This window comes from Schistocerca piceifrons, chromosome 3, assembly GCF_021461385.2.
Source record: "Schistocerca piceifrons isolate TAMUIC-IGC-003096 chromosome 3, iqSchPice1.1, whole genome shotgun sequence".
Taxonomy (NCBI): domain Eukaryota; kingdom Metazoa; phylum Arthropoda; class Insecta; order Orthoptera; family Acrididae; genus Schistocerca; species Schistocerca piceifrons.
In genome coordinates, this window is record NC_060140.1 from 894112295 (window position 1) to 894256473 (window position 144179).

A 144179-nucleotide genomic window follows, 5' to 3' on the forward strand; every position below is an offset into this window, starting at 1 on the left:
GTTACTATTGTGAACACTTGTTTCCAGTTTGTCGCACAATGGGCTACCCCGTCTGGTGCACAACGCGCCAATTTGCTTAGAACGCTACGAAGTTGAACAACTGATCACGATTGCCTTCCTAGCCTAACCTCATATCCTTATCGCATCCTCTCATATATTTCAATATATTGTACGCAGTTAAGAAATCCTCTCAACGTTAATTTCGTCACAAATACAGTAATTGAGACTGGTTTGGCTACGGATACACATAGCTTATGTGGCTGATGTTCTGAAAAAACGCATTCATGCTCTCATTCGTTTTTCCTGTGAAGGTTGGAATAAGGGCAACAGCCGGTAGGCCATTTACAATAACCAGCTGCTGCGTGGTTTCTTGCTGCCTGGACCCTCAATTCAGTCTAGCAGCAAGCTTACCTCTACTTTAGCTACTGGTTTCTTTTTTCATTAAATGGCCGTCCTTGACCTGCCACATGCCTGGTCACTAGTCCTTACCCTTTCTAAAAGCCTGCACAAGTCTCGCTACTTTTACCATTAGCTGTGTATTTATGATTCTCAATATTCAACCCCACTCATTATAAATCTTCACTACCTTCTCGTAAGAATAATGAACTTGTGAACTTGTGCAAAGATTCTGAACTGCTAGCGTCTGCCAGTATGTTACAAATCCTGCTGATCGGTGGTTTCGATTGCGAGGGAATCGATCCTCAGTATTCTATTATACTTACCTCCGCGTGAGTGCTGACACTTGCGATTTGCAAGCATAAATGACCAGACAATGCCTCCTGCGTCCTCTGTCTGTTCATACTGACTTAGTTCTCCTTCACTGCGTTATTGACATCGTTCGACCTGTGAACATCCTGTCAGTTATTCGAGTGTGAAGTCACGCAAGTCCAACGTTATGTATCACTGTTTTACTAGTTCATCGGAACATGCCAGAACATTGAATCTACTGCCTTGTGCAAAACGTACTATTTGCCACATTGTAACATTTTGTGCTGGTGCTTTTACAGATAATTGAGTTTGTGAGCGATATGGCCGATGCACCCCAAATTGGTGTTGTTGTGCCTTCGTTTATTGTCGCCAGTTAATTAAGATGAACTGCTGCACGAGTATGTTGTCTGCTTTGTTTGCTGATGTTGCAGACACTTTGCCATTCTGAAACCACCCTTCATCTTCCAGCATAATGTTTCAATGGTTGGACAATCTATTGTATACTCCGCACCAGGTCGTGATAATGGCTGATATGGATTTAATGTTGTTAAATGAAGAAAAAATAGCGTGAGGCAAATTACAAATCGCCTTTTAGCGAGTGAATCCCTGTTATGGCAATCTGGACAGAGAGGGATCCTCTATATGTTGTGAAATGTAATCAACCCACTGTTACGTTGTCTTCTCGTTTCACTTACTTCACAATACTAGTGTTAAACCTTTGCTGTTGTCCTTCGACTGGTTATGTGTATCGTGAGTAACCTATAACTACTGCTCCGCTCGTTATACTGACATGCAGTTTACCTACTGACGAAAAGGTTTATTTTTGTCACAAGGCAGCCACATATAACACTACAGCGGTACTAAATTTGCCAAATATGGCCTAAACTTGCAGTAAATGTTACCCTCTGAGAGGAATTTAGAAATTTGACCGAGTTTACCTAACGGAATATTGGAATCGAACCTTAATTTTGTAAGAATAGCTGTAGATAGATGACAGAAAGAAATAACTTTGCAAGGAGTAACAGTAACTGATTACTATTAAATGAAATAGTTATACGGTCGCCAGCCTAATTAGGCATAATAATGTAAAAGCATTATTCATCAAGAACCTGTTTTTATTACTTCAAAGCGAACTTTCATTAAATGCAGTTCTATGAAGAGCAAAGAACACACCCAAACGGACAAATTGCACGGTGGGTATCAGTAGTTGTCACTTTAGTAGTTAAGTAGTCATTAGATTTGCAAATGAGCCCTTTTCTTGTTTACTTCAATCATTACTTTTGTCTTTAACTAATATTGCTGAAACCTGCCCTTCACTAACCACACAAGACCAGATAGCACGTAATAATTGTCAAGTACAATTAATACACACATTCACTATAAAGAAGCGAATAGGACACACAGTACACAAACCTTTTATCTATGTTTCTCAGTGATTACTTCAAGAATCATTAGTTAGAAACTTACTACACTGATTTATTCTTTTTGTTGTGATGAGAAAGAAATGTGAGCCAACAAACTAGCGCTTTCATTGTAATAACAAAATTGTATACACTTTAAAATTTATGTATCATTAAGGTAGAATTGGAGTACTCTCTCAATTTGAGATAATTAAGTTTGAACTATTTTAACATTCTTTACCCAGACAATAACCTCTACAAAACAGAGACAATTTCCAGTAAAATTTTACTTCAAACAACCTCTAAACAAAATGTTCATGGTACCACTTGTGAAACAAGTAAGTTTTGAAAACAATTTTAAATCAGCAAACATTAGTATCTCTTTTCCAAGTAATACTCTTTTCTAAACTGACTTTTAAGTTCATTTTCTAGTTAAGTTTCAAAACATTCAAACATGGACAGTCACTGTTATATGTATGAGAAACAAGTAATTCTTGCCTTTCATATTAATTGTACTGACATGAAACTTAGCCACACATCAAAAAAATACACCACAGAATTGTTAATGCTTTTTATGCAAAAGGATATTCTCGGGTTTCATTACTTAACAGAGAGGATCCCACTTGGAAAAGTACATAGGATGGACACTTTGTTCAAACACGTTCTTGAACATTAGGATTATATTTCGATAAACCAAACACAACATTACTGGTTCACACATTAAAACATGTCTGACCTCTTGTGAGTGTGACAAAGTGGTTGCGTAATCAAGGTGGCGAGTATGTGTCAGCTAGGTAGTCTTTCTATTGGCAATAATAGGTTCTATTTACCTCTTCTTGGCGTTGTTAATAATAATTTTAGAGCTTTTCCCAAATCGAGAGCACCATTTTAGAGCTGCATATTAAATCCGAGGCCATTCCATTCCACTTGTAATACTATAAGCCTCACTCAGTACCTGCGCTGTCTGCTCATCAGTTACTTGCTGTCGACTGCTTACTGTGCTCTCTCGTTTGGCGCACAGACGAGCGCCACATCCACTTTTTCCTAGCACGCCAACTTGCTGGGTCTAGTGCAGCAGGGGATACAACCCGTCGGCTTTGAACAATGACGTCATTCCTTAGTCATAGATCGTAATGTCTTCACTTCGAGGCATAGATAATAAAGCAGTTCTGTGTTCTAATAAGCTTTTGCTGTTAAGTTTCAATTTCGTTTTTTTACTGATTGCTTAATAAAGTAGGATCAGTTTATTCTATCTCGTGAGATTTTTTTTTTAAAGCCAAAAAAACACTATTGCTTAATAAAGTAGGATCAGTTTATTCTATCTCGTGAGATTTTTTTTTTTAAGTCAAAAAACACTTATTACGTACTGAAGGGAGCTAGAACATTAAGAACAATCGCTTCTCGGCTTTTGACAAGATATTGCTTAATAAAGTAGGATCAGTTTATTCTATCTCGTGAGATTTATTTTTTTAAAAAGTCAAAAAACACTTATGCTTTTGACAAGATCAATGTTTATCTCTCTCGCATTCCTTTGTTTCTCAACATTCTCCTCAGCTCTTTCATCACTGTAATACATGCTCTCTGGCGACTTGTGACGTCATTGTTCAAAGCCGACGGGTTGTATCCCCTGCTGCACTAGTCCCAACTTGCTTCCATTGCAGAGGGGAACTGCATTGTGTTTTTCTTTATATTATGCAAAGTCCCTGTGTATGAACCAGTTACAATCTAGTTACCAACAAACATATTTTTAAAAATCTCATCATTTAAGCATATGAAGAAGTCAACGTAATTAAATGCTACTCTCCTCCAAATAATACTGAGAACTTGACTTGCAAAGAGTAAACATATCACAAAACCTTTACATTTCTTTAAAGTAGATCAAAGATATTACATATTAAAGAATATATGCTTTACATTACTCATAATAAATCAATACAAATTATTTACAGTATTAATCTGTGGTGTTACAAACAGAGAATATTGTGAATGACGCAAATCGCCAAAACCAGCTCTTCCCAAGCAGTCGTCGTAGGATGATTATCATAACTGGAAGCATCTTAAAATTGGTTTTATCCAGGCATGGCTCTCATTTATAACTGAGCATTAGGGGATGTTTATATGTATTAGTTTGCTTCCATTAGATAATTTGGTCCTTTTTGACTGTTTTGTAATATGATTGTACCTTGATCTGGGACAAAATAAGTAATTTGTCATAGGAAATGAGGATTTAACAATTAATATTAGTCCCTATTGAGAGGTATATGAATTAAGTTTAAAAACTTGTCTTAAGAATTGTGTTAATAGAACCTGTTCATGAGTAATCAGCTTATAAAATATCTTTTCAATAACTTTAGACATCATAATGTCTGTATAAGAAACTATAGAGTTTGCAGGAAAGGCAGTGAACTGTAGCAATTTTCTTAGGGTAAACCCTCCTACTTGTATTGAAACACCCCACGAGCTTCCGCTACTGTGCCTCCTTGATGGAGTGCTAGAATCTCCCATGATCTTTGAGACTAGACTCCACACTTCACAACCATTTTCAGCAGCCCAACCACAATACTCTATCACTGTGTTCAAGCATGGCCACTGTGCCACCCATTGCCCAGCTGATACACCTCAGCAATCCTGACATTGTCCTTCCTGGCTCAGTACAGTGTTGCCACACCTGGCATCATCTCTGCACCACCACACCACCACATCAGTGCACCACTCAGTTGGCCACATACTTTTCTGTTCTATTAACTAAAATCAGCCAATTAAAACTCTAAGTTATTCTATTACTATTTATAAAATGAAAAATTATTTCAGGCTTCCTACCTCTGTCCCCTTTCTACTACATTCAGAAATTTTGTTTTATGTATATATATATATATATATATATATATATATATATATATATATATATATATATTAGCCCCATTAAGTATAGCACCCCTTAGCAACCACCACCTGTTCAAGGGAGCATTTTTAAAATCCAACTACCATGTTTGTAATTTTGGGATCAATAACCTGCTCCTATGGAAGGGGAGAGGGAATGTGCATGGTGGACTGACAGCCTGGGTGGGGAAAGCTTTATTTTTAATTCAAATCTTTAATTTTACAAGTTTTGTTCTATATGCCACTGAGCTACGTTTTACTGCAGAGCCATATCTAGGTGTGAGCTGGTTCAGGGCCATTTAACATTGGATATCCACATTTTGTTCAAATGCATACCATTCTCACAGCGAGAAAATTTATGAGGTTGTGGTTAGATGAAGCCTCACTGATGAGGGAAAACTTCTAGAAAACGCTCCAGCAACCAATCAGAGGGCTGCAAATGGTCATGTGGGGGCCACAGAGTTGGCTAGCAAGAATGGACCGGAAATGACCAGACTCTCTTGGCAATCAATTTCAACACAACCTGACGTGACTTCCATCCCTCTCTTAGGCAGTATGCCCCTGAGTCTGTTAGTGGCCGGCTGGGCATCACTAGTACCCCTTAGAGGAAGATTTTGGAAATAAATACCAGTCAGTTGCTTTTAACCATATTCTGTTGTTCGCAATTGAACAATTCCCTTGTTTTCATGCCCTCCCAGATGCCCATGTCCTGAAATTGCCTTACCTTCGCCAATTCCTGTACACAGGGAGGTGCAATCCTCAATGCAAATTAATAGTGAAATAATAACACAACAAGTATAGAAATGGTTCACAGCAATTAGTGTGTCATTAAAACTCCCGAAAAATAAATTTAATGCAGCTTCAGACAGCAGGTAACAAGCTACAAGTCCTTGTAATAGATATCAATTATCAGAAAATGAAGGAAAATTAATGTATAAGATTTCTAGGCATGTGAATGGATAATAAATTAAGATGAAATGAACATATTGAACACCTACCCAAGAAACTAGACTTGGCATGCTTTACAGTAAGAGCTATTTTGGATAATAATGTTGTCCTATTCTGCATGTTTCCACTTTCTGATCTTGGGTGCTATAATACTCTTGTGAAACGCTGCAAAAATGAAAAAAAATTAAATTACAAAACGAGCTGTGGGAGTGATCGGTGTTACAAATCGGCCAACCTGTAGGCATATGTTCAAAACTCTTGAGGTACTGACAGTCACAAGTCAGTAATCTACTCGATGATGGCGTTTGTAATCAGCAACCAGAAAGCTTTCCAAATTACCCATCATATTCACAATTATGACACAAGGCAGAAACAAAGCTTTCACAAAGATCAATAACTCTCAGTATAGTACAAAAGGAGTTATGCAGTCTGCAATAAGAATTTACAATAAGCTACTACTCAGTATAAAAAAAGGACATTGACAATTCTCTTGTATTCAAGAGGAACTGAAATAATTCGTCAGAAACAATACTGCATGTAATTAAAATTAATTTCCAGAGCTATACGTTTTGTATGAAATATGTTATATTATGAATAATGTAATTTGTATGCAAATAAAGTAATATTGTACATATTTTATGTATATTGTCTATAGTACTGTATTTTTCTTGAATCCTTGATGGTAATGCTGTAGTTATACCTTTTATTTATATGTTTACATTATTATTTTTTCTCCTCTTTTTGAACATGTAATATTGTATTCTTTGACTTCTCCTACATTACAGTGCAACCTTCATACAGAGTGTAATTTAACAGGACCAAATAAAAATCAGACAGTCAGTCCAACCTCAATGAGTGGAAACTGTCATGTAAAGATAGTGTGGGAGGATGAATTTGAAAGTAATTAATGCTTGATTGATTCTTATTTGATCCCATTTGATTAAATTATGTATAGAGTTATAGTTGTAATTTAGGACAAATCAACTTAAACCTAATATTTAGACTACCTATTACCATATAAGATATCAAATTGGTAACAGTGAAAATAAGGAAATAAAACTATATGGCCGCAGAGACCTTTTCAAGTCTCAAGTCGCTTCAGTTTGCATATATCAGTGATAATAATGTTGCATAATTTTTTTCTCTTGATTAATATTTAGGTCTTAAAATTATTACTTAATACATGTCACAATATATTCAAGTGATGTCTCTACATACATACAAATATAATGGCATTTCTAGTTCATTATACATACATCCTCTATATCATAAAATTATTTTTCCATTAAATATTTCAGTAGAAGTTTCAGGAATGTATTTTCACTTATACTGTCCTGTACACTCTTAGGAAGATGCTTCACTAACTGTATATTGAACACCTTTCTCAGGAGTTCTCAGTTTGTGTTTTATACTTACCATCTGGTCTTTATTTCTTGTGTCACATGAATGACCATCATTTTTTATAGTAATGCGTTGCCTTTGATTAATAATATTATTGTTCTGTACATGTACATACATGGAAATATCAGTACTTTTAGATTATGGAAGGCAGTTCTGCATAGGTCTGTTTCTTTTTTATGTAATGTCGTTCTAATGGCCTTGTTTGCAATACAAAAATTCTGTTTGTACTATTGCTGTTCAAATTTCCCCAAAGAGTAACTGCATACAATATGTATGGCTCAAATAGAGCATGGTACACTATACATAAAAGTTCTTTGTTAGCAAGATGTGCAATGCCTATGGAAACTTGGCCTTAGGTGAATGCAGGGGAGTCGGATTCAGACAAGAAAGTCATACATGTTTTAACTTTCGTAGCTTATGCGTCAGTTGACATGATGGAATACAAGTAGGGTGTTTTCACATGAAATTTGACTTACATGAACATTTGTGGGAGCTTGTTTCTATTATGATAAACACATGGCATGATCTTATGTAAGTTACATAATCAAATAGCTGCAGATAAAATTAACTAGGTCAATTTAAGTGAATAAATTTTCTGATTTAGAAATTTGCCAACAAAGAAGGAAAGGAAAACTAAGAAATTAATACTTCATACCATCTGTCAGCAGTAGTGTAGGCTCTTGACTAACAGGGGGAAAATGACATAATCATTCTAGTAGGTTAAATGGCTTTCAACTTTTCCATCACACCTGGTGGCTGTGCATAGTACTGGGGGTTCTAATGAAAATAAGTTACATCACACAAATGAAACAACGAAGAATGCACATATAATATGACTTTTTAATGACAGTTGCTGTTACAGCGTGAAGTCAGGCACTGGAAAGCCAGTTGGGAACGATAGAAAAGCGATGGTTGTGAGACGACGTCAGCCAATTGCAAGCTGACCAACCCCTCTTTGGGACACCAACATGACAGCAACGGCCCCTGTATGAAGAGGACATAAGTGAGACACCCAACTGGTCGCGCCTCAGTTATGCAGCTGGTTCAAGACAAGCAACCTGGATAGAAGCATCAACGCTAATCACTAGCCTATACTATGTCGGACAGACTTGGGAATCGTTATACTGAAGAGATTTCTTATTTTGTCTGTCGCCCTTTACTTGCGACACATCTGTGTAACACAAAGTTAAGTAGATGCCCCATATTTGACGACTAGGCTGGATTTAACAGTTGCAATGGAAACGATAAACAGTGGAAGTTGTAAACTATGCATAACTGAATTTTTCGCTAACGATCTGAAAACTGTCTGACTTTTAAATTTCGACTGCAAATTCTAATCTACAGGAGGGGGAGAAGTCGCTCCCTAGTTATAAATGTCTATAAGTTATGTGAATGCTGATGTTTGTTAATGAACATTGTTGTGTTTTGTTACAGGTTCCCTGAGAATACTGTCCATAGCATCTTGTCATGGTTAATGATGAGATGGCACGGATGTTGATATTACAAGAGTGTGCCCAGGTCGCTTCATGGTTTCAAGTGTGGCGATCTGTATCCCATATTGAGCTATGGTGATGGGGTGTTCATGACACTCGTGCCTCACTTGATGCTAAAACCATTAGGAATTCTCACACCAAGCTAATGACAACTCATCAGTTGTGGACAAAACAAGAGGAGAACAACCATCATTGCCGTGATCTCACGAAAATGTAGTGACGTGGAGGGACATCATCACACACATTCCTGGTAAATCGACGCACCAGGCAGGTCGTGAGAGTGGAATCAGCAGGCACACAGTGCATATTGGATAAAGAAGAGCCTGATCTGGAAACACTGGAAACTCCATTATGGTCATGTGTTATTTTTGGACGATTGTGACGGGTGAACGGAATGTGGGGAAATTATGCTGTCATGGCGTAACAGTAGGCCAGATTTGTTGAAGAACATTATTTGGAGAGGTGAGGCGGTGTTTCATGTTGGAGTATTCGTCAACTGCTATTACTGGGCAGAAACAAAGCCAGGAATGACAACTGAAAAATCACAAAGTCGGCCAAAATTGACAGTCTGGTGTGGTAAGACCGCAGATCGTCTCACTGGTCCATTCAAACTGCGAGACACAATGAACAGCGACCGGCATGGCTAGACGCTGAATGAATATGCGTGACCACTGATATCACATTCAGACAATGTTGCGGATATCCTTTCTCAGCAAGACAGAACTCTACCTCATTTTGCCTGCATCATTTGTGACTGGCTGGATGAACACTTTTCGAGATGTTGGTTTGGGCAGCGAGGACTCCATGAATGGTCTCCCTTGTAACTTTTTGTTGTTGGGGTGAACCAAAGAAAGGGTTTACTGAACAAACCAACGCATTCTAAATGTATTAGATGAGAGGATCACAGTTGTCTTCAGAAATGTAACAGGACTTTTCTGTACAAATTAATTGATGGTATTCCTATATGTCTACATCATTTGGTCAACAACGCAGGAGTATATAAGGAATTGTAATGTAGTACTCATATTTTCATTGTCCTGAGAACAGACTCCTGCTTGTTCCACGTGCAAATATTCGTTAATAAAAATTTATGGAGATTTAAAACTGAGGTGCGACCTCTCACTCACTCTATAGACTCGGCATGACTACCCTACTTTTGCACACGAACTTATTTATGCAAATTACTTTTTAGGAAGGTGATTTTAATGAATAAAATGAATGATACACAAGAATATGCAGAATGACTAACTGTTAAATAATTTAAATGTGGCCTATGACAAAAATGCATCTGTTGCATATACAAGAAATTTCACTAATTGAGAACTGTTCCTAATATTCTGTCCAAATGTTCATTTAAGCCCTACAACACATCCTTACTTTGCGATGGATAACTTGACTCTGTTCTGTTTCTATTGTAAAAAAAATTAAAAAATGATGTACTGAAATAAATCACTGTGCCACGATTTTCCTTCATTTCTTATTTCTCTTAAAGTGCTGTTTTAACTAATTAATTTTTTGATTCTCTTTTCAACATTACTAATTACTATTCACAAAAATGGGCAAGGTATGAGAGTGCAAATTTTACCATACACAGCCCAGACCATTACGGAGCCACCATTAGCTGGCACAGTGCCTTGTTGACAACTTGGGCCCATGGAGTCATGACGTCTGCTCCAAACTTCAACCCTACTATCAACTCCTACCAACTGAAATCGGGCCAGGTCATGGTTTTACAGTCATCTAGGCCCAACCAATATGATCACGAGCCAGGAGAGGTGCTGCAGGTGATGGCATAATTTTAACAAAGCGGCTCACATTGGTCATTTGCTTCCATAGCCCATTATCGTCAAATTTCGCCGCACTGTCCTAATGTATACTTTCTTTGCGCATCCCACATTGACCTCTGTGGTATTTTCACACAGTGTTGCTTGTCTGTTACCACTGAAAACTCTATGTAAACGCTGCTGCTCTCGATCGCTAAGGCAAGGCCATCATCCACTCCAGTGTTCTTGGTGAGAGGTAATGCCTGAAATTTAGTTTTCTCAGCACGCTGTTGACACTGTGGATCTCGGAGTATTGAATTCCCTAACAATTTCCAAAATGAAATGTCCCATGTGTCTAACTTCAAAGTCTCTTAATTCCCACTGTACAACCACAATCACATTAGAAACCTTAACACATGAATCGCCTGAGTACAAATGACAGCTCCACCAATGCAAGGCCCTTTTGTACTCTTATCTTGTATATGCGATACTACCGCCATCTGCATATGTGTATATCACTATCTCGTGACTTAGGTCACCTCAGTGTGAAACGTGTCTCTCACTGCTAAAAGATAGATGAAGCACTGAGGGCAAGGTGATGGTCCGACTGGATCAACATGTGTATGCGAGAAGCAACTGCCGACTTTACTGAAAGCTCCACAGGTACTGGCTGTATGTTTTGAAATTCTTGCTCATTTACAGCGAACATATGTTTTTGCCCACAGCTTTATATCGTGTTTCAATGAAGTCCAAATGAAGCGCTGTCGATCCAGTCTACTGTGCCTTTGATGCCAGGGTGACCTAAGTCATGTAGTTTATGGAAGACTTGTTGTCAGTAAGGATGAGGAGCAGACGGCCTGAGTTTACATGTACAGGGCGTCTCAAAAACGTCTTTACAACTTTGAAAATTCATATAAATTAATTCATAGTACCTACAGAGATGATTGTAGTGTCAATTAGCAGGAAAATACATCAAGTTTTGTCTCACGAATACGCTACTACCAAATCGCACTGTAAGGAGCGCTAGCGGCAGTTGTGTTAAAGATGGTTGCTTTCACTGGATCCGAGCATGTGTGTTTTGGTTTGAAGAATTGAAGTCTGCGACAACAGTTCAGCGTAATTTCCGTACCAAATACGCTAAAGATCCTCCCAGTAAGCACACATTTTGTGAGTCGCATAAATGTTTTGTAGAAACAGGGTGCTCGTTAATACATGGGAAATCATCAGGTCGTCCAAGCACATCTGACGCGTCGTTGAGCGAGTGAGACAATGTTTTGTCAACAGCCCTACAAAATCGACCGGGCGCGCATCTCACGAGCTGCAAAACCCCGCATACGACTGTTGGCGTGAGTTGAGAAACCGTTTTCATTTGAAACCGTACAGATTGACGATCGTACAAGCAATAAAAGACACTGATAAAATTGCTCGCAACGACTTCTGTGCGGATATGTTAAATCGGTTGTATGAGGATGAACATTTCTTGGACAAAATCATCTTTTCTGATGAGTCGACTTTTCACTTGCGTGGCGAGGTTAACACACATAAGTGTAGGATTTGGCGCAGTGGAAATCCACATCAACCATTGCAACATGTTCGTGATAGCCCTAAACTGAACGTTTTTCGTGCACTGAGCAAGAACAAACTGTATGGCCCCATTTTTCCAAGGAGAACCATCAACAGGATGGTGTACCTGGATATGTTACAACAGTTTTTGATACCACAGATCGATGAAGATGACCAAGAACGAAATGTTTACTTCATGCAAAATGGTGCACCACCCCACTACCTGGCTAACGTTCCCTAATTTGTCAGTGACCACTTTCCAGGTCAGCGGATTAGTCGTGATACGCCAATTGCATGGTCCCCACGTTCCCCAGAACTGACACCACACGATTTTTTTTTTAAGGGCATTCATCAAGGATATCATGTTTGTACCTCCTCTGCCAGTATCTCTACCTGAACTTAGGGCAAGAATTTAGGGCGTCATTGAACAAGTTACACCCGCAATACTACAGAGTTTGGGAAGAAATTGACTTCTGATGAGATGTCTGCAGGATAACCAATGGAAGCCACAAACAACATCTTTAGTTTAAGATAAAAAACTTGTTGTGTTTCCCTACAAAGTAACACTAAACCAGCTCTGTATCTTCTCTCAATAAATTAATATGAATTTTTAAATTTGTCACACCCTGTAGAATTATAACAAATTAGCTGCAATGCTTCAGCAATAACAACAGTAACAACACTGCTACAAACACTAAGGAACAGGAGGCTGAACTGTTCACTTTGGCCAGTTTTGGGTCACTGCTTTGTGCGTTTGTAATATCTTCCTAAGAAATGCTCGCTGTTAACATGATACAAAAAGTGTATTAAAATTTGCGAATATGATCAGACTCCAGATGCATGACAATGAAAATCTATGCTCGACTGGTCCTCGAACCTGGATGTCCCGCTTTACATAAGTGGTTGACTTAACGACCATGGCCATCTGAGCATGCTTCCAGAACCGACCTGAACTTTCATATGTCACTGAGTGTCTACATCCTGTACTTCCACACTTGCTGTGATTCCTGGACAGGGAGACCTATAATTATTAAAGCAACCTTGTCTTGACATGAAATACTATTTGCAATGCATGTGTTTTTACGTGCAAGCATGTGCAAAGGACACTGCAGAGCACATCGTAGAACACAGGCACTGCAATACAGTATGTCAGGCCAAGACAGGGCTGCAACAATAATCATAAGTTTCTCCATGTGCGAGAATCACAGCAATTGCGAAAGTGCAGGACATAGACACACAATGACATATGGAAGTTTGGGTTGGTCCTAGATGCGTGCTCGAATGGCTGAATCGGGTAAGACGACTCCGCGCGTTAAGCGGGAAATCCAGATTCGAATCCCCATCTCGTGGCTGTGCAGCTGGAAACTGGTCATATTCGCAAATGCGAATACATTTCTTGTATTTCATACAGCTGTCGATCGCAGCAGTGACTGTTCCTTCAGATATGCATGCTGTCACACCGGCCGGCGAATATGGTGGTAACCTGATGTCTGCAGTGTAATAAAACGCTGCAAAAATGTTTTTGTGATGAAGTTTTTGATGTTTATCGTTGTTTAACACAAGAAAATCAATGTTCAATATTCCACGTCTTACTATGGATATCCTCCACCAAAAAAATAATACATATCTTGTGTAATGTGAGGTGATGCTTCTTAATGCTGCCGTAGGTTTATCTTGATCATCTGCATCGCCACATGGGACTGACGTAATGGTTTCAATAAGTTTCTGTACTTCTTGTTCACAGAGAATTTTATTTCTCATGCTAAATGTTCGGCAGCAAACATACAAAGTCTGACTACATGCTGTTTGATTCAGTCCAAGACTGACTTAAGACTGACCTCTGGTGGCCTACAAATCGTCTCTATTTATATGATTTTTAAACAATTACTGTCATTGTTACATATTGAATTTTGCATATTAACAATTAAAGGTCTTACATACATCTTCTCAAATTATATAGGAAATTACATGGAATAACAGTGAATAATTTCATACAAAGACAGGAAAGGATCTGTTTCTATTAAGACTATAAATTATGTGCCATTTTGTCTAAAACGGACATGGTGAGGCAGTGGCTGTGTACAATTAACGTAGTTTGATTCTTACAAGGAAGAGGACAGCAACCAGCCACTATTAATACTGCTATTTATTTAAGTAAATAGCGCAGTAACCGGTTTCGAACTGACAAGTTTATCATCAGACGGCTGTTCACAAGATTTACAAGATGCACTTTACAGATCGTCGGTTTTAGATTTTACTTCTTCCACTGTAGCGAAATATTCTTGGTGTGTTGGTGCCCTACGGTAGAAAACAGTGTTAGAAAGGCGCCATGTAAACATAACTAACATCCCAACATCTTATAAATCTTGTGAATAGCCATCTGACGATGAACTTGTCAGTTCGAAACCGGTTATGGCGCTATTTACTTAAATATATAGCAGTATCAATAATGGCTGGTTGCTGTCTTCTTCTTTGTAAGAATCAACCTACTTTATATAAATTACATGTTTTATTATTGCAACAACACATTTAATTAATTTCCATGTATTATTTTACTGACTCAAAGGAAAATTATCCTATCGTTTTCAGGTGAACAGAGTGATCAGTTTTATTGAATGAAAGGCCTAGATTCAATTAATTAAATTTTGTATAAGTAAAATTTTACATATCTATATGGTTGTAATTACAGCTCAATTAACTAATACCAATTAGAACGCGAGCATGTTTGATTCTGACTGAAAAATCATGGTGTCATATTTCTCTCTGGAGGACAAACAATTTCTGACTTAAAAAACATAAAAATAGCTGCCTTCCGATGACTTGAAATATTGGAACTTTAATCGTTAATTACTTCATAATTACAGTAGCTAATTTATTCGTACCATGTGCCTGTTGTTTGTATTTTGTGTAAATAATTATGGTGCATTAGTTTTTAATCCAGTATGTTTCCTTCATTCTGGAACATGTCTTAGCAAGAATGTTGTCTCCTCCAGGAAGGTATCGATTATCTGTGGTGAATTGACCAAGAAACTCCAAATTGAGCAATTGATTGGGTGTCTTTAAAGGCAAAGGTTAATGACTTATGCTTTGTGAATACTGTGAATTCTCTGCCTTTCGACTGATAACAAAAAAAAAAAAATGTTTGACTATCAAATATGCTGCTAAGAATTCATAGTTGCAGGTAATAAAATTACGTTGTGTATCAGTGAGAGACTGGAGAAAAACACAAGTGGTTCAGATGTTCCTTCCTGCAATTAGTGTAACGAAGAATCTATAGCATAGTCTGAAGCATCAGCCATTAAAATTAGGAAAATTAAGGAAAGATCGGTTGAGGGATGAGCAAGCTGAGTTTTATTCTTCTTTTCACTTTTTGAACGATTTACCTGCTTCAATGGTCCATGTAACAGAGCGATTAAGTTTCCTGTTGGTGTTTTTGCACAAGTTAGCAAAGACTGTTAGAGTTCTGCAGTGTGCTGTAGGAATCATCGGTAGAAATACCCCAGTCCTAAAAACGATGAAGATCTAAAAGTATTTTAGGACTAGGAAAGTCCTTCAGTATTTTCACTTTTTCTTCCGATCATGGAATTCCTTGGTGTGACGCACGATAACCCAAGAATGATATCTCTTTCTCTCCAAAAATGCATTTTCCCACTTTTATATTAATATGATATTTAGCCAGCCATTGAAGAAGCTGTTGCAGATGCGTTGTGTGTTCTTTAATTGACGCTGAAGCAACAAGAATATCATCTAAATAGGAATACATCAAAGGGAAATCATTCAAAATCGTATGAACAAATTGCTGACATGTTTGCGCTGCATTATTTTGACCTAATGATATCTTTAAAAATTCGAAAAGTCCAAATGGAGCTGTTTTAGGTACATCTGCTTTTGCGACAGGAATATGGTGATAAGCCCACATACGGTTAGTTTTAGAGAATATATTTCTGTTGTGCAGTTTACAGTTGAAATCTTGTAAATACTGTATTGGATAGCGGTCTGGGACTGTGATAGCATTTAAAACTCTATAGCTCCACGGGACATCAAGTTCAATCTTCCTTTGGAATGAGATGAAGGGAAACTGACAAGGACCTTTTGGAAGACGACATATGGCATGACGATCATCTTCTGAAATTCAAATTTTGGTTTCGCCAATTTTTTAGGTGATTTGTGGCTTGTGCATGCAGTGGAGGTACTGTCATTGTGATTGTATGTTGCACATTAATTTCAGAAAAATTGTTATCAGATTTCTCCATGAGAATGACAGGATATCTCTTTACAAAATCTCGATATTCATTCTGTGGGTCGATCAAAAACACTAAACTGTCAGCAGGCACGTCTACAGATAGAGCAACTTTTATGACTTAATATCAAGTAACGACACTGTGTAACAGCATAGATTAAGGGTCGACCTGCGACAGCAATCGCACAACTTGCGTACGAGCCGCTAGACGCCGCCGCGAGCGCTAAGAGTGCATTGCGATAGCAGGCGCGCGTGTTGCGTACGGGCCGCGAGGTGCCGTCACGAGCGCAACCGTATATAAGTGCCGACGGAGTTCGGCCATCTCTCAGTTTGTTGCATTCTCATTTTTGCCTATTCTCTTATTTGCTTAGTTGCTTAGCTCTTATTCGTTTATGGCTCATGTTACTGCGCTCTCTTTCAGCCATTCTGATTTCACTTTTGCATATTTCTCATTTTGCTAATAATATGTTCCTTAGCTTTTTACAGTTGAATTGATTGACATAGTCTCATGTACTGTTTATATTTTGATGTTCTTTAAATACTGTAATAATTATCGGAAGCATTTTTTCCCTTAAACTCGTGTAAAGTATTCTCGATGTAGGATTTGTTCTGTGACACAGGTGTAAGGTTTTGAATATAAATTATATACGAAACTGTGCTTTAAAAGGAATTTATTTTTTCAGTTTGTACTACATCAGACGACAATTTTTGTGATATGAGCGAGAAATTTGAGGGGCGAACCCATGGAAATAGTCTTAAGTGATCCCCTTTAAAAATAAAAATTTGTGTGACACTGAAAGGCGTGACACTGTAGGCACCGAAAATTTATATATATATATATATATATATATATCAAAATTGTACGTCACAACTGGCGCAAAAAACTGTTCGGCGAACATCTACAAGAAGAAATGGCCATGGAAAATTTTCGTCGAAGGTCTGTTTCGGTGTTCAGTAGTCTTTCACCATAGACATGTATTATGGAACTGGTGGCAACAGAGAGTTGCCGTTTCTGAAGGTTTTTGTGATCTAATACTGTTGCTGGCAATAAGGAAAGGTCTGCTCTGGAAACGACCAAAAATCTATGAGTGTTGCGATCCGTTTTGGACTGACGGTGAGATGATTCACCTTCCTCGCCCTGTGCTGCGACAAGCGAGTAGCGTACTAGTTTTCCATCTGAGCGTTCGCAGACTGTTGAGAAATAAATGAACGTGGTGGTGTGCATTTCTTCACGTTCTGTTTATAATGATATCAAATACGGAATGTTCCTGTGCGCGCTGCGATGATATCGATCTGCTTCTCTATCGTGTCCCAGTTCGCACTTTCTGAATCTGGGTCGTTAGTTTAGAAATCTGTCTTTCCATACGGGAAAATCTGTCATCCTTAGATAGAGACGAAATAGTTTCCATAGTATACACCACCTGAATAATAGCCGTAATCTCTACAATTTTGTCGGCCGTAGAAGCCACTACTTCGAGATTTATATTTTGAGTAGCTGCTAGTATAGAGTGCTCATTGGTTGGTAGCTGTTGGAGAAATATAGTTCTTAAGAAATCACCGGTTCCTCTCGTTCCAGTAAGACCACGCGTCTCTCGGAGCAAAGTAGATGGGTTCTTTGTTGTCTATTTCGGTTTGCAGTTTTTAACTTCACTACCAGACAATCCCAAAACGTAATGATATAATGCCATCTCAGTGCTAACATTTGCTGTAGTAAATTGGGATTCCACTTCCAAGCGATATTTCCATACCGGTGTCGTTCGATGATGAGTATTCATTAAAAAACGTATTTAAATTGCCACAGCGAAATTGAAATAGTGATTACAATGATTCCTGTGTACTCATTATCAAATCGGCGTCGGCATTCTTGGGTTCTGGTAAAAAGAATTATTTATTTCTCACCATATAAATGAAACTACCAACATACCATAACTTTATAACAGGTGCATGGAAACGATAAAAAGATAAACATAAGATTTTTTTTCTATATGCAAGCTGGCTGGTGCGAATGGAGAAAACTGGTGCGACATACCAGTGCAAGTTTTCAAAGCATTTGAAGCACATCTAACTTTTTAACAACGCCAAAGTCAAAGTTGATGTGCAACTGTAATCATAACAAGTAACAGTAAAATCTGTGACATATTTGGAAGTGGTATGTGTCACTGAAGTTGACAGGAGTAGGAAGGGAAGGGTATGTTTAAGCCGTAATATTTCTTATTTATTAAGTGTCACTGCTACTCTAGTTGCCGGAAACTAGTTAGACTGCGTACGACGTCGCGTCAACAGAGAGACCGCGCGGGAATGTACATGTCACAGTAGAGAAGTCAGTTCGACAGTAGTGCAGCACATTCTTATAGAAAAGTTAGTCGTAATGCATCGGAATCCCGGCTGTATGAATAAGTTATTTAGGACGCCCAGTGAATTATATATAATTTGATGGTTTACAACTACGAACATAAAGCAGCCGAAATCTATAAAGAAACAAGCAGAAAGATTTAAACGTTCAGGAAACCAGACAGAGAAAGGATAGTGCCATACCTCTGTGAGGAATTTGAAACTTTTAATTAAGGACAGGAACATGTAGAGAAACCACGGCTAAAGTTTGAATGAATAGTTGACTATGTGCTTTTAGGTGTGTGCCCAGTAGGACAGTTCATAATGGGAGAAATTCTCCTTGGTGTACAGTGACAGTGATAAACTTCTAAAGAAACACACTACTGAATAATGTGTATATAAAATAAAACATAGGCTATAGGTAGATTTTGAATGAAACCTGTTTTGCACTCGATAGACTCAACACTTGAAGCCTTCAGTGACTACTGTATCTGAATGTTATTAAATGATTTTTCACAATACTCGAGGAAATTCTAGGTGTATGTAAAGGCGACATTGTTTCTCGTACCACTGAAGAGATGAGTAAGAGATATTTGTGTTAGTGGCATTGAGAATGACTGAAGTCATTAAAACTGAAGGAAGCTCCTTGACCTATCAGATTCTACAATAAATTTTCAGCTGAGTTAGATTAGATTAATACTGGTTCCATGGATCATGAATACGATATTTCGTAATGATGTGGAACGAGTTAACCTCTGCTAACTATATTCTATCATAGGTCCCTTGACACACTGCTAAATATTGCTCGCATACAGATCGTGAGGATAAGATTAGAATAATTGCAGCATGCACAGAGGCATTTAAACGCTGATTTTTCCCACATTTCATACTTGGATGGTACAGTGAGACCTACGCTCTGCTGTACACTTCACAGTGGTTTCTAGAGTATAGATCTAGATGCAAAGGTGTATGCAAATAAATCGGTATTATAGTTAACGAACTGGCAGGGTGAAAGTTTCAATTTGTTTATTCAAAAAATATTCTTCTAAGACGTGAAAAGAGGAGGCACTGTGCAACATCAAAAACCAAATAACTGTACTCATATTTGAGTGCTGTTTATATTGACAGTGTCCAGTGGAAAATTCTGAGAGCTTTAACAACATTTTGATTTGAACCCTTATACTGTGCTTTCTCCTAGTACTCCGAAAAATTACATACATGTAGGTAAAACGTTTCATTACATTGTGTTCTCTGTGTCTTGTGGAGAGGATGTATACTTTGAGTGTATGGTAGTTCGCGTGTACACTACTACAAATTTTATGAGGGCAAAGGCCTATGTATTGCTTCAGAATGGTATTTCTAAAAGAGTTTGTAGTTATCACGTATGGTTGGTCAGTAATAACACACACTAAGTATTGAATATGCATTTGTTAATCACTGAGCCAAAATGAACAAACATAACAGAAGAACAAGTTACATGACGAGAAGATGCTAGAACAAAAGCAGTCCAAAGAAATGTCAAAGGTAGGGCACTCTGCGCCAGAGATGCCACAAGTTAAATTGAAATCTCCACATTATTTTATTATGTAGGTAATAAAATTTTTTAAAAAGTACATCACACATTTTAATGAATAATTTTAAATTACCAACAAACACTCTGCATTACTGTGATCTTTCCATGAATTTCTACCACTGTAGTTTCAAAATGCTTATTACAGGATCTCTAACTTTCAGTGTTCCTATATTTATATCCTTTCTTTGATAAGTTACTTGTTTCAAATCCTTTGTATCCACTTAGTGAGCGATTCGCTTGATGTAGGCCCTAGGTAGAGTCTGAACACATTTTTCAACACCCCCCCCCCGTAGCGGCGAGTAAGGCAGAGGAAAGCTTCGTCACAAGAATTCATAATCTTCATGCCAGTGCAGCGGTTGGAGGCGGCGTCTAGTGCGAGAAGTAGGCGCGTCGGGATCTGCGGTGCAAGGGTCCCGTGGTTCCAACAGCTGCGCAGGCGGAGAAATATTGGCCGAAGGCAGGTCAGTGAGTGACGACACTGGTTTCAGTTGATTAACAGACACAGTCTGTGGGCGTCCATGTAGATGGATGATGAACGTGTTCGTACCATGATGTAGTACATGGTGAGGGCCCGAATAAGACGGCTGCAAGGCTGCTCACACAATGTCATCCTGCAGCATCACAGTCGCACAAAGCGAGGTCCTTGTGGATGAACATAGGTGGGGTGGAGTGAGGGAATGGAAGGTGGGTGCGGAGGCATGCGATGTACGTATGAGCTCGGTCAACCAGAGTGGGAAGATCCACGGTAGTCGCTGATAGTGAATCGTTCACGAACTCGGTGGGAAAGAGGAGGGGTTCACCGTATAGAATCTCAATGTGCGGTGACACCGTTCGACCAGGCCGTTCTCCTGCGGGTGGTAAGCCGTGGTGTGAAATTTGGCAACGCCGCAGAGTCGTGCTAAGAGGATGGACTGAAACTGGCATCCCTGGTCGGTCGTGAGAGACGGGGGACAGCCGAAACGAGCAACCTACACCCAGATGAAAGAGCATGCTATGGCCTCGGCCATGATGTCGATAAGAGGAACCACCTCAACCCAGTGGGTCACAGTCGATGATTGATAAGATGTATCTGTAACCCTTGGAAGGAGGGTGGGGACCTATGATGTCAATATGGAAGTGCCAAAAACTCCCTGTTGGAATGTCAGACTTGCCCAATGGAGGTTGAGTGTACCTGCCAACCTTGCTGCGCTGGCACGGGACACATGCATGGGCCTAAGTGCAGCAGTTGTGCTTCATACCTGGCCAGACAAAACGCTCCTTAAACAGCCGTGTCGTAGCTTGCATTCCACGATTGGCCAAGCTGTGCAAGCCAGTAGGGACCAGGGGGCAGGGTGTGCCTGTAGAGGTGTCACAAAGGACAGGGATCGTCAACCCTTGTAGTATGTGGGGCTGAACAGAGAGCAATGACTCTTCTGATGTTATTCGCTGTATATCATCATCTTTGGCCTGAAGTCGGGCGAGCTCTTCCAGATTCAGTGGTGCGGTTTGCGTGCAGGTGCCGGAAAGGTAGTCCGCCACAATGTTCTCCACACCGTGAATATAGCACCTGTCTGAAGAATGTTGACAGATGTAGTCCATTGGCGGAAACACCTCGGCGGAAGGATAACAAGTAGCATCTACGAGTGGCTTGTGATCTGTATACAGGGTGAAAAGTATTTAAACTGACAAACTCTGGGATGTTGTAGGATACATCAAAACAAATATTTTTCCCTAATGTAATTTTTTCCTATGAGGAGTATTTAAACCAGTAGAGGGAGATTTCACGGGAAGCAAATTAATTAAACCAACAGACACTTTTCTATTTTTTTTATGACCAAGAGACAACACATTAACACAACCCAATTTCAGTTACAGTAGATTTTCAAAAATGCCTCCATTGACATGTAAAAAAAGATTACACTGTAGGATCATGTTCTGACACGGGCAACCAGATCCTCTTCTGATGCAACAGGAGTTTGTGTAAACAAGGTTGTGATTCTCTCCCCACACAAAAAAAAGTTCAAGAGAGGACATATCTGGGGATCGAGCAGGCCTTGGTACAGGAGCACCTCTGCCAATCCACATTTATGGGAACCGTCGGTCCAGGAATTGATGTACACGATGACTGAAATGTGCCGGTGCTCTGTCATGTTTGAACCACATGCGTTGTCTTGTAGGGAGTGGGACGTCTTCCACAAATTTCGGCAATGCTCTGGCGAGAAAATTGTAATAGTGCCTGCCATTTAATGGCCTAGGTAGCAGATACGGCCCAATTAAACAGTCCCCAACAACACCGACCCACACATTAATGAAGAACCGCACTTGATGAGCACTATAGTTCAATTCTTTTATCTTGGCGGTTCGCGCATGCCCTCCCAGACGAGGGAGATTGCTGCATTGCCAGTTGCACGCACCAAGAGAAGCAGCGCCATAGTATAGTTCGCAAACTTATGTTTAGGGAGGAGCGCACAGTTTATGAAATAAAAGCCACCACGGCCGCATTAACCCTTTCACTGCTACAGAGATGTGCTCCCCGCATTCCATGCTGTGCCCGATTTTCTCGTGACTGCACTGCTCGCCTGTGCAGACAATATGGTGTTTCGACTGCTTTGACACACATTATCATTTGATTTCACAAAAACTATTTTGCTCAAAAATTTGATTTTTACACATCTTCTTGACTGATACCTTCCCCCCCCCCCCCCCCCCCCCCCCCCCCCTCCCTCCTATAAATGACTTAATTTTGTTTCGATGTTCAACACAGTTCTTGTATAGCATTAGATGTAGTAAACCATTGCTTGAAATTTTGAAGAATTTTCAGAGGTAAAAGTCCATAGCGTATACTTTCCGTATGGTTGATTTTAGTTGCCACTAGAAATTTCAAAAAATTACATTCAAATGAATAAAATTCATGAAGTAAGACACTTCGATATTGTTTTTAAATAAAGATAATATTAGGCACCAAACAAGGTTTCAACTCAGAACCTTTCGGTTATCAGCGAAACACTTTAACCATTACGCTAACCCAGCTCGTCATTCAATTGATCTACCGGAGGACTTTAAAATATCATGCAAAATACCGACAAACACTGTCGGTATGACTATGAATTACTCACGTGTCGTTGAAGTACAATAGGAAATAAGCAATTACCGCTATTTTTTATTGCAAAAAAGCCGTTAGTGAGAATGATACAAACACCTTCCCTTGCTATTGCCTGAATTAGGAGGCTTATTGCTTGTTTGGTTTAATTAATTAATAGAATGTGAAGTAATTTGTATAAAGAATGCTTTTTCCAAACTTTCTATAAAAGAAAGTCTGCTATCAAGACATTGCTTTTGTTCAATTACTTTATTTATGACTGAACGTTTCTAAAACTGAAGACACTCGTCCGTGCTCTGCACTGCAGTCGAGCTCTGTCAACGTCGTTCTCTGTTCATTGGCTGACTGTGTTTTGTGACGTCAGATGCGCAGAACTAACCTAAACTCGGCCGTTGTCATAAATGACGCGCACTTTAGTAACTGTGGCATATGGATTATCCTCACTCCAAACATGCGAATTGTGCATGTTGAAGACTCCATCACGCCCGAACGTTGCTTCATCGGTAAACAACACAGAGAATGGAAATATAGGATGCATTTCACAATGTTCCAGGTACCACTGCGAGAACTGTGCTCTGGGTGGATAATCAGCTGGTTCCAGGTTGTGGACACGCTGTAAGTGAAATGGACATAACAATTGCTCTTGAAGGACTGTTCTTACATTTGTCTGATTCGTCCCCATGTTACGTGCCATTGCACGAGTGCTGATGGAAGGATCCCGCTCCACATGCTGCAAGATAGCTTCCTCATATTGCAGCGTTCTTACCATGTGACGGCGTCCCTGTCCAGGTAATCTTCTAAATGATCCAGTCTCACACAGCTGTTGGTACACAGCAGCAAAGGTTGTATGATGCGGGATACGGGGATTAGGGTATTGTTGTTGATAAACCCGTTGTGCAGCTTATCCCTTGTAGTGCGCTACGTAGTATGCACCAACCATATCAGTGTACGAACTCCAGGTGAATCACTCCATTAATAAACAGACAATGCACTACTACACTGGTGGACAGCAGTTGCCTACAACTGAAGATCGTAATACAGCCTCCATTGGTTTAAATAATCCTCATATGAGAAAATGACATTAGGGAAAAATATTTGTTTTGATGTCCCCTACAACCTCCCAGAGTTTGTCGGTTTAAATACTTTCCACCCTGTAGATCAAGATAGGTCGCCCCTTCAGGTCACTGTGGAAAATTGCCTCGTACACTGCGAGGAACTCATGGTCGAAAGCTGACCATTTACACTGGCTCTTAGTTAGTTTCTTGGAAAAGAAGTGGAGGGATTGGGTGGAATCACCGGTGTGCTGGTGTAAAACAGCGCCCACAGCTGAGTCACTGGCATCTGTAGCGATTGAGACATGGGCCTCAGGATTATGGTGGGCGAGTGTGACAGCATTGGCGATGGCAGTTTTAAGGTTACAAAATGCATCGAGCATGGGTTTGGTCCACTCCAACTTCCATTTCCCAGTGGTGTTCTTGCCAAAGAGGGCATTGGTGAGGGCCAGTTGGTTGGAGGCACCCTGAGGAATATGGTGGCAATAAAAATTAGCGATACTCAGAAAACGACGGAGCTGGGCTTAATCCTTGGGGAGAGGGATATCAAGTATGGTTTTGGCATGAGAACTTATCGGTCAGAGGCCGTCGGCGGAGACGGTATGGCCTAGGAAGGTCACTGATGTGGAACACAGTTGAGATTTACCATGGTTGATCACGACACGGTTGGCAGTGAGGACCGAATGAATGGCATCAAGGTGAACTTGATACTCCTCAGCGGAGGAAGAAAAGATCACTGTATCATCTAAGTAAGCGTAAGCAAATGGCAAAGGGAGCAGAATGGAGTCAATGAACTGCTGCCATGTTTGCGCAGCATTTTTCAATCCGTAAGGTGTGTAACAGTATTCAAATAGGCCGAAGGGTGTGATGATGGCCGTCTTAGGAATGCCCGGTGCATGCACAGGGATCTGATGGTATGCCTTGGAACAATCTGCAACAGAGAAAAAAATTAAAACCATATAGTAATTGCGTGAAATCCTGTATATGAGGAATTGGGTAGATATCAATAGTGATGCAAGTGTTAAGTGACCTGTAGTCCCTGCACATGCGTAAGGTGCCGTCGTTTTTAGGAACAAGGTGAATGGCTGAAGACCAGTTGCTATCGGAGGGGTGGAGGACGCCCAAAACCAACAGATCCTGAATTATTGCCTTGGCGCGCAGAAGTTTGGAAGTGTTAAGGCGTCTGGGCTTATAACAGGTGGACCGTTGGTGGTGCAAAATCCTACAAAAAGTGCCATTACTGATGGCCAATACTCGCGAAGGGTGGTCAGCAAGAGGGGTCAAGAAGAGATCCGCAGGCAAAGTTGCTTCACTGACCTTGGTAAACCGAGGCGGCATAGGTGGGACGTTGGCTCTAGTAGATGATGGAAGGCATGGTGAAGGAGTGACCCGGTGCAAAGAATCAGGAGGGGCGCATGCAGGTGCATCTTGGAGATTCGTCCGCAGCGATGCGAAAATGACAGCAAGCGGTTGAATGCTCGACACAGGAGCAGGTTGGTGAGAAGGCGTGGTAGAGGCGTATGTTGGGTTGCCTCGTTGCAGTTCTGCAGATAGACGATGTATTGACAACTCAGCAGAGGTAGAGGCAATGCGGGTGCATAAAGCAGCATTCTGGATGCAGAGTTTGTTGATTTGTGAGTGCACGTCTGACAGGTCAGTGAACTGTGCAGTAATGCGCTTAAGCAGGGATGCACATGTGGAAAGCGTAGCCAAGGAGGCATAGAGCAAAGTCGTCCTGAACTGATGCGAGCACGGAACAGTAGAGTCAGATGGCGGCTTGCAGGTCTGGTGAAAGGTCATAACAATGTAGAAAATCCAAGCCTGATCACAGGTTCATCCACATCAGCAACATGGAAAGTCCAAGGGAAGGTGTGGACAGGTGATAGGGGAAGCGACATCATGATGGAGCCATGGACTGCAATAGGAGAATGATTATCAGCAATCAAGGAGAAGGTAGTAGGTTAAAGTGTCACCAGCATGCTTGGCCGGCATAACGCTAACTGTTGACGAGAAAGCGAATGCCTGATGACGTGTCTGTGGCATAGAGACATCGCGTCACTGAAGCGAGTGGTGCAGTGTCGGACAGTAGGCGCCGTGAAGGAACATGGCGGGATGTGGCACCTAAACATGCCCGCCAGAATTGTTTGGGTATCGCGCAAGGTGCACAACAGTTGCGGGTGGCATCCCCGCTAGTAGCATGGAACCAGCACAGCAGATAGGCCAGTAAGCAGGGCAGTGCGGAGTGAGAGGGGGCCACAGCTGATTGCGTTGGGGCTGGTAACCAATCGGGTTGCTGCTCAAGCGAGGTCAGCGGCCGTCAGGAAACTGTAGGCAGTACCTTCTCTAGACTGCTAGGTGGCAGCTCTTGACTGGCAGCTGAGGCCCTAATGCGAGTGCGCTGGTCTCTGCCGGCAGGGCGCAGAACCGAAGGTGCAGGTGTGCCACCTGAGGGTGATGGAGATGTCATCCATGACAGGCGGTGTTGGTGACAAATGATAGTCTAAGCCCGATCTGCCATGCATAAACAAACCTCAAGTAGATCGGTGACGTGAGGCAGTAGATGTATTTGCAGATCTGAAGGCTTTTTGACCATCCACAGGGTCCAAAATGCGACATCAGGTAAGGCTTGATCGTCAATTAATACACATAGCTGCCGCCAAAGCTGGGAAGGAGTGCGGTTGTTGAGAAGCTCGTTGTGAATAATGTGGTGGATGGTCTCCGCTGGAGGGCGGCAAAAGCACTTGATGAGCAGTGCTTTTGCTGTCTAATACTTGTGCAAGTTTCTGTTGAGGTTCGGATGAGCAGGTAGCTTGGGAAACCTGCCGGGTAATACATGTTGAGGCAGCACCAGCAGTCGGAGATATGTGCAATCAGAGCAGGATGCCTCCGACACTGGAAGTGCAGTAGCGGTGAATGGTACATTGCCCGAGGTCTGCGTGGGGCGGCGGCCGCATGCAGCACACGGTGTAGAGGTGGTGGGCATAAAGGTCGCCATGGTGTGTCCCAACAGCAGGCCTGACAAAGAACACGGCGTGGGTATAACAGCCAGTGCCGTTGCAACAGTGGGCGGAAGGCAGTCGAAGTGCAGCCAAGGGGAGGCTGACCTGGGAACCGCAAGAATGTGCAATCCTGTGCATAGAAATGTTTGATTCGCGGTTCTGGATCTTCTTTGGCATGTCAAACCATTCTGAAGATAAAGGCGTTGATGAAGGATAAACCGCAATGTCTTTAACTGGAAGGTCATCCACAATGTCATTAGGCGGCGTGCACTGTTAATGTTGTGGCTGTTGTGCTGCCACACTAGACGGCCATGTTGAGCTGGTTAAGGTTAGGTGGCCGTCGGCATGGCCGGGCATAAGTAATTGTTCACTTTTAACCAAAGTCACATTAGATACATTTGACCACTCGTGGTCCCAAGCTCCCAAGCATGGTTAATAGGGTATGTGGCACTTGCACCGAAAGACACTGGTAGATCCATTGGGGCGGAAGCAATGTGGGCTGGCACATGAAGTTCATAAATGACGAAAACAAGCACAAAAAACTCGCAATGAGACGATGATGATGATGGTGTTGGGGTCACCACTGTGGTTATCACATATGGTTGGTCAGTAATAACACACACTAAGTAGATTTATTAATCACTGAGACAAAACAATCAAACGTGGAAGAACAAGAAGTTACACTCCGAGAAGCAGCTAGAACAAAAGCAGTCCAAAGAAATAAGAGTCAAAGTTAGGGCACTCTGCGCCAGAGATGCCACAAGTTAAGTTGAAATCTCCACATGGTTTATTTTATTATGTAGGATATAAAATTTTTAAAAAAGTTCATCACACATTTTAATGAATAATGTTAAATTACCAGCAAACTCTATGCATTACTGTGATCTCTCCACGAATTTCTAGCACTGTGGTTTCAAAATGCCCATTACAGGAGCTCAGAATTTCAGTGTTTCTATATTTGTATTCCTTCTTTGCTATTTGTTTCAAATCCTTTGTATCCACTTAGTAAGCGATTCACTTGATGTAGGTAGAGTCGGAACACATTTTTCAAAGCTTATTTCAGGTATAACTGCAAGATAGCCCTACATGGAATATAAGAATTAAAAAATAAAGAATTGTTCGATAAACATCAGCACAGTGCAGGAGTTTTTCAAATTTCCCCATTAATGTAAATGAGTGCCCACTAGCAGCTACATTTCATAATTCCTTTGTATCTTGACTGATAGTGGCTGTATGATCAAAATGGTGTGTGTTCTTTCTGACATGTACAAAAGAGCAGACTCTACATATACAATTAAGGGGAGATTGGCCAGTGATCTCGTCAGTGCAGATTCACACCACATTCGAATTCTTATGGGATTTGGCAAAACGCTACGAATAATGAGGATAATGGGCAGGAGCACTACATCAGTAGTTTGCAGGTAAGTTGAGAATTTGGGTCTGACGAGAGGCATGCTAGGGAAGTCTGTGCAGTTGCAATGACCACTGTGTCCAGATGGCTCAGTGGTCATGTGAACTCCATTTTCGATGATGCGATTCAGAACATGAAGAAATGAGAGACAATTTGATCTTTGAAAAACAAATACGATCAAGTGACGAACATCACTATCTGGTTTAGACTTGGATTTTTTCTAAAATTCCAAGGAACCTGTAATTAATTTTAGTTTGTTTTATTACTTTTAAATGTCAGTTGAAAATTATGTACTTAAAAAAAAAGTGGTCAGAGCATCTGCCTAGTAAGCAGGAGGCCTGGGTTCAAATCCCGGTGTGGCATAAATTTTAAACTTTCTCCATTGGCATAAATCAGTGTCCACTAGCAGCTACATGTCGTAATTCCTTTGTGTCTTAATCTCTACCTCCTCCATATCTGTGCTGCATTGAAGTAGAAGTTATAGCCACACACATTCAGCATTCCTATTTCACTGCTGAAATGATGTCCTGAAATTTGTATATGTGAAGTGCTTTGGAACATGATTAAGAATGGAACAAACTCTGTTAAACTCTTCTTTCTAACATTAGCATTGTGAGAGATGATATTAAATTCAAATGATTGGCTACCATATTCAGTGAATTGTTCCTATAGTAGCTGATAACATGGGGGGGGGGGGGGGGGGGGGGAGGGGAGGGGTGTGAACATAGAAAGCAGATTTATTGGACTTGGTTAGGCATTGAATGCACCATCAAACAGCAGTTTTGACAAATCATATATTATAGAAGTCACAAGAATCATTAGGTCACTGAAAAGCAATAGGCTAATTCTTAAATTTCTATTTCAGTGAAAGTACTAATGTCTTGTGCCAAGATAAAAATCTTCTCGGTTTTGAAGCCACATCAATTCCAATAAAATTCTCGAGTTTTTGTGGCTAGTTCTACCATTGTCATCAGGAGTAAAATTACTGACTGCCAGAGATGGCACTGTCTTGTGCCAACTTGGTAATGCCTTGTCTGAGTTACCTTTGCGACCAGATGGTGGGTCAAGGTATAGGTCTTGAAATATTGAAGTATGTGGTAGTACACTCATTTATAAAAGTGGAGATAAACAAGTGACCTCTTGTTATGGACCCATCTCTCTCCTTTCCATGCGATCTAACAGCTTTGAGAAGGTATCACAACAGAGCATTGAACCACTTCTCTGACAATCTGTCAACAGCAGCTCAGTTCAGCTTCTATAAGAGCTTCTGTACAGAGGAACTAGTAGATATCCACAAAAACTCAGTTCTAGTTTAATAAAACAAGAAAAGCTGTGCTGTTGCCATTTTATGTGATCTTACCAAATTCTGTGATTATGTAGATCATAAATTCCATTAGGGAAACTAAAACGATACGGCATTAAATGGTGGAGTCATGTATTAACAATACAAAACAGAGGGTCACATTGACAAGTGCTACAATAGAAATAAGACTGAATTCAAAGTGGACATCTTTAAATATTGTTTTTCCACAATATTTGGCAATTGGCTCCTCCTGTTCTTGGCCTTTGTAAATAACTTACCTGAGACATTGAAGAACACTTCTGAAATGTCAATATTTGTCTTAAAGTTTAACATCTGATCTTACAAAGATTGGTATAATGCAATTTCAAGCAAATAAAACTGATTTGCAGACAACAGAAGTAGAGGTCAATTGGCACACTCTGAGTGAGGCTCTGTGTACGAAATTCTTAGGCATCTAGATGGATAATAAACTGAGATGGCACCTGCATGCGAACATGGAGAAAGTATCAAGAACAGTCAGCTGTAATTTCATCTACAATTTATTTTCCACACTACTTTTTCAGTGATACAATACGCCACCATGAGGCCCTAAACAACAAAATTAGCAGCAGTATTACTAACAAGACTTGCATGACGTAAAGGTACAAACTGGATACATTAGAGCATATTTGTCATTGATAATATCTGAGTAAGTCTCAAAAATGCCAATATGTACGGATAATCCACAAGCTATGTTTCTCATGTAATATGGAGGATAATAAGAACTGTAAAAACAAGTCTCCAAATATGGGTAAGCCAATAACGAAGTATATGTTCTTAGTATATAAGTGACAGTGTGACAGTCAAATATCAGTTAGATAAGCGGACAGTTATAATAGCAGTCTAATCTTGCTACTAATAAACCTACACACAAATTTATTCATTATTTTATTTATTTGTCTGTGGACCATTTGGTACAATAGTATTGGATATGTCAGCATCATACAGAAATATTTACATATAAATTTTTACAAAATAAGGTAGGATAAGATGAGGATATGGCAGGAAATCTACTATGACCTCATCAAAGGAACCATCATAGCATTCACCTCTGCTACAAGGGGACACTATGGAAAACCCAAGTCAGAATGGCTGGACTGAGGATAAACTCCAGTCCTTCTGAATGTGAGTCCACTACATTAAGACTGGAGTAGCAAACTCCCTCAGTCATGCTTGAATGGAGAATAAAAAATCTAGATTGTGAGTGCAACATGTGCAGTCAATAAGTAAATAAATGAAAAAGAAATTTTGAAAATAAAACTGCTTCTGAAAAAGTGAAAACATATGAACAAATCACATGACACTGCATAAAAGTACAAAATACACAATAAGTCAATCAGTAATGTCGGTAAAATGTGAAACTTTGATTTAAAACACAATAGCATATTGTGTAGCACCGCTAAAAGGTATAAAGCACAAGGATATGAAACCTGCTAAGAATATAATATAACCATCACAATTAGGTTAGCACCAGAAATTTTCTCAGCAAAGGTGTGTCGCGCTGCATCTAAAACAGAGGATACAGAAGACCAACAGCAAAATCATTCTTTGCAAAGACCAACACAGTGCTATAGCTCCACCAGCAGTTAACAGAATCACAGGAACTCAACATAGAATCCTACAGGGTAACGTATTCATTTACATTGTAGAAACTCTTCTGAACAAAAAGTGATTTTAACTATGATCTAAAAGCTGTTTCCATCTCCAGCGTCTTTGTATATGTTGGCAGTGCATTATTTTAAAGAACGGCACCAACATGACTCGTGTGTCTTTGAGTGTGCAGGTTGTTGTTCTGTATGGAGGGACCAACAGTTGCGAGTATTATAACTGTGATAGATGGGGTTGGTTAGCAGATTACCAACTCTAGCTCGTCATCAAGCCACATTTGTATATGTACAAGGAGGGGAAAAAAGTCCAAACTGAGCTACGTGACAAGATTCAAATAGCCCTTCACTGTAGTGTAAAAATTTCATTTAATCAGCTACTAATTTACCCCAGAAAACTATTCCATAAGCTACAAGGACTAGAAGTAACCAAAATAAGCCATTCTAGCAACATGTATTAAGCAGACTTTAGAAATAATTCTCAAAGCAAAACATGCAGAACTGAGTTTCTGGGAGGTTAGGTACATGGTATTTTCAGTTTGTCTTGGTCAACACACATACCTAAGTTTTGTGCACCATGTCCTTTGGCTCATTTCCACCCAGTACCAGATGGAGATCTTGGTTTTGACTAGCCTTCCCAAATTTTACTATAGCATGTTTTCTTCACATTTAGGGCCAGCCTGTTGGCACAAAACCATGAATGAAAGGACTTAAGTCCTTGGTCATTTGTAGTGAACAGAGATTTCTTAATGTCACAGACTAATCTGATTTTATGATTAGCATGAACTGATGATTTCCACAACCTGTAATCTAGTTTGCAGATATGATTGAACCATTCATTTTCTGTTCCTCTTATCCACATTACATCCAACTTTATCCAAAAGGATTTCATAACTACCCGTATCGAAACCTTTTGAGAGCACTAAAGTAACTCAGACAACAGTAATGTTGTTATCAAAATTACTAACTATTTTAGTTGTGTAATAATTTCTTACTGTTTCTATACTTCTACTAGTTAAAGAGCCATGCTGGTTATTATTCAGTGGGCTGTGTTCATCTAAGTACTTCGCGAGTCCTGGTTTCGTTAACCTGTCAATTACTTTAGAGAATGTCGAGAGGAGTGAAATGGGTTGGTGATTTTCAGCATCATGCCTATTCCCACACTTGAATACAGACAATTTTTGATCTTTCATGGACCAAATCCTACGAAACTTAAAATCATCATGTGGATAACTGTATGCCATTTTAGCTGTATGCTCGAGGCCTACGTTAAACTAGAGACAATCTCAAAAATTAGAAGAATGGAAAACCTTCTTGTGAGAATCGAATGTGTTAATAGCAGTATCAGTATGAAAGTAGACAGCCATAACAAATATCACACAATCAGTATAGGGAAAGTTGTAAACAGAAATCAATAGAAGACATTTTTTTTTTTGAAATATAATAAGTGGGTTATGTCAATATCATTTGTAAATACATTGTATTTGCACAACTTAACTATTTATGTAGGTAGACTGACATAAAAGAAAATGTACTAATCAAATCTAATAATTAGAATGGGGCACTGTGCGCTGTAGGATTGCCACCAGTGACACCGGTCATGCAGAAGCTGGTCTGTTACAACATACAGAACATTGCAATGCTGGGACAATTTACACTATCTGCCTCTTACAAGTCACTTGTCCGTTCCATTACATTTTTGGTGGTTGCTGATGCCGGTGTTGAGAACTTGATTAGAGTGGGTGCATTTTGGACATCCGGATTTTCTGTCACTAACCTTGTGTGCGTTCAGGTGCTGTATATTCAATTAGAAACACTGTGAGAAGTTTATGGACCTTTTTTTTCGGAAGGTATAGGGTGTGCCATGAATTTTTCTTCTCGAATTTCTTTGGAAACCATGGTTCGGCCTTGTTTTTGTCATGCACATCCTATTCCTGTCACCCTGAAAGATCAAATGAAAGCAGAACTGAACAGACTTCAATCTGTAGGAGCAGTGCAAACCTATTATGGCTGCTGAATGGTCATCTCTGCTGGTTGTAGTTCAGAAGCCGTTGGGTAAACTTCACCACTGTGGTGACTTCAGTATTACTGTCAACGTGCAGTCGATCAAGGATACATATCCTCTACCGCACCAGGAGAAACTGTGAAAATTGATTTGTCTGAAGCATATCTGCTGGTCCCTGTGGACAAAGATTCTCAGCAAGTTCTGGTTTTGAATACTCCTTTTTGTCTCTCTCAATATATGGTGTGGGTAGCACCCCTGCTATTTTCTAATGATTTTTAGAGTAGTTGACAATGTCTACCAGGTTGCATTAATTATCTGGATGATATTGTTGTCACAGGCTCCTCCATGGCTGATCACTTGAAAAATTTGTGGACTTTGTTTTCTGTCTTACAGTCCACAGGCTTACATCATAACCTCATGAAATCTCAGTTTTTTTTTCAACTGGTCTGTGTTTATTTAGGGTTCGAGGTCTTGCGGAATGGGGCACACCACATTGTTGCTGTTACATCTATGCCTCCCCTCTCATTGTCCACAGTAGAGCTTCAGGGCTTGGTAGGAAAGATACCATAAATGGTGCACAGCTAGTTGCAATATATGACATAGCTCCATTCAGCAGTACTAAGCAGTCCTCGAAAGTAGTACATTCAGTCAAGATTTAACAATTGCAAATTTCAGGGAAAGCCTACAGCAGTTAGACTGGGATGAGGTGTACCGTGAACCTGATGCCAATTTAAAATACAATTTACTTCATGACACTTTTGTAAATGCATTTGAAAACTGCTTCCCCAAGAAAATAGTTAAATATACTCGTAAGAAACCATGTAACAAACCATGGCGTACTAAGGGTGTAAAAATATCTTGTAACCGGAAAAGGGAAATGTATCTGACAGCAAGAAAGAGTAGTGACGCAGAAACTATCAAACATTATAAAAACTACTGTGCTGTATTAAGAAAAGTTATTAAAAAATCCAGAAGTATGTGTATCATGTCTGAAATCAGCAACTGTGATAATAAAATTAAAACAGTTTGGAATATTATTAAAAGAGAAACAGGTCAACCAAGAGCACAGGAAGACAGTATTACCATCATATTGAATGAAAACTTTACGAACAAAAAGTCAAAAGTTGAAAATATTTTTAATAATCATTTTCTAAATGTTGTGGATATAGTAGGATCCAGGTGTTCATTAGAATGGCTCTGCGCACAGCGGGACTTAACATCTGAGGTCATCAGTCCCCTTGTTCATTAGAAGATGCTAGGCTGTTAATGGAAGAGGCCATACCTACGCAGTTTGATACAATTGAAATCTCACCCACTTCCCGCTCTGAAATTAGGAAAATAATAAACTTGCTTAAAAGCAAAAACTCACATGGAATTGATGGCATTTCCAGCAAAATACTAAAAGCTTGTTCTCAACAAATAAGTAAGATTCTCAGCCACCTGTGTAATAGCTCTTTGGAACAGGGCATTTTCCCTGATAGACTGAAATATGCTATTGTTATAGCTTTGCATAAAAAAGGGGATAGATCTGATGTCAACAATTACCGTCCAATCTCCCTTCTAACAGCTTTATCCAAAATTTTTGAGAAAGTAATGTATTCAAGAGTAGCTTCACATATCTGTAAAAATGAAGTACTAACAAAATGTCAGTTTGGTTTCCAGAAAGGTTTTTCAGCAGAAAATGCCGTATATGCTTTCATCAATCAAATTTTGAATGATCTGAAAACCGAACACCATCCATTGGGATTTTTTGTGATCTCTCAAAGGCTTTTGATTGTGTAAATCATGAAATTCTGCTAGACAAGCTCAAGTATTGTGGCATGAGTGGGACAGTACACAAATGGTTTAATTCGTACCTAACTGGAAGAGTGCAGAAAGTTGAAATAAGCAGTTCTCATAATATGCAAAGATCAGCACATTCCTCAAACTGGGGAACTATCAAGAATGGGATTCCACAAGGGTCGGTCTTGGGTCCTTTGTTGTTCTTAATATATATTAATAACTTGCCATTCTATATTCATGAAGAGGCAAAGTTAGTTCTCTTTGCTGATGATACAAGTATAGTAATCACACCTGACAAACAAGAATTAACTGATGAAATTGTCAATAATGTCTTTCAGAAAATTACTAAGTGGTTCCTTGTAAACGGACTCTCACTGAATTTTGATAAAATACAGTACATACAGTTCCTTACAGTAAATGGTATGACACCATTAATAAATATAGACCTTAATCAAAAGCATATAGCTAAGGTAGAATATTCAAAATTTTTAGGTGTGTGCATTGATGAGACATTAAATTGGAAGAAACAAATTGATGATCTGCTGAAACGTTTGAGTCCAGCTACTTATGCAATAAGGGTCATTGCAAATTTTGGTGATAAACATCTTAGTAAATTAGCTTACTACGCCTATTTTCACTCATTGCTTGCATATGGCATCATATTTTGGGGTAATTCATCACTGAGGAATAAAGTATTTATTGCACAAAAGCGTGTAATCAGCATAATAGCTGGAGTCCACCCAAGATCATCCTGCAGACATTTATTTAAGGATCTAGGGATATTCACAGTAGCTTCTCAGTATATATACTCTCTTATGAAATTTGTTACTAACAACTAAACCCAATTCAAAAGTAATAGCAGTGTGCATAACTATAATACTAGGAGAAAGGATGATCTTCACTATTCAAGATTAAATCTAACTTTGGCACAGAAAGTGGTGAATTATACTGCCACTAAAGTCTCTGGTCACTTACCAAATAGTATCAAAAGTCTGACAGATAACCAACAAGTATTTAAGAAGAAATTAAAAGAATTTCTGAATGACAACTCCTTCTACTCCATAGAGGAATTTTTAGATATAAATTAAGAAAAAAGAAAAAAAACAAGCAAACAAAAAAAATTAAAAAAATAAAAAGTTGTTATATTAACTTAATTATGTTGTTAAATTAACTTAATTATGTCATGTATTGGAAAATTTGACTCGTTCCACATCATTACGAAATATCGTATTCATGATCCATGGAACTAGTATTAATCTAATCTAATCTAATCTAACCTACCAGCAACGGCCACTTTGGCCTATCCATTGCATGCAAGAATGTACCTTTTTGCTGGAGCACATATTGTAAACTTGCTTTTCAAACATTGAAATCCAAGCTACTCTTGGTCCTTTGTTTAGCTACGTTATAATTGGTGGAGACTTCAGTCTACCCTCGATTTGTTGGCGAAAATACATGTTCAAAGCTGGCAGTAGACAGAAAACATCTTCCGAAATTGTACTAAATGCTTTCGCTGAGAATTTCTTTGAACAGTTAGTTCATGAGGAACCCACATGAATTGTAAATGGTTGCGAAAACACTCTTAACCTCATAGCCACAAATAATCCTGATCTAATAGAGAGCGTCATGGCGGATACAGGGATTAGTGAACACAAGGTCATAGTAGCGAAGCTCAAAACCATATCAACCGAAACCACTATAAATAAACACAAAATATATCTCTACTTAAAACAGCAGATAAAAATTCGCTTGATGCCTTCCAAGGAGAGAGTCTTCATTCTTTCCAAGCTAATTATGTAAGTGTAGACCAGATATGGCTCAAATTCAGAGATACAGTATTAACAGCAATAGATAGATTCATACCGCATAAGTTAATAAAAGATGGGACTGATCCACCATGGTACACAAAACACGTCAGAACACTGTTGCAGAAGCAACGAAAAAAGCATGCCAAATTCAGAAGAACACAAAATCCTCAAGACTGGTTAAGTTTCACAGAAGCTCGAAATTTAGTGCGGACATCAATGAGAGATGCTTTTAATAGTTTCTGCAATGAAACATTGTCTCAAAATATGGTGTTGTTGTTGTGGTCTTCAGTCCTGAGACTGGTATGATGCAGCTCTCCATGCTACTCTATCCTGTGCAAGCTTCTTCATCTCCCAGTACTTACTGCAACCTACAGCCTTCTGAATCTGCTTAGCGTATTCATCTCTTGGTCTCCCTCTATGATTTTTACCCTCCACGCTGCCCTCCAATACTAAATTGGTGGTCCCTTGATGCCTCAACACATGTCCTACCAACCGACCCCTTCTTCTAGTCAAGTTCTGCCACAAACTTCTCTTCTCCCCAATCCTATTCAATACTTCCTCATTAGTTATGTGATCTACCCATCTAATCTTCAGCATTCTTTTGTAGCACCACATTTCAAAAGCTTCTATTCTCTTCTTGTCTAAGCTATTTATCGTCCACGTTTCACTTCCATACATGGCTACACTCCATACAAATACTTTCAGAAACGACTTCCTGACACTTAAATCAATACTCGATGTTAACAAATTTCTCTTCTTAAGAAACGCTTTCCTTGCCATTGCCAGTCTACATTTTATATCCTCTCTACTTCGACCATCATCAGTTAGTTTGCTCCCCAAATAGCAGAACTCCTTTACTACTTTAAGTGTCTCATTTCCTAATCTAATTCCCTCAGCATCACCCGACTTAATTCGACTACATTCCATTATCCTCGTTTTGCTTTTGTTGATGTTCATCTTATACCCTCCTTTCAAGACACTGTCCATTCCATTCAACTGCTCTTCCAAGTTCTTTGCTGTCTCTGACAGAATTACAATGTCATCGGCGAACCTCAAAGTTTTTATTTCTTCTCCATGGATTTTAATACCTACTCTGAACTTTTCTTTTGTTTCCTTTATTGCTTGCTCAATATACAGATTGAATAACATCGGTGAGAGGCTACAACCCTGTCTCACTCCTTTCCCAACCACTGCTTCCCTTTCATGCCCCTCGACTCTTATAACTGCCATCTGGTTTCTGTACAAATTGTAAATAGCCTTTCGCTCCCTGTATTTTACCCCTGCCACCTTCAGAATTTGAAAGAGAGTATTCCAGTTAACGTTGTCAAAAGCTTTCTCTAAGTCTACAAATGCTAGAAACGTAGGTTTGCCTTTCCTTAATCTTTCTTCTAAGATAAGTCGTAGGGTCAGTATTGCCTCACGTGTTCCAACATTTCTACGGAATCCAAACTGATCTTCCCCGAGGTCGGCTTCTATCAGTTTTTCCATTCGTCTGTAAAGAATTCGCGTTAGTATTTTGCAGCTGTGACTTATTAAACTGATAGTTCGGTAATTTTCACATCTGTCAACACCTGCTTTCTTTGGGATTGGGATTATTATATTCTTCTTGAAGTCTGAGGATATTTCACCTATCTCATACATCTTGCTCACCAGATGGTAGAGTTTTGTCAGGACTGGCTCTCCCAAGGTTGTCAGTAGTTCTAATGGAATGTTGTCTACTCCGGGGTCCTTGTTTGCTTATAACTGGGTTTCCATCTGAGCTCTTGATATTCATGCAAGTGGTTCTCCTTTCTCCAAAGGTCTCTTTAATTTTCCTGTAGGCAGTATCAATCTTACCCCTAGTGAGATAAGCCGCTACATCCTTACATTTGTCCTCTAGCCATCCCTGCTTAGCCATTTTGCACTTCCTGTCGATATCATTTTTGAGACGTTTGTATTCCTTTTTGCCTGCTTCATTTACTGCATTTTTATATTTTCTCCTTTCATCAATTAAATTCAATATTTCTTCTGTTACCCAAGGGTTTCTACTAGCCCTCGTCCTTTTACCTATTTCATCCTCTGCTGCCTTCACTATTTCATCCCTCAAAGCTACCCATTCTTCTTCTACTGTATTACTTTCTGTCCCAAAAATATGGTAGATAACTTAAAGTGATTCTGGTTGTATGTAAAGTACACCAGTGGCAAAAAACCAATCAATACTGTCACTGCGCGATAGCGATCGAAATGTTACCTATGATGGTGCCACTAAAGCGGAGTTACTAAATACAGTTTTCCATCGTTCCTTCAAGAAGGAAGACGAAGTAAATATTCCAGAATTTGAAACCAGAACAGCTGTTAGCATGAGTGACATAAAAGTAGTTAGGTGTTGCGAAACAACTCAAATCACGTAAGAAAGGCAAGTCTTCTGGTCCAGATGGTATACCAATCAGGTTCCTTTCAGAGTATGCACACACAATAGCACCTTTCTTAGCAATCATATACAACCGCTCACTTGACGAAAGGTCTGTTCCTAAAGACTGGAAAGTAGCACTGGTCATACCAATATTCAAGAAAGGGAAAAAGAAATAGGAGTAACCCATTGAATTACAGACCCATAGCACTGACATCAATTTGCAGTAGGAGTTTGGAGCATATACTGTACTCGAACATTATGAATCCTCTTGAAGAAAATGACTTGTTGATACATAACCAACACGGATTCAGAAAATATTGTTTTTGTGCAACACAATTAGCTCTTTATTCCCATGAAGCAATGAGTGCTGTTAACAAGGGATCTTAGATCCTAGATTTCCAGAAGGCTTTTGATACCATTCCTCACAAGTGACTATTAATCAAATTGTGTGCATGTGGAGTATTGTCTGAGTTGTGTGACTGGATTTGTGATTTCCTCTCAGAGAGGTCACAGTTCGTAGTGATAGACAGTAAATCATTGAGTAGAAGAGAAGTGATATCTGGCATTTCACAAGGTAGTGTCATAGGCCCTCTGCTGTTCCTGATTTACATAAATGATCTAGGTGGTAATCTGAGCAGCCACCTTAGATTGTTTGCGGATGACACTGTAATTTACCATCTAGTAAAATCATCAGACGATCAATTCCAATTACAAAATGATCTAGAGAGAATTTCTGTATGGTGAGAAAAGTGGCAATTGGCACTAAACAAAGAAAAGTGTGAGGTCATCCACATGGGTACTACTGCATCAAAACAGTCTTTGGACTGAAGACAACAACAACAAGTAGTTCAGCAGGCTCAACTCTGGCGTAAAGGATTATTTTTCTGTCAGAACTGATGGAATAAAAGTTCAACAATAAAAACAACTATTACTATGCAATTTGAAACAAATTTCGTGTTTTTTTTTTTTTTTTGTGTGTGTGTGTGCGTGTGCGTGTGCGTGTGTGCGTGCGCGCGTGCGCGCGCTTGCTAGCTCCATCGTTGACCAGGACTATAAATTTTTGATGTATTTAGCAGTTTTCGGTATGGAATCAAAGACTTGCATGCTGTGTCAGTGTGAGTTGCCCTGGAAGAAAGCAGCTGAATCACACCTCACTAATCTGTACAAGGACATTGATCAGCTGAGCGAGGTGGCACAGTGGTTAGCATACTGGACTCGGATTCGGGAGGACGATGGTTCAATCCCACATCCGGCCATCCTGATTTAGGTTTTCCGTGATTTCCCTAAATCACTCCAGGCAAATGCTGGGATGGTTCCTTTGAAAGGGCATGGCCGATTTCCTTCCTCATCCTTCCCCAATCCTATGATACCAATGACCTCGCTGTTTGGTCTCCTCCCCCAAACAATCCAACCCAACCCAACCCAACCCAACCCAACACTGATCCCGAAGAAACTGTGGAGTAAAACCAATGGCTCCAGACAGATTATGCATCACTTGAAACAAAGCAACTGTCAGTAGACAATTTTTTCACTGAGATAGCATAAAAAATCTCTGACCTCACCATTCACCACTTTGTTTAAAAAAAATAAAATGCAATACCTGAAAACTGTGAAATAAAATCTTGTCTGGTGAAGTAGATGAAGTGCTAGATTTTGCAGAGAATTGCTCCTTTGTTGTCCGGAATGCTCTCCATGGTTTTCACTGGGAAAAATAGTCCAGCTGCTGTGCATTCAATTTTTATGTATTTTGTTAAAAATGAACAAATACAATGTAACAGGTTTTGAATAATTAGTGACGGTCCAAGACATGATACAGTTACAGTTGCCTTTCGATGAAAAGTGAATTTACGGAAACAAAATGGGACAAATCTGCAGAAAATAACATACTTCAGCAATGAGTATGTAGCTATTAGAAAAATTTCTGTGCTACCAACTCAAAGATTTTGGTGTAAATGCTGAGTGGAACTTTTTTTTTGTTTTTTTTTTTCTTCCAGGAAGTCATGAAAAATTTGCATGTGCTGCGATTGGAGACACTGGAGCACAAGGTAGCCTGTAGCACATAAAGAAAAAACTAAATTCTCACACATTTTGATTTACATAAATTCTGTGAGTAAAATTTGAATAAAATTGAAATAATTTTTGTTGAGAAGCCCCAAATTGAATCTGCCAGATCTTCTCAGTGTTTTCTTTGGTACAAGAGAAAATGAGCAGTTTATTGCAGTTGATCTGAAAACAATTCAAGTGAAAAAGGTTGTCAGGAAACTTCATGTCGTTAGTTCCCAAAATATCAGAACCAACTGATCATATCTCAGAATTTATGGTTTCAACATTGGAACCAGTGTAGTATGTTGCATGCATGTGTGACCACAGCTGGTGGGTTGGGAGTGTTTGTCATTTCATTTGAGGTGAATGGTGCTCTTGGATCAGCAATATAGTTTATCAGAATCAGTAAATAGAGTTGATGAGAAATTTTAATCACTGCAACAATGATGCTGTGAAAATCTTTATGTCAGCTTGGGAATTGTAAACAGGGCCAAACAAGAGGTTTGAGAAACTCTGCTCAGTCTGTTTAAGGAACCCATGCAAGGATTGGTAACTTTTATTAAGCAAGCTCCTGTAGTGACCCGTGTAAGATTCCACACCTGCAATCTGAGCATACAGCTGTATAGTGCACCACAAGTCACAAGACGCTAGCATCGGCAGAGAGGCCTCCACTCTCGGGGTGCACGTAGCCTCTCTGTAGTGCACTGTACTGACTGGGTGATGACTTATAGACTTGGGCCAGTTCAGCCTTGCTCTCAGTCATATGTTGACATTCAACCTGTGTATCTCGCGCTAGTAGTGTAGCCACTCCATGTTTCTGTATCCTTGAAGTAATAAAGTGTTAGGTTTGTTATTATCTGTGTGTTCTTGTAGTCAGAACACATTGGCTATTTTTCACGTGTTTCATTGTACAGTTGCTTTTCACATTTAGTTGTGACCCCTTTTTTTTAATATATATAATAGAAGGAAACATTCCACGTGGGAAAAATTATATATAAAAACAAAGATGAGGTGACTTACCGAACGAAAGCGCTGGCAGGTCGATAGACACTTGTTTGTGTGTCTATCGACCTGCCAGCACTTTCGTTCGGTAAGTCACCTCATCTTTGTTTTTTTTATATATATATATATTTTTTTTTTTTACATGGAAGCTCTGCTTCACATGGAACTTCTTATGGTCATGTGACAGGCTGTGTCGGAGTTGTTCTGTCCCCTTTTGTCCCCCTCTGTTTCCTCCTCCATTCCTGCCATTTGATGAGGCAGCAGAAGATTGGGAAACATACAAACACCACTCACAGCAACATTTTTACACCATCCATGGTACAGATGCGGAGGTATGTCATACACTGTTTTTGTCTTGTATTTCTCCTGCTTTGTATCAGATGTTGCGGAATTCCTATTATCCCCACCACACACGTGCTGTGGCCACTAGGGTTGAATTCTATGTATGGAAGAAACAGCCCCATCAGCCTTACCATGCCGGGGCTGCGACTCAAAAGCCTTAGTAGCCAATGCCATTTTGTCACATCCAATTCTAAAGAGTTGTATGTGAATGTTGTGATTCAAGAAGTTATAACCTGCTCTGCCCTGGATAAGGAAGTCCGGCAGTGGGCTATCCAATTAGAAAATCCATCCATCGATTAGGTATTGTCCATCGCTGAGTCACATGAGGTCTCTCACACCGCTGGTCAGCAGCTGGAAGCATAGTGCAGTGTCATGGTCATGCAAGGTGGCCCGGCTGCATCCACTGCAACTGGGGATGATGACATAGTGGCAGTTCAAGCTGATGATTCCAGTGACTTCTGCACAGTGTGTAAACAGTGTCCCAGCAGCTGCTCTCTGTTGCCTCGTGTGCATCTTGTTACTCACAACATGTGTCCTCAGCATTGGGATATCTGTCGTAAGTGTCGGAGAGAAGGCACATTGTAGCAGTCTGCCAACCAATGGCCGGAAAACAGTTTCAGAGAATATGGATATGGATATGCAGGAAGTGTCATTCTCGCGGCTGGTTCGTGATCAGAAGCCTTAACAACATTTTTATTGAGGGTTTGGTTCACTCACGGCAGATGTGTTTGCAGATGGATATCAGCATGGCAGTTTCCCTGCTTAATGCCCAAACATATTCAGACGTTGGCTCTTCTCCACTGTCACCTGTAAACAGGAGCCTACGGGGCTATGGTAAACAGCAAATCCACTTGCTTGGTCAATTCACTGTTGACCTTATCTATAGATCAGTAACTTGGGCTATTACAATTATTGTTGTTCATTATGTTAGTTCAGCAAACCTTTACGGGTTTGATGCCTTTTAGACCTTTGACTTTTTGGTCACCGACTCCGTAGAATTGGTATCTGCTGACATCCATTATCAGTCATTGGAATCTCTGTGCTCTGAATTTCAGGATATTTTTGAAGAAGGCCTAGTGTTTGCATTAGACCTTAAAGCAGTCAGCTTGTTCTAGATTTTTTCGGGCTCGGCATATTCTGATAACCCTCCACTTCCAAGTCAAGGCGGAGATGGACCAGCACGCGTCTCTCAGGGTTGTGGTTCATATTTCCTCTAGTAAATAGGCCACACCCCTTATCATGATGAAGCCCTACCCATTGTCATGCCTGGGAGAGCTGTTCACATGCTTAGCAGGAGTGAGTTCTTCTCAAAACTTGATCTTTTCAAAGCATATCACCAGTTATCTTGGGATGAGGGTTCAACTGTATCATGGTTCTTAATATGCCTTTCGGCTTGTAACAGTACCAACGGTTAATGTTTGGCATCGCAAGTGCCCCTGCAATTTTTCAATGCTATACGGAACATGTCACATCCACTTTTCTGTTTCAGCTACCTGGATGAGATTGTGATTATTGTACATACCATGAATGACCACCTGCATAATCTCTGGACTCTTTTTCAAAAATTTTTGGCCGTGGGTCTGTATTGCAATCTACAGCAGTCTTAAATTTTTCCATTGCACCCTTGAGTATCTGGGGCACACCATATCACAAAATGGTGTCCAAGCCTTTACAAGTCTGGTCTAGGCCATTATGGATCTGCTGTGTCCCTTATTGTTGCATGAACTGTAGGCTTTCTTGGGTAAAACTGATATATTATCACTGGTTCATTCCTGGAGCGTCCACCAATACATACCCTCACTACCTTCTTCTCCACAAGGTTGCTTTCTTTGTCTGGTCTCCAGCAAGCGACCAAGCCTTTTCCATGCCAAAGGATTGCCCACCTTGGTACCTAAACTTTTGCTCCTAACAAACCATTGGTTTTGGCTACAGACGCCTTGTGGTACAGTTTGGGGGCAGTCTTCACCAGTCAGAATGCAGACGGCTTGGAGCAGCAACTGGAGTTTGCATCCAAAACTCTGTCCAGCACGGGTCCACTACTCTCATGTCAAGGAAGAGGCTTTTGCCATTGTGTATGTGGTCACCAAATTTCACGTTCTTGTGTGGCGCCAAATTCCAACTGATTACAGACCACAACCTGTTAGTTTCATAATGCAGTCTGTCTGGCCAGATCCTCTATAAGGCAGCCCACAGGTTGCAGCAGCTAGCCTTGTTCGTCTCCAGATACGACTGTGACATGAATTTTCACCTCACTGGATGCCATGCCAACACGGACACCTTATCCAGGCTGCCTGTCTGTCCAGATCCCAAGTTTGGTCGAGAGGAACTCGTGTGTTTTTATTTGGATGTCTTCTCTTGCCAAGTGGTAGACGGCTCTCTGATCACTAGTGCCCAGGTCGCCAAGGACACAGTGTCTAACCCCGTCCTCAAACAGTCTTTACTGCTGGATGCAGTGCACACTCCACCTTTTATGTCTTACCATCTTTGTACTCCTCCATCAAAAGTTCTACATCGGAAACCCAACACAGTAGTCATCCTATTTTGGGGGTGGTTGTCAAGAACCTGCACAGTGGTAGCACACTGGTCATGCATCACACTATTGCTACCTGAGCAGGAACACCCTGTGCATGCCAATGAGTATGTGCCCATCATAACTGGGACACAGGTACTCTGGGCAATGGTTAACCAGCCAGGCTGCAACTGCTATGGCTGAGTGGTGCCCATGAGAAGAGCCCCTGTTCAGTGGCACCAAATCTGATGGCTCACAAATTAAGCAGTTAAGCCTTCCTTCCAATAGTCACCACATGGTCTCATCTGTCTCTTCAGAAGGAAAGGATTACTACAGTGCAGAAAGATATGACCCCACAGTGCTTCCTCCTCCGACTAAACTGTAGGAGGAATTGTAGAGCTAAAAGACAAGGGGAGACATACTCCCCAGAATACTTAGTTTGCTCTAAGACTGATGGGGACTCGTTTTAGGCCACAAAGCCATTACTTTTTGTTGAGCATTTTGGGGAAGTACCAGTGAATTCAAAAATGAAAAGTTGTTCACTTCTGAATAAAGCAGCATCTCCTGCACTCCCCACTGGTACTGCTCACTTGTAACAAGCTGGATTACATTCCTGCAGCTGTTAACACCCCTCCCCCCCCCCCCCCCCCCCCCCCAATAACGGCCTCAATATAATACAAAGTATCATCCTCCATCCTGACCTCCTTTTACAGACCGATGTCAAGTGATGTGCCAATTTGGAGTGACAGTATTTTGTCCTTTGTGTACAGGGAGTATGACAGACAATGTGGTTAATAATAGACTTTTCACCATGGCCTTAGAAGGTGACTTGTTGCCATTTATGGCAAGGTCAAGGTGATGGAGTATCAAAGTGATGTGAAACCGTTTTTTCCTCCTCCCATGCAGTGTTTCAAATGTGTGGATTTTGGGCACATGTCTTGAAATTGTAATGCCAGCCCCATCTGTACAGATTGTGGATGACAGTTGCACATGAATACTCCTTGTGCCCCTTCCCCTGTCTATCCCAACTGCAGGGAGCAGCATTCCCCCTCGTCACCGGACTGCACCGTCTTTCAAGGAGAAAATAGAATAAAAGACTCTTTGAATGACTTAGGTATCAGGAGGACAAAAGCAAATACGATCGTTTGCATCCTGTACATATGAAGTTGACCTTTGCTATCTCTACAATGATGTAATCCTCTCTAGTGACTGTATCGTTGTCCTTTGTGCCTTCCTTCTGCATCGGGCCCTTGGGGCTGCTCAACTACACCTGCTTCCCTCATGGTTAGGGTTCCTACTATTTCTGCCACACCCACTTTGGGAGTGTCAACACCACATACACCTTGGATGTCTATCACCTTCCCCCAGCCAGAGAAGCAATACCCTCCTGTGGCATCTTTCACTGTGAAGGGGGCTCTTGAGTCACTCCCGTCCCAGCTATCTGCTGATCTGCATCTGTATGCCAGCTAAGTATACCTGATTTCTCCCTGAATGGTGTAGTCTACGGTGACCCAGATGATGTCGCCGCATTATTCAGGAGCCTCTGTGTGTGAGAATTCATGTCCTCAGACAGAACGTGGAGCAAATTTCACTACACGTAATCTAGAGCCATAGAATGCTCTGTTTAGTGAGTGGGAATCCCTCAGTACTCTAGCCCTACAAGCTGACATGTCTACAGGGTCAAACTACATCACAGCCAGACGCCCACACCTATCGGTGGATAACCAATGTCCCATCCTTGCCGTTTTCAACCGTATGTAGAGTGAGGGTGAGTTCCCATTTCAGTGGTGAGAAAACGTGATCATCCTGGTACCAAGACTGGGTGAACACCCTCTCCAGATGGACGGCTATTTCTCAGCTAGCCTCACTAATTTTCTTTGCAAGTTGTGCAAATATATGGTGAACTGGTGGCTGTGTTGGTATCTTGAATCTCATGGTTTTTTGGCTTTGTCCCAGGGCGTTTTCACCAAGGTGCCTCTACAACTCACAATTTGATCTGCCTAGAACCTACCATCTGGTCAGCTCTTGCCCAGTGCCAAAATCTTATCACTGTCTTCTTCAACTTGCAAAAGGTTTATGACACCACATTGGATCATCACATCCTCATTATCCCACATGAGTGGGATCTCTGGGCATGCTGTTAATTCTGGTCTGGAACTTCTTGCCAAAACTTACTTTCTGGGTTAAAGTTGGTACTTCCTGCTGGGCCCTGCATTGAGGTCCTCCTTTTTCTAATGGCTATCAATGGTCTAGCTGCAGTTTTGGGGTCTACAGTGTCCCCTCCCTGTAGGCTGATGATTTTTGCATTGCTATTGCCCCTGTACTGTGAGTGTTGGTGAATACTGATTGCTGGGTGCCATACGAAAGGTGCAGCCCTGGGCTTTCACCCTTGGCTTCTGGTTTCCAGTCACCAAGAAATGCATCAAGCACTTATCTCACTGTCACACTGGCACTCCGCGACCTGAATGGTGCTTCAGTAACTAATTGCTCAGTTTGCTAAAGTCGTATTGCTTTCAGGGAATGGTCTTCAAAGCCCAGTTGATGTGGCTTTCCCATCTTTGCCAACTTAAACAAATGTGTTGAAGGCTCGGTAACACCAGCTGGGGTGCAGCCCACTGTACACATATGAGGCTTTACAAAGCTCTGATTCTGTCCCACCTCACTTATGGAAGTCTGACATATGGCTTGATATCACATGCAGCATTGTGGATGCTGGAACCTGTACACCATTAGAGGGTCCAACTTGCAACAGGTGCCTTTTGGACCAGCCCTGCTACTCATGGAGAATGGGTTCCTCAACTGCAGATCAGACACCAACAACTGCTGCTCAGCCATGTGATACACATTCACTGCCCCTCCCCCTACCCCCCACCCCACCCCCATCCACCCACGAGCATCCAAACTACTGAACCCTTTTCCAGGTTGGGAAATCCACTTCCCGTAGCTGAGATGTGAGACTGGAGTCTTGATCATAGTTTTCATACGATGTCTCTGCTCTGATCTCGAGCTCTCCTCCCACCCCTAAGTCGCCTCTTGTCAGTGAGCAGTTACATATGCCCCCGTGGTGTGTACCTCATTCTTGGATCTGTCTCGACCTATCACCTCTTGGTTTACCACCGTGTGTCCCTGGCCATGCTTGATGTGTTTCTCGGTTGAGAAGTGGTATATACTGATGGATGAATTGCTTTTGCTGTGCATGTGCAAGGTACTGTGAGCCACACTCCTTGCCAGACAGATGCAGTGTATTTACTGCACAACTGGTGATCACTGCTTGAGTCCTCAGTCACATTCGTTCTCAGTTCAGCAAGACTTTCTTGATCAGCAGTGACTCCTGACTCATGACCAGTGCTACGCTCATCGCTCACTGGTCATGACTATCCAACATCTCCTTTCTGGCTTCCATCAAGCTGGACAGTTGGTCATACTTGTCTGGGCACCAGGTTATGCTAGGATTCCAGGGAAGGAACATGCTGAACAGTTAGCCAAGTTGATTAGCAGGATGCCAACTTTGGAGGTGAGGGTACTGGAACCAGACCTTCAGTCTACTACACACCATCGGTTGCTGGAGGCTTGGAACATAGATTGGTGTGCCCTGTCTTCTCCAAACAAGCTGCAAGTAATAAATGGAACCACGACCATGTGGCTCTCTTCCTTTATGCTACCCGCAGGAAATGTACTGTTCTGTGAGCTTCACATTGGCCGCACTTGGCTGACCCATGACCACATCCTGCAATATGAACGTCCACCCTTCTGTCAGTATGGTGCCTGTCTGCAGTGGCCCACATCCTACTGGACTGCCGCATTTAGGCCACATTATGTTGGAACCTTACTTAAGCGTGCTATCAAGCTGCCTCTGGTGTTAGTGGACGATGCAAAGCAGCTGATCTGGTTTTACATTTTATTTGTGATTGTGGTCACTACTCCTGTCTGTAAGGTAGGGCACACAGGCCTCATTGGCCACTTGAGGGATTGGAGAGGTGTCTTATTGCCTGCTTGACCAGTGGGCCTATGGCTGTCCTTGCTCACTATTCCAGCCTGGTTCCTGCCCTTGCCGCCTTTTTAACTCTTCTTACTCTTTCACATCTGTCTCTGATTTACTGTCTTGTTGCTATTGTTCTGTTTCCTGAGATTTTATCAACTTATCTATGTTGCCAGTTTCTTGTGGTAATGGAGGTTGAAGAAACATTGCTTGGATGCAGAGGGTGTCTCCCCCATTGCATAACATGTTTCAAGTGGCTCCAGCTGCCTTCAACTCTCCCACCTTCACCCTCTTACAGCTCTCGTACTTCTACTTGCTTCTATGTCTTGGTTTTATTGATTTTCAGTAACAATCGGGTTCATCGAGATTTGACTTCTGTGTTCTTTTTCACTGAGATCTCCTCCTGGCTTGAAGTAGTTTGCTCCCTTTTAAGTCCATCAATCCAATCCAGTCTTTATGCATTAAATGTCTGCTACCACCTCTGTCTTAGCCCATTCTTCCTAGCCCATTGCATTCACCCTTTTTTCTCTTCCATTATTTTTTCTCTCTCTCCTCCCATCACATTGTTCACCTACCCTATTCATTGCCTACTCCTTCCATTGCATCCATCTCTGACAATATGCCCACCTTTCCCTGTGTGTGTGTGTGTGTGTGTGTGTGTGAGAGAGAGAGAGAGAGAGAGAGAGAGAGAGAGAGAGAGATGGTGTTGTCAGCATTGGCACAATTACTGCACCCTTAGCCATCACTACTGACAGCTATTCATGTCCCCTCTCCTACTTCTGAACAATTCCCTATCCTTTTCCTTACCCTGCATGTCTTACTTCCTCACAGCAGCCTCAATCCCCCCCTCCCCCCTTCTCCTTCCATGTTGGTCATATCACACAATGTAAGTTCGAATCAACATAATATTTTGGGTTTTTTTAGGAGAAAGTTGATGATAGGAATTTCTTAAAAATATATTGCCACATTGAGGGAAGCCTTTGCTTTAATGATTACCAACCAAACGTGCTTATCATATCTGTGACACTCCCTACCCTGTTTTCCAATAATGCAAAATGAGCTTCCCTTCTTTGAAACTTTTCAAAGTCTTCCATCAATCCTATTTGTTAAGGATCTGAATGTATATTTGCAACATTTGGGGCACAGTCCCATCATTTTCATGCTGTCCTGTAGGGTCCTAATCCCTGTGTGTGTGTGTGTGTGTGTGTGTGTGTAGGGCCTCTTTTCATTCTTTGATGTCAAATATAGCGTGTTTCATGGTTAGGTTCACAGTGCATGGCATATCCTGAAGAGCTTAGGCAATTCTCTTGAATATTTTCTGCTATATTTGCTACATTAAACAAGCCCCAAATATGATTAGTTCTGAGGGCCATTTCCCAGGCCAGTGTCTCTGTAACCTGGAGCTTCCGTTCGCCTTATTTGTGTGTTGCCTAGCGTGCTGAACTGTACATTAGAGCTGGTCTTATCACTCACTTTTATGTATTTCTTCTCACTTTCATAGGCATTTTCGCCCTCAGGGGCTCAGCATTGATTTGCTGGGTACAGGCTTGGCGACACCAGGGTTCCTGAGCTGGGGACTGGTAAGCACCACCAATGCCCCGTCACCGCAAGCTCTGAGCATGCTTCAGTGACCACTGCACATTGGTGGAACATCGTGTGTCTCAGGGAGCGGGGATCTTGGCTTGACCGTCCGGATCACGAGGACGGGATAAACCTCTATAAATAAAACCTAAATCTCAAGGTGTGCTGCATGCTGACGGGGTGCATGGCTGTTGAGGTGGAACAGTCATTAGTGGGCAACCTTTGGGGAACTTGCACCTCAGTTGTATAAGGCTTACTCAGTCACATGGGGCTCTGTCTGAGTAGACCCTTATTTCCATAGCTGCTCATGGGACTGAGATGGAACCTGTGCCGAAGCAAGCTAGGATATTTTTTATGTCCCCTCTTGTTTTGCAAACTGCCTCCTTAAAATTCATTTTTTTTCTCGACTAATTACCATTAACATACGTGAGTATAATCTGCATTTTCATAAATGAGAGAGGTTGGCCCTCAGTTCTAAAGAATATAGCACCAGATCTAATTTCATGCTTAATTTTATGTATGTAATTGATTTTCTGATTTATGTAGACTATTCCTAGTTAGTACCTTTCATTATAGGATGAAATCAGAATTGTTTCATAACGTAAATTCTATTGTTGACTTATAAACAAATATAAATTCTGTACTAATTATAAATATTTGGAGGAACAACTAATAGTATTCATAAAGGATCTATTTGGCTCTGTTCGAGAACATGTTAGCAAAGCCAGCCCTTAATTAATTCCAAAGTAATTAACAGTTTTGTCTGAAGCATTGTTTGCATAATGATATCTGTTATTTCATCATTTAAACAAATAATTGGGCCTAACTCTTGTACTAGAAGAAACTGTTAAAAAGAACCAATTTTTTCAATGTGTTCAGTTAATCGAATGACTTAAGTTTCAGTTGTAATTTCTGTAAATTAAATGTCGAAAATGTGTAGTTTCAGTGTCTATTATTGTGAGGATATATAAGGGCCCGATTTTTGGTCCCAAGATAGTAAGTCCATGGCAGAGATTCAGATGAGAAATCTGTGTTGGTTAGAACAACAATATCCATCAACTTAACTGTGAAATAAGTGTAACACAATTAAGCCATGTGGTAAAACAATCACAGTGTCTGTTCCGTACGTACCTGATTATTCAGAAAGAACTGTGAATTATGTGGTTATGTTTCTTACTGCTCGTAGATATTCAACAGTGAACTATTGTAGCAGTATGTGGATGTTTTCCTGCAACTTGTTAATGAGGCTTATCGAAAGTTAAACAATAGTGCACTGGACATATAACTGTGTAATTTTGGGGGGAGGTGGTTGTGAACAGTGAAAGTAAAGAACTGTGAAACGCAACTGTGCACGTGTCGGCTACATCATTTACAGTAGTCAGTAGTGCACTTCCACCCCCTAGCCCTTTAAAGATACAGATGTCCTTGTGCTACAGGGCTATATGCTATACTGCAAGGATGACCTATCGGGGGGAAAGGGCCAAGGGAGGTGTTGTAGTGTTTGTCACTAATGGGGACCACTCCTCTGCTCTCCCCTTGGCTGCTGACCTGCAAGCAGTTTCAGTTCAAATTCATGTGTGTTGAAGGATCATTGTTTGCTCACTGTATTCACCTCTGCAAGATGCACTAGACTCTGAGGCTCTCACGGATCTTATTGCACAACTCCTGCGACCATTCCTCCTCCTGGGAGACTTCAGTGCTCATCGTGTCCTGTGGGGCTCGACAATACTTGCTCTCGGGGTCAGGTTTTGGAGGGCCTCATGTCTCAACATGGGTACTCGGACACATTTCTCCACCAGTACTGGGTCATTCTCAGCCATCAACCTCTCTTTTTGTTCTCCCACCCACACTGACTCTGTTCGGTGGGAGGTCATTGACGACCTTCATTCCAGTGACCACTTCCCAGTCTGCCGTCACCTATTAAATGCCTCACCACCTGAAGTTAAGCCCCCAAAATGGGTGGTCAGCAGGGCTAACTGGACACTTTTCAGCCAGCTGGCTGTGTTTGAACACTGCGACAGCGTCCCAGGATGGGTGGACCACATCACACGAGTGATCCATTGTGCCATTGACCTCTCCAACCCACAGTCCTCAGGCCATCTTAGGAAACAACCAGTACCTTGGTGGAGTGCAGTTCCATGATCTGGGAAAGGCGTGCAGCTCTTCGACATTTTAAATGCCGACTGACAGCAGACAACCTTAGGGCCTTTCAGGTCATGAGGGCCAAGGCTCGACGTGTCACTTGGGAGAGTAAGAAAAGGCCAAGCGTTCCTGGACTCCATCAATCATTTCACTTCTTCTATAAAAGTTTGGGAAGCTGTCCAGAGGATTTCTGGTAAACGCAACCATTTACCAGTAGCAGCAGTGCTGAAACAGGGGTGCCTCCAAACAACATCCAGAGACATTGCTCAGAAGCTGGCTGAACATTTTGCACAAACTACTGCCAACGCAGGCCAGGATCCAGCTTTCTGTCACTATCATGCGACTGTAGAGAGGAAAAAGTTGAACTTCAGTTCCAACAGTTCTGAGGCCTACATGTCCCCTTTCTGCATGTGGGAGCTTGAATCAGCACTGAGATCTGTGACATTGCACCTGGTCCCGACCAAATCCAGTATGCATGCTTCACCATTTGCCAGTGGCATCAAAGGAAATCCTTCTCGAATGTTTTAATCTAATATGGCAGACAGGCAACTTCCCCAACTCGTGGAGGTAGGCAATTCTGATCCCTCTCCTCAAACCAGGAAGGGGCTGCACATGTCCCAGTAGTCATTGAAGTATCACCTTAATGAGCTGTGTAAGACAGACCCTGGTACGAACGGTTAACCATCATCTGGTCTGGTTGTTTGAGACCAGGCAACTCCTTAGCTGCTCTCAGTGTGGATTCTGAAGATTTTGGTCCACTATTGACAATCTGACCCTGCTAGAGGCAGCTATTTGCAGGTTTTCCCCCGCAAGCATCACCGTATTGGCATATTCTTCAATATAAGTAAGGAATACGATACTAGAATGATATTTTCACTCTGCCGTGGAGTGTGCACTGATATGAAACTTCCTGGCAGATTAAAACTGTGTGCCAGACTGAGACTCGAACTCAGGACCTTTGCCTTTTGTGGGCAAGTGCTCTACCATCTGAGCTACCCAAGCATGACTCATGCCCCGTCCTCACACCTTTACTTCTGCCAGTAGCTCATCTCCTACCTTCCAAACTTCACAGGAGAGCTCCTGTGAAGTTTGGAAGGTAGGAGAATTTACCGTCTTCGATGCAGAATTGTATGCAATCTTGTGAGCACTGGTGCAGATGAGACGTTCTTGCAGTGTTGTATTTCTCATCTACTCAGATTCTCTGAGCTCCCTTTACTCTCTCCAGTGTTTGTACCCAGCAGATACAGTAACCCAGAAATCCAGGATGCCCTTGTACAACTACATTGACTGGAGAAGGAGGTGTCTTTCTGCTGGGTGCCTGGGCATATTGGAACTGCGGGCAATAAAAAGGCAGATCGAGCAGCCGAGGAGGCATGTCATGATCCTCTGGTATTTCGGTGTACTATCCGTCTGCATGCTATCACTTTGCTGTTGAGGTACAAAGTCATGCGTCAACGGAGAGATGAGTGGCTGGCTCCGTATCATCAAGCCCACAACTCAGCCGTGGAGCACTTTGTTTCACCTATGTTGGTGGGACGAGGTCCTTCTTATTCGTTTTCGCGTAGGCCACTGCCTCGTAAAATATGGATTCGTACTCCGGTGAGAGGATCCTCTAATGTGTGGTACTTGTGGCTTGCAGATCATGGTGTGCTACATTTTATTGGACTGCATTTTATTTTGCCAACCAGCAGACTGTGACAGATTTGCCAGCGGATCTGCTGTCTATTTTATATAATGATCAAATGAATGTGGTTAGGGTTTTAAAGTTTTGTGAATTGTCCAATGTTTTTAACAAGATTTTAGGGAGATGTTCTTAATGTGTCAAAGGGTGGCTGGCTCACCCTAGTTTTTTGTAAGTGATCGTCCAGTTACATTTCCCTGTGCTTTTCTTTTAGTTCTTCTGTGTTTTGTTTTCTCCATGTGTTACATGTCTTAATTAGCTCTCTTATCTCCTAATTAGTTTTAGTGCATGTGATACCAGGTGACTATGTGGTCATTTCAAGTGCATGTGTGTACAACACTTTTAGTTCATCTTCACATTCGTTTGTTTTCATAAGTGAAAGGGTGCTGATGACCTTGCGCGCGCACCCCCCCACACACACACACACACACACACACACACACACACACACACACACAAAACCACAACCACTCAGCTTTCATGTAGTTTCAGTTTCCAATGTGTTATCCATGGAAACTGTGAATTGTGTTACCAGTCGGAGGTACTTGTACTGCCAAGTTGGTGCTATACGGACATTGTGTAGATTAGTGATTTCCAACCTGTGGGCTGCCAGCTGCCCAAAGCAAGAACCATTGCAGGTATGTGTGTGTCACGTGAGTGGGAAAAAAAACATACATGGTAAATTGAATATTATCAATCTGAAACTCCCACCACACAGTGCTGTTCTCTCAATGGGCCAGCTTCCTTTTTTCTGCCAAATGATGCTATTCTCCTAATGGTCCATCCCCCTTCCCTTTTTTAATGAGCAAACCCAAAAAACTTCATGTTCTTCCAATGTGGTCCAGCTAATCTAGATAATTGGTTGCTCATCCCTGATGTAGATGTTGTTGTGGTTTAGAACTGGTGGCTGTTCTTGAGAAGTTGCAACACATATGCTTCATTTTGGTACTATTCACTAAGTCCTATGCATTCTAGTAATGTGCACCAAGCATTAAGTTCATTTAGAATTTCTGGTGGAGATTCTCTATTACAACTATGTTGTCAATGTATAAAAGTGTCTCTGATATTGCTTTCTGTAGATTTTCTTTGACATAGTTCATGACCAGATTGAATAGCCATGGACTCAACCATATCCTTGGTGGACCCCAACTTTTACCTAGATTTCTTCACTGACACTTGCAAGGCTTGTAACTTTTGTCTTGATGTACTTATGCATGCCCTTGAGAAAATATCTGTAGTACTCTGGAACTTCCTTGACACTTGGTCAATAAACACAAGGTGGAGGACTTTCTTGAGGTCTTCGTATTTTGCCTTCAGTATGAGTATCTATATAGTGCCCATTATGCTGGTAAAACCACTTTGGTTGGGCATAGTTTTTGTTACCTTATTTAATCTGTTTGCAAGCACTCTTTCCCATGCCTTCCATGTGTGAGAAGTTAGCTTTATAGCACAATAGTCGTCACAATCAACTTCATAGCCTTTGTTTTTATAGAACAAAAGTAGGTTATTTCATCTCTATTCATCTGGCATTCTCCTTCTATTAAGGTAAGGTTAAATAGTTTGAGGTGCCATAATATGTTGGAATTCCTGTCAGTCCTGGAAGTCCAGTCAGTATTTCATCAGGTCAAGTTGCTTTACCATTTTTACATCTTTTTAAGGGTGATTTTCAATTCTTCTGTCAACTATTGTGCTTCTGTACAATCTATGAGCACATTAAGGTCTAGTTCTTTCCTAAAGCAGTAATGAGACTTTATGAATATATTACCTGACAAAAACAGTGAAGCATCCAGAAGGGGAGTAGGAAATGAGCTGGAACTTCGCAGGTTGAAAGGATCTGTGAATCAGGAATCGATCTGGTAATCTTCCTGGCTGCAGTACCTCAACATCACATAGACAGTTCATGGAGACACGTGCCCTGTGTGGAGGTGCAGTGTCCTGTTGAAAAGTGGCACCACAGTTCTGTTGCCTGAGAGGTAACACATGAGGATCCAGGATGCCTGAGACATACCATTGTGTCATCTTAGTTCACTCAGTTACTACAAGCTGTGACCAGAAGTCATACTCGATGGCTTGCCACACCATGACACCAGAAGAAAGACCTCTGTTTCTCTCCAAAACACTGGAAGAGTGGCACCTCTCCCAAGGTCACCATCATTCTTACCAAGAATAGTCATCCTTGGTTGTGAAGAACCATGATTCATCTCTGAACACTATGGATACTGTTCATTCGCAGTCCATGCTTTCTAGTCACAGTATCGTGATAAATGCTGCCATTTTTGTTGTGTTGTTAATAGTAGCCTATGCAAGGGACAGTAATTTCCTAGTTTGGCTGCTGCTAGTCTCCGAACAATAGTGCGGGATATTGTAGAATATTGCATGGATTCCATTACATATTCTCAGACATTAGGTGCAGATGTGAGAGGTTTACTATGTGCTTCATGCACTATACAATGATCCTTCTGTATGGTGGTCAGACATGGTTATCGGAACCTTGATGATGAGTATGCTTGTCCTCAAGTTCCCTGTCCTCAAGTTCCCATGCTGTTCAACAGTGGGCCACTGTCACATCCGTGGTCCCACAGATCTTAATATTGCACAACTTGACCAGCCAGCCAAATGGAGAACCACAGTGAAACTCATTTCAAACTCTTGTTAGTTGCTAATAACACTGTCTCACATCTGTATATGGCATCTCCATGCCATTCAGAGTGATCACCCAACAGCTGATACTATTCACACCCTTTATATTCCCTACAGGCATGGTACAACACATACGTGAACAATAAAAACACTTCATGGTGCCTTTCTACCTGTCACAGAGAACTGCAACTCTAATCATTTACACACACACACACACACACACACACACACACACACACACACACACCAATGGTGTGTATGTGTTCGAAATTACGTTGCCATCCAGCTGTGTCTTCTGGGTGCTTCACTTTTTTTGTCAGGCAGTGTCTAGTACCAATGTTTCTTAGGTGTACCATTGTTCTGTGTTTGACTTGCTCCCTTTCAGACTGTACCCCTATTTGTGTTTCTCTGATAGCCTCTAACCAAAAAAGCTGACCAATTCATTCCATACAGCTCCCACAATGTGTGTAGCAGCCTCCTCATTCCATTATTTTCAGTGTTTTGAAATGTTTCTGAGGACTGAGCTTGCAGTAAGTCTGACAGACATGTTTGTGCTTGGTTTCTGGAAAGATTTCTTTACATATAAAGATATTACTAATCAGTTTGGAAAGTCCTCAGCAGAGTATAAATAATGAAAGGAGTAAAGATGATCACTTGCCGTATAGTAGAGGCACTGAAGTGGTAATAGGTGTAGAAACAATGTTGAAAATGTAATTGGGCCATATTTTTTCCTTAAAAAATGTTTTGAATGTATTTAAACAAGAACAGTAATAGAAATTCCTGGGTGGAACAATCCATAAAATAAGGGAAAGACAACCACTCACATATAGTGGACTGATATATGTGGTGCATAGGTATAGGTAACAGAAAATGGTATTTACGTTATCTTTTGTGCTCTTGTCCTTTTTCTAGTAAAACTACACATGTTTGCACACACAGACACCCAGTCAATCATACACACAAGGCAAGGATGGGTATCAGAGTAGTGTGAGGCATGTCTTTCAACAGATGATTCAACATCTGCACAAGAAGATGAAATGAGTTCAGAGGCTAGAACAATTAAGAGATTTAGAGACAAGCATAGGGTAGAGGTGAAGGTATGGGATAGAGCAAGGTGAAGATGAGGAGGGAATCAGGGAAGGATGGAGGGTGGAAAAGGAAGGACAGGTGAAAGAGGAGGGAGGGGGAGAGAGGGAGAGAGAGAGAGAGAGAGAGTACCCACAATTGGGGGGGGGGGGGGGGGACTGGTGAGAGAAGGCAGTACACAATGTGAATGGGGAAGGACTGGTGGGGATAGGAGAGCATAAGAGAGAAGGGAGAAAGTAAGCTGCAGCAGTGGGAACAGTTTAGCAGAGGATTGGGCCAGGGGTATGGACTGGTGGGGATAGGAGAGCATAAGAGAGAAGGGAGAAAGTAAGCTGCAGCAGTGGGAACAGTTTAGCAGAGGATTGGGCCAGGGGTATTTCAAGAGTGCACCATCTTCTTTAAGACAGTTCGCACAGTGCAGCTCAGAGAAACTTGTGCTGGCAGAGTGTATCCATATGGCCCACAAATAAAGCATGTTTGGCAATTGGATGGTCAAGTTTGTGGGTAGCCATAGTTTGGCGGCAGCCATTCATACAAGCAGACAGTTAGTTAAAAGTCACACCGTCATAGAATGCTGTACAGTAATTGTGGCATAACTGATACATAACATGGCTACTTTCACACTCAATCCTGTTTTTTATTGGGTAGGAAATGCCTGTGACTGGACAGTGGTAGGAGGTGGTGGGTGGGTGTATGGGGCAGGTCTTGCACTTAGGCTGACCACAAGGGAATGATCCATGGGGTGCAGTATTGGACTAGGGATGAACAAGGATGTTCTTTAGGTTGAAAGGGTGACAGAACTCTATTTTGTGTGATGTGGGTAAGATTTTGTTGTTGGTATCCCTCATCTCAGGGCAAGACAAGAGGTTGTTGAAACCCTAATGAAGGATGTAGTTGAGCTATACACAGCCAGTGTGATACCAGGTGATCAGAGGAGTGCTGGTCAGTGGCCAGTTAACACGTTTACGAGTGTCTAAGGAGGAGGTGGCATGGGAGATCTGTTAATGAATGACCTGTATAGGATATTGTCTATCAGTAAAAGCTCTGGAATGTTATTGGTATATTTCAAAAACTCGTGATTTCCTCTCCAGATGCAGGTAGCAAGGCAGTAATGAAGAGACGTTTTGGCATGGGATGGGTGACAGCTGTCAAAATGAAGATACTGTTGGTGGTTGGTATGCTTAGTATGACTGTAGGTATTTGTGGAGCCATCTGAGAGGTGGAGTTCAACTTCTAGGAAGGTGGCTCGTTGAGCTGAGAAGGACCTGTTGTAGCGGATTTAGGAGTAGATGTAGAGACTTTGGAGGACAGTGCAAAGGTTGTCCTTGCCATGAGTCCAGATCATGAAAATGTCATCAGTGATAACTGGATAGGAGGGATTTCTCCAGCTATGCCATAAATAAGTTGGTGTAGGACAGTGTTATGAAAGTGTCTATGACAGTACGACAGATTTGTTTACAGATTTGCCCTTTGAAAGTAAAGTAATTGTGGGTCAGGATATGATTCACTGTGAGAATTAAGAAGGGGGGTATTTCACCTGCCTCGTATACCTTGGTTCCCCCAATAATTCTGAGAGAATGTAATCTACTCCATGTGCCTTGTTTGGACTTACGTCTTTCAGGACTCTGTCAAATTCTTCTTGGTGTATCATTTCTTTGACACATCTTCCGTGTTACAGTACTTTTTAGTTTGTCTCCTTTGTAAAGTATTTCTGCATTTTCTCTCTATCTTTTAGCTTTCCCTTCTGTGCTTAGTAAGGCTTGTGACCTGAGCCCCTTCGTATTCATGAAGCTGCTTTACCATTTTGCACTTTCTGTTAATCTCATTTTTGGTGCTCCATTTGCTGAATTTTCATGTTTACTCTTTTTGTCAATTGAATTCAATACCTCATGTGTTACTGAAGAATTTTTACTGGGTTGTATCTTTTTGCATGTTTGATTCTCTGCTGCCTTTATTGTTCCATCTCGCTAAGCTTCCAAGTTGTCTTCTGCTGTGTTCCTTTCTCACATATCAGTCAATAGTTGCATAATGCTCCCTTTGAAAATTTTGACGACAGCTGGTTCTTCCAATTTATGCTGGTTCTACCTCCTTAACTGCTTACTATTCTACTATTTAATTGGCTGTAATCAGAATTTATAACCACTTAATTATGGTCAGAGTCCACATCTATCCCTTTAAACGTCATTTCCTTTAGTCCTTGTTCTTCTACTATTTTTCCTTCTTTTCTTTTTTCAGCTGTTGAATTCTAGTCCGTCACAATCCAGTTTTAATCCTCTTTGTGTGTGTGTGTGTGTGTGTGTGTGTGTGTGTGTGTGTGTGTGTGTGTTTTGCCTATGACAATGTGTTAACAATGTTATTCATAGTGGTTTGAGTTCCTATGTTCTTATTCATTATGATTACTTTTTTGTTACCTGTATTTGTTTTCTTTATCGAACCTCACACTATCCATTCCCCCAAATACTCCTCAAACCTACCCAGTGAAGGGATATGACATTCCATGCTCCAACTTTGTGATGCCAGCATCCTCCTCAGTAGTAACACTTGATAACACACAATTATCAGTGAAATTTGAAGCGTTGTAGTTTTTGTGGCATGGAATCTCATTAACTGGAGTAGAATTGTCTTCAGTGATGAGTCCTGCTTTGAACTGAGCCCTGATAGCCAGCGAAGACATGTTTTGAGGGGCTCCAGACAGTGGTGGGAAAACAACCTGACTGGTGCCCACCATCCGGCTCAACAACTGGGAGTGGTAGTCTGGGGTGCCATTTCTTTCCATAGCAGTACTCCTTTGGTTCCATCTGCAGCACCTTTATAACAGAGAGGTATCTCGGTAATATTATACACTCCATTTTGTTGCCCTTCATGGCAAACCATACTGGGCTTACATTTCAGCAGGATAAGGTCTGTCCACACACAGCAGGAGTTTCTGCTGACAACTCTATCAATCAATGCCAAGCAGAATTGCTACTTGCGTAAAGGCCAGACGTGGACCAACACAGTATTAACTTCTTTAGTTTATGAAGCTCCTTCTCTTGCACAAATCATCCATTTTTATTTAATTTCTATTTTATTTTATTTATTTTGAATTTGTAATCATTTGTTTGTGTTAACATGCACATCGTATTTACTGATTTCCCTTCTATTCAGATAATTTCTTTGTGGTACATCCTTTTTCTTTCTTCTTAAGAGTGTATATGCCATTTTATTTGAAAACTTTGTTGTTGATTCAACTTAATGTGAAGATTAACTTTTTATTATAGAGCAGTTTGTTGACAGTAGTTTTATTTTCCAGCATGAGCTACAATTCGAGTGCCTTTGTTAAAGTTTTGCTTCTACACCAACACAGTCCGTTAATTTCTGTTTTCAAAGAGGATGTTCTCAACACAATTTGTAGGAACACTCACACCATAGTTATCAGAATGAAGTGGCTCCACTCCAGTAGTCCTTCAGAAAGTTTTGTTTCATTTGATAACCTTTTTGCAATTTTAAAGAGAAATCATATGGGCTTAGATGGGCTTTACTTGCTGATGATTCACAGGTGCACTGAGATTCAATTGATGGCCTGGGAAATGATTACCAAGGCATTTGTAGACAGGAAGTGTGAAAGAAAAGACAACTAAATTTTGTTTACTCAAGTTGTTCTATACACAGTATTAAATTATATCAAATTATTATGCTCTTTTCATACTACCCTGAATAAAGGTCTGAGCAACATTTTTTGTATGTTTCACGCTGTGAAACTCTTTGAGATTAGAGTGATTACATGTTTTTTAAGCAGCCACCCTTAGAACTTGTGTCCACTAATAACAGTTGTGCAGTTTCATTATCCCAATCACGACACTTTTTGTCTAAATGACATCAAAAAGCTTTGGCAGCTTACTGATGTGTCATAGTGTGAAATCGGTTCCCCTAATACAACAGATAAAATACAATTAGTAGTCAGTCTATTGATAAGATAAAGCTTCATAATTAATTTGTAGTTTGTTTGCAGGTACAGTTCTGCTGCACACTGAAATCCTGTGTTGCTGTACCATAGCATGTTGCACAGAGGAGCCAAAGTAAAATCGTGCTTTTAATTTTTAGCAGTGGTGGAAATGTTGCAGCTGTATCACACCAATCCAGATGACTTCTGTAGCTATCTAGAGTGGCCTAACACACAGCTGCAACATTTCCACTGCTGCTGAAAATTAATTGCTGAATAAACTCCAGTTTACCAACAAGCTTTGATATTTTGTTTTACCTTCTCTAGCAGTGTGATATGGGGTAATGACAGTGATTTCAGTGTGCGCCAGTACTGCAGACAAACAAACAAAAAATATTTAACTTTATTTTTCTGTGATCGCCCCATGTATTCTCATCGAGTTGAAATATGTCAAAGTGATTTTTTAAAAAAAATATTTAACTACTTTTTATCTATCTTGTATATTGGATACTATATGTCCACAGTAGAAATTAATTCAGATGTTTTCCCTTACATATGATTGTTTCTCTTTCAGATGCTGTTGTTTATGTTGTTCCTGTCAACTACAGATATCTTCTGAAGAGTGATGCAAAAATGTTTATTTGGAAAGAAAAAGAATATGTTGAAGGTGGAATAAAGTTACTTGATGAGGAATGGGATTCTGTCTAGTCTCGTTGTTAATCTTACTAAATCAGATGTAGTGTGGACATTGAAAGGCCATGTAGTGACTTATATCACATAACTTAATTTCCTGAACTAGTCATGTGGACTGATGAAGCCAGAGCTATAGAATTGGTTTTACTGATGTAGTTTATTAACACATTATATTTTTTGTTTCACCAAAGAGCTGTTGCTTGCCATATTTACCAAAGAATACAGTTGTAGTGATTGTTAATGCAGCACACCATTTGTTACTTCACTTTGATTTTATATATATAAAGGCTTTTTTGTAGTTACATAATATATTTTAGTTGTCTGGAAAACTTTTCCAGCAACTCTTTTGTTAGGGAAAATACATTGATTTCATTTGAGTGTGAAGGGGAGAGCTTTAAGTAACTGAGCCACACAAGTTAATGCTGGATTCAACTCTTGCTGCTGCTGCTGCCGCCACCGCCGCCTCACTTTACATGAGTGTCCATGTGTAACTCAGAGATTCTGTCATTACAGACTGACTACCAAAGTAACCGAAGTGCCATTTGGCATATTGTCTTGCCAATCTGTCTCTTACTGAGATGCAGAGTGTAAATTTCTAATGTGGATATTGTATAAATCAGATGAGACTAAAATTTTAAACACCATGTGCCTTCTATTTATGATATTTTTCTTGATCTGCAGTTGACTTAGCAACCAAGCTTTAGATAAAATAGAGGGGCAGATTTTTGAGTTTTGACCCTTTTGTGATTTAGAGAAGGAATAGAATTCTCTTGTGCTGTAGCATTGTAATAGACAACTAACACATCATGAAGAAAGAAAAAGAAAAATCAAAAGATAAGAAAGAGGAGGACAAGAAAGTAAACAAATGTCAGTACTGCAATAAGAGCTTTGCTGCAGTGAGTGACCTCACAAAGCATTTGAGAATCCACACTGGTGAGAAGCCATATGAGTGTGCTGACTGTGGTGCTCGTTTTACTCAGGGTGGGATCTTAAAAAACCACATTGTGGCCAGACATACTGCACCTGAGCCGTTCACCTGCCAGTATTGTAAACGGACATTTCCCATTAAAGAACGATTGAGACTACATATGCGTACACATACTGGCGAACGACCATACGCATGTCCAGATTGTCCACGGCGCTTTGCTCGTGGTGGGCAACTTCGACAGCATAGAATAACCCATTCGGGTAAAAAACCATACCAGTGCCAAAAGTGCCCAAAATGCTTCACTTCCACAACAAACCTAAGTATGCATATGAAGAGGCACGAAGGGATCCGTGATCAAGTATGTGATATTTGTGGCCAGGCTTTTTTCCGGCGTGAAAGTCTGAAGAAACACGTTGCGTGCATTCATGGTGATGTCCACGCTTTTCGCTGTGATATATGTGGAAAAGAACTGAAAGGCCACATTGTTCAGCACTTACGCACCCACATGAGTGAGAAGCCATATGCTTGTAAGATCTGTGGAGTGGCATTTGCACAACGCTCACAGTTACAGGTTTGTGCTGTTTGTAGAAATTACTTACTTATTGATCTTAATGAAACTGACATTAAGAATATGTTTGTATTGTTGCAACACATATAGTGAGCATTTTTGTCTAATGAACATGACAGAAAGCCATAGGCTGAAGTTAAGGCTACTGTTTATATGTTGTGTATTAATTATAGTTTCCTTTGGTTTTAATTTAAAAGCAGTGCTTCTATGTTCTGTAAAATATTATTTGTCTTCAGTGAGTGGTCCTTTTACGACGACCTTTCCAAAACTGTCTTGTAACTAGTCATCATTCGAATATCACATAAGCGCTTTGTCAGCCATTAGTTGACAGTATGAAGTTGTCCTGAGCATTCAGCCGTATTAGCTGGTTAAATGTTGATAAGTATCTGGCAGAGTTCTCTTCACATATTGTCATTATGACAGTAGTTTGTCCACCTCTACCTGAGTGATCAGTGCATCTGACTGCCACATAGCAGATGCAATTTGTTATTGGTAGTGCCAGGGATTTTTCTGTAGTTAGAGGGCTGTAACGAGGTGCATTCAATGTCACGAGGCCAGCTAAGGGGCTACTAGAATAAGTAGCGGCACCTAGGTCGGGAAAGCTGAAAACAGCAAGGAGAGCAGTGTGCTGACCCCATTACTCTGCATACCACATCCAAACAATGCCATTAGGCAGAGGATGACTTGGCAGCTGATCAGCATTGCATTGTCCTGTGAGCCTGTCACAGTGTTTCCTTTTCTTTACAACTGCTATGTGGATATTGTGATCTACTATCGAAACTGAAAACGAAAAATATATGCCCCTAGTATTCCCAGTGATGTAGCACGGAATCATTCAATCTCTGGCTAAATTATTTTATATTGTGTAGGTCCTGTGACATACATCACTCAGTTTGCCACAAAACTTGTCTGTGAAGAAGATGACATAAGCATGCACAGTTCTGAAGGAAAAATGCTGGGATATGGAAAAACAACAACAGCCTTTGTTAATGGAGTGCATACACAGGGATGTCATTATAGATAATATTGACTTAGTAACCCACCACCGAGTTCTTTTCGGGCCAGATGTTTTGGACAGCCTTGTTCTGCAAAAGTTGTTCACAGTTGAAGTTTCATTTGTTTGTAAGTTTGTTCTCAGCTTTCTCTCAGCAGATATAACTGGAACTGGAGTTTGCCATTTGCTTCCCAGAACAACATCCTCATAAGATTTCCGTATCATGTTGTCCAATACATTGTACTGTGGATGTGCCACTTGCACTTCAGTTTTGCACACATTACCCTCCATACTGATGGCGTTTCTGCAGTTCTAAATTTGATGTCTTCTTTGGTGATATTATATTTTCTGAGATACATTCTACAACAGTAGAGGACCAGGAGATGACTTAATTTAATATTTTTTAAGAAGTTCATTAATATTGTCCATTTAGCTAGTTCTTGTACTCTTCATATATAGTGCCCTTTTTGGTTGCATGTTTCCAGGATTATGTAACATTCTTTTGTCTGTGCCTTTAAACCTCTGTGATGTTGGATGTCGTGCAAAGTCACGCTCATAGCTGTGTCTTGAAACTAAGTACTCTTGGTGATGCCTGGCATGAGGCAAATTATGTGACACACTGCTCTGCAGATTTAATTGTAAACATTTATTGGTGGAGCCAGAATAATTCTCTGCCCCACTACTCAAGTAAAATCAGTCAAAATTAGAGTCTCCAATGTCACCTTGACCTTAAAGACAGGGTTGTTCTTCTCACAACTCTTTAAGTCCATAATTAAAAGCCTTGTGTGTAACTGCTTTCAGCAAAGATTCAAAGATCTGACCACTGGACCGGAATTTGTTCACCACTAACAGTTCAACACACTGCTTTCAACTGGCTCCTAGCATTGTGTGTCGGTTACTTCCACAAAAACAAAAACAGGATATAGCTCAAAGTCAAAAGGGAAAGAGTGACACAAAAACACCAAACTTAAATTTCCATGGAAATTAATATAATTTACTGCCCTCAACGAAAACCTCCCCAAGTCCGCCTCATTCACCAAACGCCATTGTCCAGCTAGCTACTTGGCTCCACAACCTAATTCAAGGCCTCTGCCTATTGAGTGCCTATATGTTTGCTAAATAGCAACACTTGCCTAGAAAACTAGACTAGTTCAATCTGAAATCCACTCCCATGCATAGAAAGACTTTTAAATCTCTCATTGTAAGAAATAACTTTATCAATCACAAAGTATCATCTCTGCACAGCTTCTGAAGTACATTGCATGGACACAATCACTGCCTCAGAGAGCACACGACATCCACACCACACTAAGTCCGATGGCAGATCCCTTGATTTTGGTTGCTCCCAGAATTAGCCATGAAGTTACTTAGAGTTCAGGCCTTCCAACTAATCCAAATCAGGAGCAGAATATAGGATCATTGCTCATTTCATGCCACCACTAATAGAGCTTCTATAAGGTCCTGTTTCGCGGCAGAACTTCCTGAACTTTCTCTGCTCAGAATGTCAGAAAACACCAGCTTTCTTGGGGAATTTACTCGCCCTTAAAGTCAGCCTAGTCGGTTCCAGCTGCTGCCCATTTAGGAGGATTGGGGAAAGACTGACCCAATGTCTCCAGGTCAAAGAAAAAATCCCTGTCCCCATGCAACCAGAAACCGGCAGAGGTGACAGTAATAATGGACAAGACTAGCACACTTGCTTTTGATCTTTACAAGTAACTGTAGTTATTTCTTCTGAACCCTTGCAGGTGTAGCTAGGTTTATGGATGATTTTTAAGTCTCATGCGGGTCTTCAACTATCATCGAAGCTCCAAAATTATTGTACTTTTGATCTAGGTTGTGATTACTGAGTGCTTGTGAGTACAGATGAATTATTATGACTGGTTCTAAAACATTCTTCAGAAAACTGAAATGAACAATTTAAGGAAAGATAAGTTGCTACTTACCATAAAGAAGACACATTAAGTAGAAAAATGCACACCATTCGCGCGCGCACACACACACACACACACACACACACACACACACACACACACACACACACACACACACACACAAGCAAGCACACCTCATGCAACCTCACCACCAACTCTGGCAGCTCAGGCCAGAAGATAACTTTCATGTGGGATGGATGCATCAATCTGGAGAGTTTGGGAAGGGGAGGGTACAGTATGTACAGGTGGGTGGAGAGAGGAATGCTGTCCTGCATGATATGCACAGCTAGAGTGCCAACAGGCACAGTGTTAGGAGGTTTTGGGGGAGGGAGATGGGGAGAAAAGGAGCAAAAAAGGAGAGAAGCAGCTGTGATGGCTCATCTACACCTCTGTCCACATAAAACCCACCAATCACCAACAGTATCTGCATTTTGACAGCTGTTGTCCCTTTCACACCAAAAACTCCCTCCCATACAGCCTGGCCAACCAGGGATGGTGTATCTACAGTTACAAGAACTCCTTTGGCCAATATGCTGTGGGTCTCACCAAGGTCTTCGCAGGCAATCACTGTCCCCCAGAACTAGTCCACAAACAGGCCTCCTGTGTCTTTTCCCTCATACCCTCAATCCTCATACCACCCCTTCATTACCCAGTACCATCCCAGAATGGAACTACTGAAATGTGTCCTTCACCAGGGCTTTGACAACCTACATTGTGCCTTTGAATGAGGGACATACTACCAATAATCCTTCCCACCCCTCCAAAAGTGGAGCTCTGTTACCCGTCCAACATCCAAGACATCCTAGTCCATCCCTATACCCCTTGCCACAAGGATTGTATCCCTGTGGAAGACCCAGGTGCAAGACCTGCCCAATCCACACACTCAGCACTTCATATTCCAGTTCTGTCACAAGTTTATCCTACCCCATCAGGGGCCGAGCCACCTGTGGAAGCAGCCACGTCATTTACTACCTCTGCTGCAATCATTTCACAGCTTTTTATATTGATGTGACTACCAACCAGCTGTCAACCAGGATGAACGGGCACTGTCAAACTGTGGCAAGAGCAAAGTAGACCATCCGGTGCCACAACATGCAGCTGGACACAACACACTTGATTTCAGTGGCTGCTTCACTACCTGAACCATTCTAGATCCTCCCCGCCACCACCAGTTTTTCGGAAATATGCATATGAGAGTTATAATTACAACACATTCTCCACTCCCGTGATTATCTTGGCCTCAACCATTGGTAACATACTGCCCCCCACCCTCCCTCCATCAGTTTCCACCCCTCTGTCCTGTCATTCCCTCCCATTCTCGTCTTCCACCTCTTTGTTTGCCACCCCATGCCAATGCACCCATGCACCTTTCCCTGGCTTCTCTCCTTTTTGCTCCTTTTCCCCCCACCCCTCTGCTCCACAACCTCCTGACACTGCTCCCTTCCCCTTCCCCACCCCCTCCAGATTGCTACTTCAATTCCACATGATTATTGTATTCTGGCTGTGCTGCCAGAGCCGTCTTTTATTGTGCCTTTCCGCAACTTATCGTGTCTTCTTTATGGTAAGTTGCAATCAATCTTTTCCTAAATTGTTGATATTCCTACAAGAAGTTTCCCTTTTTAAAACTGAATTAAAAGTACTCATTGTGACTTTAATAGTGTTAGATTTAAATTCAATGGAGGAAATCTTTGACAAGACAAAGGTACAACATGAAAACCACAAGGTCACCTTAGGCAGGGTATACTGACTTAGTGTAGTTGATCATCTCCATTGGAGAACGGTAGCCTGCATTGCTGCAAAAGGAGGACATAAAAGTCACTAGCATTGACATCTCAAGCACTCTGTCGATTGTACTCAGATGTGTAGGGCACACTCGGTGTGACTGTTTGTTGTGTATGTCCTCAAGAGAGTGTCAATAAAATTTCGCTCTGCCAGGTTGATGAACTCTTGGTGTTTATTTCTCATTTTCCAGTAGTGTGTGAGTGTAATGACAGGTACAAATATTTTTCAACAATTTGCCAACGAATTATTGAATGCCTGACTGCTGATGCTATACATATTAAAATGTACATAAAAATAATTTTGATGGCAACATTTTACTGTTTCCAAAGTTTCGGCACCTTACTGACCATTTTAATGTGCACACAGAGGAGGAACATCTCGCTCATATTTTCCATGTGTGTGCACAAATAAAGGACTGTATGAAAGAGATCAAAAGGGCAACATAGCAGCTGTCTACAGGAGCTGCAAAATCACATTGCAGTTCTTGGTGGACTTTTTGAACGTCTTTTATGGGGAAATGTATACAATAAAACAAAACATGAGATTTGAATATTTCATTGACTATCACCTGCACTTGTCTTGTTCCCCATTATTTTCATTAGTTTCCTCAGGAACTGTGTTAACAACAGGACATAAGTTCATGTGACTTTTTATTCAGAATCACCCCCTCAAATCACGTTCCTTTCCTCCTGACTCACGGATGTACACAAAAGTAAAATGATTTGTTATTTCTGACTGTAATAAATTAGCAGGTGAAAAATCGATTAGGATCTTTATTTGCATCCTTCCCATAATAAATGCTGTGGAATTTTAGGATGCAGCTTAGTTAGCAGTATTGTCTGCTAGAGAGAGAGATATTTCACATGAAGATATCTGCAATATGTATGGTGAATAGATGTTCGTGAGTTGAATGAGGAAGTGGACAGCCTGGTTCTTGTGCTGTAAAAGATGATTTGCTGTGAAACCGGGTGGATATTTATTTCAGCCACCATTGTTCTGCCAATATAAAATAGGGAACTGCTCCCATCTGATTCAATGCAAAACGCCAGATTGGCCACATAAGAATAAACAGTCAGATACTGGTAAACCAGTTGAAAGTTAGACTTCATCACATGTTATTACAAACTAAAAATTATTGTAGAAGATAAATGTCTTAAAGAAAAGTGTGTGTGTGTGTGTGTGTGTGTGTGTGTGTGTGTGTGTGTGTGTGTGTGTGGGCGTGTGTGTGTGTGTGTGTGTGTGTGTGGGCGCGCGCGTAAGACAGAGAGAGAGAGAGAGAGAGAGAGAGAGAGAGAGAGAGAGAGAGATTGGTTTTTGGAAAGGGGAGGCAGGTGGTGTAGAGGGAGATATCAAAGCTTGATGATGATGATTGTAATAATTATGAACATATTTGTTTAGTTCATAAAAGACTCAAGATTAGGGCTAATTAGTCAAATTAGTTGTGGGGACTTTAATGTTCACATTTATATAATAATTATACATTTATCTCCCCCTCACCAAACAGCCCCAGTCACCAGCAAAGCTTGCAGATCAAATTCCAGAATGAATCTATCACTGACCAGCAGTGTGTGTATCAAACTATGACTTGGACCTAGACTCTTTACTTTTGTGTACAATTTGTACTATCTTCTCATGACTTGCAACCCACACTCACAATTACTGTAGAATTTTCAAAGTAGGAGAGAGGTACATGGTAAAAACTGTGAATGTGGAACATGTGTTATGCCTTGACAGCCACAGATGGAAAAAAAACTTGAATTGAGTACTGTTCTGACATACAATTTTCGTTTGGCAGAAAGATGTGCTTTCAAATCAGTGATGTTTTAAATAATTATGAGTTTGTAATTGTAGATTGATGCTACTTGTGCAATAGAAGGAAACACAAAAAATTACCTTTTTACAGCTTGTTCTTATTGTATGGCTTAATTTTCCTTTATTACATATTGTTTGAACCTTTAATGTAGAAACAGTGTATTCTGGCTGTAATTTATTGGTACATGTAGTTTCTACAAGTGGTCACCAGAAGATTTTTAATTATTGCTTATTCTCTTTCAACATTGCAGTTGCTCTCATTGTCGTCTCAAGTGTCATTAAGTTTGGAGAAACATAAGTACCGATATTCATTCACACTTCATTGTCACCTTCCCTGATATACTACAGAAGGACCTTTTACTCCTTTTTTATTTGCTGAGATATGCAGGTCTTATCTAAGAATTTTATTTTCAGCAGTCATAGAGTTATTCGGAGTTGTGCTGGCTGTGATTCTTTGATTTCTCCACAACTGTCAAGTGAGCAGTAGCGATATCATCACAGTTCATCATTATTAGGAAATGGCATCCCGTCATGTGAGTAACATGATCAGTAAGAGCTCACACCAACTTAGTATTTCCATGGACATGGGTGTGGTTCTCTAATTGTGATGCTCTGGTGGATCATCAAATATAGTGTTGTTATTTCTAAATGGTGGAGGTCAGCTTAGAAAATTCTTTAGTCACACTTTGGTCTTTAGAAGTGGATCATCACAGCATCTTTTAGCATGGTATCTGTTTCAGCTTGGTCTTCATGTAGATAATTTTTCTTACAGTTTGTAAATCGGGTTCGTGCTTCTTCAGCTATTACTGAGACTGAACTCCAATTAATTTTTCATATAATCACCTCAATCGGTTTCTCACTTAGCATATTTGCATGTTAACAGCACAAATTAACATCGGGAATCAGGTCCTGCTTAGTCCTGTTCTCCCAAATACCGATATGCACATTCACTAAAAGAACAATATTTGAATATATCATGGTGAAGGTTTAACGTACAACATTTGTAAAAATATTTTTTGAGTGACATATTTATGTTGGGCATTTGTGTGACAAAATATCTAGTTTACAGGACACATAATCATAAGTGTGATGTATCCGTGGTAAGTAAGAAAGCAAAAGTAGTGTTAATTATTTTTAATAATTACCAAATATGTTTTAGGAGTTATACATTGGTGTGAAGGTGTAATTAAATTTTGTGTCACTAATTATGGATGTCTGTCAGTGACATATCACATATAATTTGTCTGTTGCTTTGATTAACATCAACTTCCTCCATATTTACTAGCAAATACTTATAATTTGTCTTTATTAGCATTCTGAAAACCAAAAGATTACTAGCTTTTTATTATTTCCTTGATTTAACTTACAGGAAATATTAGGCAGTGTTTAGTATGGCAGTGATTATCCTTTGCTTTTTTCCAATCTCTTAACCAAGTTTCCAGATGAGAAACGTACAATTTTATGTAGAGTCTGAGCCACAGTGATTCTACACTTTTTTTACACACTGGAAATTCTGATACAGATAGAGGCTCTACTGTGAAGATCTTTTAAGATTAATGGACTCAAGTGGCTTCCTCACTCCAGGCAGGTGCTTAGTCATGTATGTTATTTTTAGGGCAAATGAATTGAATACATCAGTACACTTGGCAATATTTGATTTAATAATGTATAAGACTGAAGCAGTTTTCTTCAGTGCCAATGCTTTAGCTGCTTTTGAAGAGCAGCAGAGTGCTGATTTGGATGTTTTCGTACACTGACAGAAATCAGCTGTACGGTACTTCGAATTACTTTCACCAGGATGTATTAAAAAACTGATCAGAAAAGTCATTTTAAAAGAGGTTAATCACTGAACATTATTGTGCAGTTCATTTGAGCATAGATTTAAACATTAATTTTAACATAAGTTCTGAACAAAACAAAGTGACAGCCCAGGATGCATCCAGATTGCTTACTTAAGAAAGGACATACATTCAACATATAGAGGCTGCCAGCCTGCCTTCATTGGTAAACTTTATAGATGGAATGAAAAATACCTAAGTGTATAGTATATGCATGGAACGTATGAAGCAGAGGCTGAGTTACTTTGAGTTGGTGCTGGTTTGTGTGAATAGTAAGTAGTAGAACAGAACTATATGTAACAAAGAACTTCCACAGAAATTCCACAATTTCTCAAATACTTCAGAGACACAGGTATGCATGATTAATGTAACTAATCACTGCGACATGTGAAAGACCCAGGTTATGTCTCATATATAATCTTGGGTGCCATGAAAACTCATATTATTCCTCTTTTCTGCTCAGTACCTTAATAACTTCCTATTGTTCTCCCATAATTTGTGATTCAAAGTGAAAAATTCTGAAAGTCAGAGGCTGTTTAACATAAACTCTCAAGAGGTGGTATATTTATCTGACGAGACAAGAAACAAAAATCCACAGAAGTGAAATTGAAGCTGATGACAAGATTGTTTGGGAAAGACTCAATATCAAGGAATCAGCAGTGGACACAACTGGGCTCTTCTGCCCCCCAGACTCACCCGTAGATGTAACTGGAAACTTAAAAGAAACCCTCAACACATTAGTACATATGTTCCTCAATCATACTGTCACTGTTGCAGGAGACTTTAACAGTCCAACAAACAATTGAGATAATTGCAGTTTTGTAAGTTGAGGTTGTGACAAGATACCTACAAAATAATACTAAATGCTTTCTCTGCAAATCACATGGAACAAATATTTCAGAAGTCTAGTTCTGATGGAAATATATTAGATATAATGGCAATAAATAGACCCAACCTCATGGAGGGTGTCATATTGAAACTGGTATCAGTGACCATTAGGCATATGCAGTAACAATGATTAATAAAATACATGTGGCTGCTAAAACAAGTACAAAGCTTTACATGTTCAGTAAGCTAGATAGACAAGACAGTTGTTTTGTATCTTGAAGAGGAACTCAAAACATGTACCTCTGGGCTGGAGCATATAGTAGAGCTTTGGCTCAAGTTTAAAAGAATAGTTAACCATCCACTGGATGGGTGTGTACCTAATAAAACAGTTAATGATGGGATAGAAGGTCCTTGGTATACAGTCACTGTAAAGAAGCTTATGTTAGCTGTAAAACAAAGCATACGGTTATAGATAATGAGGTGATCAATGGTGTGTGTTTGACTGTTAAGATGGCAGTGCATGAAGCCTTCAGTGACTACTGTAGCAAAATCTTGTCAAAATATCTATCACAAAACCCAAAGAAATTCAGCTCTTATGAAAATTCTTTCATTGGCACCAAAGTTTGTGTAAAGATGCTCATTGTTAACATGGGAACTGATATTGAGGGTAGCCAAGAAAAAGAAAACTGCTGAACTCTGTTTTCAGGTATACCTTTACAAAGGAAGGTACAGAAGTGCTGCCTCATTTTAACTGGTACACCACTACAAAGATCGAGTGAGAGTAGTGTCAGTAAAGTAGAGAAACAATTAAAACAGTTAAAATTAAACAAGACTCCATGGCATGACAGAGTCAGATTCTGTACTGAATTTGCTGCTGAATTATCTTCCATTTTTAACTATAATTCACTGTAGATCCTTCAAATGAAAATATGTGCCCAGTGATTAGAAGAAAGTGCAGGTCACACCCACAAACAAAAAGGCTGGCAGAAAACAGTGCAGTCATTGCTGTAATGTGGACACAGAATGATTTATCTGATTTCCAGAAGGGAATGGTCATAGGCTTCCAGGCCAAGGGTGGAAGCATTTCCAAAATGGCTGGGTTTGTAAACTGTTTGCACATCACTGTGGTTAAAGTATACCATGTGTGGCAAAATGGCATTATCCAAAACTGTCACCAAGGCAAGTGTGGTGCACCACAGGTGATAGATGACAGAGGAGAACGATGACTGTGGAAATGTGTACAGGTGAACAGAATTGCAGCTGTTGAGAAACTGACCACCCGGATGAACCAAGGGGCTACCAACATTGTCTCCTCAATGACCATTCAGTGAACATTGCTGCATGTGAGCCTCCTCAGCAGCTGCCCGATTCATGCAACTGTGCTTGACTGCTGTTCATTGGTAACAAAGACTCGAATTCGTGTGCCAGTATTGCAACTGGTCATCCACTGTGTTGTGACAGGTGGTGTTTTCAGATAAATCACATTTTATGCCCCATCAGGCAGATGGCCATAGGCATGTATAGTGTGAAACGTCTGAACAAAAACAAGGAAGGAACATTATGGTTCTGGATAATGTAGCCGTGACATTCCCTAGGTGATCTTTTCATTCTGGAAGGCACAGTGGACCAACTGTTTTTCCTCAGCACAATGGCATTGACCAACAGGACAGTGGAATGTGTCGCACAGCTCGCAGTTTTCGTGCGTGGTCCAAAGAGTGCCACCAGGCTCCCCAGGTTTAAACCCGACCAAGAATCTGAGGGACCACCTCGATCAGTGTGTTCACACCACGGATCCTCAACTGAGACTCAGCTGGCCACAGCACTGGAGTCAGCATGGCTCCATATCCCTGTCAGTACCTTCCAGTCATTGACTCTCTTACTGTTTGTCTCCCAGTTTTCCGAACTACAAAAGGTGGTTATTCAGGCTTTTGGCAGGGGGCTACATTAGTGTGACTGGACAGTGTATTTAAGTTCATAATGACTGAAACTGCTAACATTGTATAATAATTTGAATTTTATCATGATGATTATCATTATTTTGTTACTGCCACAGTCAAGGAGTTGATGGTTGTGAAAGGCACTTTTATTCTGTATGGAACTGCACGATATGTTAGTATTTACTAATCTACTATATCAAATCCATCCTACAGTAATAATGGCGTTTTACTTTCTCTTTTTACAAGGTTCATGAACGTATTCACAGTGGAGAAAAACCTTACAAATGCAAGGTGTGCAAAAAAGGCTTTGCTCACTCTTCTGCTCTCAAGATGCATGTTCGAGGCCATACAGGTGAGAAACCATTCAAGTGCCTGCTCTGCCCTTCTGCCTCATTTGTTCAGTTGCCTCATCTCAAGAAGCACATGTTGTGCATCCATAAAACATCAAAACCTTACATGTGTATTCGCTGCCGAGAATTTTTCAAGAAGAAAGATGAACTAGAAGCTCATGAGCAGAACTGCAAAGGAGAGGTAGTCGATAATACAAAAAATTTTGTTGGGTCTTCTGACACGGGAAAAGAAAACGAAGAAGATAAAGGGAAGTCTCTTGTACCTCCCATGCCTGTTGCTAAGATGAGAATGTTACTGGCAATACTTCTGAAGAAAATTTCAACTCCAGAAAGGCTGGAGCAACTAAGATTTGGCAAGCGTCTTGTAGATGATGTGCTTTGTGAATCTATAGAGATGTCTGGTAGAAAACCATGTTCTGAGAAAGACATTGATGAAGGTGAAAGACTGAAAAAGAATGTTGAGATATTATTGGAATGGACAGTACCAAAAACATATATGGACAGGTTTCGGAAAGAGGGTAGATCTGCAGAGGCACTTTTAGAAGAACTCACATCGTAATGTACTTTGTTGCACAGAGAGTATTCTATTGGAATTTAGGTCTAGTAATGACACTGTTATAATGTTTTAAGAGATTTATTTTTCAAACACTAAAGAAGGAGCTTAAATGATCTTTTTGTAATACCAAAGGATATTTCATTATTTTTTATTTATTATTTTTGTATTCATAAAATTATAGAATACTGAATAAACAGATAATTATTCTTGACTTGCATAGTCTGTACATTAACACACAACTCAGAATTACTGTGGTAAACCACACGTGATGATAATATAAGGCACTCTATGTACACTCAAAAAGACTGCTTCAGTTTTCTTTGTTGCAGCTACAGTTAAGATACATTAATTGCAAGAAGAAAAAAAATGTATGTTTGTGTGGCTCAGAGCCATTGGTGCCTAACTTACATTTATATGTAAATGGAATATTAGCTCCAAAGTTTCAGTCTTGTAGAAAAATCAACACAAGATATAACAAACCTGTCTTTCATTTATTGTGAATATGAAGGGATTACAGATATTTAAATATTTTTTCAAGGTACTAGTAAAAATATTTTAATCAATTTTAATCATAATTCCAAATGTTTGCCATGTATTGTTGTACAAAACTTCTTGAATAATGTTTTTTGAAGTAATTAGTCACAACACTCTGTAGAAAAACAAAACCCATTTATCCAGATCCATCATTGTAATAAACTTGGCATCCAGTATCAGTCATTTTCTCTCTTTAGGTTGTTATAACAATCATGGTGCACTGGAGGCACATACTGCGAAAGATCCACAAGATACTCTTCCTTTTCTTCTGTAATAGCTCTGCTACTACACCTTTTGAGTAGTAGTTCTGTTGGCAGTGCAGTTTTTCTCATTGCCAACAAGTATCTTTTGCTGGGTGATCAAATGTAGATTGAACAGAGTATTAAATATTTGCGAAAGTACTTACAATAATACAGGAATAGTTTTCTCAGCTTTACATTTATAAAGATTGTATATAATGGACAGATTCATTGTAGGTCTGAATATGTCGAGCATGGATCTTTATTATGGTGATAAAATTTGTATGCAGGGAATTTCTTTATGAAATTACCAGTAGTAAGTTCTTTTTCGGTACTTGGCTTGTTATAGGGCACATGTTTACCTCATTTGTCAACAAGAGGAACAACTTTATTAATTTTCCCATTTCAGTAGGAGTTTCCATCAATAGTGCAGAGTGTGAAGAACTTCTTACAACCAATGTGATCGTCCCCCTTTCCATCTTGGAGTAAGTTAGATCTTGTCATATTGTGATGAGATGGATTTCCTTCTGTATAAATTCTTCTGACCCATTACAAAGACAGTTTTCGTTGCTCACTCCATTTTGCTGTGGCTGGCAAATATTTTCTCCCAGTTTTCTTATGGTATTTTGATAAAATTTTTAGGGCAGCCACAGAGTTCTACTGAACATGACTCAGTTTTTATTATTAGCTCATCAGTTGTTAGTCTATACTCATCTTCATACTGACACTCCTTTACTTCAACTACTTTTTCTGGCTGAGGAAATTTGCAGCTAGTTTGTACCTGTTTTTTAAGGATGAATTATGTATTCCTGTAATGAACTGCTCTAAGTGTCAGAGTCATCATTATTGCTACAAAACAGATGCCAGACATGACTAACTAATTTATTAAATTTATTTGGTTGCATGATAAATTGATAATTACTTACATGTGTGATTTTCAGATCTCAAACTTTCTTGTACCATTTGCTGAGTTTAGACATGGTTTCTCTTGGGTTCTGTCACCTCTTTGGTGGAATATCCAACTAGAGTCGTTGTTCTGTTACCGAATATCGTTCATTGTCCATTAAGGTTTAGCTCTTTAGTGTATGAATTAAGCATCTTTGTTGTACTTAGAGAGAGAGTTCTGTTTAGTCTCAGAATTGCTTCATGATAGCATCTCACAATGTCTTCGGAGGTATTGCTGGCACTATCAGAACATGTGTATCATCATTAGGATTTCACAATGATTTTGAAAAGTTTAATGTTATTGGTTTTGTACCTGTTGTGTTGAGCCATGTAAAAATTAAGCTACTTTGGAAAAAAAAACTACAGAGTCAAATTGAGTCCTTTTCCAGTTAACCATGTGTCTACATTTGTCGATGATTTGTTCACAATTTCAATATGCAGATTGTGAACGCAAAATAAAATTTTTAAGACACACATTTTTTTGCCGATATTAGCCCTTTACACAAAGGGTTATTAGTACAGGGTGTGGCAGCATTCATAGCAGGGTATTAAAAACACACCAACAGGCAGTAACTGTAATTTACTTATTACCTCTTATGTCAATTAATTGTTAAAGGTATACCATTTACTAATGTGTAAGTCATTGTCCATTGCATGGATTACTTTTTGAGTATGACTCCTGTCAAATGATGCCCCCTCTGCAGGACACCTTCATCCAAGCGGCATTGGAAGCTTTCTATAACTCTGTGTAATGTATTCCCTGGGACATTACTGACAGCAGTTCTGATGTGATCCTTCAACTCAGGAATGGTGGCACAATGTGTCCAGAACACTTCTTGCTTCATTTAGCCCCAAAGGAAAAAGTCTGCACATGAAAGGTCAGGTGAGCGAGGCAGCCAGGAAATGTCACCAAAATGGGAAATTACTCTACCGGGAAACGTCTGTCACAAGAAGTCCATGCAAATTTTGGCCGTATGTGATGCTGCTCCGTCTTGTTGAAACCTTAATTGTTCCACATCCTCATCGACCATACCTAATTGGGGAAGAACGAAGTCTTGCAGCATCTTTAGGTAGCGTTCACTGGTGACAGTTACAGCCACACCGCTGTCATCCTCAAAGAAGTAAGGGCCCATAATCCCAAAGGAAGCAACTCCACACCACACTGTGACACGAGAAAGGTGCAAGGGCTTGATGTGCAGTTCATGCGGGTTTACATCACTCCAATAATGCATATTCTGTCTGTTCACTGAACCACATAATTTGAAATGAGCTTCATCTGATATCAGGATGGTGTTCAACATTTGTGGATTTTGGCGAAGGAAATGTTGCATGATTAAGCAGAATGTTTCACGTGAAACCCAGTCATGAGGTCTAATTTCCTGAACAAGCTGCAGCTTATATGGGTGAAAAGGAGATCTTCGTGCAATATTCTCCTGAATGAGCGATCGGACATATGCACAGTTTGCGCATGACGATGAGCAGATATTTTTGGGCTATGCAATAGTGCAGCATGAACATTTTCAATGGCTTCTGGAGTCCACACAGTTCATTCACTTCTACTTGGTTTACCATTGCAAACAGAACCTGCTGTTCGAAATGCACGTACCCACCTCACAATGGTCCGTCTATCTGGCACTTTCCCACGACATCCCAAGTTGAAATGTTGCCGAAATAGACACTGGGTAGCAATAACAGAGTCGTTATTCTTGAAATAACTTTGAACACCAAAGGCACGATGCTGTACATTCCACCACTCCATATCACTGTCACACTCGAAATGGCAGTTCGTTAATATGCGAATGCGGCACGAGCTGGTGTGCATTCCTGCAGTACATCATTGTACTACACTAGTCAAATTACGCTATGAACACTACCACACCCTTTATTATTAATAATAATGATGATGATAATGATAATAGTAATAACATTTAAATAATAATTATTAAAATCAGTCAACTCATTTAAATTAATTTGTGGTGAGTCATGTTATTGATCTGCGTAGTGTGAAATTTATAAAAAGTAAAATCCTTGAATCACCCCCTTTAATATTGTCAGAGAGAGAACCATAGAAAAAATAGGTAAAATTGATTGATTTAACTTTGTTTGATAACAGTTATGCAAATTGTGATGGAAGCCAATAGTATGGGCATGGGCAATAATTGAGAACCTTAAAGAAATAGTCATGGGGAACTACTTCAACACCCATTTACTGTTTGCAGAAGACAACTTTTGTGTGTGACATAAACAGCAAATGTTTTTGTAAGAAGAAAGTTTAAAATAGTGTATGGAGAAAACAGTTTCAAGATGGGGAGACTGGTTCTCATTTTAAGGTGGCTTTAAAAACATTGGACAGTTATTCTGAACTACGGTACAATACTGCAAGACGTGAATGATTTGTCACACAGTGTTTTTTTGGCTTCCCTTTAAAATATTTTACACTTGATTTTCAGCAAGTTGTATGCTTTTGTGACTGGTTATAGATTAGGCCATATGTCCATCTCAGTATGATTAGCTTGAGCAATAGAAACAGATGGATGGACTTAGTAAAGCTACATCCATTTTTAACAACTGAAATACAGAACCCAGTTTCTGTCTTCTTCAATACCCTCAATCCTTAACCTTGTTAGCAGCAACATGGAAGTCATGTGGACTATCTTGAACATCTGAAATTAACGGGTTCTTACTGGAGAGGAAAATACACCAACTTGAATTGTCCCAAGCTTTCTTTTAGAACTACTTCTACCTATATGGGTTATGAAATTTAACTTTGGTTGACAGTGTTGGTGTTTCTTTCTTATTGTTAAGTGGAAACTATTATCATGATGTCTTAAAGTCATAGTGTCGAGAACTACATTCAGTGTTCAGACGTACCATTCCAGACTACATAGTTTTGAAAATGTGTTGTAGGCTGGCAGACCATAAAGTGTGTAATTTCATTGTATCGTTGATAGTTGTATGTAAGCTGTTGTTCCATAGACAAATTGTTGTACAGCAGCTGGCCTTTATACCATGTTGTTGTTGTTGTTGTTGGTGGTGGTGGTGGTGGTGGTGGTGGTGGTGGTCTTCAGTCCAAAGACTGGTTTTGTTTTTTGAAAACATATTCAGCTATCTTAAAAGTTGTTAAAATTAAAATTTAAAACAGCCTTGATCGCAGTCTTGTTAAAATAGTTATTGGAGTGAGTGACCGGTTTCAACTCTAAGAAAGAGCAGTTACACGAGTGTTGATGGAACTCATCTAGCAGTGTCCATCCACGGCTCTGAAGTCTGAAGATGACTCTTTCATAGGGTCGAAACCAGTCACTTACTCCAATAAATATTTTAACAAGATTGCGATCAAGACTGTTTTAGATTTTAATTTTAACTGGTTTGATGCAGCTCTCCATGCTACTCTATCCTGTGTAAGTCTCTCCATCTCTGAATAACTAATGCTCCCTACATCCATATGAATCTGCTTACCATACTCATCTTTTGGTCTCTCTCTCTGTCTCTATGATTTTTATCACCCAACACTTCCCTCCAGTACTGAATTGGTGATTCCTTGATGTCTCAGAATGCATCCTACTCATCTTCTAGTCAGGTTGTGCCACAAATTCATTTCTCCCCAATGCTGTTGAGTACTTCCTCGCTTGTTACCTGACCTACCCATCTAATCTTCATTATTCTCCTGTAGCACCGCATTTCAAAAGCTTCTTAATACCATAGAAATTCATTTTTCGGGAAAGCTGAACTTTTTATTTTTGTTAGTTTAGCAGTGAAATCAAGAATCTTGAGCCATTTGCAAGTTTAATTGTTTGAGTCCTTATTGATTGGTTAGAAACTATCATTGTTCCTTCTTTTTTGAATTTTGTCTAAGATAGTATTCTCAGCTACAAGCTGTAGAACGATTATGATCTCTCATGAGTAGGCAAATGATGAATTTTGCAGGCAATGTATAACTTACTTTTCGCAAGAAATCTCTTATATTATGTTCTTGCCCAATAAACTGGTACAGTACACTAAATCAATGGGCCATGATAAAATATTTTGTTGTTGTGGTCTTCAGTCCTGAGACTGGTTTGATGCAGCTCTCCATGCTACTCTATCCTGTGCAAGCTTCTTCATCTCCCAGTACCTACTGCAACCTATGTCCTTCTGAATCTGCTTATTGTATTCATCTCTTGGTCTCCCTCTACGATTTTTACCCTCCACGCTGCCCTCCAATACTAAATTGGTGATCCCTTGATGCCTCAGAACATGTCCTACCAACCGATCCCTTCTTCTGGTCAAGTTGTGCCACAAACTTCTCTTCTCCCCAATCCTATTCAATACTTCCTCATTAGTTATGTGATCTACCCATCTAATCTTCAGCATTCTTCTGTAGCACCACATTTTGAAAGCTTCTATTCTCTTCTTGTCCAAACTATTTATCGTCCATGTTTCACTTCCATACATGGCTACACTCCATACAAATACTTTTAGAAATGACTTCCTGACACTTATATCTATACTCGATGTTAACAAATTTCTCTTCTTCAGAAATGCTTTCCTTGCCATTGCCAGTCTACATTTTATATCCTCTCTACTTCGACCATCATCAGTTATTTTGCTCCCCAAATCTTATATCCTCCCTTCAAGACACTGTCAATTTCGTTCAACTGCTCTTCCAAGTCCTTTGCTTTCTCCGACAGAATTACAATGTCATCGGCGAACCTTAAAGTTTTTATTTCTTCTCCATGGATTTTAATACCTACTCCGAGTTTTTCTTTTGTTTCCTTCACTGCTTGCTCAATATACAGATTGAATAACATCGGGGAGAGGCTACAACCCTGTCTCCCTCCTTTCCCAACCACTGCTTCCCTTTCATGTCCCTCGACTCTTATAACTGCCATCTGGTTTCTGTACAAATTGTAAATAGTCTTTCGCTCCCTGTATTTTACCCCTGCCACCTTCAGAATTTGAAAGAGAGTGTTTTTTTATGTGCAAAAAAAACTACCATGCAAGTCTTAAACGTTTGTGATACATGATAAACTTGCAACAAAGTTTTGAACTTGAAAGATGTTATAATGTGACTTGCTTGTGACTGACCATCTGGAACATTTTTAGAAACAAAATATGGATGTTGATTTCTTGATGTCAAGTTAAAGTTTTTCTGTTATTGTAACTCTTTTTTTTTTATCTGTTGGCATCCTGTGAACTATTTCATCGTGCCTCAGGGTTTGACCCATAAGTTTCTTTTCCAACTTCCTTCTTCTCCACGTCTTTTGGCTTGTTAGACACACTGTTATAAACCATATAGACTTAGCATCTCTGGGAAGAAGCAACACCAGCAGCAATCCTACTACTACTAATAGTAAGTAGTAGTAGTAGTAGTAGTAGTAGTAGTAGCAGTAGTAGCAGCAGCAGGTGCAGTATAATTGCTGTGAAAATCATCAGTTTTAATCTTTAGTCAAAGTATTTCATTCAGCATTCAAGTATGTTTTAAACATGATATGAAATGTCGAATAACAGAGTAAAGATACACAAAAGAGTTAAATTACATTAAAGATCTTTTGTTTTTGTTTTGTTTTCAGTAATGGAGAAAATTTAAACACTTTAGTATGACATAATTAGTGCCAGTTTTCATTGTTGGTAAGCTCTTTGCCAATATCTGTGCCTAAGATATTGTTTGTGGAATTGAAATGAATCAGGAATATTACCTAAGATTTTAATTGCTAAAGCACTTATATTGAGTCACATCTATTAACAAACATGCAGACAACACCATCTATAAGAAAATACATAAACTTAATAGAAAAGAAATAGTCCTCCTCTCATTTTTGGGTGAAACAGATTTTTATTGAAGAATCTGCTATATATCATATAGTGCATAAGAGAAAATTTGTTTCACAGAAGACTCGTAAGGGCAGATGTGTGAAGAGTAAACAAACTTGAAATTAATGAGAGCTAATCAGAGAAAAGGTAGAGTGGGAGGGGGTATCATCAAGCCAGGATTTCACCTTCTCAAACCTGTTTTTGTTTAAACAACTGTTGTTTTATGTTAGACTTCATTTTGCCAAAGGTCTTGAATTTTGTTTATTTTCATAATTTGACATTATATACTTAAAATTGTTACTACATTTGACTTAGTTAATAAGCACAAATAGTTTGACTTGTACTCCTTGTGCATTGTAAAACTAAATGAATTACAAGCAGAGTGTTGCTGAGGATAACTGTTTTGCCTTTAGAGATCACTGCCATATTTCATTATTTTAATTTCACACAGTTTTTTCAAATGTGACTGTAGTCTTGTTCGGATTTAATGTGTTACTAGTTTTGTTGCTGACTGTATGTATAGATCTCATGTATTTGGAATTGACCTTGGAAAATAGTAAGCAGAATTAGCAAATGTTATTTGTTAAATACTTACAGAAAAAATACCCATTCTTCTTTCAGACAGGTCCTGAGATGCACAGTCAGATTGTAACACAGTGTGTGAATATGTTTTAAGTCTGTCTTGGTATTTAGAAACCAAAACTCATCAGCTGTTCAAAGTGTTAAAGGAAATTATGTGTGTTCTGTGAAGCAATACAAAATAAACTCAAAACCCTGTTACGTTGAATATGGATATTTTATGTGTTGTTTCCAATCATGTGTTCTCAATAAAATATATGTTTATTCCTCCTTCTTTGTGAACTTTATGTACTTTATTTTATTAGATGGGAGATAAATGTGATGTTTAGGTGTTACATATATTGCTTCTTTCATTTTGTCGAGTAGTTAGATACACTGAATTTAGTCGGTACTTTCTTACATAAAGTAACGTTAAGTAGTGATTATACATCTACAGTTCAATGACATTTTCTTTGTTTTCTCAAATTCATGTTTCTTCTAATATCATTATTTTCTATGCAACCACTTGTTAATGTTTATCCAGATTAAAAGCAGCACAGCCACTTCTCATCCTTAAAAACTATATTTAACAGATCATACATAATAGCAACACAAGGACAGTGATTATTGGCTGTGTAATTAGAGATACAGTAAACCCCTATTTAACATTTTTCTAGGGACCAGAATTTTTTAACCTTAAATGGGGGTTTACCTTAAATCGAGGTTTCGATAGAAAGCAAACCTTTTCCAGAACTCTCTGGCTGTATTAACATGAATTGCACCAACACACATAATTTACACAATAACAACAATAAAACAAGGAGATACCTACCTTACACACTATACTGTAATTACAAATTTTTTAGTAGCACTAATACAGTAGTCAAAGATCATAGTTTCCCAGCACACTACAAAATTAAAATGTCCACAAAATACTTACACAATTACAGTAATATAATAAAATGAGTTGCTTTTCCTATACACATATTACACAACTTTCACAGTGCCTCATTTTTTGAAATACCTGTAATCAAAAATGGTAGTCTTCTTTTTAGCACTGTTGAATTTTTGGTTCAAAATGTCCATCTCCAATTGATTTACTCTGTTGATAACAGGGTTTCCCTCTTTAAATTCCGTGACAAATCTCCGGACAATGTCTATGCTGGCAATAGCTTCACTGAATGACAGTGTTTGCATTTCTTTATCCTAATATCATCGTCTTCTTAGATACCTTCATCATTCTGCTTTACTTCATCTTCGCAGATTTCCTCAACGTCTTGGATGCATGTAGTGATGGCATCATCATCACAAGCCACAAATTCATCAAAAGTGATGGGTAAATTGTTAGATAACTGCACCGTCATGCATGTCTGCTACTGCTTTGTCACCATCTTTGTCATGAGTGCGCATTTCATTAAATCAAGCCTTATGAAAGCAATTTGAGATGGTTTCCTTAGTTAACATTTTCCAAGCTCCTGTGAGCATATGCTTTGCTTGCAGGATGTTCAATTCAAGCACTTCATTCCTATCAATAAAAGCAAGTCCCTTAAGGACAAGAGCTTCCCGATACTTGCTTTTCATGCTATGAATAATCCCTAGATCCATGGGCTGGAGTCTGCTTGTGCAGTTTGCAGGAAAGAAATGCACTTTCACATTCCGCAGAAATCCTAAGTCTGTTGGATGAGGAGGACACTTGTCCATAAAGAGAACAACCTTCCTGTTTCTAGCACCCATTCGTGCATCAAAAACTTGCAAGAACTTTTTGAACAAGTCCGCAGTCATCCAAGCACTTTTATTGCTGTAATACTTACACGGCAGCGTAGCACTGTTCTTAAAGCAACGTGGTTTGTGGAACTTTCCAATTGCTATGGGATCCAGCTTGTCGCTGTCATCTGCGTTGCTGCATAAGAGAACAGTAATTCTCTGCTTGATCATAATTCCTCCATGGCATGCTTCTCCTTTAACACTTAATGTTTTAGAGGACATGAGTTGGTAAAACAGGCCTGTTTCATCCACATTGTACACATCCCGAGATTCGAAACCTTCCAAGAGGGATGAGCACCTCTCCATCCCAGTGTTCAACACCACATACTGTCCTGCAAGTTATCCCATAGCGTTTTTAGAACCTATCCAGCCATCCATTCGAAGCTTTGAATTCTGTTAGCCCGAGTTTCCCTGATATCGTAGAGGCTTTCATTTTTGTCAATGCCGCATCAGTTGGTAAATTTTCAACACGTGATCCATTGAACCACTCCATTAGCTTCAATTCCATTTCTTCGTACAGCGACTTTTTAAAAAAATTTTCTCTGCTTTGCTTTTGAACCGCACTGTGTTTCGTGATCCAGAATCTTCTCCTTATTCTTTAATATTCCTGACAATTAGGACTGTGCAAGTCCCAGATAGAGTTTTTCTTTTTGCTGCCATAGTCAACTTCACTACAACAACGAATGTGAGTGAGCAAACAGATATACAGCCGGATTCTCCATGCAATACACAATTATACACGAACTGATGCAAACTTGCATAAACTGACGCTTTATTGTAATGCTGCTGCGAACGTACAGACTCGGACATAGCTCGGCCACGTGCAAGCATGCAAAGTGGCGTGAGTGTTAGCACGCTGTACATTGTTAGTCTTCGGCTGTGCTTCGCTAAGTTCGAGCTTGGTCGTGCATGTGGCGAGGAATCAATATGGAATATGATCGATTGTATCCAAACTCTTATTACTAGTTACCGTATTTATCAGATTGCAAGCCGACTTTGAATGCAAGCTGCACACCAGAAATGAGACTCGGAAAAAAAATTTACCCCGATTTCAAGCCACTCTTAAAAGTGAAAGATATGGCTTATCATATGATGGATAGAGTATTAAGTGGCTCTACATCTCAGGGATTTGGGACACTTAAAATTACAATTACATCGCAAACAGACAACAGTGAAAATTCACGATATCTATCGAAATACAGTATTCCGGATCTACACTCACGTGAGCAGTGATGTCGTAGGCGAGCTCGCTGCACTGCATACCGTTACACAGTCGTGATCTTTTATGTTTTATAATTAACGCTAGCGACTCCTTGTCGCTACTTTCGTACAAAGCATCATCCTCTGTGCCATCAAGTGCATTGGGAATACAGTATTTTTTAAATGTGTGATGAACAGTTTCACATGGGAGACATTTCTAAGATTGACTAATGCACACGCACACCTGAGACAAGCTTGCACACTTTACATGTTCTGTTGGCGTTAATTGCCTATCTTTTTTCGTTAGGCACTATGTACACATATTTTTCTGCTTGCCCATAAAAGGTTTGTTTAAATGAACATCTAACGGATGCAGAATGGACGTCATCTATTCTGGAATTACAACTACAGTAAGTCCGTTTTACCCTCTGCTATTTTTTTTATTCTTTCTTTTTCGCAGATGGTTTACAGTGACCTGTGTATGAATCTAACACAAGCATACATGCCAAACCTACCAAGGTACCAAGACGACGTTGCCAGACAGGTTTGATCCACTCTAAAACCATGTCCTCTGTGAACCATCCAATTTCGTTAGCACATACAATAACATCTTTAGGAAATACTTAGGACTTCGGTAAAGTCTTCCATGTGAAATGAATGGTGGCAGTTTATGGCCATCGGCTGTACAACCCAGCATGAATTTCCGGTGCGCAGTTTGATGATGTAGCGCTGAAATGCGACGAGTTTTTCCCCGTATTTTTCAGGCCCAATTGCGGCTCCCTTTAAAATCCTGAATTTTCTGACATGCTTTTACTTTAACTATTTCTGCAGTTACAGGTAAGCATTGTCGGTGCTTCCTCACAAAATCGTTCACTACGACTTCCAACTCATAGTGGCGGCCACGTTTTGGTCCAGAAAATGCTTTTTTGTTGCTGGAACAAGCTGAAAGTTGTTACTTTTGCTGTCTCTATGTTGTCATACTGAAGTTCAAAAGCAGACTAAAACAAACGTTTTTGTAAGCACTGCTCTCATTAGCTGGAGTTTCTTCAAAACGTCCGTTTTGATGGTGTATATGTAAAGAATTTTTTTTTTTTTTAAATTGCTATGAATATTTGAAAAATTGCTAAATTCGCCCATGCTAAAAAAACCGTAACAGTCATTACTCGAAACTAACACAACAGCCTCTGTGGTGGCATCTAGCCGCAAAAAGCAGCAATAAAGGCCGCAATAGAGAGCCTGTATACTACACAGGCTCTATAGGCCGCTAGCCCTTACGGTGACAACTAGCGGCATTTTTCGGAACATCTTAGGCTTTGCACCCGAATGTAAACTGCAGGCGGTTTTTTGGATTCCAAAAACCGGAAAAAAGTGTGGCTTGCTTTCGGGCCGCAAAAGCCACTATTGTATTGTTTTCATATTTGATATTCCTAACGCTAAATGCGGGTTTTGACATAATGGGAAGTACGTTAAATCGAATATAAAATTGCATTGCACTTTATGGAATAATTTTCGGGACTTGAAATTTCTTCCGTTAAATGCTGGTTTACGCTAAGTAGAGGTCACGCAAAATAGGGGTTATACTGTACTTTTACTGGAAGGCAAAAGGAAAATGAGAGACAGATAAATGTGTAGAAAAGTGTCGAAGGTAACACAGAAAAGAGTGAGTACCTGTAAACCCCAGACCAAGCGGTTCTAGGTGCTTCATTCGGAACTGTGCTGCTGCTACTGTCACAGGTTCCAATCCTGCCTCGGGCATGGATGTGTGTGATGCTCTTAGGTAAGTTAGGTTTAAGTAGTTCTAAGTCTAGGGGACTGATGACCTCAGATGTTAAGTCCCATAGTCCTTAGAGCCATTTGAACCATTTGTAAACCCCAAGCCAAGGGAGAGATAGTGAACTGAATAGCAAAGTAAAGCAGCAATAGAGAACTTGCCCTGAAGCTATTAACGACTGTCCTTAGTTTTTTGCTGCCCCTCTAAATTTCCCCGATAGTCTCATATTTACTGGAGTTTTACTCTCCTTAAGGATTGCTTTTAAAATTTTAGAAAACTTTCTGCACTGAACATCCTATGGATATGTGCTCTCCCTCTCCCCCCTCTCCCTTCCTCTCCTGTCCTGCAGTCATCAATTAAATTCAATATTTTTTCTGTTACCCAAGGATTTCTATTAGCCCTTGTCTTTTTACCTACTTGATCCTCTGCTGCCTTCACTACTTCATCCCTCAGAGCTACCCATTCTTCTTCTACTGTATTTCTTTCCCCCATTCCTGTCAATTGTTCCCTTATGCTCTCCCTGAAACTCTCTACAACCTCTGGTTTAGTCAGTTTATCCAGGTCCCATCTCCTTAAATTCCCACCTTTTTGCAGTTTCTTCAGTTTCAATCTGCAGTTCATAACCAATAGATTGTGGTCAGAATCCATATCTGCCCCTGGAAATGTCTTACAATTTAAAACCTGGTTCCTAAATCTCTGTCTTACCATTATATAATCTATCTGATACCTTTTAGTATCTCCAGGATTCTTCCAGGTATACAACCTTCTTTTATGATTCTTAAACCAAGTGTTAGCTATGATTAAGTTATGCTCTGTGCAAAATTCTACAAGGCGGCTTCCTCTTTCATTTCTTCCCCCCAATCCATATTCACCTACTATGTTTCCTTCTCTCCCTTTTCCCACTGACGAATTCCAGTCACCCATGACTATTAAGTTTTCGTCTCCCTTCACTACCTGAATAATTTCTTTTATCTCGTCATACATTTCATCAATTTCTTCATCATCTGCAGAGCTAGTTGGCATATAAACTTGTACTACTGTAGTAGGCATGGGCTTTGTGTCTATCTTGGCCACAATAATGCGTTCACTATGCTGTTTGTAGTAGCTAACCCGCACTCCTATTTTTTTATTCATTATTAAACCTACTCCTGCATTACCCCTATTTGATTTTGTATTTATAACCCTGTAATCACCTGACCAAAAGTCTTGTTCCTCCTGCCACCGAACTTCACTAATTCCCACTATATCTAACTTTATTCTATCCATTTCTCAATTAAGGGATCTGACATTCCACGCTCCGATCCGTAGAATGCTATTTTTTTTTTAATATCCAGGGCTAGTCTCACTGTTTCAGTTCCAGTGCAATTTTATATTTTCTCATAAATGTTATCATTTTCAAAAGATTTGTTTATATTTTAGTACTGTTGTCTATGTTGTGAAAATAAAAAATAACATCACTTAGCGATTGTGTGATGGGCTTTATTTGTATTTCCTTAACACAGAATGCTGAACATTACATTACATTAGCTATACTATATATTTTGTGGATGAGGGTGCCTCAGAGTCGTAATTACATTTGAACTTTTTGCATTCCCTCTAGCCATCTACAAAAATTTAATTTCTCTGGACCTGGGGTGAAGAAACCATATCACCATTCCTTCACAGCCTCAGCATCTTCTCTCTCATTAGCTGAACCTGTTCCTTCTCAGCCCAGCGTCCCATCTTCCTACATGTTGACTGCCACCTCTGTGATGGCTGTATCCATACATCTATTTACATCAAGTCCGCTAACAGTGAACAGTACCAGCATTTTCACTGTTGTTATCCCTTGAACACTGAAAAATCGCTCCCATGTATTTGGGCCACCCATGGATCGTGCAACAGGAGTGACAAGAATTCCTCACTCAGTGTGCTGTATTTCTCACAAAGGCCTTCATAAACAGGCACTATCACCCAAACCTAGTCTGCAAACAGACCTCCTGTGCTATATCCTCATACGCTGCTAATCCTTGAACCAACCCGCAAAGGAGTATTCTTATCACACAATATCATCTCTGACTGGAACAACTGAACCATGTCCTTTACCTGGGCTTCGACTAGCTGTCATTGTGCCTGGAAGTGAGAGACAATTTACACACAATCCTGCCCTCTCCTAAGACGGTATTCTGCCACCCACCCAACTTACACAGTGTACTAGTCCATTCTTATGCCACACGCAGTCCCAATCCCTTGCCTGTCTCATGGTGGGATGTAACGAAGCCGTTTTGTAGCTGTACTGAGACCAGAAGATGTGATTCCTTTCAAACGGTGTGTCGCTCTGATGCTATCAATAATACTTTTTACCTCAATTATTTTCTTGTTTGCTTGCCATCTAGAATTCTTTTGATGCAGTGAACCTACTATGCAGTGCCACCAAATCTTCCCATGTGACTTCTTCTCTGTCTGAAGAGGGTTGAGGACTGGAAGAGAGCTTTGTAGTATTCAAGCCTATGAAGTGATGTAACTGCTTTTTAAAGAACTCTTCTGTATTTGTTGCTCTTAGTTAACAATTACAGCATTGGGTGAGCAGGTCTCTTATTAATCAGATCATCATCTCCATACCAAATCTCAGAACAGAATAGATGAGAATGTCATTCCTCTTCAGCTTCTTTCAACTATTTCTGAGCATTGTCATTATCGATAGCGTCTCCAGTTCCCTACATTCCAAAACACCGCCAGGCTGTGATGACAAAGCATAAGCAACCTCTTTGCAGTCGGTGGAGACTCCCAATCACCATAGTGCCTTGCTGACATCTGTGTGTGCATTTCGGTCCATCTCTGTATAATCAGCAAATCGGGGTCTGCACAGTTGGAAGTTCTCTCCACACTAACTAACTAAATAAAGCTGCCAGTTCTCACAAACATCCTTCATGAGTCTAAGGACTAAAAATGGAGCATGTTATTCCAAAGACTCTCATGTTACACCATGTATCCCCCCCCTCTCATTTAGACAAAAGTCATTATATAATTCAACTTATGTAACCCAATTACAATCATTTTATAACTTTCAATTTTGGTGAATGTAACTCATGATTAAACTTGACGTTTATTAAGATCAAACTCAATTTTATTCTTTCACAGTACAGATCTTGCGAGTATATTTCTTACTTACTTTTCAGTTTGGATCACTAGGTTCTATGGCGAGTGCATTTATATTCTGGTTATGTCTTTAGCACATATTTATGGTCACTTAGTTAAGAGAGAAAGTATGTTTTTAATAATCTCCTTTCTTTATCCTCTCTCTCTTTCTTTAAACTACTTTAAGTTAAATTGTTAGATTTTCATAGATGAAGAAAACCTATAAGAGATTTGAGCTATTTGACCAGAATGGATCATTATTATGCTGACATTTTCCTCTACACAACTTTCTGCTATTTCAAATCCCAGATTTGTGATAAGTCAACATGTTAGGAAACATATATTCAAGGGATCAGTCATTGCCCAGATAAGTATTTGCTTTTAACTGTTTTGGAGAATACTTCATTAGTGTGATTAACAGCAGGTACTGTGTACCTACATTATTGTCTTTGTGATGTAGGTGTCCATCTCCTTGTCCCTGTACATAAAAGAAATGTTACAGATCATTCCTTCCATGGATTCACCTGACCAAGGATTAGACCATCCCTTCTCCAGGTTCATCTATTCTTATTCTTTTCCCTGTCTACATAGAACTGGGTCAACCCAATTTTAACAATTGGAAATTGTATCACAACTTGGAACCCTTGCCTTTATAAATTTCAACAATGAAGTTTCTACATATCTTTTTCATCTTACCTGGCTATTTCAAATGCATGTTCACTTACTCCTTCTTTTATAATCTTTTGCAGTGCTGTAACTCACGTACATTCTTTCGAATTGTGCAGTACAGACAGATCCTTGTCTCATGTTATCCTTGTGAAAGGCAAATCACTCACAACCTATTTATTGTTGCCATTGTTATCTTGTGTTGTGTATATTTATTATCGAAGCAGTCAGATTGTGGTCCTACTAAGAAAAAATTATTTGGAGCTGACATTTTAATAATAATGATTATATATTGGACCAATACTCGCTGTATACATTATCCAGTAATTTCTCATGTGCAGTTGAGAATACTTCTACATTTGTTGCAAACCTCTGCTTCATCTCTCTTAATAATTATGAGATACGAAATCTTTACTTAATATCTTTTTAATTTTCCCAGTTTACATTGAAGGACATAATATATATCATTAACTATCACAATTTTGTAACATTTATGCTAATCTTCTAGGCACTAGCACCCTCACATTGAAGATAATTGGAATCAATAAGCCACTGTTGTTCTCCTATTGGACATAAAGTGAATGTCGTCTACCATGACATCGGGTAAACAGTTTGCTATTCACACTATTTCATTTTCACTGATATTACCCCTTTGCTTATTTGACATTGGTAACATGTATTTTAGACCACAATACCAATGATTCTCCAACTTAAAGTCATCAAAGTGGAATGTAACATTGCCATTCTGTATCTGTACTGAGTCCAGAAGACTTGTTACCTTGCAAACATTGTCATCCTGATGCTGTCAGTGGTACTTTTTACCTTAATCATTGCCTCGTATGCTCACATTTCCAGAATTCTCTTGATGCAGTTGACCTGCTATGCAGAGCCACCAACTCTTCTGTGTCTGAAGAGAGTCAAGGGTTGGAAGAGACCTACATCTACATCGATACTCTGAAAATCACATTTAAGTGCCTGGCAGAGGGTTCATCGAACTACCTTCACAGTTCTCTATTATTCCAATTTCATGTAATGTGCATAAAGAACCAACACTTATATCTTTCCGTACAGGCTCTGATTTCCCTTATTTTATCATGGTGATCATTTCTCCCTATGTAGGTCGGTGTCAACAAAATATTTTTGCATTCCAAGGAGGAAGTTGGTGTTTGGAATTTCGTGAGAAGATTTCATCACAACAAAAAATGCCTTTGTTTTAATTATGTCCAGCCCAAATCCTGGATCATTTCAGTGACACTCTCTCCAATATTTCATGATAATACGAAACGTGCTGCCCTTCTTAGAATTTTTTCGATGTACTTAGTCAATCCTATCTGGTAAGGATCCCACGTCACGCAGCAGTATTCTACAAGGGGACAGGCAAGCGTAGTGTAGGCAGTCTCCTTAGTAGATGTGTTATATTTCCTAAGTGTCCTGCCAACAGAACCCAGTCTTTGGTTAACCTTCCCCACAACATTTCCTACATGTTCCTTCCAATTTAAGTTGTTCGTAATTGTAATTCCTAGGTATTATGTTGAATTTACGGACTTGTAGTACTCAAGGTACAAAATTAGATGACTGCTTTTTAAAGAACTCTTCTGTATTTTGTTACTCTTATGTTATGAACTGTAGATTAAAACTGAAGAAACTGCAAAAGGTGAGAATTTAAGGAGATGGAACCTGGATAAACTGACTAAACCAGAGGTTGTACAGAGTTTCAGGGAGAGCATAAGGGAACAATTGACAGGAATGGGGGAAAGAAATACAGTAGAAGAAGAATGGGTAGCTTTGAGGGATGAAGTAGTGAAGGCAGCAGAAGATCAAGTAGGTAAAAAGACGAGGGCTAGTAGAAATCCTTGGGTAACAGAAAAAATATTGAATTTAATTGATGAAAGGAGAAAATATAAAAATGCAGTAAATGAAGCAGGCAAAAAGGGATACAAACAACTCAAAAATGAGATCGACAGGAAGTGCAAAATGGCTAAGCAGGCATGGCTAGAGGACAAATGTAAGGATGTAGAGGCTTATCTCACTAGGGGTAAGGTAGATACTGCCTACAGGAAAATTAGAGAGACCTTTGGAGAAAAGAGAACCACTTGTATGAATATCAACAGCTCAGATGGAAACCCAGTTCTAAGCAAAGAAGGGAAAGCAGAAAGGTGGAAGGAGTATATAGAGGGTCTATACAAGGGCAATGTACTTGAGGACAATATTATGGAAATGGAAGAGGATGTAGATGAAGATGAAATGGGAGATATAATACTGTGTGAAGAGTTTGACAGAGCACTGAAAGACCTGAGTCGAAACAAGGCCCCGGGAGTAGACAACATTCCATTAGAACTACTGACAGCCTTGGGAGAGCCAGTCCTGACGAAACTCTACCATCTGGTGAGCAAGATGTATGAGACAGGCGAAATACCCTCAGACTTCAAGAAGAATATAATAATTCCAATCCCAAAGAAAACAGGTGTTGACAAAAGTGAAAATTACTGAACTATCAGTTTAATAAGTCACGGCTGCAAAATACTAACGCGGATTCTTTACAGACGAATGGAAAAACTAGTAGAAGCCGACCTCGGGGAAGATCAGTTTGGATTCTGTAGAAATGTTGGAACACATGAGGCAATACTGACCCAATGACTTATCTTAGAAGCTAGATTAAGAAAAGGCAAACCCACGTTTCTAGCATTTGTAGACTTGGAGAAAGCTTTTGACAATGTTGACTGGAATACGCTCCTTCAAATTTTGAAGGTGGCAGGGGTAAAATACAGAGATAGAAAGGCTATTTACAATTTGTACAGAAACCAGATGGCAGTTATGAGAGTCGAGGGACATGAAAGGGAAGCAGTGGTTGCGAAGGGAGTGAGACAGGGTTGTAGCCTCTCCCTGATGTTATTCAATCTGTATATTGAGCAAGCAGTAAAGGAAACAAAAGAAAAATTTGGAGTAGGTATTAAAATCCATGGAGAAGAAATAAACACTTTGAGGTTCGCTGATGACATTGTAATTCTGTCAGAGACAGCAAAGGACTTGGAAGAGCAGTTGAATGGAATGGACGGTGTCTTGAAAGGAGGATATAAGATGAACATCAACAAAAGCAAAACGAGGATAATGGAATGTAGTTGAATTAAGTTGGGTGATGCTGAGGGAATTAGATTAGGAAATGAGACACTTAAAGTAGTAAAGGAGTTTTGCTATTTGGGGAGCAAAATAACTGATGATGGTTGAAGTAGAGAGGATATAAAATGTAGACTGGCAATGGCAAGGAAAGCGTTTCTGAAGAAGAGAAATTTGTTAACATCGAGTATAGATTTAAGTGTCAGGAGGTCATTTCTGAAAGTATTTGTATGGAGTGTAGCCATGTATGGAAGTGAAACATGGATGATAAATAGTTTGGACAAGAAGAGAATAGAAGCTTTCAAAATGTGGTACTACAGAAGAATGCTGAAGATTTGATGGGTAGATCTTGGCCACAATAATGCGTTCACTATGCTGTTTGTAGTAGCTTACCCGCATTCCTATTTTCCTATTCATTATTAAACCTACTCCTGCATTACCCCTATTTGATTTTGTGTTTATAACCCTGTAGTCACCTGACCAGAAGTCTTGTTCCTCCTTCCCCCAAACTTCACTAATCCCCACTATATCTAACTTTAACCTATCCATTTCCCTTTTTAAATTTTCTAACCTACCTGTCCGATGAAGGGATCTGACATTCCACGCTCCGATCCATAGAACGCCAGTTTTCTTTCTGCTGATAACGACACCCTCTTGAGTAGTCCCCGCCCGGAGATCCGAATGGGGGACTATTTTACCTCCATTTCATATATCGTGAGGAAATTCAATATTCTGAGATCCACAGTGTCAAGTGTGTGCCAAAAATACCAAATTTCGGGCGTTACTTCTCAACACGGACAACGCAGTGGCCAACGGCTTTCACTTAATGACCAAGAGCGCCAGTGTTTGTGTAGAGTTGTCAGTGCTAACAGACGAGCAGCACTGTGTGAAATAACTGTAGAAATCAATATGGGATGTACAGTGAATGTATCTGTTGGAAAAGTGTGACAAAATTTGGTGTTACGGCATGCGGCAGCACACATCCAATGTGAATACCTTTGCTGTTATCACAGCATAGCCTGCAACACCTCTCTTGGGCTCATGACAATATCGGTTGGACTCTATATAAATAGAAAATTGTGGTTTTGTCATGTGAGTCCTGCTTTCAGTTGGTAGGAAATGATGGTGTGGTTGTAGTGTGGCACAGACCACATGAAGTCCTGGACCCAAGTTGTCAACAAGGCACTGTGCAAGTTAGTGGTGGCTCCATAATGGTGTGGGTTATGTCTACATGGAAGTGACTCTGTTGTCTGGGTTGTGGTTGTATTTGGCTACTTGGAGGCCATTTGCAGCCATTCATGAACTTCATGTTCCCAAACTATGATGGAATTTATAGACGACAATGCACTGTGTCACTGGACCATAATTGTTCGCACTTGGTTTGGGGAACATTCTGCACAATTCAAGTGAATGAACTTGACACCTGGATTGCTCGACGTGAATCCAGTTGAACATTTCTGGAACATAATTGAGAAGTCAGTTCATATAAAAAATCCTGGACTGGCAACACCTCCGCAATTATGGGTGGCTGTAGAGGCAGTGTGGCTCAGTATTTCTATAGGGGGAATTCCAATGACTTGTTGCCACATCAAGTTGTTCCACTATGCTGAGCAAAAAGGAGGTCCAACACAATAATTAAGAGGTATCACATGACTTTTGGCACCTCAGTGTATGTGGGTGTAACCGTCAACCAGAGTAGACTTGACCACCTATTGACAGAACATGTTGCTGAGCACAACGTGCTCAATTTCATTGGCTGCTTCACAACCCGTGCCATCTGGATCCTTTCCTCCAGCACCAGATTTTCGTAGATGGGAGTTATCCTTGCAATACATCTTTTGTTCCTATATATCTCTTTACCTCGATCTCCACTAACCCCTTGCACCCATACCCGCTTGCCCACAGTCTCCACTTCCTCTGTTCTGTCATCCCTCCCAGAACACTCCCCTCATGTAATTGTCATTGTGCAGTACACAAACTCATCTTTTCTGGTACCTGAGTGTCACATTGCTATCCAGCACACCTGCAACCTCTTCCTCCCACATGCCTATATCGTACTCTGGCTACCTCACCCACGCTTTCCGTATCCTCCCACCAAACCCCCTGCCTCGTTTCTCACCTGACCCACTGCACTCAGTACAACCCTTCACCCCAATCTTCATGCTAAACTGCAGACCTGGCATTGTTTATTCTGCTGGCATAATGTAGCTGTTCCGGTGTGTGTGTGTGTGTGTGTGTGTGTGTGTGTGTGTGTGTGTGTGTGTGTGTGTGTGTGTGTGTGTGCGCGCGTGCGTGCGTGCGTGCGTGCGTGTGCGCGCACGCTCTAGTTATACAAGTAATCTGTCCAAAAGCTAACAAAGTTTTCAATCTCGTTTGTGTACCAGCAACTCAATGCCTCTACTATAAATTGAATTGTAAACTCTTCCCTAAAGTACGTAATTTTTCTATTATAATTAGTTCCTTATAGCATAGAATTTACTTGTGGAACTAACTGTGGGCAGTAATCACTCTTTGTGCCACAATTTTTTGCTTTTTCTTGGTTGGTTAATTTTTTATGCAGTCCTTCATAATAAATTTTGGTGTTAGTACTAAAAATAAGGTTGAATTGAATTGAATTTTATTTGATCCTGTAAGATTACATTGTGTACAGTAAATGTACGTGTAATATAGGACATGTCAAAGTATTAACATTCTTCATAACTTATTTTTCTTCACCTTTAGCTTACATTTTTACATCACTGATAATGAGTAACAATATATAAAAATTTAGTGGCATAAGTATTCTGCAACACTGTAAAACTCTTTTTCAATGAGATAGTCTTTAAGTTTCTTTGGAAAGTCATTGTGAAGTACACTATCTTGCAGGTTTTTGGGCAGACTTCTTAGTAGTCTGATACCAGAGTACTGGGGTCCTTTTTCTAGCATTGCCAGTCGGTGGAGTATGCTCTGTACTTCATTCTTCTTTCTTGTATTGTGGGTGTGAACACTAGCATTTGTAATCCAGTTCTCACTACCTTTTGTGATGTACATTATTGTTTTGTACATATACAACGATGAAAAAGTTAAGATATCTAAATTCTTGAAAAAGTTTCTGCATGTTTCAGAGGTCTTTCATCTTAAAATGGTCCTAATTGCTTTTTTTTGTAATGTGAACACTCGTTTTGTCTCTTGTTTGTTTGAGTTTCCCCACACAGTCACTCCATACTGTAAGCATGGTTCGAAAAGTCCATGATACACTGTACACAGAAGGTTCTTGTCTGAATACTGTGATAGCCGCATCATTAAGAATATGACAGAGCTCAGTTTCTTACAGCATTATTAATATGTTTTTTCCATTTCAGTTCATTATCCACAAGAATACCTAAGAATCTAGCAGATTCTACTTCTTCCAGCCTTGTCCCATCAACCTCTAAATCCATGTCTACAGCCTTTTCCTTGTTTTTAAACACTGCATACATAGTCTTTTTTAGATTTATAACCAGTTCATTTTCCAACAGCCATTGGGCTGTGACATTTGCAGATATGTATGCTCTTCTCTCAAGCTGTTCCATATTTTGGTCACTATTTAGTATTGTCATGTCATCAGCATACAATATTTTCTTTTCTTCCTCCTCAACACCTATATCATTAACAAATACATTAAATAACAATGGCCCCATTACCGAACCCTGGGGCACTCCATATTTGATGGATTTGGTTTCTGATTGGTACGAGTTTCCTAATGATACATACTGCACAAGTATGATTTTATCCATTCACCTGGTTGCCCCCAAATGCCATAGTTGCTTAATTTTTGTATCAGCATTTCATGGTCAATGGTGTCAAATGCCTTTGAAAGATCCAGAAACATTGCAGAGACAACCTTTTTCTCATCTAAGGACTGTAAAATGTATTCTGATAGACTGACAATTGCTGATTCTGTAGATTTACCCTTTCTGAAACCATCTTGTGAGGGCATGAGAATGTTACGTTTGTCCAAATAGTTAACTAATCTGGTATACATAAGCATTTCTAGGATTTTTGAGAAACCTGATATCAGTGAAACTGGTCTGTAGTTGTTGGGATCATCCTTACACCCTTTCTTGTACACTGGCACTACCTTCGTTATCTTCAATTTTTCTGGAAAAATTGCATCTCTGAAAGAACAGTTTGCTATGTTCAGCAGTGGTGTTATTATCTCCTCACATACCAGCTTTATTAAATGATTTGATATTTCATCATCACCAGCTGATTTCTTGGACTTCAGTTTCTGTATAGTTTTCCGCAATTCATCTTCCATGACTGGTCTTAAGAACATAGTACTGCATGATCCTTTTGGTACCTTAATACTCTTCTGTTTCTGAGTATTTCTTTCCAATTTTAGGTTTTCTACTACACTGATATAGTTATTATTCAGTATGTTTGCTATTTCCATACCATCTGTGACCACTGTGTTGTCTATTTTAATTGACTTAATACCTTCTTCTTTGTTTGACTCATCTTTTTCCTTTCTTTAAGCATTGATTGCATTCCAAGCTGCCTTTGCCTTGTTTTTTGAGTTCGCTATAGTGGTGTCAATTGCTCTTGCTTTCGCTTCTCTTATTGTTTTTCAATACTTCTTTTTTAACATTTTATATTTTTCAGCTTCGCCCATCCGTCTCACGTCCTGAAACTTCCTTCGCTGTTCTAGTATTTCACTGGTAATCCACTGTGTTTGATCTTGCTGCCTTTCTTGTCTCTTTACTTTGGGAAATGCTACATTAAAATGGTATTTAATTGTTGAAATAAATGCATCATATTTTTCATTTACACTCTGGGCCTCTAGGGTTTCATTCCAGGTTTCCTTACTTAACATTGTTCTAAAGATGTTGATATTTTGTTCACTGATGATCCTAATTTCTTTGGTTGTTTGTTTTGGTTCTGATACTGTGTCATTACTTCTGTTAAAACTGATTAGTTGTCCATGATGATCAGATATTTCTGTCTGAACTACATGTGACTCATAGTTACACATATTAGTAATTATGTTGTCAATAATTGTCTCACTTTGTGAAGTCACTCTTGTTGGTGCAGTTATTGTCACTTTCATGTTATGCTGTATTAACAATTCTTCAAAATCCTGTCTTATTTTTGTGTCTTTTCCCATGTCAATGTTGAAGTCTCCACATATAATAAGATTTCTCTTCATATTCATTCTCATTAAGCTAGCAATTTTTTTAGAAAGATGCTAATATTGCCACATGGTGACCTGTACACACAAAACACTCTAAAATCCTCTGCCACTATACCAATAACTTCAAAGTCTTTTTCTCTAGCTATGGGAAATGTAGCAGCTTCACTGTTTACATTCTTTGATAGAGTACCTGTTTTAATATATATACAAACGCCACCACCCTTATATTTAGATCTGCAGAAGTAACTAGCTAGTTTGTAGTCCTTTATTGCCACATTATGTATTTTACTTTCAGTTAGTCCATGTTCACTTATGCATAATATGTCTGGTCTTACTTCACTCAGGAGTACTTCTGCTTCTAATTTTTTGTTACCAAAGTATTGAATATTTTGATGAAGTACTTTTATGTAATTTTTCTTTTGTTGATTTACATGTTGTGAGCTGTATTCTGGGGCAAATTCTTTAGTATCGTCTTTTTTTGTATGGTGCTTATATTTTTCTTTTCCAGCTGGAGTGTATGATTTTTCACCCCCTTCAGGCCATATTAGTTTCCCTTGTATCTAATGATTTTGCAGACATCTGCAAACATTCTGCTGAACGTTACAGACCCCAGTCTATTTAAATGCAAGCCATCCTTCGCTAGTGAGTTTTCACATAGGAATTTGTTTGGGTCTATAAAAATTGCCCCAAGACGATCATATTGTTCTTTAAGAGCACAGTTTATTTTGGCGATATATTTTTCACTCTCCGACCTTCTGTTTATGATTCCGCTAAGTATCAGACGAGATCCTGCATACATATTTCTTGCAGAACAAATCATGTTTCTTGTTTCGCTTGCCATTTCTTCCTCACTGCTGCTCCTTAACTAATTCGTTCCAACATGTATAAACACCCCATTATAGTTATGTCTGGTTTCAGAATCTGGTTCTGTAGTATCTTGTCTTGCATTTACCATATTTTTAAAATGTTTACTGAGTTGATGCGTTCTAATACCAGGTCATACGTCGATCTTGCAATTGGGGACAGCGATATTCTTCAGCAGCGAATCGCCAATTATTAAAAAGTCATTTTACTTTTGTTGCGTATCTGTCGCCTTGTTTTTCCTTTTGCTGTATGTCACCACCTTCCATTTATATTCATCTTCCGGTTTTTGGCTTACTGAGTTTACCAAGACAGGTGGCTGTAGGATGATTTTGTAATGGGAGCAGTTTACTATGTGAGGCTTGGAAAATGTTTGGCAGTGCATTACAGTTGTAGCAAGTATGTTGTGTGGCTACATAATATGAAACTGAATGCATCAATGGAATAAAAATGTATGCGACAGATCCCAGTTGCAGTATCATAATAGTGCCATAGAGCACTACAGTTGTGTTTTTATTTTATATGGTTAGATTTGGTTGTAGCATTAATAGGAAGTAAGTTGAGTGCAGACTTTGGTTTTCTGGAAAATGAATGTACACTTTGTCTTTGGAGGGACTTTCCAGAAAGTTTTTCTGAAAACTTGATATAAAAGGGACTAGACTATTTACTACAAGTACACAGTTTTTATGTCCTGGTATCTGCAGAGGTACACTAGAAATTGCCAGAGAAAACCTTCTTTTCATATCGTTTCCGGCAAATGCTTTAACTGGCAAAATTAATGTATTTTCATGAAATGAATATGAGTTCTAGTACTGCCACAAAATGCAGAAAAATAATTAAATTCGTGAGTATCTATATAAATAATCAGGTAAAATGGAAGGGGTATATTGTCAGTAGCTGGTAAAACCTTGTCACATTTTATCAGATCATCTGTTTTTCACTGTGTCGATGGTGGTACAAACCGTTGTAATATTCCTGACACTCATTCTTTGCTGTCCTATCAGTTAATATTATGGTTGCTGCTTTGTGTGTATTGAAGATGTGAGGAATTTTTACACTAGTTACTGTTCAGAGCTTGTGGAGCTGCTGTTCCTGGACTCTCATTTCTCTCTTCACCTTGTAATGAAATTTTGCATATGAAAGACTGTTGCACTAGAAGGAAAAAGTTCCCAGAAAGCCCACCGCAAATTATCAAAACGATCGTGAACTTGAAAAAGTCAGTGAACTGAAAATGAATAGCGTTTTTTCAAATAATGTCAACAACAAACACAGATCATCAGGGAAAAAGAGTAGTGTACTATTACTAACAGACAGTCATGGCAGGAATCTATCCACCATGCTCCGTGAGAAAAATCGCGACATAGCAGTGACTAGTGTAGTGAAACCGGGAGCGGGATGTAAAAATGTTGTAGACATTAACTCTCAGACGTAATTAATGCAAGAAAATGACTTTATCGTCTGTATAATGGGTTCAAACGATGTGGCAAAAAATGAAGCAGAGGTTTGCGTGAAAACGCTACAGAATTTTTTACAAGCTAATAAATGCAGAAACACAGTAGTTGCCACACTTCCTCATAGGCATGATCTGATTTATAGTTCGTGTGTAAACAAAGAAATTCGGAAAACAAACATTAAAATAAGGAAACTGTGTTCTCAATACACTAAGTGCGATGTACTGGATATAAGCAAGCTGCATGGAAATCTGCACACGAAGCATGGAATGCATTTGAACTATGAAGGGAAAAGATTTGTTTGCGATCGAGTTAGTGAAATAATCAAAGAAAGACTTGTAAGGGATAGAACAATTTATCAGCTTCCTGAACATCCTTCCAACAGCGAGGAAAACAAAATAAAGAAGAAAGAAGAACGAAAATACAACACTGCTGACGTTCCTAATTTAAACTAGAGGTATGTGATGCTGTAAATATGATTCCCAATTACCAAATCGTGAATACGCCCGAACTAAAAATTTATCACCATAATGTGCAATCCCTGCGTAATAAGATCGATGAAATTAACATTCTATTAACACATGAACTTAATGATATCTCAGTGTTATGCATTTCTGAGCACTGGCTTAACCCAGAATTAATCCAGAATACGAAAATAAACAAATTTGTCTTGGCTGCTTACTACTGCAGGAAAAACAGCAAGCAGGGTGGGGTAGCAATTTACACAAAGGATAATGTAGATTTTATTACACTACCTGACTTAACTAGGGCAAATGTCGAAAAGGATTATGAAATTGCAGCTATAAAAATTACTCAGTTCAACCTGGTTATTGCTACAGTTTACCGATCACCGTCCGGGAATTTTGAACTTTTCTTAAACAAAATGGAGTCATTGCTAAATAAAGTAAATAAAATGGATTGTGAATTGATAATCTGTGGTGACTTAAATATTGACTTCCTCACGAATAGTGGAAATAGGGAGACCATTTTGAACCTTGCAACGTCCTATAATTTAAAGGCTGAAGTAAAAGCAGCTACCCGAGTATCAGAAACTTGTCAAACAGCTCTTAATCAGTTTCTAGTCAAGAAGAGTTTACACAACACCTCACTAAAAATTTTCAATGCAGGTTTTAGTGATCATCTTGCTCAAATATTAAGCATAAAAGTACAAGGCAGTATTATTAACAACATGTCTTTTAGAACAGCAATTCGAAGCTATAATCAGCATAATGTGAACTACTTCAACAACTTATTACTGAAAGAAAAATGGCTAGGAGTGTACAAAATGAACGATATAAATGAAAAATTCAACACTTTGTAACCTCCCCACCGAAATTTTTAAAGTAAATGAATGACAATACTTAATACAAATGGGAGCCGAGTGTAACCTCCCCAGCAAAATTTAAAGGAATGACAATATTATTTAGAAATCCTAATGGACATTGCGCTAAGTGTAACCTCGCCACAATGAAATCTACTGACAATGACAATTAAACAAAGATTAGCAATCTGACTCAAATATAAATTCCTCACAAAAAATTAAAGTCCATTCAGTGATAAGAAAATTCAATTAAACAGAAATATCGGTCTTTGGCCCTGTGCAAAACAATCAGAATTAAATTCTTACCTCAGTATAACTGGATGTCAAATATCTGCTCGTATCTTTGCGCACGGCTTGGAGGAACTGCATTGTAAATAATAATATTCCTTTTTTCTGTGATTTTACTGAAAATTTTCTTTAAAAGAAGTGGAATGAAATGGGAAGTGCAACGAAATCTTTAGTTCCATAAAAATTAAATTTTTTGAAAAAATGCTTTTGAAACAAAAATTATTATTGGGGCACTTGTTGGAGAATAATTACAATAAATAAATTTTTACATTATCTAATGATTATATTAATTAACAGTATACCTCATTCAGCATCTTGACCAGTGTTGCCGACCGCCTACATCACACAACCGCACTGGGCTGCTACTACTGACCGACCGCTCTGCATGACGACTATTAGCGTACTGCACTACATGACGACTAGTAGCGAACAGCACTGCACGACTACTACTGACTGACTGCATGCAACTAAACCGAGCTACAGACTGCCACGACTACAGACAGAGTACTGCTCTGCATAGCGACAACTAGCGAACTGCTCGCAACACTCGCGCGGTCAAGCGCAGACCCTCTGGTCAGAGATGCTGCAATGCCTCGCCATCGCTGCTGCGTTACATACATGTTTCATAACCCTCCACTGGGGGGGCAAAAATTTGGCAGCGATGGTGAGTCATTTGGACTTGCCAATCGCGGCAAAATTTTTTCCTAATTAATAAACTTCTACAATTTACAGAATATTTAGATGTAGTACATAAAGTAAATGTTGTGCACACGCACTAAGTACAAAATATATCAGACAAAGACAAAATGTGAGTACAAAACATAGTAACAAATCAGAAAAAAGTATGTACAAATTATTTGACAGATAACAAAGTGCACAGGCACTGAAAAAATTCTTTAGCATATTCAGAACAAATGAACAGACTGGCAAAAAATATTATGTTGACAAGTGACATGAGTGCACATGCACTGGAGTTGAGAACATATCAGTAAATGATGGAATGTATATACAATTAGTAACAAATGACATAAGTGCATACGCATTGAAGTATTGAATATACAGAATAGTACAAATCATATTGAAAAATGAGAAAAGTGCACATGCACTGAAGTTCAGTAGAAAACATATTAACACCTATCATAAGTGCACATGCACTGTAATTCAGAACATATTATTAAAATAAAAAATGTATATACAATATAAAAGACAAGAGTGTACATATACTGTACTTCAGAACAAATCGAAAAAAATGTCTTTAGCATTTTCGCAATAAATAAACATAATGGCAAAAAAATCATGTCCAAAGTGCACACGCACTGAAGAAATGTCTTTAGCATTTTCACAACAAATAAACATAATGGCAAAACATCATGTCGACCAGTGCCATAAGTGTACTCACACTGGAGTTCAGCAAATCGAAAAAGAATGTATAACCCACGAACATAAATGATGTTACCAAAAAAAATGATTTTCTTTATGTGACAAGAATTAGGATAGGAAAGGGAAGGATTGCATCATGGTTGTAGCACTTTAGATTGCACACAGCTGTTCTGAAAGTCCAACACCAAGTGACACAACTTGAAGATCTTTTCCCATCAGAATTTATCAGTGTAGCCAAGACACTGAACTGTCGTAGTAATGTTCCACGTTTTCATTTTGGCAGTACATTAGGTATACCAAACAGTGGGACCATAATAACGTCTTCATCGCTCACGGTGGTGGACAGCATGTCGTGTCAACACCACGCTCTTACAAGGCACACCAATGTAGAATTAGTGCAAAACCAAATATAGTGCTCCATGATCACTGGGATAAACAGGACATATGGACATTGCAGTAATTCAGGGTAGTTAACTCATGAGGTGAAGGACATCAAGTCACATAATATTGACAATTACAGACTTAATTAGTAGTTTGTGGCATTCATAGCCCAGTTATTGAACATTTCTGTACCAAGTATGTAGTATTACAGAAAAATGTTCATTAATTGTTTTACATGGAATCAGTAGCCTTCTTTTCCTAGTTACAAAGCATTATGAAATAATCGCATTCTTTTCCAGTTACAAAATACAGCATAATTAATTAATCATTTGTCTTCCAATAGTAATAATCATTAGCTTTTTCCTAACCACAAAGCAGTATGAAACAATAGCATAGTTAATTAATTATGTGTCATTCCAATCTAGTAAGAATCATTAGCCTTCTTCTAATTACAAAGCATTATTAAACAGTCACATTCATTTCCAATAACAAAGTATGGCATCGTTAATTAATAATTTGTCATTTCAATAGTAATAATCATTAGCCTTCTCCTGATTACAAAGCATTATGAAACAATCACATTCTTTTCCAGTTACAGAGAATAATTAAGAATCATTAACCTTCTCCTAATTACAGTTAATTAATCATTTGTCATTCCAATATAGTAAGAATCATTAGCCTTCTTCTAATTACAAAGCATTATTAAACAGTAATTAAGATTCATTAGCCTTCTAATTACAAAGCATAGCATCATTTGTCATTTCAATATAGTAAGAATCATATTCTTTTCCGGTTACAAAGTATAGCATAGTTAATTAATTATGTGTCAGTTAATTAATCATTTGTCATTTCAATAATAATCATTAGCCTTTTCCTAATTACAAAGCATTATGAAACAGTCACATTCATTTCCAATAACAGAGTATGAACATTGAAAACAAGAGCTAATTAATGGCATAATTAATAACATAATTCGTTGATTGACATTAATTATTGGCACTCAGTGGCCAGCAAGTATTGAATAGAACAAAACATAGTTCATCATTCAGTATTACTCAGATCATTACGAAGTCATTATTAAAAATCAGTTAATTACAGTCATAGAATTAATAATCATGGGCATTATAAGTAGTCTCATTACAATAAACAGTGTTCCTCATTCAGTAGTATTCAGATCATTACAAAGTCATTATTAAAATCAGTTAATTACAGTCATAGCATTAATAATCATGAGCATTATAGGTAGTCTCATTACAATAACAGTGGCAGTTATTAGCTAGTGACAAAGCATTATCTTAAATATATACTTTTCTTGTCTCATTAAGAAGTCATTACTCAAGCGACATACTATTCAGAACTAATCAGTATTATTCAGAATTATCATAAACTAGTGACATTATGTGGGACTGGTAATACATTTTTTTTTTTTTGTTAGCAATGCATTGCGTTGGGATCGATAATTAATTGCTGAGGCATAATACTATTTGCTTTTGACCTATTGCTGCAAATGAGGATAGGTAACGTCATTCGTCATGAATCAGCTGTAGCATGGTTATGTAACAAAGCAGTATATGTGATCACATTTATAAATGATAGACACAAATGGGTAAAAAAAAAATAAAAATGCAAGTACTAGAACAGGTATAATAAGTAACAGGTTTAGCAAGTATCATGAAAAATTTCTCCTGAAAAAAAAATACAAAATGGATTATTGACCTGAAAGAAGAAACGCACACTATGCTGAAAAGTAGTGAACTTCGAATTAACAGGTAGTGAAATGTGTATAAAAATGTGTTCCATAGCTGTCCTTTCCAAAACTTTCCGTCATTCTACTATGCAATATAACACCTGCTGTCAAAACAAACTGCAACAAATACTTAAATAACTACGTAGCATAAATACCTAACTTCAGCATTATCCTCATCGGTAAATAAAAAACTTCATTATCCATCACTTCATTATCCATATTATCATAACTTCATTATTATCATCACCTGTAAAGAAAAACTTCATTATTCATAACAGCATATCCTTCATCATTATTCATCAGTATTCATTATCATCTGCAAAAAATCACTTCATTACTCATTATACAACTATTCCTTATCTCTAGCATATTTCATCACTAAAACTAAGATGTGTAGTTCTCTCTGACAGCCTGTATCAATCACCTAGTATTCTGAAAGAAAAAATTAGTTAAGACTGCTATTCTGTGATGAGTATTGTATATTCTTGTTAATGCCTGCCAATCCTGATCCATTTACTCTTCCTCATAAAGTTATTGCATCTTCTTTCGTTTATTCCGTAGGTGAAATTCCCATTTATGATAAATTTATTTCTTAGAATCATCATTCCTTTCTGAAATTGATGAACAAAGGTTAATGTCTTGCATTTAAATCATATACCCACTAGATAATGACTAGTTAATGGTGACACAATTAAGCATACAGCATAACATGACAGAAAACGTAATATGTCAAAGACATTGACAGTGTTCAAAGCTAAAAATGTACAGAGAATATCACAATGCAGCAGCAAAAAATGCAAAACAGTCGCGATGTTGAGATGTCATAAGGCAAAAAAAAAATGTCAAAGTCAACTGGTGTGTGTTATATCCTAACTATTTCACAGTGCATATAAACAAAACTGGAATACAATCGTACATAAAAAAGACAAAATGTGACGTTCGTTGTGTTCAGCTTGTATGTAGTGTAGTTCATCGAGGCGAGAATTAAAGACTTTAATGGAGAGAGAATTTGATAAAATTAATACGTCATTACATAGAATTGCATAATTATTCATAAAATACGTAAGTTCATCTGGAAAAATATGCACGGTCTGATGTGTAACAACAAGAAAAGCGACCTGCTAACCTTACCTTGCCGGGCACTTGCCAAGAAAAAATACGATAGTCATCAGTAATTAGTCAGGTGAAATAATTGCATTAGTAAATGGCATCATAGTGTGTTGAATCATACAGTGGTTTCACTCAATAAACGGTTTAATGTTTGAGATATGGTGATTGCCTTTCGATTTTCTGGTTCTCAAAGTTTCGACGTGTACAACATTGGGGTGAGGGATGCTGCGAATCCGATATGGACCTGCGTATAGAAGTTCAAATTTACTGCACTTACCTTTTAATTTACTGGATAAATAGTGCGTACGTATTAATATCTTCTGTCCAACGTGAAAGTCGCGGCGTGTACAAACCTGTTTTTGCTGTCTTCTCCGGCACGTTTGATGTTGTTCAGCGCAATGTTAATTATTTCGTGGTGTCGTAGGCGCCGACTTTTGGGGAATTCTACTAATTCTTTAATTTTGTTTGGTGGTTCCACGTTTTTCAGTATAACAGACGGAGATAGCATAGTGGATTCATTTGGAATGGAATTAATTACATCTTGGAATGAGAGTATGTGTGTATCCCAATCAATATGTCTTTTGTGGCAGTATATTCTACACAGTTTACCAATTTCTTTCATTAATCTTTCACAGGGGTTCGAAGAAGCATGGTACTTGGATATATAGATCGGAGAAATGTTTCTGGCTCGTAACATGCGTGTCCATACGCTACTACGAAATTGAGATCCATTGTCAGAAATTACTTTCATCACATGCCCTACATGAAATAGAAAATGTTTTACAAATGCCTTCGAAACAGTTTTAGCAGTAGCTTTGCGTAACAGAGTGAAAGTAACAAATTTTGAAGTGAGCTCAACAGCGACAAAGATGTAGCAAAAACCTCTGTTAGTTCTGGGAATCGGACCAAAAATGTCTACAGCGGCCATATGTCTTAATTTAACAGGTATAATGGGATATAATGGAGGAATATGTGAAGTGGTGTCTGATTTAGCTTTCTGGCAAATTTTACAAGACGCTAAAACTCGTCGAATACGTTTCTCCATGTTAGAAAAATAACAGTTCTGTCTCAGTATAAGAAAACATTTTCGTGCTCCGTAATGTGCGTAGCTTAAATGAGTGTACCAGATTAATTTGTTGACCAGTTCGTCAGGAATGCATAATAACCAATTGTTGCTGTCAGGATGAGAGCGGCGAAACAGAACGTCATTGCGTACAGTGTAATGGTTTCTAATCGTAACATTATTCCTATCTTGCCAAAGGTGTTTAATTTCTTTCCACACATTGTCTTTATTTTGCTCTTGTGCTATGTCCTGTAATGACGATGAAATAAAGTTTTCAAATGCAACTTGCTGAATGTACATGACACTGAAATTTGTTTTGCAGAAGTTGGTTGCTACGTCTTGCTGATTGTTGCCGAGAGAACGCGATAGTGCATCTGCTATAATATTTTGTGTGCCGGGGATGTGGACAATCGTAAAATTAAATTCCTGTAAATAAAGTTTCCATCTACTTAACCTGTCGTGAGTAAATTTAGCTGAAAGCAAAAATTGTATCGCTCTGTGGTCTGTGTAGACGGTGGTATGTCTGCCATAAAGAAAGTGCCGAAATCTCGTAAAAGCCCATACAACACATAATGTTTCCAATTCTGTAACGGAGTAATTTCGTTCAGCAGGTGACAGAATGCGGCTTGCAAATGCGATGTTTTTAATTACTGTAGAGCCATCTTCTTCAATTTTCTGGAAAATGTGTACGCCTAAAGCGGTGTTGGAACTGTCGGTGGCAATAGAAAAATTTCTAGTAAGATCTGGGTGCGACAAAAGTGGTGCATTCAACAAAGCATGTTTCAGGTTCATGAATTCAGAATGTGCTTGCTTATCCCAAGACCAAATAGTGTTTTTACCTGTTAATTGGCATAGTCTAGGCGTGTCTAAAGCAGAATGGTGAATAAATTTACGAAAAAAGTTAATTAAGCCCAAAAAACTGCGTAATTGCTTCTTCGTCGTAGGAACAGTAATGTCACGTAGAGCTTGAAGTTTTTCCGAGTCAGGTGCAATGCCTTCTGCTGAAATTACGTGTCCAAGAAATTTTATGGAAGTTTTGCCAAAATGCGATTTACTGAGGTTAACTGTAAGTCCTTGTGCATGGAAAGTTTGTAACAGTTGTTCAAGAATCAGATTGTGTTCAGACCAGTTAGCTTCTGCGATAAGAATGTCGTCTACGTACGTCGTAATTCTGTCTTTAAGTACTGTCGGAAGTATTGTGTTCAAACCGCGAATAAAAGCTGCAGAAGAAATAGTTAAGCCGAACGGTAATTTGCAAAATTGATAACAGTCGCCGAAACAGAGAAAAGCTGTATATTTTCTGCAATTTGGATGAAGTTGAATTTGCCAAAATCCCGATTTCAAATCTAATGTAGAATAAATAGCTGTACCGTGAAATTTCTGTAGAAGTTCCTCTAATGTCTGTGGTCGATCTGTTTCATTAATAATAATGTCATTAATGTGACGTGAATCAAGTACAAGGCGAAGTGAGCCATCTTTTTTCTTAACAATATGTAGCGGGTTTATGTACGGACTAACTGCCGGTTCTATAATTCCTTGGTCAAGCATATCCTGCAATTCCTTTTTAACCTGTTCTCTGTGAATATATGGGATGGGATAATGCTTTGCTTTAAATGTGTCGTGCGGTTTGACTTGAAATTCATACATAAAGCCGGACATAGTACCAGGAATGTTGTCAAAAACTGGAGCTTGCTGTAAAAGAATTTTGTGTAATTGCGTTCGTTCGTCGTCTGTAGTTGCACTGCTCTCTTTAACCTTATCAGAAATCAACTGCATAACGTCGTAGTCAGCTTCGTCTGGAGTATTATAATTGTGTACGTACGTATCCGTGAACAATGTGGGATTACAGTCTATGTCACGTGTTGCGGAAATGACCTCTGTGCAGTTAATTGTTTGCTCTTCCGCAGATAGTGAGTGCTGAAATTCTAAAGCAAGTTGTACATTTTCATCCTTTAACATTAAATAAGAATTCTGAAAATCAATAACTGCGTCGTGTTGTACCAGAAAATTCGTACCTAAAATAACGTCTGTTGTCAATAAAGGAACAATCCAAAAATTAGAGTGAAAAGTATGACCTGCAATACAAAATGATAAATGCGTCTGTAATTTAACGTCTACTCCTTTACCCGATACTGCTCCCTTCACTTTTGTTTTGCCTAAAGGTAATGTCGGATGGTATTCTCTTTGTTGCACTCATTAAAAGTCTCCTCATTTATTACTGATATAGGTGATCCGGAATCAATTACTGCTGAGAATTTCGATGAACCAACTTTAATTTCGATGACAGGATGTGAAATAGTTTTCTGAACAAATGGTCTTTCCTGCAAAAGAGTGTCTCGTATGTCGTCAAAAGTAATTACATTTTCGTGAACTACATTTTGCGTGTCAAAGGTAGTGCTTGTGTTACTGGAAGATGCGACTTGTACAGTATCTAGTCAGATTCTATCTGACGTGTTATTATTATTAGGAGGATTCTGTGGCATTTCTACTATTTGAACTGTTCTATTACTTCTTCCAGACGTGTTACGCTCTGGATGGTACCTACTGTCGGGTTCATTCATGAGAATATGTTCTTGCGTATGATTTTGCTGTTGGTGAGACCGACTGTTATTATATGTACGCTGGTAATTGTGCTCATCGTTTTTACGTCTGTCGTAATAGTCATTCCTATACGGTGTATTGCGATGGGAATTGAAATACTGTCTTCTTTGTACATAGTTGTTTCTCTGCTCCCGTGCGTTACTATTTGTTGGACCAGGGGCTATACGTCCACGCGGCGAAACATTAAAGCCTGGTTGACCTTGTGTATTCCATTGTCGGTTAGGTATGCTAACCGGCTGGTTTTGATGTTGTTGTTGTGAAATACCTCTATTGTTACTAAAGTGTTGTTCCTGTTGCTGAAAATTTTGACGGTATTGATAATTAGAATTTTGCCTGTTATTAAAGTTTTGGTAGTTGTCGTTCCTAAAGCGTCTGTTATCTTTCCGATTGAAATTACGTCCCTGATCATAATTGCTGTACGTTTGTTGACCTTGGTTATTATACGAAAAGTTTTTGTTTACAAAAGAATAATCAGATTGTTGTACTTCCAAGAGCTGTAACAAATCTCTGAATGCTGAAATGTTTTCTTTTTGCTGGCCCGTTAGAAGTGACACTCGTAATGACCGTGGTAATTTAGAGATGCATAATTGTATAAGTGCGGATTCACTGTACGGTTCACTCAGGTATTGGTTTTGTTGTACCATGCGCTCAAAAAATTGCGTCACACTGGGAAAATTTGAGTTCTCGTAATTTGGCAAACTAATTAACTGATCTTTAATTCCGCGCTGTGTCGTCTTCGACCAGTACGCTGACAGAAACGCATTCTGAAATTCCTCTACCGAGTAACACTGTCTCGCGATCGGTCTCATACGAGTTGCCGGTTCGCCTTCCAAAAAACTGCAAATAAATTCAAGTTTATGCGTAACAGGCCAAGTCGGTGGAAGAGCAAAGCTAAATTGTTGAATCTAATCCAGTGGGTGAATCTGCGTTCTATCGTTTTTAAAAACTTTAAACTTTCTCACTGACAGAAAATGTTTGTAATCGAAATTATCATCTCTGTGTGATGGAACAGGTTCAGGATCGTAAGAGAATCTACTGAACTGTGGTTGATCGGAATCTAAGTCCCGTACTCTCTGTAGATTACCCAAATTATACGCGCTGCGTGAGTCTGACACATGTTCATAAAGTGGCGTCTGTTGTGGTATGTTATTAACTGAAATGTTCTTCATCTCTGTTACTTCTTGTTGTAAATTTGACAACTTCCTACGTAACGTGTTGTTAGATGAATCGATCTCATTAATTGTCTGCTGTAAATTTTGAAATTCAGGTGTTTGGTTAAATGAAACCGGTGCAGTATCGTCTGATTTATTGTCATTAGTATTTTCGATAACATCAATACGACTGGCCAATTCATCACATTTTTCAGTCAGTATTTTAACCTGATCATCGGTTTTAGAATCAGACGCATTAATCTGTTTTTGCAACTTACGCGTAGTTTCGCTCAGTTTTTTAACATCAGCTTTGATGACATCGCAATCCTGTGTTAGTGCTAATTGTTCGAATCTGTCTGTCACTGTTTGAATATTTACTGTGTGTGTATCTGTTTTTGATTTAAGATCAGAAATTTCATCTCGTAATTCCGCGTTCAACTGTTCTATGGTATTAATTTTGTCGGACACTGTAGTAACATTATTGTCTACATACGTCTTCGCTTTCGCGAACATTTTACGTTTGTCTTCTTGTCTTTGTGCAGTGATTGTTTCCATGACTTGTAGTTTTATTTTGTTTTGATCCTGAATAAATTTACGGAACCGCGTATCACTGTTTTGTATGTGAAGATTAAAGCGTTCGTCAATCTGAGTGTTCTGTTGTTCGAATTTCGCGTCGATCTTTTCATCCATTGTGCGCGAAAGTTCTGCTGTCATTGCTTTAAACTCGTCCCGTAGTTGTGTAGCTTTTTCAGAGCACTGTTTAGCGACTCCGCTAATTTCGTCTCTGAGTGTTTCTGTTGCGGCTGTTTGCATTTCCCTTAATTCTTGCGCAACAGACTATTTCTTCGCTATTTTTTCGTGAACAAGCCTCAATTTCCATGCGCAACTGTTCCTTAGTGTCATGGCACTGCGCGGCAACGGCTCTAATTTGTTCACTGAGCTGTCTGGAATTGTCGTCTAATTTTTCATTCTGTTGTCTGACCTGTTCACTAAGTTGTTTGAGATTTTCGTCATTATTGTCAAGTTTCTCATTTAAGTGTTTGTTATCTTCCCTAAGTTGTTTGACCTGTTCATTAAGTTGTTGTTTGAGATTTTCGTTATCTTGTTTGCTGTCCTCCCTCTGTTGTCTGACCTGGTCACTAAGTTGTCTAAAATTTTCGTTCTGTTCACTAAATTGTTGTTGTAGCAATCTTGCCATAATTTGTTCAAAGCCAAAGTTAGCGTTTATACTCTCTGTGCTGTTTAGTGGTGGATCTGGAACTTCCTCGCTTACTGTAACTATTTGGTTATTCTGAGATTTAGAAAAAGGTTTGTCAGTCGGATGTACACTGTCACACATTATTTCGGAATTAAATAAATCCGTCCTACTTTCAGTACACTGTTCATTTTCACTATACAAATTTGTCTGTACGTTACTTGAATTTTCCAAATCGGGTGTGTTAAGCTCGGCAGCGCTCATTACAATAGAGCGTTCTGCGTCATCAATTGTCGTCAAATTAACAGACGAGACAATTGAGTTCGTTTGTTCATTATCAAGGTAAAAGTCATCACTAGTGGTTGGGATGCACTGATTGTTAGTGAACGCAGGATTGTCATCATTACACTGCGTGTCACAATTACTATCGATCACGCTGTTTAAGTCGGTAATTTCATTCAAAATACCTCGCGAAACACTATTCATAGTCTTTCGCGGCATTTTTACAACAGTCACAAATATTCACAAAACAATAAGCACAAATGCAAAAACAACACACAAATACAACAGAGCAACGAATTGCCGTTGACCTGTAGAAAGAAAGTCACAAAATTAGTAAAAGCGTAGCGCCAAATCCTAATTATATCTAAGCAAATAAGAGCAGATATCTGACTGTTGCTCAAAAGACTCTCAACGAAATACGATCCTGGACTGGGTGTCGTCAAGTGTAACCTCCCCACCGAAATTTTTAAAGTAAATGAATGACAATACTTAATACAAATGGGAGCCGAGTGTAACCTCCCCAGCAAAATTTAAAGGAATGACAATATTATTTAGAAATCCTAATGGACATTGCGCTAAGTGTAACCTCGCCACAATGAAATCTACTGACAATGACAATTAAACAAAGATTAGCAATCTGACTCAAATATAAATTCCTCACAAAAAATTAAAGTCCATTCAGTGATAAGAAAATTCAATTAAACAGAAATATCGGTCTTTGGCCCTGTGCAAAACAATCAGAATTAAATTCTTACCTCAGTATAACTGGATGTCAAATTTCTGCTCGTATCTTTGCGCACGGCTTGGAGGAACTGCATTGTAAATAATAATATTCCTTTTTTCTGTGATTTTACTGAAAATTTTCTTTAAAAGAAGTGGAATGAAATGGGAAGTGCAACGAAATCTTTAGTTCCATAAAAATTAAATTTTTTGAAAAAATGCTTTTGAAATAAAAATTATTATTGGGGCACTTGTTGGAGAATAATTACAATAAATAAATTTTTACATTATCTAATGATTATATTAATTAACAGTATACCTCATTCAGCATCTTGACCAGTGTTGCCGACCGCCTACATCACACAACCGCACTGGGCTGCTACTACTGACCGACCGCTCTGCATGACGACTATTAGCGTACTGCACTACATGACGACTAGTAGCGAACAGCACTGCACGACTACTACTGACTGACTGCATGCAACTAAACCGAGCTACAGACTGCCACGACTACAGACAGAGTACTGCTCTGCATAGCGACAACTAGCGAACTGCTCGCAACACTCGCGCGGTCAAGCGCAGACCCTCTGGTCAGAGATGCTGCAATGCCTCGCCATCGCTGCTGCGTTACATACATGTTTCAACTTTCATTGATACATTAACCCATTTCTTTGAACTTGCATTCCCACTGAAAACATTAACCATACGGGGAAACTCTAGAACAAACAGCTGGATCACAAAGGGAATAAGGGTTTCATGCCAGAAGAAAAGACTACTTCATGAAATATGTAACTCAAAAAATTCCTCACCTGTAGTACGCGCATACTATAAAAAATACTCCAAAATGTTAAGAAAAGTAATAAAAGCAGGAAAAATAATGCATAATGATGAAATCATTTATAATTCAGCTAATAAATCAAAGGCTATGTGGAGTGTTATAAAAAAAGAATGTGGAGAATACAGACAACCTTGGAAAAATATAACACTATCACATAAAAATAAAAAAGTAACAAACCCCTTAGAAGTAGCCAACACATTTAACAACTTTTTCACAGGTGTTGCTGAAAATATGTTACAATCAAACTTTAAGAGCATCCAGGCAAATGAATATAAAATAAGTGCTTGTAGAGGATCAATGTACATCAGTTCTGTTTCACAAGATGAAGTAGCTAAAGCAATAAAAGGACTAAAAAATTCCAAATCGGCAGGTATTGATGGTATACCTGCAACAATGTTAAAGAAGAGCGCATCAAACCTAATTGAAGTACTCACACATTTATGCGACTGCTCACTTCAGGCAGGCACTTTCCCTGATGTGTTAAAAACATCAAAAGTTATTCCTGTATATAAAAAAGGGGATAAAGACAATGTAAATAACTACAGACCCATCACAATTTCCTCCTGCACCTCTAAAGTACTGGAAAAAGTTATGTATGAGAAACTTATGAAATTTATAAATAAAAACAGCATCCTATGTAATGAACAACATGGATTCAGAAATAAGAGGTCAACGACAACTGCTGTCTATGAGTGCATCAATTCCATCCTAAACCTGATGGACAAAAAACAGGAAACAATAGGAGTCTTTATTGACTTGTCAAAAGCTTTTGACATGGTGGACCATAAAATTCTGCTATCAAAGCTAGAAAGATATGGTATTTGAGGTCTGTCCAACAAGTGGATCAGGTCCTTCCTGACAAATCGTATGCAGGCAGTATGCGTCAAGCACACAAATATTGAACTAAAAACTGTATCTAATCACTTATCTGACTATAAACAAATAAAATGTGGTGTACCCCAAGGATCCGTATTGGGACCCCTTCTGTTTCTTCTGTACATAAATGATCTAAGCTTAAATATTGATGCACACAAATCAATCATATTTGCAGATGACACCACGATTCTACTAAAAGGAGACGACGATGAACAGTTACAGCAGACAGTAAACACGGCCACGAAACAACTTAGCAGCTGGGCACAGAGTAATCAGCTTGTAATAAACAGTAAGAAAACCGTTGCTCTAAAATTCCACAATGTTCCTAACAAGGACATGTTTATCCCATCAGTCTCTATCAATGACGAACCAGTTGGTAACAGTACTGAAACCAAATTCTTAGGACTTTGGCTGCAGAGTAACATCAGATGGAATAAGCATATTGAATATCTCAATGCAGAACTGAGCAAAACATGTTATCTTCTTTGTTCATTAAAATCATGCTGTAGTGAGAAAACAGTATTGAATGCATATCATGCGTACTTTCATTCTCGTCTTAGATATGGGGTCACCTTCTGGGGAAACTCTAAAATAGCTAATAGCACTTTTAAACTACAAAAAAGGGCCATTAGAATCTTGTTCGGGTGCAAGCCTAGAGACTCTTGTAAACCCCTGTTTAAGAAATCTGGTATTCCCCCATTACCATGTGTATACATTATGGAAACACTTTTGTTCTTTAAATTAAATGTAATAGGCAAGGACCAGAGACTACAAAAAAACTGTGATATACATGAGCACTTTACCAGACAAAACAGAAACTTACATATGACTCAAATCAGCACAGCACTGTGCCAAAAAGGTACTTTTCACATGGGAGTTAAGCTTTATAACAAACTTCCTGAAAACATAAAAGCTATCACTGAGGTCAATACATTTGGAAAATCTCTAAAGTCATATTTACAGCATCACTGCTTTTACTCCGTTGAAGAATATTTAAATTTATGAAATGTGTTATATAAATACTTACGTGTAAAGTGTATTATTGTAAGCTTAAATATGTATGCCTTGAAATTACTTTCAGACTGTATATTTATAACTTGACTTGTCCAATATCTTATGCATAAGCTGCTATGTAGACAACAGGACCAATATAAAAAAAAAATTTAAAAAAATAAAAAAAAATATTTACAATCAAAGGTTCAAGCTAGGTAGATCCACTTCCAAAATTGTAAAATACTGTTAACTAGAAGTGTTCCATTCGCAGCTCCATGTTGAATGCACTTGAATGTTGCATGGACAGAAACAATCGCAGTGCATCCAGCAACAACCATGAATCAAACAAAATGTGGTTTGTGAATTTTACTCAAAGAACATCTCATTAGAAAATGGGTTTCTAGGAAGATAAGTAATATGTCATAATACAACCGATCTCACAATTTTTATAGTGGCCCTATTATAGTTGCCTGTGATGATAAACATGAAAACAATTGATCTACAGACACCATCTTTCTCACAATGATGCAGTGATTAAGGCACTGGGTCCCATCTGGGTGAAGTCGTGGTCAAATCCCTGTCCAAGCAGTTACCGTGGTTAGCAATGTCTATACAAGCACGCCAAAATATTTTGCTTAAACTCAGTGTATTTGGCAGTTTTTCAGAGTGTGGCAGTTTAGTAGTCTTCCTGTTAGTGCTTGATGAATGCTGCTTTTACTTTTGGTGTGGTTATAACAATCTATATCATTTGAATTTCCTCTTGGTCAAGATTAGCCCCACCATGTGTGGTGGGGTATAATATGGCAAAGAGAGTGGCAATTTTGATTCTCCTGCTGTTTGGCATCACCAATAACCCGCTGCCCAGTGGTGACCTGGAGACACAGTTCCCTTTCCCCAGTGGATACTGTCAGCCACTGGTTAGTGGTCGTTTGGGTTAATCTGAAATACATCCTGAAGAGAAGAAGATGGTGCAGAACAAGAGTCCTCTAGTTTCCCCAGCACAAGAAATAACTGGTAAGGTAAGGATAGTCTAGAATTTAGGAATCCGAAAACCTTCACTGCAGTAGCTAACCAAGTATCATCTGCTAATGATGTTTCAGATGTATCTGTTCCCCATGTGAATGTAACTTCTGCTTCTAATTCTTGTCAACAAAATGTTTGAAGCATTCTTCCTATAGGTCTGTAACTACTCAGCAGTCTCCTAACTTCTACACATGCACATGTGCAGTTCTTATGTAGTATATATGGGAAGAAAAATAGGCTGCCTTCACCCTAGGGAAAATTTTGCATTGTTCATTACGAGAACTGAAGGATGTTTTAATCACTATATCTGCTGTAAGGAATACCAGAGTGAAAACTGAATTTAAAACTTCAGACGAGGTCAGTTCCCTAGTAAACAGTGAATTATTAAAATCTAAAAATTTAGTAGCATACTTTCCTTCATTCATTGTTCACAAACAGGGAGTTATAAGAAGAGTTGATAAATATCTTGAAGAAGCAGAGGTTTTGGAAGGTATGCAATCCAATTCCCTGTTGTACATGTTAGGTTTGCCAAGAAATATGTAATGGATGGTAAAGAATAAATTTTCAAACTGCAGACCAGCTTGTTAACATTCAACTCTCAGACTTTACGAAGCACTGTGTCCATCCATGGAACTAGGTGTCCTGTAGATACTTATGTGCCAACTGCCAGGCAGTGCTTGAAATGCCCCTCCAATACAGACACCTCAGCAAACAATGTCGGTTCCATATGAGATGAAGCAGATGTAATAGGCCTCATTCTGCCAAATCCTGCTCCTTTCCTGTTGCTATTTGTGCTCCCTGTGGGGGCCAACACTCATCCATGGATCAGCCCTGTCTTTAATATCATAAGTGTGTGAAGAGCTCAGAAACTAGCTATATTTAACAACATGGACTCCAAGGATGCTCTAAACATTGCTTGCATCCTATGTGTCCATCACTGGGTTGCTCATTACCACTCAGAAAAATACCATTACACCACATTAGCAAAACACACAATGTTTCCTGCCACTGCTGGCCACAAACATACATGGACAACAGCCTGAAAATGGGGACAGAACTCAATGTGTGAATGCGCCTCTTCTGGCAAATGTTGCTCACCAGCATAGCCGGTGGCAGGGGGAAGTCGGTCAACATCATAACATACGAGTACATTAGTTGTTTCCAGTACCAAAATCTTGTATACCTCTTAACATTCACTCACACTTATAAAAAGGACTCCCTATCTGCCTGATACTCACAGCTTGGCAATTTCACAAGTACCACTCCAACGGCAGCCTCTAGTTCACACTGAACTGATCAGTAACATAATGAATGTTATTGACAATGTCATTCAGAATATGTAACAAAACAGTGTTACGATAAATAAAAATATCAGACATCTTGTAAGGGGCTTCTTTTCTTCTATTCCAGCCTAAATTATGAAGCCTATTGAAGTATTGCAGTGGAATGCAAGGTATATTAACCCAGAGAAAGCTTACAAAGATAACTATTCATTAGTCAGCCTGATGCATTCCTGATTTGTGAAACATGGTTAAAGTTTTAGCAAACTATTCACTTTAAAAATTATTTCTTAATAGGCAAAGATGTTGTTGATGGGAAAGATAGTGTTGCTATTTTTGTAGTAAATGCACTGCTGTAAAAAAAGTCCCACTCAATGCAAGAAACAATGAAATCGAATTAATTGCTGTGCAGATTCAGTCTTCTCACAAAAAAATTTACAGTTGTCTCAGTGTATAAACCTCCCCACTATAGGAATATGAATGACAACTGGAAACACCTAATAAGCCAATTTCAGACTCCCTCCATAATAGGTGGAGATCTGAATTCCCATCATGTAGCAAGGAGAGGAGACATACAGTAACGGTATGGCTTTGATGAACATTACCAAAGAAAATAACCTAGTGATAGTCAATGATGGATCTCTCCCTGTGGTGTCTACACCCTACTGTAGAGGTTCTGCAGTAGATACAATGTTTGGCACTCTGCTTTACTCAAGTTTCTAACTGGCATGTGAAAAGAGATTCAGTGGGATCAGATCATTACCCAATAGAATTCTACATTAACATAAATGTTGATACTAAACAAATATATTACACCAATAATAATGGGGAAATTGCAGAAACCAATTGGGACAAATACAAGGAAACTGTTCAAAAGAAACTTGAATTAATGGGGCATGACTTACAAGAAAAAGTAGCACACCCAGCCTTGATAAACACTATGGAAGTTGCAGCAGATGTCAGCAATCCAAAGAAAAAAGAGCTTACTGCCATGAAGCAACATCCCAAATGCTCTAGAGACATTGCGAAACACTGACTTGCTTTGAAAACCTGTCACCAGAATTCTAACTTGGATAACTTCTTGGAAGTGAACAAAGTAAATGTGCATGTTAACCGATTCCTGAAAAAACAAAAATCAATGCATTTGTTCTTCCCTCAATAAAGCAGCCAATATGACAAACATTTTGTATATAAGTGAAACAAAGGCTTTTAGAAACAGCCATCTGCAGTCCACTCTTCTTATTACAAATTCCTGGGTTGAGGAATTTGTCATTACCAATTGCTCCTTCCATAATCCCATTCTGAAATTGCCCACCCCCTATTGAAGATGACTATCAGGACACTTTGCATTGTCCGTTCTTTAAAGAACAACTAAATGTCACTATTAAATCATTGAGTGGCAGCTGTCCTGGTATTGATTCTATTCATTATTCTGTGCTTGAGAATCTGCCCACAGAAAAGGAAAATATTTGTTTTTATTCATTTTTAATCAGTATTGGATGAAATAAGTCCTGATGAAAACATGGAAGACGTAAGTTATAATTCCTCTTCTGGAAAGTGAGAAAGCTTCAGATGTTGCCTCTAAATACTGATCAAATGCTTTGTCATCTTGTATGGCAAAAATGCTGGAGTGAATGGTTTAAATGAGAATGGAAATGGTGGCTTGAAAATAGTAATTTAAGGCCTTGAAGTCAATATGGATTTAAAAAAGGACAAAGGGATTACAGACAATCTGTATTCCTGTCCATGGGTATCCCCTAAGAATAGAACTTAAAAAGAAAGGTCCACACCAATGGGCTTATGATCAAATGAAGATACCAATTTTTGTAAACAAGCTGGCAGCTTTCGGTATTCCTTCAAGAATGATGCATGGTATATCAGTACCCTAGTTGCTCAAAGAACAGTCTATGTCTGACTGGACTATGGCTGCAGATAATATAACAACATGATGAAGATTTATCTCACTAAATTAGATACTCTTTAGCACAGAGCTATTCATACGTGTCTTGGACCCACAAATACCCTTTTAATGGAGATAAGAGAGATACCCTTAAGTGTTTGACATCAAATGCTCTCGGATAAATTTTTCATTCAAGGCATGGGTGTTGGGGATAGTGCTGTCTATTAGAGTAGAGACAGCATTTACCAATTATTGACAGCCTCCAACAGAACAACTAAAACTCCGGCTATCTGCAAGAGCTATGGCTCTTGGTGCCCTATCACACATTCTGTGCAAGTTTCTTTACAGCAGGCAGATACCACATTATTATAATACTATGACAAGCTTGATTAGTGTTAATGTAAATTACAGATTTAATTGTCTCGTCGAATCTCAGTGGCCTGATTGTACCGAGCACTCTAAAATTCAATCTGATGAATATATTGGGCATGCCTTATTGTGCCCTCATATCCAAGTCAGTAAAGCCTTCAAAACTACCTAAAAGTACTTCAGTTTTTATACTGGGAACAGCAGCAATTTTGGAAGCAATTGAATTTGCATCTTCAGCTTCCTTTGTAAAGGTATTAAATGTGTTCAACTCCCAGTGTGTTCTTAAAAATATTCATCAATGAAGCTGGAATGTATAAAAAAGATTTGGATTTAGTATTATAATATAGTCACTGTAAACAGAAAGGCCAATCAATCAATCAGTCTGCTGTGGCTACATTCACACACTGGCAGCAACCAAAATGAGGAAGTTCATGTCTTACTGATACAAGCTGGATCTACAGGAATTGTCCTCAATTTGAAATTGCCTTGTACAGACTACTTAAGAGAAGTTGAGACATAGAAAACAGCAATGAAAAGAATGTGGAAAGCATCACAACAAAGTAAATGTGGATATTATGTGATATTACAATTTCAAATTCCCACAAGTCCCTGGGTTTACGATGAAGCATTTGGGCCGATCTACCATTTTCACCATCATTAAAATCCACTTTAACCATGCCTCTTTTCCACAGCATGTACAGGGTGTTCAAAAAGTCTCTCCACAGTGCCGTATGATTGTTAGGCGCGCGTGCGGTATGCCGCAGTGAATATACCGAAATAAAACTCAGTGAAATACAAGTTATTAATTTATTGAAAATTCATTTTTATTTACAAATTTTCACATTAAATGTTGAAACCCCCCCCCCCCCCCCGTTATTGAATACACAATTCAATTAGTCTAATCATGTTTCCAAACGAAAGCTGTAACATTTCTTCCGTAACATAAGCAGTGAAAGTGGATATTGCAGTTTTCAATTCAATTCATCAATGGGTTTTGGATGGTTTTTATAGACAGTTGCTTTCACTGCACCCCAGAAGAAAAAGTCAGGTGGTGTTAGGTCAGGCGATCGAGAAGGCCAAAGTCCCTGTGAAATTATGCGATCGCCAACATATGTATGTGCGGTTGCACCATCTTGTTGAAACTAACCATTCAGTATTTCACTTAATATAAATTCTCCTATGAATGAGTAGGCCTACAGAATATCACTGCAGTATCGCTGAGTTTATTGTTTCGTTGAAAAATATGGGACCCAAACTACTATTTTCACAGAATGAAGTAGTTCCTCATGAATACACAATGGATTTGCAGTACTCCACAAGGCTGACAATCATACGGCATTGCGGAGAGGCTTTTTGAACACCCCATATGTAGAATCACAGTTTGTGACTCCCCTGCACGTGAGAGTGACTCTGAGTCACAAGCTGATGTAAATCACATATTGGTTTTATGTCCCAATTTTGACTGTGAAAGATCAGAATTTTTGAAGTCTTTGATGAGTATAGGTTATCTCCTCCCGCAGTCAGCTTCTACTCTTTTGAGTTACAAAAGACATTTGCCTCTATAAAGTGATTGTTAACTTCCTTAAGAGTAGAGGGAAAAATCGGAAGATTGTAATAATATTCATATTTTCATTTATCTCTACCGGTTATGATTAAATGTAAGAAGTAATGTAAACTGGTAACACAAAAATGTGTAGTTTATTTATGCTAATTGTTAAAAATGTATTGTTGAAAACAATGAAGTCTTGGGCTTTCAAAACAGTAAATATGCTTTTTGTATCTTCTCTGTACAATTGTGTGTTTTATGTAAACATATGTTTTTGATAGCCAAATAGAGCACATATTCTGGAGGCCAAATAAAGAAAAAACAACCCTGTCCAACCACCCTTACTAAGATTTTTTACCTCTAAATCATTTCAGATGAATTTAAATGGCAGTTTCTCTGAAAAAGCAAATTTTTATTTCCTGTCTCATCTTAGCCAATGTGAGCTTGTGCTCTGTGTCTAGTGACATTGTTGATGGGAGGCTAAACCCCAGTCTTCCTTCTAAACTCCTAAAAAATTGTGAACAAATTTGTGCAGTTTGTTACTCAACAGTATAACAAAATAAATAGCTGTTAACTTCTAGTCATCAATTGAAGTTAACTTTGGTTAGAGCACACTCTTTGAAGTTCTGAAGTTATCAGTAACAAAATGTAATGAGTGCAACATTAATTACAACTTGTACAGAAACTTACTGCAGTTAGAAGAATCAAAGGGTGTGAAAGGGGAACAGTAGTTGAGAGTGGAATGAGACAGGGTTGCAGTCTATCCCTAATGTTATTCAATGTGTACGTAGAGCAAGAAGGAAGGAAAACCAAGGACAACTTTAGAAAAGTAATTCGAGTTCAGGGACATGAAATAGAAATTATAAGGTTTGTCAGTAAGACTTGGAAGATTAGTTGCACAGAATAGAGTGCTTCTAGGAAAGAGGTTATCAGATGAATATCAACAAGAGTAAAACGAGAGTAACGAAATGTACTTGAATGAAATTGAGTAACGCTGGAGGTATTCAATTTGGAAATGAGAAACGAAAAGTAGTAGATGAGTTTTTCTGTTTTTGCTGCAAAGTAACTAATGATGGCTGAAGTAGAGAGGATTTAAAATGCAGACTGGCAGTAACAAGAACAACATTTCTGAAAAACAGAAAATCATTAACTTTGAATATAAATTTAAATCTTAGGAAGTGTATTTTGAAGGAATTTGTATGTAGTGCAGCTTTGTACACAAGTGAAATTTGGAGAGCAAACGGTATAGACAGGAAGTAATCGGTATAGACAGGAAGTGATTAGAAGCCTTGAAATATTGTACTGCGGAAGAATGCTGTTGATTAGGTGGGTTGATCAGATAACTAATGAGGTGGTACTACATGGAATTACTAAGAAAAGAAATGTATGGCACAACTTGACTAAAAGAAGTATAGTGTATGGTTAATTTGGTACTGGAATTCAGTGTGCGTATGGGAGGGGGGAGGGAGGGAGGGAGGGAGGGAGGTACAAATTTTAGAGAAAGTTCAAGGCATCCTTACAGTAAACAGTTTCAGGTGGATGTAGGCTGTGTTAGTTACCACAGATGAAGAGACTTGAACAGGATAGCCTGTAGAACTGCATAAAACCAGTCCTTGGACTGAAATAACTAAAACTGGGAATGTAAGAGTATTTAAAGACAAATTGAAATATTTACTTAATGTAACAATATTATGAGAAGAAAGCTGCTACTCACCATATAACAGAGATGTTGAGTTGCAGATAGGCACAACAAAAAGACTCTCACAATTAAAGCTTTTAGCCATTAAGGTCTTAGTAAAAAACACACACACGAGGCCAGGAGGGTTATGAGAATTCCCACATGCACAATTTAGAAAAGCTGATGTTATTGGAAAGGGTCCATATGGCACAGGCAGTGAAGCAGTCATTGAAATGAAGGATATCATGTTTGTCAGTGTGTGCAGCAACAGCGTGGTCCACCTGTTTCTTGGCCACAGGTTGTCGGTGGCCATTCATGCAGACAGGCAGCTTGTTGGTTGTGATGCCTACATAGAATTCAGCATGGTGGTTGCAACTTAGCTTGTAGACCACATGACTGGTTTCTCAGGTAGCCCTGTCTTTGATGGGATAGGTGATGTTAGTGACCAGACTGGATTAGGAGGTGATGGGAGGATGTATGGGACAGGTCTTGCATCTAGGCGTATTACAGGTGTAGGAGCCATGAGGTAAGAGATTGGGAGCAGGGGTTGTGGAAGGATGGATGAGTATATTGTGTAGGTTCGGTGGACATCAGAATACCACTGTTGGAGAAGTGAAAATTGTAGTGGGAAGAACATTTCTCATTGCAGGGCATGACAAGATGTAGTGGAAGAGGGGATGTAATTCAGTTGCTCCAGTCCTCTGAGGTACTGAGTTATGAGGGGAATCCTCTTGTGTGGCCGGACGGTGGGACTTTGGGAGGTGGTGGGAGACTGGAATGGTAAGGCATGGGAGATTTGTTTTGTACAAAGTTGGGAGGATAATTACGGTCAGTGAAGGCTTCAGTGAAACCCTTGATATATTTCGAGTGGGACTGCTCATCACTGCAGATGCGACAATTATGAGTGGCCAGGCTGTACGGAAGGGACTTCATGGTATGGACCTGGTGGCAACTGTCAAAGTGGAAGCATTGCTGGTGGTTAGTATATTTGATGTGGAGAGAGGCACTGATGTAGCCATCTTTGAGGGGGAGGTCAACATCTAGGAAGGTGGCTTGGTGGATTGAGTAGGACCAGGTGAATCAAATGGGGGAGAAGTTGTTGAGGTTCTGGAGGAATGTGGATAGGGTGTCCTCACCTTTGATCCAGATAACAAAGATGTCATCAATGAATCTGAACCAGGTGAGTGGTTCAGGATTTTGGGTTTTTAGGGAGTATTTCCGTAGATGGCCCACGAATAGATTGGCATAGGGTGGTGCCAAGCGGCTGCCCTTAGCCGTACCCCAGATTTGTTTGTAGGTAATGCCTTCAAAGGAGAAGTAATTGTGGCTGAGGATATAGTTGGCCATGGTGACCAGGTAGGTTGTTGGTTTGGAATCCGTCGGACGTTCGGAAAGGTAGTGTTCAATAGTGGTAAGACCAAGGGCATTAAGAATGTTAGTGTACAGGGAGCTGGCACCAATTGTGACAAGCAGTAAAGGGACAGGAACTGTGGAGAGTCAGTGGAGGAAATGGTTGGTATCTTTTATATAGGAGGTTAGGTTCAGGTAATAGGTTGAAGGTGTTGGTCTATGAGGGTAGAGGTTCTCTCAGTGGGGGCACAGTAACTGGCCACAATGGGGCATCCTGGGTGGTGGTTACATTTATGGACTTTAGGAAGCATGTAGGAGTGTGGGGAGTGGTAGTGGTGAGTAGAGAGATGGACTCTGAGGAGAGGTTTTGGGATGGGCCTAATATTTGAGTAGCGACTGGAGATCCTGCTGGATTAATGGAATGGGGTCACTGTTACAAGGTTTGTAGGTAGAAGTATCTGACAGCTGGCGAAGTACTTCTGCCAGGTAATCCTTGCAGTTCAAAACGGCGGTAGTGGAGCCTTTGTCTGCAGGTAAGATTATAACATCAGGGTCAGTTCTTAGATGGTGAACTAACCTTACATCGGCAGAAAGAAGCACAGTCCATATCAAACCTACTGACCACCAGCAATGCCTCCAACAGCTGCCACCCATTCCATACTAACAAGTCCCTTCCGTACAGCCTAGCCACCTGTGGTCATTGCATCTGCAGAGACGAGCAGTCCCACTCGAAATATACTGAGGCTCTCACTGAAGCCTTCACTGACCATAATTATCCTCCCAACCTTGTACAAAAACAAATCTCCCACACCTTATCTTTCCAGTCTCCCACCACCTCTCAAATCCGCATCATCTGGCCACAGAGGAGCATTCCCCTTGTAACTCATTACCACCCAGAACTAGAGCAACTGAATTACATTCTCCATCAGGGTTTCTATTACCTCCCGTCGTGGCCTGAAGTGAGAAATGTCCTGCCCACAATCCTTCCCACACCTCCCACAGTGGTATTCCACTATCCACCGAACCTACACAAAATACTCGTCCATCCTTACACAACTCCTGCTCCCAATCTCTTACCTCATGGTTCATACACGTGTTATAGGCCTAGATGCAAGACCTGTCCCATACATCCTTCCCCCACCACCTACTCCAATCCGGCCCCTAACATCATCTATCCCATCAAAGGCAGGGCTACCTGTGAAACCAGTCATGTGGTCTACAAGCTAAGCTGCAAACAGTGGCTGCATTCCATGTAGGCATTGCATCCAACAAGCTGTCTGTCCACATGAATGGCCACTGACAAACTGTGGCCAAGAAGCAAGTGGACCACCCTGTTGCTGAACAGGCTGCCAAACATGATATCCTTCATTTCAACAACTACTTCACTGCCTACACATGGAAGTTATTGACTCTGCTGTTTCATTTTGAAAAAGTTATATTTAATACTTGTTCATGTTGTTTTGAGAGTACTGCTAATCAGCATTGTTGATGACTTTGTTAAGTAAGGATGTTAATATATTGTTGTTAAACACTCTCAAGACCAAGGAAACCTCTTGACAAGATCAAACTTGAATTCATTTACTGAACAGTGAGCTACAACACCAGCAGCTCCAACAGAAACAGAAACTGCAATGTTGAACACAAAGATGAGTATTGTTTTAATTAAGAACATTGTGTAATGAACAGGGCTAACAAAAATTGTTCTAGGCATCTTATCCTGCAACTAACTGAAAAAATTCTATTTCAGGTAAACTCTCCCCAACAGAATTGTACATGACCTTTATTTCATCAGTTATTTATCAATATTTGTATTATAGGTAGGACAGGATCCCATTAGAAGGTGCTCTTCTAGTATGTTAACAGTACTCACTGGTTTTAAGATGCAGTATATAGATCATCAATGATACCACATAATTTATACAGTATTATAGGTTGCCAAAAAATTCTTATATAGAGGAGGACAATTTTTGTAGATAATGTTTTAGACACTTTCCGAATTTGGGTTGGTCAACACCAAAAAATTCCAGCTGGTAGGGCATCTGTATATGTTGATGTCATGTACTAGTCGGGTACCCCAGTGAGGCTCATTTTTTTTCCTTTGTAAATACTGTTTACTTCATGGGTCTCACTTACGATACACAGTGTTCAATTTTTTTTAATGTTTTACACCAAAGGCAGTGGCAGTTATTCCCGTGGCACAACAGAGCAGTGAAACTCCATAGAAATATTTGCACCTTGTGACTTTCTCCTGTTCTATTTCCTGGTTAATTGTCCTCGGTGTTGATGTACTGCATTGCTTATACTGGCTGAAAAATGTCGGTGGAAGTTCAACACTGACTACTTTAAATGATGTAGCCAACAGACGCACATTTGCGTTTCACAGTTCTTTACTTTCACTGTTTACAATTCCCCAATATACACGTTTAATATCGCCAGTTAACTATTGTTTAACTTTTGATAAGCCTCATTAATAGGTTGCAGGCAAACATCCGGATACTGCTGCAATAGTTTACTGTTGAACATCTACAAGCAGTAAAAGCCTGTTGTTGTTGTTGTTGTGGTCTTCAGTCCTGAGACTGGTTTGATGCAGCTCTCCATGCTACTCTATCCTGTGCAAGCTTCTTCATCTCCCAGTACCTACTGCAACCTACATCCTTCTGAATCTGCTTAGTGTATTCATCTCTTGGTCTCCCTCTACGATTTTTACCTCCACGCTGCCCTCCAATACTAAATTGGTGATCCCTTGATGCCTCAGAACATGTCCTACCAACCGATCCCGTCTTCTGGTCAAGTTGTGCCACAAACTTCTCTTCTCCCCAATCCTATTCAATACTTCCTCATTAGTTATGTGATCTACCCATCTAATCTTCAACATTCTTCTGTAGCACCACATTTTGAAAGCTTCTATTCTCTTCTTGTCCAAACTATTTATCGTCCATGTTTCACTTGCATACATGGCTACACTCCATACAAATACTTTCAGAAATGACTTCCTGACACTTAAATGTATACTCGATGTTAACAAATTTCTCTTCTTCAGAAACACTTTCCTTGCCATTGCCAGTCTACATTTTATATCCTCTCTACTTCGACCATCATCAGTTATTTTGCTCCCCAAATAGCAAAACTCCTTTACTACTTTAAGTGTCTCATTTCCTAATCTAATTCCCTCAGCATCACCCGACTTAATTCGACTACATCCCATTATCCTCGTTTTGCTTTTGTTGATGTTCATCTTATATCCTCCTTTCAAGACACCGTCCATTCCATTCAACTGCCCTTCCAAGTCCTTTGTTGTCTCTGACAGAATTACAATGTCATCGGCGAACCTCAAAGTTTTTATTTCTTCTCCATGGATTTTAATACCTACTCCGAATTTTTCTTTTGTTTCCTTTACTGCTTGCTCAATATACAGATTGAACAACATCGGGGAGAGGCTACAACCCTGTCTTACTCCCTTCCCAACCACTGCTTCCCTTTCATGTCCCTCGACTCTTATAACTGCCATCTGGTTTCTGTACAAATTGTAAATAGCCTTTCGCTCCCTGTATTTTACCCCTGCCACCTTCAGAATTTGAAAGAGAGTATTCCAGTCAACATTGTCAAAAGCTTTCTCTAAGTCTACAAATGCTAGAAACGTAGGTTTGCCTTTCCTTAATCTTTCTTCTAAGATAAGTCGTAAGGTCAGTATTGCCTCACGTGTTCCAGTGTTTCTACGGAATCCAAACTGATCTTCCCCGAGGTTGGCTTCTACTAGTTTTTCCATTCGTCTGTAAAGAATTCGTGTTAGTATTTTGCAGCTGTGACTTATTAAACTGATAGTTCGGTAATTTTCACATCTGTCAACACCTGCTTTCTTTGGGATTGGAATTATTATATTCTTCTTGAAGTCTGAGGGTATTTTGCCTGTTTCATACAACTTGCTCACCAGATGGTAGAGTTTCGTCAGGACTGGCTCTCCCAAGGCCGTCAGTAGTTCTAATGGAATGTTGTCTACTCCCGGGGCCTTGTTTCGACTCAGGTCTTTCAGTGCTCTGTCAAACTCTTCACATAGTATTATATCTCCCATTTCATCTTCATCTACATCCTCTTCCATTCCCATAATATTGTCCTCAAGTACATCGTCCTTGTATAGACCCTCTATATACTCCTTCCATCTTTCTGCTTTCCCTTCTTTGCTTAGAACTGGGTTTCCATCTGAGCTCTTGATGTTCATACAAGTCGTTCTCTTATCTCCAAAGGTCTCTTTAATTTTCCTGTAGGCAGTTCTACCTTACCCCTAGTGAGATAAGCCTCTACATCCTTACATTTGTCCTCTAGCCATCCCTGCTTAGCCATTTTGCACTTCCTGTCGATCTCATTTTTGAGACGTTTGTATTCCTTTTTGCCTGCTTCATTTACTGCATTTTTATATTTTCTCCTTTCATCAATTAAATTCAATATTTCTTCTGTTACCCAAGGATTTCTACTAGCCCTCATCTTTTTACCTCCTTGATCCTCTGCTGCCTTCACTACTTCATCCCTCAAAGCTACCTATTCTTCTTCTACTGTATTTCTTTCCCCCTTTCCTGTCAATTCTTCCCTTATGCTCTCCCTGAAACTCTGTACAACCTCTGGTTCTTTCAGTTTATCCAGGTCCCATCTCCTTAAATTCCCACCTTTTTGCAGTTTCTTCAGTTTTAATCTACAGGTCATAACCAATAGATTGTGGTCAGAGTCCACATCTGCCCCTGGAAATGTCTTACAATTTAAAACCTGGTTCCTAAATCTCTGTCTTACCATTATATAATCTATCTGATACCTTTTAGTATCTCCAGGGTTCTTCCATGTATACAACCTTCTTTCATGATTCTTAAACCAAGTGTTAGCTATGATTATGTTGTGCTCTGTGCAAAATTCTACCAGGCGGCTTCCTCTTTCATTTCTTCCCCCCAATCCATATTCACCTACTATGTTTCCTTCTCTCCCTTTTCCTACACTCGAATTCCAGTCACCCATGACTATTAAATTTTCGTCTCCCTTCACTATCTGAATAATTTCTTTTATTTCATCATACATTTCTTCAATTTCTTCGTCATCTGCAGAGCTGGTTGGCATATAAACTTGTACTACTGTAGTAGGTGTGGTCTTCGTATCTATCTTGGCCACAATAATGCGTTCACTATGCTGTTTGTAGTAGCTTACCCGCATTCCTATTTTCCTATTCATTATTAAACCTACTCCTGCATTATCCCTATTTGTTTTTGTGTTTATAACACTGTAGTCACCTGACCAGAAGTCTTGTTCCTCCTGCCACCGAACTTCACTAATTCCCACTATATCTAACTTCAACCTATCCATTTCCCTTTTCAAGTTTTCTAACCTACCTGCCCGATTAAGGGATCTGACATTCCACGCTCCGATCCGCAGAATGCCAGTTTTCTTTCTCCTGATAACGACATCCTCTTGAGTAGTCCCCGCCCGGAGATCCGAATGGGGGACTATTTTACCTCCGGAATATTTTACCCAAGAGGATGCCATCATCATTTAATCATACAGTAAAGCTGCATGCCCTCGGGAAAAATTACGGCTGTAGTTTCCCCTTGCTTTCAGCCGTTCGCAGTACCAGCACAGCAAGGCCGTTTTGGTTATTGTTACAAGGCCAGATCAGTCAATCATCCAGACTGTTGCCCTTGCAACTACTGAAAAGGCTGCTGCCCCTCTTCAGGAACCACACGTTTGTCTGGCCTCTCAACAGATACCCCCCCCCCCCCCCCCGTTGTGGTTGCACCTACGGTACGGCTATCTGTATCGCTGAGGCACGCAAGCTTCCCCACCAACGACAAGGTCCATGGTACATGGGTAGAGGAGTAACAACCTAACCACACATTTTACAGTCTTTCAGATAAATTGAACAGTCACTGTCATTGCTTTAACACATGGCCTATTGGTGTAACTCTTATTTCGCAGTTAAGTTGGTGCATTGTATTTGATATAACCAATACCAATTCCATGTCTGAAACTTGGCCATGGACTGACTATCTCAGGATCAAAAATTGGACCCTTATATATCCTCACAATAATAGGCACTGAAACTACCCATTGTTCGATGTTTAATGTATAGAAATTACAATTAAAACTTAACTCATTAAAGTAACTGAATAAATCTAAAAATTGGTCCTTTTTAACAGTTTCTTCTGCTACAAGGGTTAAGCTGAAGTATTTGTTTAAATGCTGAAATTAATGTTTATAGTTACACAAACAATACTTTAGACGAAACTGAAAATTACTTTGGAATTAATTAAGGGCTGGCTTTGCTAGCATATTTTCGAATAGAGCCAAATAGGTCCTTTATGAATACTATTAGTGGTTCCTCCAGATGTTTACAATTATTACAGAATCCATGTTTGTTTATACATCAACAATATAATTTAAGTTGTGAAACAATCACTGATTTTGCCCTATAATGAAAGTATTAACTAGGGATAGTCAAAATAAATTTAAAAAATTGATTACATACATAAAACTAAGCCCAGAATTAGATCTGGTGTTATATTCTTTAAAACTGAGGGCCAGCCTTCCTCTTTTTATGAAAATGCAGCTCATACTCACGTATGTTAACAGTAATTAGTCAGTCATGAAAAAATGATTCCAGAATGAAATTTTATCTCTGCAGTGGAGTGTCCACTGATTTGAAACTTCCTGGAAGATTAAAACTGTATGCTGGACTGAGACTCGAACTTGGGACCATTGCCTTTCGTGGGCAAGTGCTCTACCAACAGAGGAAGTAGGAGACAAGGTACATGCAGAATTAAAGCTATGAAGACAGGTCATGAGTCGTGCTAGGGTAGCTCAGTTGGTAGAGCACTTACCTGTGAAAGGCAAAGGTCCCGAGTTCAAGTCTCGGTCTGACACACAGTTTTAATCTTCCAGGAAGTTTCATAAAAAAAAATGAATTTTAAGGATGCAGATGGCAAAACAAGAGGGGAAGTAAAAATATCCTAGCTTGCTTCGTGACAACCTGAGAGAATTTTACAGTACACAAAAATTTTAGATCTAAAATCATCTATTCTCCTGCCTCGGTAAAGGATAATCATTTACAAGTGTGTATAAACCTCCGCACCGCCATCTACTGTCATGTTTGAAACTGGGAATTGGCTCTTATTTTCTAGTCTCGAACCAGGCACAAAATCCAGTTCTTCACCCACAGAGGCTACATTCCAGCCATAGAGTTCATTGGTGAGCGGTGGAGATGGAGGGAGGCACAGGGAGTGTCTGCTATCCTGAGCATTGGAGCAACACTCTGGCGTGCACCCAACAGTGCCACTGCTTCCCCTCCTGCTGCAGACCCTTACCAAAGTGTGGTTCCTTTTCCCTCTCCAGTCATTCTGTCAACATGACACATTAACATCGAATTTGAATCTAAAGTAACTGGATAGATAAAAAAAATCAACTCACCAAGCAATGGCAGAAGAACAGACGCAGAAAGGAATGTTACACTTATGCGAGCTTTCAGAGCCACTGGCTCCTTCTTCTGGCAGAAGGATTGAAGGGGAAGGAAAGGGGGTGAAGGAAAAGGCCTATAGAGATCTAGATAAAAGGGGTAGATTTTGGAAAAGTCACCCAGAACCACAAGTCAGGGCTGACTTACCAGATGGGATGAGAAGGAAAGACTGATTGTTAGAGACTGCACTGGACAAGATTTGAAAGCCTGAGAGCTTAAAGGTGGAAGACGGGGCAATATGCAAGAGAGAAATTACTGCAAAAACATCGGGCATGAGTTAATAAAAGTGAAAAGCTAAGTGCATTGTATGTAACAGAGGTGGGAAGGGTACAGTGAAAAATAGACAAGTCAGAAAGTGAAATATGTAGATAACTAAAACAGAGTGAGGAAATGAGTAGTTACTGTGAAAAAATGCTGAGATGGAAAAAATTAAATAAATTAAGGCGAGGTGGGTGGCAAGAACCAAGTACATATTGTAGTGCTAGTTCCCTGCTGCAGAGTTCTGAGAAGCTGATGTATGAGGGAAGAGTCAAGATGGTGCATGTGGTGAAACAGGCATTGAGATCATGGCTGTCTTGTTGTAGAGCACGCTCTGCAGCATGATATTGTATGTTGCCAGTATACACCCTGTGCCTAGGCCCATTCATCCTAACTGATAAATTGGTGGTAGTCATGCAGTGCTTGCATAACAGCTGGTATATGATGTGAGTTGTTTTACAGGTGGCTCTTCCTATGATGGTGTATGTTTTGCCAGTTACAGGGCTGGTATAGGTGGTGGTAGGAGGATGCATAGGGCAAATCTTGCAGTGGGGACAGTCACAGGGGTAGGAGCCAAAGGGTAGGGAGGTAAGTGCAGGAGCAACATATGGTCTGACAAGGATAATGTCGAGATTGGGAGGTTGATGCAAAAGCTATTCTAAGTGTGGTGGGCAAAATCTCAGACAGAATGGATTTCATTCCAGGGTTTTATTTTAGGAAGTCATGGCCTTGTCAAAGTAACTGATTTATACATTCAAGACCAGGATAATACTGAGTGACAAGTGTGTGCTCCGAAGTTGTTTTTTGGAGAGATCAGCAGTACCAAGATTGGATGTGATGGCCCGGGAAATCTGCTTTTGGACAAGTCTGGTGGGGTAATTACATCCAGTGAAGGCTAAAGTGAGAATGATAGTGTAGTGCTGTAAAAATTCTGCATGCAAACAAATATATTTGCCTTGAATGCCAAGGTTGTACAGGAGGGAGCATTTGACATGGAAAGCACGGCAGCTGTCAAAATGTAAGTACTGTTGTTTGTTAGTAGGTTTGGACAGAAATGTGTAGCTGGCCTTCATTGAGGACGAGATCAACATAAAGGAAAATGGCATGGTATTTGGAATAGCACCATGTGAAGTTCAATTGCGGGAAGGTATTTAAAGATACTAGGAATTTTAACAGGTCAGCCTCACTATTTGACTATGCAACTAAGATATCATCAACATATCTAAACCAAACCAGAGACTAAAGGCTTATTGATCCCATGAAAGCACCCACAAAGTAACACATGAAAAAACTGACATAGGAAGGAGCCATCCTGGCTCCCATGGCCTTACCCCTGATATGTTTGTATGTCTGTCCCTGAAAGCTGAAGTACTTGTTGGTAGGTATAAAGGGATTAAGGTGAGCAGGAAGGATGTTATAGGTTTGGAATCATGGGGCACTGCCTGAGAAATGTTCAGCAGCAGACAGACCAAGCACATATGGGATGATGGTATAGAGGGAGATGGTATCAGTGGTGACAAGCAAGCTGTGTGATGGGAGTGGGATGGGCACGAATTTTAGATGCTCTAGAGAGTGACTGGTGTCTTTAATACAGGAGGGAAATGTTTGTATTGTGAGTTCCAAGTGCTGGTCAACTAAGGCAAATATACGTTCAGTGGGTGCTTTGAAGACAGCAACTATAGGAAGGCCAGGATGATTGGGTTTGTGGATCTTAGGAAGAAGGTACTTAGGTTAGTGGAAGTAGCCCAAGTGACCTATTTTCCCCCCAAAATTTTCCACCCACTTTCTTAGGTTAGTGGAGGTAGTCCAAATCACCTATTTCCCCACTAAAATTTGAACTTCCTGCCATTTCTGAGGGAGCGGGGGAAGTGAGAGGAAGGGCTTAGGTTAGTGGAGGTAGCCCATCGATATTTTCACGCCAAAATTTGAACTTCGCGCCATGAGGTCATTACGACATTGCCACATCTGTCGCCGCCATCTTGAATTAATTTGGCAACAATGCAACATGGGGCGATGCTCTCTTTGTCCCAATACTCATATGTATTTTCATATGCTTTGCCAGAATATCATACCATTTATGTGATAGCTCTCAACATCAAGTGCATAGCAGTTTCCTACTGATCGCTTGCACATTATAATTCTGAAGATAATAACTGGAAATTATATCTCTAGAAACTCAATACTTTAGCTAGCTGCAGCAAGGTGTAACGTGCTGCAAACCATTGAGTAACTAGAAACTTCTCTCGTCTGTGAAGATCTTTATGTGAAAACTCGAAAAAAAAATTAGAGAAAACTGATAGTTCCACTCATGAATACATATGTCAATAATATAACAGATTCAAAATCATACTTTTACTGTAAAAAGTCATCTAAGGTGAATCTCATGTCTAGAGAATCAGCAAATGTGTCTTCCACCCGTCTTTTGCCATCTAGATGCTCACAACACACATCACAATTGGTGTTCTTTCAAACCAAATAAAGATTGGAAATGTAAAGAAGCAGTCAACCGGACAATTTACATGGGAGGGAATAATGGTCCAACGCAAACACACATTCATATTGAATCTTCTCAGATTTCCACAGAGAACATGTGTGATCAAGAAGGCTGCCCAACACGTACTGACTATTAGTTCACCATTCAGCAGTCTAGAGGGCGACAGAGTTAGGTCAGTTACATTCCTGTACCCCAGCTAGCCTCTCCATTCCGACGGCTCCCACCGTAAGCTGGATCCGTCAATCAATCCCACCACAGGGCACTGCTGACAAGTACTCCTTGCACATCTGGCGCAACAAAAGCGATTCTAGGAGTGGTGGGTGGAATCTCAGACAAAATGGATCTCATTTCGGGGCCTGATTTTAAGAAGTCATGGCCTTGTCACAGTAGCTGATTTATACACTATGTGATCACCACCAAAAACATATGTTTTTCATATTAGGTGCATTGTGCTGCCATCTACTACAAGGTACTCCATATAAGAAACCTCATTAGTTATTAGACATTGTGAGAGAGCAGAATGGGGTGCTCCACGGAACTCACAGGCTTCGAACGTGGTCGCATGATTGGGTGTCACTTGTGTCATATGTCTGTATGTGAGATTTCCACACTCCCAAACATCCGATGTAATAGTAATTTGAAGTGGAAATGCGAAGGGATACGTACAGCACAAAAGCGTACAGGCCAACCTTGTCTGTTGACTGACAGAGATCGCCGACAGTTGACGAGTGTCGTAATATGTAATAGAGACACATCTATCCAGAGTATCACACATGGATTCCAAACTGCATCAGGACCCACTTAAAGTACTACGACAGTTAGGCAGGAGGTGAGAAAACTCGGATTTCAAGGTCGAGCAGCTGCTCATAAGTCACGCATCACATCGGTAAATGCTAAATGATGCCTCCTTGGTGTAGGGAGCATACAATGACCAGTGGAGAAACGTTATGTGTAGTGATGTATCACAGTACACAATGTGGCAATCCGTTGGTAGTGTATGGGTATGGCGAATTCCTGGTGAACGTCATCTGCCAGCGTGTGTAGTGCCAACAGTAAAATTCGGAGGTGGTGGTGTTATGGTGTGGTCGTGTTTTCCATGGAGGGGACTTGCACCCCACATCTCCTTGACAGAGGTCCTGTTTACAGAGTTAGTGGCGGCATGACGTATAATTTCATATGTTGGACGCCGCTACTATGCGTTTATTTGATTCCTTGTAAGAGGTATTCTCTGTTACTAATGATCATTTTATATAGACACTATACATCTCTGGAAAACTATATTGTGCATGTACCACACAGAACCGCTGTTTTAAGGAAGTAGTTTTTTTCATTTTATGGTTTGTTAGCATAGTTTATCGTAGAGAAACCTGCAAGAAGGATGAGAGTTATGCGCTGGAAATATATTTCTTACATTGGAATATTAACAGCATTGCATTCCACATGACTAATAGATCAGGAACTGAAACGATCTAACATTATAGTCTGTTTTAAGTGCAGAACCATGTAGCTTTAGGAGTGTGTGTGTTTATGTTCTCTCTTACCAATACCCTCCCGGTACTTATCCCAGACACTAGAACAATACTTTGGAATTGATAGCTTAATTGACTTACGTAAAATGCTTCTAACTCCTTCTGTTGGGAGCTCCATCATGCATAAAAACCACCCACCTCTTGTTCTTATCAACCGTCTGCTGTTACATAACGATACTTTCAAGTCTTATACTATATACTGATAAGGGGTGCTAACCTCCTCGACATGCGCATCTGGAGAAATCTTGTGCACTTGGATGGGTGCACACTCGGCAGACTCCATTCAATCATGAGACGCAGAATGTAGTGGTCTGCTGCTGGTCAGCTGCAGATTAAATCGGAAGCTGTGCTGCAGAGCGGGTTGGTCAAAGACAGTGCAAGGGAGTCCTTCAGCCTCTAACTTTATCCTAAGAATTCGAGAATGTCCTGTGACTCTCATCCGCATAGAGACAGCTCGTAAATTACGCATTATTCTCGAGGTTTTAGAAATATGTAGATTGTCTTGTATGCTTTGATGATGTATATGTTTGAGAATTAAGAATGAATGGACGTACTGTTCAGTCAGTATCTGCATTCGCAATGGTACTCACAAGGTAGAGGAGGGGCGGTTTATCAAAGATACTGAAATTGTGACGCAAGCTGTCACATCATTGGTCGGTGTTGAAATTACTGTAAAATTGCTAAAATAATTTGCACTATCTACTGTGACACTTTTTATTACAGTACATCGACAGTATCTGTTCCACCCTTCTGTCCACTGGTATGCTGTTGGTTACCACATAATGACTGACTGGCATCACTTGTTTGAGATAGAGAGAGAGCTTGGTGTAGGGGCAACACCTTCTGGGGGTGGCTAGCACTGAAACAGTGATCATGTACATGACTGCAACATGAGGAATCAGTCGAAATGGAACACAGAGTCATCAGCTATTCTGTCACTGTGACAGATGAGTTTAAATGTAGAGGCTCAGTTACCACCTCTCATCCATCTCTGTATCAACTGTTTAGTGACAGCTCAATCTAGATCAGTAGTTATACAAATAAATTGTATATAGTGAAAACGGATAATAACATACTGAGCAGAAACCACAAACACCAGCATTTCAAGAGAGTTTGTATTGCGACCCTCTGTTACAGTTTAGACTGACAATCATACTTCTTGTGTAATCCTCACAGAGGAGTATACAAAAAGGTATCTTCCACTGACAAAGTGTATAGTAGTAATATAATAGTTCACTCACGTAGTCAGTTTGTGAAATACATTGGCATTTCTGCATATTTGTCGTCAGCAAACCCCTCAACTGACTACCTAATTACCACTACACTCACTGTAACTACTTCATGATTGTAGCTGAAATAAGTAACTTTACATTAAAACATCTTCTGTATGTAACTACTCTTTTTCTGAACGGATCTCACCATATTTTCAAAAATCCCATTCACAAATTAAGTTGAAAACATGGTTAATGATGATACGACCTGTGGGTAAAGTTTCATAATTATAACATGCAACATCACATGATACAATCTTTCATATGTAGCATTTCTCTATGTAACATTGTGGGTTGTGTAAATATTCTCTCTAAACTTATTCAACTATTACTTTATCTGACTATGTACCCACAGAAATTAAAGCGCAAACATGTAAGACGGATAGATACATAGTTATTCGGAGAAAGAGTTGCATCTGACAGAGTCAATGATCAGTATGAAAAATATTGACATCAGAGACACGAAAGATAGAAGTAAATGTCACATGGCTAGTGCCCTTGCATTTGTCACACACATGGGATATGATAGACAGTGTATCCTCCTGAGGGAGTTTAATGATGACAGTTGTACTTTCATGTAAAATCTAACAAGCTTAGTATTTCTCTAGATATGGAGTTTCTTCAAGGAGAAAACATTTTGGTTATTAGTACTGTATACATTTGCGTGGTGTCTGTTCTGTTGGTCATGTCTGACAGAACAGACTCCACTCATGACCACCATGGTATACAGTCTCTGTAAAGAAACTTCTAAAGAAATAGAGATTACTGAATGATAGGTGTAAAACAAAGCATAGGGATATAGATAGAGAGATGCTGAATGAAAAGTATTTGGCTGTCAAGAGAGCAATGTGTTGTGCCTTCAATGAGTAGCGTATTGTAAAGTAATCTTTCGCAGAACCCAAGGAAATTCTGATCATGTGGAATACTGTTAGTGGCACCAAAGTTAGTGTTCAGTCCCTAGTGAATGAGTGAAATTGATGGTAGTAAAGCAAAAGCTAAAATGCTTAACTCCATTTTCCAATGTTCCTTTACAAAGGAATCCTTGTACCACTCAAAAGATGAATGAAATAAGTATTAGGTCAGTGGTGTTGAGAATCAGCTGATATCATTAAAACTGAATAAAGCTCCACGACCCGATGGAATCCCTGTCACATTCAATACTGGATCTGCGACTGCGTTAGCTCCTCTTCTAACTATAACTTATCTTAGATTCCTCGAATGAAAAACCATGACCAGTTCTCTGAAAAAGGCACAGGTCACATCCATCTACAAGAAGGTTAGTAGAAGTTATCCACAAAACGACCATCCAATATCCTTGACGTCGATTTATTGTAGCATCTTAAAACATATTGTGAGTTCAAACATAATTCAGTATCTTGAACAGAATAACTTCCTCAATGCCAACCAGCATGGATTTCGAAAACATCGATCATGTGAAACCCATTTTGCGTTTTTATAACGTGACATACTGAAAGCTGTTGATCAAGGTAGGTAGATGCAGTGTTTTTTGATTTCCGAAAAGCATTTTGCTCAATACCACATCTACGCTTTTTGTCAAAAGTAGGAACATATGGGGTATCAAATGAAATTTGTGACTGGATTGAGAACTTTTTGGTAGGGAGGACACAAAATTTAACCTTGGATAGAGAGTCATCTTGAGATGTAGAAGTAATGTCGTGTGTGCACCAGGGAAGTGTATTGGGACCCTTGTTGTTCATGTTGTATGTTAATGACCTTGCAGACAATATTCATAGTAAAGCCAGGCTTTTTGCAGAGATGCAGTTATCTGTAATGAAATATTATCTGAGAGAAACTACTTAAATATTCATTATAATAGAAGGAAACATTCCACGTGGGAAAAATTATATATAAAAACAAAGATGAGGTGACTTACCGAACGAAAGCGCTGGCAGGTCGATAGACACACAAACAAACACAAACATACACACAAAATTCAAGCTTTCGCAACAAA

The 144179-nt window shown here is 39.5% G+C and overlaps 1 protein-coding gene across 2 annotated transcripts; it reads left to right on the plus strand.

Annotated features, from left to right (window-relative positions):
* Nucleotides 1–18499: 18499 nt before the first annotated feature.
* Nucleotides 18500–77069, plus strand: LOC124789317 (zinc finger protein 501-like). Of its 2 annotated transcripts, none has more exons than XM_047256631.1 (3): nt 18500–18584; nt 63276–64893; nt 76259–77069. In XM_047256631.1, the coding sequence occupies exons 2-3, from the start codon at nt 64201–64203 to the stop codon at nt 76919–76921; spliced, it is 1356 nt and encodes a 451-aa protein (XP_047112587.1). In that variant the 5' UTR covers nt 18500–18584; nt 63276–64200; the 3' UTR covers nt 76922–77069. The 2 variants fall into 2 exon arrangements, with proteins under 2 accessions (XP_047112587.1, XP_047112588.1); XM_047256632.1 differs by lacking the exon at nt 18500–18584 and adding an exon at nt 51193–51229.
* The last annotated feature ends 67110 nt before the right edge of the window (nt 77070–144179 follow it).

What these genes read in the sequence shown, in the direction of transcription:
- LOC124789317 (XM_047256631.1), top strand. Translation starts at nt 64,201, where the DNA reads ATGAAGAAAGAAAAAGAAAAATCAAAAGATAAGAAAGAGGAGGACAAG. An exon ending in CACAACGCTCACAGTTACAG is followed by an intron (nt 64,894 to 76,258) that starts GTTTGTGCTGTT and finishes TCTTTTTACAAG; the next exon opens with GTTCATGAACGTATTCACAG.